The sequence below is a fragment of the Aquarana catesbeiana genome, linkage group LG03, assembly GCF_042186555.1.
Source record: "Aquarana catesbeiana isolate 2022-GZ linkage group LG03, ASM4218655v1, whole genome shotgun sequence".
Classification (NCBI taxonomy): Eukaryota; Metazoa; Chordata; class Amphibia; order Anura; family Ranidae; genus Aquarana; species Aquarana catesbeiana.
This window is the reverse complement of record NC_133326.1, coordinates 321,128,111-321,272,289: the sequence shown is the minus strand read 5'-3', so window position 1 is coordinate 321,272,289 and position 144,179 is coordinate 321,128,111. Positions and strand designations below refer to the sequence as shown.

Genomic DNA, 144,179 nt, shown 5'->3' with positions numbered 1-144,179 from the left:
CCTGTTGGAGTGTACCTTATAGAGAATAAAGCCAGAGGCAGGCATTCTGGCCAAGGCTTGTTTAACTCTTGCATGGCTTTTTGTATTTTTAACTTTATTGTCCCATTTACTCTTTCCACTGATCCTGAACTCTGTGGGTGGTAAGGGGTGTGGAAACTTTGTTGAACCCCTAACATGGTCATCACATTCTGCATGATTTCTCCTGTAAAGTGTGTCCCCCTATCTGATTCTATGGTTTCAGGAAGACCAAACCTAGGTATTAACTCAGTGATCAGTTTCTTAGCTGTGGCTTTAGCTGTAGCTGATTTTACTGGATAGCTTTCAGGCCAACCTGAGAATAAATCGATACACACGAGGACAAATTCAAAGGGGCCGCTCTTAGGCATTTGTATGTAGTCAATTTGCAGTCTCTGGAAGGGGTATTGGGCCCGGACCTGGTGTTTTCGTGGGGTTTTCACTTTCTGTCCTGGGTTATTCAGGAGACAGATTTGGCAGGCTGCACAGTAGTTTCTTGCAGTGCTACTGAATCCAGGGGCGAGCCATCTTTGGTTCACAATCCTATACATGGAATTGGAACTGACGTGTGTGGGTAGGTGAACTGCCGCTGCCATTGCTGGGTACAGAGAGGCAGGTAGGCATATTTTGCCTCCTTCCCTCCATACATTGTCAAGGTCTGGTGCTGCTCCCATCCTGGCCCACTTATCTTTCTCACTCTCCCCTGCTTGCTCCTGTAATTTACGCAACTGCTGCCATGTTGGTTCTGGGATACTCACCTCTACCGCTGCTAAGGTCTCAGGGCTTCCTTCCCCTAGAGCTGCCTGTTTTGCAGTCAAATCTGCAAATGCATTTCCTTTTGCCTCAATTGTTTTTGCGCTCGTGTGTGCCGCTATCTTCATGATGGCCACTCGTTTAACCTTTTGAAGATTGTTCAGGACTCTCTTAATCCCTTCTCCATGTTTTACAGGTGTACCTGCTGCTGTCAGATAACCTCTAGCCCTCCATATGTGGCCATAATCGTGCGCTACACCATAAGCGTAAGCGGAGTCAGTGTAAATATTCCCTTCTCGTCCTTTTAAGTATTCTAGGGCTTGTTCTAAAGCTTTTAATTCTGCTTTCTGTGCTGACATGTGGGCTGGTAAGGGCTGTGCTTCAATCACCCGGGTATCAGTCACTACAGCATACCCTGTGTGATATTTACCTTTGTCATCAGAAAACCTGCTACCATCTATATACAAGGTGTACTCAGCGTTTAAAATTGGTGTATCTGTAACGTGTGGGAATCCCATTGTCTCCTGTTCCATGAGCTGAAAACAATCGTGTTCATCTACTTCTTTAAACAAAAGAGTGTCAGTGTCCTCATTTCTTTTCTCACTAGTACTATTAGTACTATCATTCCCCCTTGCCAAATCTGGTGACTGAAGAGGCAAAAAGGTGGCCAAATTTAAGGTTGTACAGCGCTGAAAAGTGACATTTGGAGGTAAGAGTAAAGTACACTGTAACCTTAATTGCCTAGCCATTGAAATGTGTTTGGGCTGTACCTGAGACAAGATTGCATGTATGTCATGTGTGGTATGCACTACGACTGGATTGTCTAGAACAATCTCTGATGACTTATCTATGATAATTGACACTGCAGCTACCGCCCGTACACAGGACGGTGAACCTCTAGATACTGGATCTAATGCTGCTGAAAAGTAAGCGACTGGTCTTTGTTTTACATGTGCCCGTGTCAGAACACCTGTGGCGTGTCCAGTGATCTCAGCAACGTACAGGTTAAATATCTTGGTGCAATCTGGTATACCAATAGCCGGGGCAGAAATCAACAACTTTTTCAAAGTGACAAACGACTCATAAGCTACTTCTGTAAGCATATACGGTACAATTTTCAAACAATCGTATAATGGCTGCATCAAAGCGCTAGCGTGTGGTATCCACTGTCTACAATATGACACAATACCTAAAAACATACGCAATTGTTTGAAATTCCGTGGGGGTAACATTCCCTTTATCACTTGAACCCTCTCCTCAGTGAGATGTCTCGTACCCTGTGATATACAATGTCCCAAAAAGATAACTTTTTCCTGACACACTTGCAACTTTTTCTTATTAACCTTGCAACCTTTTTCTGCCAAAAATCGCAACAAATTAAGGGTGGTGTGCAAGCTTTCAGTCTTTCACTTATCTGTGGAATTAATCCTTCCATAAACTGTCTATTGAAGGCTCGGATCGTGACTGGCAGAGCCAAATCCAATCCCTCATCTGCCATCATACTTTCCATAGATAAGTAAAATTCTGATACAGTCTGTCCTGGCATTTGTTTCATGGGTGATATTGACCCCCTCTCCTGTTGTTTTGCCTGACAGAAAGCTTCTAATCTAGCAATAAAAGGGGCCCTTGAGTCTATGTGTCTGACGTGTCCTGTCTCCAGATTGCCATCCCCCTCAGCTCGGTCTGCAGGTCAGTCATAAACTGGTTAAACAGGGTCAGAGTCATTTTGTGTCTGCATAGATCCTCCCCATCCTGCCAGGTCGCTTCACGTGTATTCATTAACTGTGTCACAAATCTACAGAAAGCAGCTGGCTTTGCCACCGGGTCTGGGGCGCTCTGTATTAATGCCATAAGGGTGTCTGCCGACCATGGTGCCCAAGTCCTTATTTGCATTCTACGAGTGACAGTAGGCGGGGCATTTGGATGGGCTGCTTGTCCAAATTCTGGATTGTTTACCTGAACAATGCGTGTATCAGTGCGTACGGGAGCTACAGTTTCTGGATGAGGTTTTTGTGCCCCACAATGCACACATTCTACTGCCCATTCTGGGTTTTGTGCTCCACAAACCTGACAAACCCATCCTCTCCCCTCAAGTACAGGATATATCTTGTGTGGTTTGCGTTCTACGTCAGTGTATGGGGGTGGGATGGCTGAGCTAAGATTATTTAAAATTTCAACATTTTTTGTTCTTCTATCTTTCATATCCCAACCATCACAGTCTGGATTATATTTCCACCCCTCTTCTTTCGCTCTATTTGAGACCTTAATTAAGCATTGAACCTGACGCATCCATTGCTTCTCTAACACCTCTCCTTGTCTGTCCCTTTTTATTTCACTCCATACATCCGGGTCTAAGCCCGCTGCTCCTTTCACCTTAAATTTACGAAGGACATCCTTTAAGTCCTGTGCTTCGGTTTTCCCATAAATGTTCTTAATTATCTGTGGCACCGTATAGTGCGCCACAATTCCCTGACGGGGTTTTGTGTTCCTCTGGCCCATTCTAACAGTCCTGCCTAGGTAGCGTGTGGGACACTTAGTGTACAATATAAAACACTTAGCTAAGTTACACTAGTTCCTCGTTGCCTTCCTCCTAGGGTGCTAGAATACTAAAAACCTCTCCGGAATGAGATTTCTGAAATCGAATTACTTTATATGCTAGCCCAATAACAAATAATTACTTTATATGCTAGCCCAATAATAAACTAGAATGCGGCTACAACATATACAAAAATGCGGCTACAACATATACAAGCATTCCTTTAAGTGGCTAGGTATCCGACTAGATCTCCGGACTTTATGGAGACCTTATTCCCTCCCCGTATCTGGGATCCCTCTCATGCACTCTTATTCCTGCTTTATGGAGCAGACAGGGCTTATACTCTCAACCCGTCTATGGTTTATGAACTAAATTGAATATCAAACTTAAGCATCAGACCCCCCGGAAGGGCGCATTCCGTTGCTCATTGGGATGATATTCTTTCAATTCATACAAACCTTGGCAAGGCTCATTCACTTTCTCAACAAGACAGACAGACAAACAAACAAACAAATAATTCCAGCAATATAAACCAAAATATGCAGTAATTCTAGACTCACCACTACAGAGGCTGGTGTTTTAAAACCAGGAGAACCGTAACTGACAGAACGGATAGGCACAAATCAGGGGAGCACAGAATATAAGAAAAATAAAGCTTTTTCTTACCTGGCCAGGTTTTTGATCTGTGGTTCCCGGAATGCCTGTCCTTTCGTTCCGTCAGCGTAGCTCAGCCACCTCTTGTAGTATCATCGGTGGGTCCCTCGTTCGGGCGCCAAAATGTTAGGGGCAACTCTTAAACAAGTTGCTTTAAGTTTATATTGCTTTGTCAAATTATTGCTTCTATAGGAATTAAGACACAGAGTCAGAAATCCGTGCATCAGTTTCTGAGCATAAAGGACTGCTCCCTTTACTTCTTTCAAAGGCCTTTTATAGGCAGCTCTACAAGCAGTAATCTTATCGGCATTACCAAATGAGGTTAAGGTACAAAGAGTTTCTTATCAGCGAACATGTAATGATTATTCAGCAGTTCCAAATTCCATCTAGATACAGATTGATACGTACACAGAAGAGAAAAGCACAAACAATTTAAATAGAACAATTGATACGTACACAGGTAAGAAAAAGCAGAAACAATTAAAGTGGAACTCTAAGTCATTATTTCAACCCTATCAATCAGCATCTGTTATTTGATGTTTTGTAAGCTTTTTTATATTAGAATAAATTTGAGCTGCACCATATGGAGCCCTCCATCTTTTCTTTTTTGGTTTGGATGTGACATCGTTCCATCTTGTCACCAATTGCTTGTTTGACCTCCTCCTGAGGTCTGGCTTACCTCCCTTTGAAAGATCCCCTCGAGTTTTGGATACCTGGTTACCATACCCTAATCCGGTTTGGCTAATTGACACAAACGCCCACCCTTGGAGGGATTTCTTCATCTATTCCGTCCTTCTTCCAGTCGGGAGCATTGATGAGCGTTGGACCTCCGGTCACCAATACAAGCCTGATTGGCCCACTGTCTTACGACAGATGTGCCCACCGAGTCCGGTAAGAAGTATCCATCCATTTATCTTCATTTGATGTATGTACATCTGTTGCCTGATACCTGTCGTGTCACACAGTCACCACTTTATTTTCATCACTTCCACTTTGAACCACAGAGGACATCAGCTCAGTGGGATTTCCATCTATGAACTTATTTTTTTTTCTCATAGGATTTGGACTCTACATGTCATAGACACTATTTATTATTGTTCCTTCACGGTTCTTTTCCTTTTATATCCACTGTATTATAGTTCACTGTCACAGTGATCTACATTTTCTAGCACTACACTTATTTTTATTTTATGCATTTTGGACTTTGTTTGTTCTAGTGTCAGCAGCTATACTTATGTCAATATTTTGATTATTGTGTTTGCTTTGGGGTTTAGCGCAGCAATTTCCTATATATTTTTATAATCCAATAAGGAACCTAGACCGGCAGCTTCGACACATACAGCAGCATTAGAGCGCGAACGCTCAAACCAGCAATATGTCGTCACCAGCACCGCCGCCCAGTAATACACCTGAAAATTAGGCCAACCCCTCCAGTTGCCCAGGAAGGTGTAACAGATTTAGCCAGGCAAAGAAAAGCACCGTTCCAGATAAAAGATCCCAAACTACGGTCTACATCACAGGAAAAGGCAGCTGGAATCCATACCGGCCAATTGCGAAACAGGTAGTTAAATTTAGGCAGGAGCATCATTTTGAAGAGGTTAATATGCCCCAAAAGGTTTAACAGAAGCCCGGACCACGCCAATCACCTATTCTTGGGAAGGGAAAGCAAGGGGAGGAGATTGCGCAAATAATACTGAGATACATCCCTAGTTATCTGCACCCCTAGATAGCGATATTCTGTCACACACATCAAGGCCAGCAAGGGTAGGTGCTTGATCATCTAAAAAGGAATACAATAGATTTAGAACAATTAATGCGAATTCCCGAGAATGTACCAGGGCAGCCATTAGCGAAGGTCCCACATTGTTCAGATCCCGCATAGCACAGGGCATCGTCGCCATATAATGTCAATTTCTCCTCCAGCCTCCCAATCCGCAGCCCCTTAACCGCCGGGGATTCCAGATATAGAGATATTTGAATTTCATCAAGGAGTTCAGAAGTCTAGTCACCTTCCATTTCTATTTGGTGTCCCAAATAGGGGGCCTAAAGTCTTCAAGGTTCCATAGCCAGATGGATTGGAGAATCGTTACTTTCCATATACAGTATAATAGCACATCTTCAGGATCCAGATAAGATAAATGCACATTCTGCAAGATCTTTTGCTACTTTGTGGGTGGTAAGTGCGGGAGCCTCTTGGGAAGAGATCTCCAGAATTATGGTATGGTCTAGAAACTTTGCTTAAATGAAGCAGTACTGAGTGGAATTGTTATCCAGCCAAGATTTGACCTTTGGTTGTGTGTTTTACAGGTTGTGTTTCCCTCCCTAAGGTATATGTTTCCAAATCGCCTTTCAGGACAACCTTGGAGAGAGAGCGTAGCTCCGCCTTCTTCACAGGAAACACATGCAGCCTTTAAATCCCTCCTCTTCCACCATGGCCTCAGTTATTGTGTTTCCTCCGCCATGGTGGAAGCATGTGCAGGGAACCAGGGAGCTGCGCTCTCTCCAAGGTTGGGAGTGTCAGGCTTACTTTTTGTTTATGGCAGTGAAAAGACCATCCCAGCATTCCCCCAGGGGCGGGGGTTGTCTCGGTGTCCCCCGTCTCTCTGTCTCAGGGGAGTTAAGACCCTCAGGAGGTGCGGCGTCTCTGTACCTGGATTCCGCTGTGTTTGGGCTCCTAGAGTGGCTCTGGTGGTTGGGCGGGGGCCGCTGCGGGTCAGCGACGTGTCCCGCATCTTGGTTTCCGGGTCCCGGCCAGCGAGTGCGTCATCTCCGGTGACGCAGCTTCCTGAGGGGGCGTGGCGCTGCTGGTTCCAAGCGCCTGGAACGCAGAGACGAGGGGACGGGTCAGAGGACCGGCGCTTCAGTTTCCAGCCCTCGCTGATGACGTGGGGCCCGCGAAAATTTAAAAAACCTGTTTGTTTTTTCTTCCTTGCTGCTGATTTTCTCTACAAAATGGATAAGAGCAATACAGCCGTGGCAGATGCAGGCGCCCCTAGCACCGGTCAAGCCCAGGAAAGAGTGGTACAGTGGTGCCTCTTTTTCTTATCCTTATGGGCTTTGTTGTTTTTTGTATGTTTCCTCCCTGAGGGGAGTCCTGTAGCTGCAGGATCAGAGATTACTTCATTCGGACCCTGCAGCGTGGTCTGGGAACCTCACTGCTGCTGGGGTTTTGTCTGTCTTCTCTGGCTTGGTGGTGGGTCTGTTAGACACTAGTGTTTGGTGTTTTAGGGACACTAGGTTTAGTTGAAACTGTTTGTCGTTACAGGAAAAGGTGTTAGGAAAAACTAAACATATAAATCCACCAAGCCAGAGGAAATGTCCTTCTTGCAAGAACCCCCTTAGAGATTCATGGCAGAAGGTGATGTGCAGATCCTGTATTAAAGATCTGGTGGAGGCAGCCATTCTTGGTTCCTTTGCTGCCTTGAGTAATCTCCCGTTTCGGGGTCTCAGGGCCAGTTTGTCCATGACGACCCCGATGCGTACCACTGTAAAGGTTTGGCAGGAGGCTAGGAAAATATATGGGAAACCTAATTACATTTCACCTCACATGCCCCTCTGGGGCAACCCTATGCTACCCCATTTTTATACTTTACCGGACCCCGTTCTCTGGGCAAAAAAGGGACAATCCTTTGCTATTCCTGCCTCCTTCCAGTTTAGATATTGGCAGCTGAAGCACGCCTTTGAGGCTCAGTTCCCTGCCCCCCTCATTCTGGAACCGGACTCTATTGAAAGGCTCTTGACTTCCAGCGTGATGGGGAAGCCTCTCTCCACACTATACCTATACCTGACAGTGGAGTATGATGTCAAACTAACTAAAACCTGGGAAAAGTGGAGGGTTGATATTCCCTCGTTAGATGAGGAGGAATGGAGGGAGTGTTTAATATCCTACATTCCTTCCATGATCGCTGCAAACGATAGGTTCATACAATTCAAGTTCTTACACAGGGCGTATTTTACTCCACAGAGGTTGGTGCGCATTTACCCTTAGAGAGATCCCAATTGTCAGAGATGCAGACAGGAAGTGGGTACTTTCTGGCATTTGGTCTGGTCGTGTCCCAGTCTCCGACTCTTTTGGTCAGCGGTGGCATCCACGCTGAGCAATGTCATAGGATCAGATTTGCAGGCGGATCCCCAGATACTACTGCTCAGTCATTTGGAAGATGTTGTGGGTGATAGGTATAGCAAATTGTGTCTAACCTTTGCATTGTACTATGCTAGGCGGGAAATTCTATTGCGGTGGAAAATGGTAGAGCCTCCTACCCTGGCCTCGTGCATAAGGTCTGTGAATAAGGTACTCCCTCTGTATAAATTAACGTATGAAAGTAGGCAATGCCCGGGGAAGTGTGATAAAATCTGGTCGTCCTGGGTCGTCGCCTCCGGTGACCCTGATCCCCCTACCCCATAAACAGGATGGGAAAAGTAATGGAAGATATCCTATATCTCACGCCTCTTCTCTTTATGCCTGTTTTCTTTCATCCCATTCCTCCTCATCCCTCCTCCTCCCCCCCTCTCTTCCTTTCTTCCTCTCCCCCTCCTTCCTTCCTTTCTTCCGCTTCCCTCCCCCCCGCTGTCCCTACCAGGTTTAGTTGAATATTGGGCCACTCATTTTATACTATCAAAAATGTATGAAGATTTGAGCTTTGAGAGGTCTGGTTGAGTGAAACTTCTGATGTTTGCACACCTGGAATCTCTGATAAATAATGGCTGTTTAAGAGTTAATTTTACTGTTTTTTATTCTCACTACAATGTCTGTATTAAACTCTTGTATTGTACTGCTGATTTGTTCAATAAAAAAAATTTCTGTTAAAAAAAAAAAGATCTGGTGGAGGAAGAAACGTCCCAGCAATACAAGTGTGACAGACCTAGCCGGGAGAGAGACTTTTGGAGGGGACTGAATGCTAGCCTCTTGCCGATCGATCGTGGGCCCTGGCATTTGGGGGAACGGTGCTCTTTGTGAGCTGTATGCCTGGGAACCCTTGAGGTGGTATTACTGTGGATTCGGGTGCCATATTAGAAATATTGGCTGATTCATAATGCTGGGACAAATACTGTTAGGAGACGCTGATGTCAATTCCAGCCACCTGTCTGTTGCCTGCTAGAATGTGTATTGTAAATAAGTCTCTAGTATGGGATCTAAGAGTCATTAGATCCCCATTGTTGATTGTGTTAATTAACTCTGCTATTGTGATAATGTTGATTGGGTTTTCTGAGCTACAAGACGGCCAGTCTGGCCTAAAGGTCATGTCTGAGTCATCTGGGCTGTCTAAAGGGATTAGTTAATTAGCCCATGTTAATTAGGTTTCTGGTCACAGGTGTATGTTTAGAGTAATATGAGCCGGGGGTATGCACCTCCACTTTTAGTGTATAAAAGAGCCTGTATTTTTCAATAAAAGAGATTCCTGGCTGAACTTACCTACAGCCTGCCTGGTGTTTGTTCTGAGCTACACAACTGGATTAGAATGGCACATAGCTGTAGTTCTAATCCCGGAGCATCGGATGACTGAACCATCAGACGTGCGATCTGCAATCTGATTCTATAGCAGCAGAGAAGTGTCGGGAGAGTGGAACCGAGCGAGCAAGGGGCTCGTTACAACAAGGATTTATTCTCCTCTGTAAGGGAGCTTACAAACTCGCTGAGTTCCGTCAGGTCTCTATGGGTACAGAACCCAGCAGCTCAGGTTGAGCCCCAGAATCCACCACCTAGTCCAAAAGCAGCCTCATCCAGATTAGTGGAGACTGAGGACTCAGGTGATGAAGGGGGAAGTACTCTTCTCTCACTCAGGGACTCAGATGAGGAGGAAGAGGAAGATGATAGCAGAACCTCTCGGTACAAGTTATCCCTAGAGGAAGTGGATGACCTCTTAAGAGCAATCTACACTACTCTTGAAATTCAGGAAGAAAAGGTACAGCTGTCAGTACAACAAACAGTACAACAGTACGACAAAATGTACCAGGGTCTGGATGAATCCAAATGCAGAGTGTTTCCAGTTCATAGGGTCCTATCAGAGTCAGTCAAGAAAGAATGGAAGGACCCTGAGAGGGCCCCTTTTTTCTCCAAGTCCTTTAGGAGAAGGTTTCCATTTGAGGATAAAGACTCTGAAGTTTGGAATAAGAAACCACGGGTAGATGCTGATTTCTCGCAGGTTTCTAGATGCACAGACCTTGCGTTTGAGGATATGGGGGTGCTCAAGGACCCGATGGATAAGAAGGCAGATTCCCTTCTTAAAAAAGCTTGGGATGCTACATCAGTGAGTCTCAAACCTGCTATGGCTTCCACGGTTGTGGCAAGGAACCTGGAATGCTGGGTGGAAAAGCTGAGAAGCCATGTTGAAGCAGGCACACCGCGTAAAGATTTGTTAGAATCTTTTCCCTTAATACTAAAAGCTGTTAAGTATATGGCTAATGCTTCAGCTGAATCAGTCAAGTTAGCGGCAAGGTCATCAGCACTGGTGAACTCAGTCAGGCGTGCAGTCTGGCTAAAAACCTGGTCTGGTGATACAGCTTCCAAGGTTAAGCTGTGCACTTTACCTTTTTCAGGTGATTTCCTTTTTGGTCCAGACCTTGAAACAGTCTTGGATAGGATAGCCGACAAGAAAAAGGCTTTCCCTGCCAAAAAAGAAACAGCCGATTAAAAAGAATTTTTGTGCTGGTCAACAGCCCCATAAGAATCAGGAGCAGGACCGAAAGAGCCGTTGGGTCTCCCAAAGGGGTAAGGGAACAGGAGGAATTCTTTTCAGATCTCCCCCAGACCAGCCCTCTAAAAGTAAGTAACAATCTCACCACAGCAGGGGGAAGATTGTCAGCTTTTCACCTACAGTGGAACATGACATCTCCAAATTTGTTTGTGAAAAGCATCATAACTCAGGGATACAGGCTGGAATTTTCAGAGCCACCCCTGAGCAGATTTTGTGTTACAGCCCTACCAAGAGATCGGGAAAAAGCTTCTGCAATGATGAGCCTACTACAGGATCTGATTCAGCAAGAAGTAATCATCCAGGTCCCAAAAAATCAGGAGGGCAGGGGCATTCTACGCTCATATATTCCTGGTAAAGAAGCCTTCAGGGATGTACCGCTTCATCCTGAACTTAAAAATCTTGAACAAATCAATACGGTACAAGCATTTCAGGATGGACACAATCTTTTCAATTACGAAGTTGCTGACTCCAGGCTGTTTCATGGCATCCCTGGATCTGAGAGATGCTTATCTTCATGTTCGGATAAATCAGACTTCTCAACAGTATCTACGCCTGGCAGTGGATCTGGGGAACTCTGTATGGCACCTCCAATTCGGAGCTCTACCATTTGGACTTTCATCCTCCCTCAGGATCTTCACAAAAATGATGGCGGAAGCTCTGGAACATCTGAGGTTGAGAGGGATTTCAGTCCCCTATCTGGACAACCTGTTGTTCTTCACAGATTCCAAAAAACAAGCCTTATCAAATTTCTAGACGTCCCAGGATCACCTGAAGAACTTAGGGTGGCTCCTAAATTTGGAAAAATCCAATCTGGAACCCTCACAGGAGATGAAGTTTTTGGGGTACACCATAAACTCGGTGCTTCAAAAAGTCTTTCTCCCGCAGGAAAAAAGGGAAAAGATCCAATCAGTGGTGAAACAGGTTCAGAACAACCTGTCAGTGTCAGCCAGGTCAGCTATGGCGGTGTTGGGTCTTCTTACAGCATCGATTCCCGCCATTCAGTGGGCCAGATTGCATTCAAGGCCCCTCCAGTTAAACATTCTGCGCAGTTGGTCATACCAGGAACCATTAGAAAAACAGATAAACCTTTCCTTAAAGGTAAAGAGGGCTCTCTGGTGGTGGAGAAATCCATCCAACCTGACAAAAGGCCTTTCTTGGGTCTTTCCCCTGGACAAGCGTTTAAGGACGGACGTGAGTTCCTGGGGCTGGGGAGCCCACCTGCACGGTCAGACCTCTCAGGGGGTCTGGTCCAAGTCGGAAGCCCAAAATTCCTCGAACTGGCGGGAATTGAAGGGGAGGTACTGTTCAGGTACTGTCAGACAACACAACTGCAGTAGCCTACATAATGAAACAAGGGGGAACCAGGAGCAAAAAGGCTCCTAGAGTTGGCCAGTCAATTACTGACCTGGGCGGAACAGAACGTGGCCTCATTATCAGCAGTCCACTTGAAAAGCTCTCAGAATCTGCTAGCAGATCTTCTAAGCAGACGGAAGTTGGTGGAAGCAGAATGGAGCTTAAATCAAGAAGTCTTCCTGATGATCTCCAAAGCTTGGGGGCAACCCCAAATAGATCTGTTTGCCAAAAAACAAAACTCAAAAGTACGCAAATTCTTCTCTTTCCACTGAGGAGATCAAGCAGTAGGCATAGATGCTTTCACCCATCCATGGCATTACCAGCTGTGCTATGCTTTTCCCCCCTTTCCTCTGATACCACTAGTCTTAAGGAAGTTAAGAGAAGAAAAGACCAATCTGATCCTGGTCACTCCCTTCTGGCCAAAAAGGCCTTGGTTCGCGGCTCTGTTAAATCTAGCCACGGAACCTCCTTGGAAGTTACTGTCCAGAAAAGATCTTCTATCGCAAGGGTCATTGAACCATCCGGAAGTGGACTATTTTCAGTTAACAGCTTGGTTTCTGAAGAAGACCTCTTGAAGGCAAAAGGACTATCTGACAAAGTAGTAAAGACCCTTCTTTCAAGTAGAAAAGAGGTCACTCGGGCCATATACATGAAGGTCTGGAAAAAATGTAACTCCTGGTGTGCGTCTAAAGGCCTCCAGGTTAAGAGTTCAGTATCCGTTCTTGAATTTTTCCATGAGGGAATGGAGAAGGGAACGGCAGCCAGCACCCTGAAAACTCAGGTGGTGGCTTTATCTGTTTATTTTGAAAGAACTTTATCCAAAGAAGCTTTAATTTCAAGATTTTTCAGGGCACTAGCACGAAATAGGCCAGTAGCCCTTAAAGATTTTCCCAGTTGGGATTTGTCTACTGTTTTGCAGGGTCTCTTGGGAGCTCCGTTTGAACCCTTACAAGAAGCATCCTTGCAGAATTTGGTTCTCAAAACAATGTTTCTGGTGGCCATCACCTCTGCAAGAAGAATCAGTGAGCTCCAAGCTCTGGCAGTTACAGAACCTTTTCTGAAAGTTTTTGCAGACAGAGTTGTCCTTCAAACGGACCCAGCGTTTCTTCCTAAGCTTTCTTCTACCTTTCACCGATCACAAGAAATAATCCTGTCCACTTTCTCTTCAACTCCGACCAATCCAGGAGAAGTTTTTCATACTCTGGACGTGAGGAGATGTTGGTTACACTTCCTTACAGTAACCAAAGAATTCAGAAAATCGAATGTTCTTTTTGTGGTTTTCTCAGGCTCACGCAAGGGAGAGAAGGCTTCCAAATGTACACTGGGCAGATGGCTTAGATTGGCAATCACAGAGGCCTATAATTCTACGAGATCTATGGCAGTTTCCTGGGCTGAAAGGGCCGGTGCTACGCCTGAACAAATCTGTAAGGCTGCTACTTGGTCCAGCTATTCAACATTTCTCCGACACTATCGGTTGGATTTACTGTCCACCGCAGATCAAGCCTTCGGCAGGAAGGTACTGCAGGCAGTAGTCCCACCCTAGGACAAGTTTCTCGATTATCCTCTCCAAGGTGGTCCTGAAAGGCGATTTGAGAAAGGCATAGTTAGACTTACCGCTGACGGTATTTCTAAGAGCCTTTCAGGACAACTGTTACTTCCCTCCCTTTGTTTATCTTAGAAGTAGTTTTAAGTGTCTATCATGGTTGTTTGGTGGTTTTCTGTGCTTTGTTTTCCAGTTGTCGGAAACCACACAATAACTGAGGCCATGGTGGAAGAGGAGGGATTTAAAGGCTGCATGTATTTCCTGTGAAAAAGGCGGAGCTACGCTCTCTCTCCAAAGTTGTCCTGAAAGGCTCTTAGAAATACCATCACTGGTAAGTCTAACTATGCTTTTCTTATTTATCCTCTCTGGTAACTGTCCTAGAAGAGAATTAGGGAAAACCACAGTTATTACCGTTAATGCTATTTCCTGGAGTATTGCAGAACAGCACCTATCATTACCACCCAAAGTTTTTGCTAGTTGCTATTGATTTATAAGGATTTCCCCTTGAGCACATTGGTGATGGTTCTTACTTTTATAAAACAGAGGACAAGGGGGACTAAGAGGGGCTTTTAAACTATTTTTGGTTTGTGTTTCCTGTAAGTAGAGCCAAAAATTTTTCAGGTAGCTCTCATTGAAGACTAATGAAAATATTGTTACCAGTAAGGCTGCATTCACACTTTAGTTTTTTAAATTGCGGGCAGATTTGCCACAAATCTGTCCACAATTTGAAAGCGCCGATTTGTGAATGACATATCGCCGGACTCACATTTGAGATGCCATTTATTTGAATGACACCTCAAATAGCGGTGCGGGTCTGCTGCTATTGTTGCGTGATAAATCGCGCTGCAATCGCAGTAAGCATGTTGCCCAAAAGTAGCTCCTGAACTTTTTTGGGGCGACATGCTACCTGCGATTGCAGCGCGATTAATCGTGCCAGACCCGCACCGTGTTTTGAGGTGTCATTCAAATGAATTGCATCTCAAATGCGAATCCTGCGATTTGTCATTCACACGTTGGTGCTTTCAAATCTTGGGCGGATTCACGGCAAATCTGCCCCCTATTCAAAACGCTGAAGTGTGGATGCAGCTAAGTCTAATGCCCCGTACACACGGTCGGACTTTGTTCGGACATTCCGACAACAAAATCCTAGGATTTTTTCCGACGGATGTTGGCTCAAACTTGTCTTGCATACACACGGTCACACAAAGTTGTCGGAAAATCCGATCGTTCTGAACGTGGTGGCGTAAAACACGTACGTTGGGACTATAAACGGGGCAGTGGCCAATAGCTTTCATCTCTTTATTTATTCTGAGCATGCGTGGCACTTTGTCCGTCGGATTTGTGTACACACGATCGGAATTTCCGACAACGGATTTTGTTGTCGGAAAATTTTATATCCTGCTCTCCAACTTTGTGTGTCGGAAAATCCGATGGAAAATGTGTGATGGAGCCCACACACGGTCGGAATTTCCGACAACAAGATCCTATCACACATTTTCCATCGGAAAATCCGACCGTGTGTACGGGGCATAACTGTGGTTTTCTGAAGGGGCATGCACCAGGCTTGTCATCCATATCCTTCCTCCATTACCTGCTGAGAAACAAGCACATGCATGTGCATATCAGATGTCGGGACATCTGATATGCACATGCTTGGTCCGGATCAGTAACTTAATAGGTAAAAAATAAATATTAATTGTGACAGTCCTGGAACATGCATCTTCAAAAATAAGTCAGTAACGGTAACTCACGTATTTTTATCTTGGTAGCTTCTATTTAAATTAGATGGCTAAAATAGTTTTTGTTAAGCAATTAAGATTCTTAAGGTGACATGATTATTGTGCTGTGTGACATTTGCTCTTGCACTGTAAGGCAAGTTCAGTAAACATATGCTCTGTCAAGTATGCATGTTTATGCCACTATTTTTTTTGGCAGTTGGATCTTTTGATCTCCTCTTATTGTATACTGTATAAGCTATATAAACATTTATGGGGGAACTTGATATTTGCTGGAAATAAAAATGTCTTCATGCAGTACAAGACAGGTCATTTAAGTTCTTTAACTATGAGTTATATGCACCTACCTTCAGATGATTGGACTTCGGCAAAAAGAAAGCTGTGGGGAAATCCCCTATATAAACGTTCCCACTGGCAACTAGCCTCAGTTTTATTGCTAGTGTCTTTAGGTAATGTACCTCTTTCCTATGGAGTTTTTTTCTATAAGTTGACTCTTCTATCAAAATTCCTGGCTGCTCCATGGCCACTGCAGCTGAGCATTGGGGAACTTTACCCAGATCCCAGTTGGATGAAGATGTGGGTTCAGCCTGTAATGTTGCTTTCAGCACTGGATCCCTTACTTTAGCATATGGTGCATTGCGTTGAGTTAACAGCAGGGTGTTATAGAGATCCAGTGCTGAGTGTCAGAGCCCTGTCCCTGAAGACCCCTATGAGGTATGCCCACTGTGGGTTCTAATTCCTTGTATTCTGTCCAGAGTGTGGAGATGTCTGTCACAGTACGTGCATCCTTTAAATCTCCAGTTAGAAGAAAGAGAGCCATTGCTCTCAGGCACAGAGCTTGGTCGAGATTAAGGTAAGTATTATAGGGGTCTGGGGGTGGGGGGGGGGATACACACAGAAGTTTTTTTTTTTTTTTTTTATCATAATGCAGAGAATTCATTAGGGTAAAAAAGCTTCTACCTTTAGAACCACTTTAAGGCCCGGTTCACACTTGTGCGATGCGAGAACACTGCGAATTCACTGCGGGTTCCCGCATCGCACCGGCTTGCATATCAGTTCACACTGCCATATGCGAATCGCTGGGGAGTGTCAATACATGGTTAACGACACCCCCAGTTCAGCTTGCACTGAGAACCGACAGTTTGGACATGAATCGGATCGCATATGTGTGAACACACATGCGATCCGATTCTGGTCCGAACAGAAAAAAAGGTCCTGTGCGTGTTTGGACCCAATGCGTTGCGATATCAGCCATACTATCTGTATGGCTGATATCGCACCGCACAGACATCGCATGTAATGTGAACAGCAGTGTGCTGCGAATTACATGTGATATCTGGCATCACACAAGTGTGAACCGGGCATAAAGTTGTAGCTTGTTCCACAGCCCTGTAACTGAACAGTGAAATAAGGAGCAGGAGACTAATAAGCTCATTTCTTATCTGTTACTATGATCTGTCCTACTATAAGAATGTCCTTTGTTAACAGAAGCAGGGCCGTCTTTACTATTGATTGGGCCCTGGGCAAAAAAAATTCTTGGGCCCCCCCCCATGCAAATTGTCTCTCCACCCCAACATTCTAAAAAACAAAACACACACGTAAACTTATGTATTGTATTGTAACTGTACTGTCTGCCCTCATGTTGTAAAGCGCTGCACAAACTGTTGACACCATATAAATCCTGTATAATAATAATAATAATGATGGGGGGAAGAGATAGAGAAGTCCAGGATTATGGGTGTGGGGGGGGGGATACGGGAGTCCAGGATGATTGGGGGGGAGAGGTGGGGGAGTTCAAGATGATGGCGGGAAGGGGGAGATAGGAGTCCAGGATGACACACGGGGATTGGGGGTGTGTACTTTGAGGTGTTTGTATCATGCAGGGCACAGAAAAAAATCAGCACAAGGGGCAGTACTTGCATATCCTCCTCCCTCCCGCAAAGTTACCATCTATTGGTCACCTCTGCACATCACTTTGCTTACCTCTGCTCCCTCATCCACAGCTCATCTCTGTACCCCCCTCCACCCACAGCTCACCTCTGTATTCCACGTTCACGTCTGTACCCCTCCATCCACAGCTCACTTCTGTATTCCCTGTCTACCTCTTTCTCCCCCCCCATACACAGCTCACCTCTGTACCCCTCTATCCATAGCTCACTTCTGTATCCCCCATCCACCTCTGTACCCCCCCCATGTTCACCTCTATATCTTTCCGTCCACCTTTGTACCCCTCATCCAACTCTGTGTTCACCTCTGTACCTCCCCATGTCCACCTCTGTACCCCCCATCCATGTTCACCTCTATATCTTTCTGTCCACCTCTGTACCCCCCCCCATGTCCACCTTTGTACCCCTCATCCACAGCTCACTTCTGTATCCCCATCCACCTCTTTATCCCCCCATCCATGTTCATCTCTATATCCTTCCGTCCACTTCTGTACCCCCCCATCCCCCTCTGTACATCCCCATGTCCACCTTTGTACCCCCGTCCACCTCTGGGTTCATCTCTGTAACCCCCCTCCACCTCTGTACCCCCCATGTCCACCTTTGTACCCCTCATCCACCTGTGTTCTCTACTCTGTACCCCCCTCCACAGCTCACTTCTGTATCCCCCATCCACCTCTGCATCCCCCATCCACGTTCATCTCTATACCCTTCTGTCCACCTCTGTACCCCCCCCGTCCACCTCTGTACATCCCCATGTCCACCTTTGTACTCCCGTCCACCTCTGGGTTCATCTCTGTATCCCCCCCATGTCCACCTCTGTACCCCCCCATGTCCATCTTTGTACCCCCATCCACCTATGTTCATCTCTGTACCCCCTCATGTCCACCTCTGTACCCCCTCACCACCTCTGTTCCCCCGTCCACCTGTGTTCACCTCTGTACCCCCTCATGTCCACCTCTGTACCCCCTCACCACCTCTGTTCCCCCGTCCACCTGTGTTCACCTCTGTACCCCCCATGTCCACCTTTGTACCCCTTCCACCTCTGTACCCCCCATGTTCATCTCTGTACCCCCCCATGTCCACCTCTGTACCCCTTCCACCTCTGTACCCCCCATGTCCATCTCTGTACCCCCCCCCCATGTCCACCTCTGTACCCCTTCCACCTCTGTACCCCCCATGTCCATCTCTGTACCCCCCATGTCCATCTCTGTACCCCCCATGTCCATCTCTGTACCCCTTCCACCTCTGTACCCCCCATGTCCATCTCTGTACCCCTTCCACCTCTGTACCCCCCATGTCCATCTCTGTACCCCTTCCACCTCTGTACCCCCCATGTCCATCTCTGTACCCCCCATGTCCATCTCTGTACCCCCCATGTCCACCTCTGTACCCCCCATGTCCACCTCTGTACCCCTTCCACCTCTGTACCCCCCATGTCCATCTCTGTACCCCTTCCATCTCTGTACCCCCCATGTCCACCTCTGTACCCCCCATGTCCATCCCTCACTTCTGTACCCCCCCCCCCCATGTCCACCTTTGTGCCAGCAATTCTCTGCAGTCTGCACATATGGATCCCCTGCCCCTTCTCTCCACGTTGTTATTTTTTACCTGGTCACACGGCGGTGCAACACAGTCTCCGCCTATCAGACCCAGCACACAGCCAGAAAACTTCACTCGGCTGTGTGCTACACAGGTCTGCCAGGCGGGGGTGGGGGCGGGAGGAAAACAGAGTGCCGCTCTCGCTCTGTCATTGACTCTGGTGCTCAGCTCCTGACAGAGGGAGAAGCGGGACGAGCGGGCTCAAACACATTAAGCCCGCAGCTGTCCCGCTCTCCTGTATAATTAATGTAGCCGCTTGGGAGAGCAGGGGGGGGATCGGCTCCCCCCGCTACTCCGCAAAAACTGCGGGCAGCGCAGGGCTTAAGTGGCAGCTGCTTTGGGCCCCACAGCAATGACAGGGCCCAGGGCAACTGCCCCTTTTGCCCTGCGTTAAAGACGGCCCTGAACAGAAGTGCTGGAGCAGAAATGACTCACTCCTTGTCTTGCTTCTCCCTCCCTTAGTCTTTGCTGTAGAGGGACTGCAAGAGGCTGATAACAAGTTAAATAAATTTACTTATACTGCTTGCATTTTATTTACAGTGTTTCTAAAGCCTTAAGATTTTTCACCTTTATTCATTTTATGCATTAAGGTGAAAAACCTTCTGTGCTGCAGCTCCTCACCAGACCCCCCCCCCTCCCCCCCCCCCACACACACACACTCACACTTTTTTCTTACCTGAGCTCAATCCTATCCAGAGATGTGCAGCAGCTCCTCGTTGGACAGATTGATAACAGCAGAAGCCATTGGCTCCTGCTGCTGTCAATGAAATCCTGTGACGTGGGGCCGAGTCCTGCTGTCTGTGTCAATGGACGCAGCAGCGGGACGCAGCAGCGAGCCCGCACGGGTGCCCCCAGGGAAAGCGGCTTTCCGTAGGGGCACCCATGAAGGTTTACAACCACTTTAATTTAGTGATGTTTTAATGAATACAAAACTGTATTAAAGTGATTGTAAATGCATTTTTTTTTAAAATAACATGTTATTCTTACCTGCTGTGTGTAATGGTTTTTACACAGAGTGGCCGTAACCTTCCTCTTCCAGGGTTCTCCCACTGGCGCTTTCGGCTCCTTCTGTTCTCGGTGCACTCCTATAAGAAGCTGTTTCCTATGGGGCACATCTGCTGGCTCACTCCCGAACCGGGCTGTTTGCATCTGTTGACACACACAGCATGGCTTGCTCCCTCCTCACAAAATGTCTTTAGGAAGCAGCAGGAACCAATGGCTCCCGCTGCTGTCCCTGAGCCTGTGAGAGGGAAGAAAGAGAATAGCTTTGCTGCAGACGGACACAGCACTGGATCAATCAATGACTCAGGTAAGTTCTTTTGGGGGGGGGGCAACTATTGTAAGGTTTTTTACCTTAATACAGGTAATGCATTAAGGTAAAAAAAAAGTCTGGTTTAGAACCACTTTAATTTGTGGCTTTTACAGTTGCCTGGTGTTGAAATTGAAAGGATAAGTTCATGTTTGGAACATCTTACACCTGTATTTGGGGTGTAACATGCCCCAGCACCTCCCCCTGCACCCCCTGATCGCCCCTCTGTGACAGCAAGCAGGGATTCCTCTCTCCCAAAGCTCCTGTCACAGTCTGAACAACCACGTCATTCATTCACAGCAATCTGTGAATGAATAAATTACCACCGCACAGATGGACTGGTAGTTCTCATTGGACTGCAAAGGCACTGTTGATTGCCCTCATAGTCTGATGACACTTCCTACAACTTTCTAACAGAAAGCTCATACAGTGGTACGCGCATTAAAGTTGGGTGCACCTGAAGAACTCTGACATTGCACCCGTGATCCACTGATCATGGGTTCTATGCTTTGCAGGCTCCTGGGGGGAAAAAAAATAATAAATGCACATTTTTTTTTTTTACTGGAAAAATATGTGCATGTACTATTTTTTCCCTAATGGTGAACTTAGCCTTTAAAATTTGTTTTGGAGCACTTATGACTTATAAGACATTGAAATGTGGGGAATTACTTTCTAAAGCCTTGTTTACATTTTGTTCACACTGTGCTTCACATTTTAATTCTAGGCTAAAGATATCAAATTGGATTTATCTACCACAAGCACAGAAGTTTTAAACGTTTGCCAAAATCTAACCCAATCTGAGTTGCATAATGGGAAATTCACTGAGGGAGACCATGAACTTGGCTCAGGTAAAAGGTTAGAGAAATATATGGACTCCCATATTTGCGATGGTATCTGGAAGAGTGAAGAAGAAAAGACATGTGAAAGTCAGCCTTCGGACACAGCAGATGTAAGAAAGGAGTTTTTGGTGAGCTCTTCACAGGTAACAGAACAAACATTCAATTATAAAGTTTGAAGGTGAATTTTAACATTTTAAAATTGTCCTTGCGGCTCTATGACTCCAGAACCACAGGGCTCAGCAGCAAGGATGATGCTGATTGCTTCTGGAGCGGAGACCATCCCTATGGGTCTTGAGGCCCAGCTGTTTGCGAAATCCAATAAAAAGGCCCCAACCCTGTCACTGGTACAGAAAATATGGAATAAGGTTAGACAAATACAGGGGGTGCAAGGGTTCACGGATTTCAGTCCAATATGGGACAACCGCTCCTATAGTGAACTGGGAAAACTACAGCAAAGGTCTAGATGGTGTAAGCACGGGGTAAAACTACTTTCACATATATTTAGGGACGGTAAACTGCTTTCTTTCACAGATCTGCAAGCCAATTTTAACCTACTGAATGGTATGTTTTACTCATACCTTCAACTGCGACATGCTGTCGCTGCGCAGGGGAATGCCGTGGAGTGGATATTGTCATCCACTCTGGTATTTCATGTGCTGCAGTCTAGTAGTGAAACCAAAGGAATTATATCCCAATGCTACCAGATGCTGCTGGTGAGACACTTGCGGGCTTATCCATGCAAGGCGGCCTCTGCCTGGGAGAGGGACCTTGGCCAGATTACAGATGAACAGTGGGAGGAGGCTCTTCAGTCTATATCTACCTGCTCCCTTAATGTTGCACAAAAGGTTTCCCAACTATTTATAGTATTGAGAGTGCATTACACCCCAAAAAAGTTGCACAAGATGGGCAGGGCGGCAGACCCTCTGTGTTCCCGCTGTCAACAGCATGACGGGGACCTTATTCACCTTTTATGGCGCTGCCCGAAGCTCCATCGGTACTGGAATGAGGTGATGGGCACGCTCAATGGAGTATTTCAGACAAAGGTTCCCACCGATCCTAAGTGTTGCTTGCTGGGAATCCTGGAGGAGGAGATCTCGGAGGAAATGGATAGGGTCGCTTTCTCCAGGGCTCTATTTCAGGCCAGGAAAATTATCCTAATGGGGTGGAAATCCACACTGCCACCCACCAGGGGCTCCTGGGTGGAACACATGGGACAAACCCTTATCAGGGAAAAATATATATACCAACATAGGGGATGTCCAAGTAGGTTTGAGCGTATCTGGTCAAAATGGCTAGACACACCGGGATTGAGCCCGAGAGAGCTGGTGATGTCTAGACTCCTGCAATCTCTTTAAAACAAGTTGAGGGGGGGCGAAACAGATTATATATAATAATAACAATGTGGGCGGTGATGGTCAAAACAGGGAGAGTTGTATTGTAGATGTCTGGAGAAATGCAACGGATTGACAAACTAACTGGAAAAATTACTGTATACATGTAAGTGAACCTAATTGGTTTTAATGTTGTAACTGTAAATGTAACCTGAACATTGATTATTGTCGGAAAACATGTGAATGTTCAATAAAACCTTTTTGATTTAAAAAAAAAAAAAAATTGTCCTTGCAAATTTGACTTAGAACCGATCTCTACTGGTAACTTTGGTAATATCATATTCGGTTTATTCATTTTTTGTACACAGTGTTACATTCTTAGAATCTGCATAATGATTTTCTTACTTATCAGGATTCAACTGATAATAAAGCAAGCACTGACCCAGAAAACATGAAAGAAGATGATCACCCACAGCATTGCAATTCTGTGTTGGAAAATGATCATGGTTCTACCACTTTGAACAGTGAAAATGAAATCTGCATTTATGAACGTACAAAATGTGTTATACCCAGAAATCTTCCACTTCTTGAATTGTGAGTGTAGTTTAAACCTTCTTCACAATGTGATCTGACCTGTAACATATTCATTGTGCAGTAGCAGTATAGTCTGTGGCTTCTTTTTTTCAGTTCTTTCATCCTTAGCGGGACACCTAGCAAAATTAAGAAGACATTGGCTGAGGCAGAACTATTAATGGCTATCACCAGCTAAAAGTTTAAGTGTGGCATGTCTGTAAATTTTTTTTATTGCTGTCTGTGTACCTATTTGGGAGATTTCTCAGCGTAACAGATGTTAGAATTGAAAGTGAGGGAAAATTTCCCCACTTCTGCTTGACAGGTGTCAGACAAAACAGGAAGTGGGGCAAAAATGTATGCAGAAGGGACACATAAGTAAAATACATTTTCCAGTAGTGCAATGGAGGCTTAGATTTAGAGCTACTGCAAGAATTTTATTGTTGTCTTTGTCACTATGGGGAAGACTTTTCCTCATTTCCTGTCTAGGTGACAGGTGTCAGATAGAACAGGAAGAGAAATCTCCTTTATGGGTACACAAAGAATATTTCGGTTCTGGCAGAAAAATTGCTTCAATAGAGACAGAGATAGATTTTGAAACCCAGCAGGGGTTAGAAACCTTTCCCACTCTTACAGTAGTAAATTGTGGGGACCTAGGTACTGTGCTCCTGTTCTTCATTCATAGTAAAGAAGTCCAGCATAAAGCCCCTGAACCATTGTATAGTCTCTAGAGCAGGGGTCTCAAACTGGTGGCCCTCCAACTGTTGCGGAACTACAAGTCCCATCATTCTCTGCCCGTGTGAATCTTGCTTGTAACTGTCAGCCTTGCAATGCCTCATGGGACTTGTAGTTCTGCAACAGCTGGAGGGCCACCAGTTTGAGACCCCTGCTCTAGAGCTATGAATTTCTGTAGTGGCTCCCAATCAAGAAAGCGTCTTCTCAATGGAGTTCTGTCAATCCTAACATAAGATAATGTATTAAAATGGTTTTAAAGTCCAACAGTACTTTTACCTTAATGCATTCCCTGCATTAAGGTAAAAAAACTCCCCACTAGCCCCCCCCCCCTACAAACACTTACTTGAGTCCCCTCAGCAAGGCAGCAAATAGAGCCATAGGCTTATGCTGCTGTCAGTAAAATCATGTAAGGAGGGAGTGGGAGGCATGGCCAAGCCAGGAGGACACCTGATCGGGGGGGAAACCTATTGCACATGGCTTTGACAGCACTGGCAGGGAACTCCTGACACAGAGGTAGGGGGCTGCTCTCTGCCCTGGTCTAGAAAAACTTACAGCTCCCTACATCAACCCAAGCAGTGTTGATACAGGAATCTCCCCCGCTGTTCTAATGTATTCTGACAGGAGGGGCAACTCCCCCCTACCCCCATCAGAATACACAAATTAGCGCTGCAGCCATTGGCTGCATGCGCTGATCGAAATGCTAGTTTTGCAGTAGGGCCGTTCGACAGAAGCTAGTCTAACGACTCGCTTTTCTTGAACAGACAGGTATACGCGGACCGAAATTTGTCTGGTACCTGCTGAATCGGACGATTTTCGGTATGTGTATACCCAGCTTAAGAATACACCAAGTCAAAAACCCCTTTTTCTGCTATCACCTGCAATTTTTTTTAAAGTTTGTGACAGGTTCTGTTTAACCTGCTTAGTAATACATTTTACCCTGAAAAACAAGCAAAAATCGTATCTTTTTTTTTTTTTTTTCAACACGTTAAATTGTGTTTGAAAATTACTTAAACCCCTAAAACATTATATATTTTTGTAAAGCAGAGAACCTGTACAATAAAAAGATATTTGCAAATTTTGATGATATTTTTCAGTAAGCACACACTAAAATTATTAAAGTGCATACAAACTCAATCTACTTTCCATTTTTTTTGCTAAATTTAAAAAACGAGCGTGTGTGGAGTAAATATGTACCAAATATGTCAAGCCTTAACCACTTGCTGACCGGCTCAAGCCGATATACGTCGGCAAAGTGGCACGGGTGCGCAAAATCACATGCACATGCACAAAATCATATGCACATTTGTCCTGGGGGTACACATGTTTACATATGTGCAAGGGCGTGGGATCCTTACATTTTTATTTATTTTTTTTAATTGTATTATTTTTTACTTCACATTATTACCATAACAAGGGGTTGATATGCCCCTATGTGGTAGTATTTTGCAATGCCAAGTTCCCTTTATAGTGACTCCTGATTTCTCCCATGTACTGTGCCTAAGGTGATCAAAATTATAGTCCCTGATCAGCTACTATACTGGCCACTACCAGTCATTTCCAGGTACTAGCCTGGATATGATTAGAGTAGAGTGCTTCTAAGCTTACAACAGAGAGGGAAGATCCACGAATGAGTACTCACTGATCTTCCACCGCTCTGCCATTCTGAATGCCTGGCATTAACCCTGAGCATTACTTGGGTTTAAAGTTTAATGTTAATGCAGTAATGGTCATGGATAACCATTTTTACATTGAATTCTAACACCAAGTAATGCTTGGGATTTATGCCAGGGGAGGTTATACATACCTAGTAAAAGAAAACCTATACTGAGGTGAATAGGTTGGCATTGCTCATTTTTTCCACTCAAAATTCTAGTTTCATGGCTATCTTGCTAATAAAATAGAATCCTATGGTCACTGAACTAGAAAAACTATGTAAACCAGATGTTCTGATCTAAGTACTTGTTTCAGGTCCAAGACTCAAAAAGTATTGCAGCCATTGGTTTAATAGCCAGTATTTGAATATGAATAGATTTTCTCACAAAATATTTTTCCTTTAAAAGATCTCTAAATAGTGATGCCTGCTACATCATAATGAACTGTGACCACATATTCTTTATGGGCACAAAGTTTATTTACATATAGTCTTATGTCCGTTTCTTTTTTTTAGACTGCTTGTTAACACTAAAGTATTCAAGGAAGAAGAAATGTCTTTTAAAAAGAAGTTAACACCTGTATGGAAAATTATAGCTACTCACAGGTATTTCATGAGGGAAGGCAAGATATATTGTTTTGTGCATTCACTTTTTTAAGTGTATGCAAATGCTAAAAGTTGAACTCCAGACAAAATTATTTTTTTGTTTGTTTTCTATAAAGTAGAGAAGAATTTTACTCAATCTGTTTGCATTCAAACTTCAATAAAAAGTAGGGTACAGAAAGGAAAAAGGGAATTAAAAGAGAAGTGTGGATTTACAAAAAAGCAAACATACATACATACTCACCTAGATGGCTGCCCCCCGCCGGCTCTACATCGAGAACTGAGCGATGAAAGACCGCTGATCGCTCAGTTCTTGGTCTTCATTGAGCAGACTGACTGGCTTTCTGCTCCTCCAGCACTCAGTGGAGTGCTGGGCTGTGGAAGGGGCAGGAGCAGCTGGCTCAGGCTCTCAGTGGCATGCTGAGAGGTTGAGCCAGCTGTCGGTAAGGCATCTGGGTGGATCCCAACATTATTGTCGGGATCCCTGTAGAGCCTGCATCGGCTCTGTGATGTCAGCCTGTCACTTCGGCCTGTTGTCGGCTGACTCTGGAACACAGGTGTGCAGAAATAAGTGGACTCCTTTGATCCCCAGGAGAATTATGGCAAAAAAAGCTTTGGCCATACTTCTCCTTTAAAAGCAACTACACAAAATGGGTTGGACATTGAGGGTCATATGTTGGTTGGTTCATAATGAAATGAAAGAATACAACGATGATCAACTATAATCTTGATGAAGCATTTATTGCTGTGTTCCTTTTAGCAGATTTCGCTTCACTTCCTTTATCATTGACAGTAGCACAGTAAAATAGAAAGTGGGCGGCAATGCTACCTCTAACAGTTGTCACTGAAACAGGAGGTAAGGGTTAATTATCTAATGTACATACCTGTCCTGGTGACAGCAGCTAGTGTATGTACAACAAACTTTTTTTTGTTGTTGGACAACCGGTGACATCACCTTCCATGCCGGACCTTCAGAGCACCGTGCTGGAACCGTGGGCTCCCGCGCACATTTGCAGAAGTGGCGTCATCACCGGCTCCGGCCACTCACACAGCCAGGGTCCGCGAACCCGCGAAGTCTGCAAACCCAGGAAGGAAGACCGGGGTTTAGATGGAAGCCCTGTCAGCGGTGCTGCTGGAGGGCATAGCTCTAAGGTAAGTAAGTTTTTACTGCAGCGGTTTACAACCGCTTTAACCACTTGCCGACCGCTCTATAGCTGAATGACGGCTACAGCGCGGCTGGACAGTTCTTGGGCGTCCTCCCTTGATCATGTGCGCCAGCTGCAGAGTGCAGGTGGCACACTCTGTGATCACTGTGTCCAATGACAGCTGATCACGATGTACACACAAGCCGGTTATCGGCATTCCTTTCGAACCGATAACTGGCTTATCAGTGTCCTGATTATCAGTGCAGTGCCAACAGAGCCACCAATCAGTGCCCACCAGTACTGCCAATCAGTGCCTCCTCATTAGTGTCACCTATTTGTGCTGCCTATCAGTGCCCATCAGTTCCCATTGGTGCCGCCTCATCAGCGCACATCAGTGAAGGAGAGAAATTACCGGTTTGCTAAATTTTAGAACAAACTATGAAAACTTTTTTTTTCCCCCTTTAAAATTTTCGGTCTTTTTTTATTGATTTAGCAAAATATAAAAAAACCTAGTGGTGATTAAATACCACCAAAAGAAAGCTCCATTTGTGTAAAAAAAAATGATAAAAATGTCATATGGGTACATTGTTGCATGACTGCGCAATGGTCATTTAAATTGTGACAGCACTGAAAATTGGCCTGGGCAGGAAGAGGCTAAAAGTGCACAGTAGGCAAGTGGTTAAGCTATCCACAATTTAAAAAAAATGGCTGAACATACACTTTACATGTCTTCCTATTACTTTCTGTCAAGTCTTTGTGTTGTATAAAAGGCCAATAGGTTAGGAGAACTTAGTGTAGCCCCCTTTATCAGGGCTTATGACTGTGGATAGGCTAATCACAAGGTGTGCTTGTCACATGTTGACGGTGGACAGGTTCAGATGTACTTTGTATACTGTACACAGTGAAACAGACAGGCTCGTCAGCAACTGGTGCTACTACAAGCAGCTGGTAGCTGAGCTGGAATTTTTCAGTTTGTAAATTGTTTCCCCTGGGGGTGTTCATTTACCTAATGTACGGTAAGTACTATGCAAATTGGAAACATGCATCATTCACAAATTTGCTTTAGTTGTAGAAAATATTGCTTGCTGAAAGCATGAATGACTTCTCAGGATATTGAGATATCAGTCATGAGAATTGGTCATATACAGTGCATCTGGAAAGTATTCACAGTGCTTCACTTTTTCCACATTTTGTTATGTTGGAGCCTTATTCCAAAATGGAATAAATTCATTATTTTCCTCAAAATTCTACAAACAATACCCCATAATGACAAAGTAAAAAAAGTTTGAAATCTTTGCAAATCTATTAAAACTAAGAAACGAAAAAAAAAAAAATCACATGTATAGTAAGTATTCACAGCCTTTGCCATGACACTTAAAGGAGTTGTAAAGGCAGAAGGTTTTTTATCTTAATGCATTCTATCCCCTCAGCCATCCAGAACACTCCTCCTGATTGTCTGATGCAGAGCAGCGGCGCCATTGGCTTCCACGTCTGTCAATCAAAGTCAGTTAGCCAATCAGGGGAGAGAGGGGGCAGAGCCAGGTTGGGGCTCCATGTCTGAATGGATACACGGAGCTCTGACTCGGCTTGGGTGCCCCTTGTAGCAAGCTGCTGGCTTAGGGATACTCAAAGGAGGGTGGGGCTAGGAGCAGCAAAGAGGGACCCAAGAAAAGGAGGACCCAGGCTGCTCTGTGCAAAACTAACTGCACAGAGGAGGTAAGTATAACATGTTTGTTATTTTTTTTATTATTTTATTTTTTTAAACAAGCCTTTACAATTACTTTAAAATTGAACTCAGGTGCATCCTGTTTCCACTGATCATCCTTGAGATGTTTCTACAACTTGATTGGAGTCCATCTGTGGTAAATTCAGTTGATTGGACATGATTTGAAAAGGCACACACCTGTCTATATAAGGTCCCACAATTAACAGTGCATGTCACAGCACAAACCAAGCCATGAAGTCCAAGTAATTGTCTGTAGACCTCCGAGACAGGATTGTATCGAGGCACAGATCTGGGGAAGGGTACAGCAACATTTCTGCAGCAATGAGCACAGTGGCTTCCAGTTTGGAACCACCAGGACTCTTCCTCGAGTGGGCCACCCGGCCAAACTGAGCGATCGGGGGAGAAGGGCCTTAGTCAGGGAGGTGACAAAGAACCCGATGGTCACTCTGACAGAGCTCCAGCGTTTCTCTGTGGAGAAAGGAGAACCTTCCAAAAGAACAGCCATCTCTGCAGCATTCCACCACCAATCAGGCCTGTATGGTAGAGTGGCCAGATGGAAGCTACTCCTCAGTAAAAGGCACAAGACAGCCTGCCTAGCGTTTGCCAAAAGGCCCCTGAATGACTCTCAGACCATGACAAACACAATTCTCTGGTCTGATGAAACATAGATTGAACTATTTGGCCTGAATGGTAAGCATCATGTTTGGAGGAAACCAGGCACCGCTCATCACCTGGCCAATACCATCCCTAAAGTGAAGCATGGTAGTGGCAGCATCATGCTGTGGGGATGTTTTTCAGCAGCAGGAACTGGGAGACTAATCAGGATTGAGGAAAAAATGAATGCAGTAATGTACAAGACATCCTTGATGAAAACCTGCTCCAGAAAGCTCTGGACCACAGACTGGGAAAGTTCATCTTCCAACAGGACAACAACCCTAAGCACACAGCTAAGATAACAAAGCCACTCCTTTGTTATCTTATCTCTGTGAATGTCCTCGAGTGGCTCAGCCAGAGCCCAGACTTGAACCCGATTGAACATCTCTGGAGAGATCTGAAAATGGCTGTACACCGAAGATCCCCATCCAACCTGATGGAGCTTGAGAGGTCCTGCAAAGAAAAATGGGAGAGACTGCCCAAAAATAGGTGTGCCAAGCTTGTAGCATCATACTCAAAAAGACTTGAGGCTGTAATTGGTGCCAAATGTGCTTCAACAAAGTATTGAGGAAAGGATGTAAATACTTATGTACATGTGATTTTTTTTTTTTCGTTTTTTTATTTTTAATAAATTTGCAAAGATTTCAAACAAACTTTCTTCACATTGTCATTATGATGGGGTATTGTTTGTAGAATTTTGAGGAAAATAATGAATTTAATCCATTTTGGAACATAACAAAATGTAGAAAAAGTGAAGTGCTGTGAATACTTTACGGATGCACTGTATACAGTAACATACACAGAAAATTCAGCACTGACCTTCCGCAACCTTTCCCCATACAGCTTTATAATTGGGTAAGCAAAGCCAACACAGCCAAAATACAGTTAAGGCAGGAAATTTAGAAAGCCACATAGAGGAGTGGAGATATAGCAGTCATACCACTAAAATAGGTAGTTTTTAACGTGTCCATAGCCTTAAGTAGTTTTTTTCTTATTTGCTAACTTCCAAGCCACGTTTGAATTTTATTACAGATATGCAGGACCATTCTTGAAGCCAGTGAGAGAAGGACAGGCTCCAGGATATACAGAGATAGTTAAGCGGTCAGTTCAGTTACAACTTTATATCATTTAAACATCATCTCAAAGCTTGTATAAAATGATACATTTCAAGAGCCTTTAGAAGGTCAGTAAATCTAGTCCATAGTCTTGACGGAAGTCAACTTTTTCATACTGAAATATCGAATAAAATGCATAGGGCCATAGGTTGCTTGCCTTTAAATATATTTAACCTATCAAACAGTCCATATTCTTAATTGTTAATTTTTAAGTACAGTAACCCATAGCAACTAATCAAAACCATTTTTTTTTGTGTGACTTTATCAGAGTGAACTATAATTGGTTGTTTAAAGTACAATTTATGAATAGGAATTCTTTATTGAAAAGAGCCAGAAATCACACCATGAACAAAAAGTAAAATTATTCTGTAAGGGCCATATTAGACATGTGCAGAAAGAAAAAAATAGTTTTGTTTCGATTTGTTATTTAAATCATTTTCTTTAGTTAAATCCATTTTTGAAATTCATTTTGTTTATCCGTTTACAAATTTGATATTTAATTTAGCATTCAAATTCGAAACAGCATTCGAATTTGAATTGGCATTCAATTTCAAATTTATTCTATTTGAAATTTGAATTTCGAAAGGTGGTTATATTCTTTCCTTTTTTTTTTATTCCATTCTTTGAGTTTTTTCTATTCAATTCTTTTCTATTATATTCTATTCTCTTCTTTCCTATTCCCATTTCGTAAGACGGTTATATTCTATTTTATTCTATTCTTTTTTTATTCTCTTTTTATCTATTCTATTCAAATTCTAATTTATTCAATTCAAATTTTTGGAAGATGGTTATATTCTATTTTATTCCATTCTACTGAATTCTATTCTATTGTTTTGTTCTAAGATGTTCTGTTCTATTCTATTATTTTCTATACTAATCTGTTCTATTAGAATTCAAATTTATTCTATTCAAAATTTGAATTTTTGGAAGACGGTTAAATTCTTTCTATCCTACTTTATTCTATTTTATTGTTTTTTCTATTCTATTCCATTTTTTAAATTATCTATTCTATTTTTCTTCTTTTCTATTCTATTCTAATCTATTCTGTTTGAAATTCAAATTTCGGAAGACTGTTATATTCTTTCTGTTTTATTATATGGTATGTTTTTTTTCTATTCTATTCTATTCTATTTTTATTATTTTCTAGTCTATTCAATTGTAATTTATTCTTTTATTTTCTATTACATTCTTTTCTGTTCCCTTATTTTCTATTCTATTTTATTCTATTCTTTTATTTTCTATTCTGTTCTGTTTTACTCTATTCTATTTTATATTCTATTATATTCTTATATATATTCTATTCCTTCATTCTCTATCATATTTGATTCTTTTATTTTATATTCTATTATGTTCTATTCCTTTATTTTCTAATTTGTTCTATTCTTGTAATTAATTCAATTTCAAATTTGATTTGATTTCGATTCGAATTTCGGCTGAATTTTGTTTTGTTATTTCGGATTCATTTAAATTCTTTACTATTGTAATGAAAAATTTGTCCAAATTTCGAATCACACTAGGACGACTTGGGATCCGACTTTTAAGCCCTCAAGTCGCCCCAAGTCTCCCCAAGAAGAGATTTGCATTACAGTGAATGAGAGCGTCTTAATTGACACTACTGAAGTCGCTCCGACTTCAGAGCGTACTACTTGTACTACTTGGATCCGACTTTCAGGTGACCTGTACCCATAGAATTCAATGGAAGTCGCCTCCAAGTCGGATCTCCATCTATATTGAAGTGACTTTACAGGAAAAAAAATTAGTTTGCCCAGGCAAACCCCTCCCTCCCAGAGAGATGATTATTCTGTGATTGGCCACAGCCAAAGTCGCCTGTCCTGGAGGCGACTTGAAGTCGCGTTGTAAATTGCTTAAAGTCGCGCTGAAGTCGCGTTGAAGCCGCGTTGAAGTCGCCTTCCAAAGTCGCGCTGAAGTTGTGTTGCCCCTGTGTGAAATCGAGCCTTATTGTCCAAATATTTATGTTGACAAAATTCTACAATTTTAGGCCTATGGACCTCAAAACAATAAAACGTTGTTTATCGCAAGGAACAATTAAGACAAAAGCAGAATTCCAGAGAGATGTCTTGCTAATGCTTCAGAACTGCATTATGTACAATAATGTACAATATACACTACACCAAAAAACACTGGAGATGCAAAGGGACGTGGTGGAGATTCTACAGGTAGGATGATAAAATACTTGAAGTTTGCTGGTCCCGCACCAAAGTTTTAATTTATATCATAAGCTTATTGCCTTCTACTGATGAGTGTATATAGTAAAATAGCTAAATGCAAGTTGGAAATATACAAACTACAAATTAAAGCAGTGTTAAACCTAAAACTGAAAATGTAATATATTTTGTAGTCTATCAGTCATTAGATGTGGTGGCTGCATTCGTTTTCAGCGATAAACAAGTTAGCTTGGAATAGGCAGCTGCACACTACAATGGGGTACCAATAAAAGCATCTTTATTGTAATGTAGACAGATGCAGTAACAGGAATGAATGGAAGGTTAACATGTTTCACACATCTTGTGCTTTGTCATAACATAATTATGACTAAGCACAAGATGTGTGAAACATGTTAACCTTCCATTCAATCTTGTGACTGCATCTGTCTACATTACAATAAAGACGTTTTTATTGATATCCTGTTGCAGTGTGCGGTTGCCTATTCCAAGTTTTCTTGTTTGTAGTGGTGACGAGCCATGCCAGCACCTGTGGGGTTACCTGCTGTAGGATCGCCTCAGCTCACCTGGAGCGGTAATTTCTCCTCTGCCTTCCTGTCTGCATTAGTTTTCTAATGCCTCTGTTTTCACCTGGTGATCTGGCCAGTAACACACCTCTGGATAAAGGAGCACAGGGTGCACCTTTGGACAGCAGCATTATCAGTCTGGGGGGAGGGAAGTGTTAGATGGACTAGCAGATTTATATACACTAACAAATTGAAGCCAAACTCAAGCTAATACTTTATAGTTAAACAAACTGCTGTCTCTGAGCTATAGAACAGAGGTTGTTGGTGCACAGGTATCTACAGGGTCAGTAATCATTTGCAAAGCCTGCCTATTATCCTAACTACCCCTCTGTTTTTTGATTTATGTTGGATGTGATATGCATTGCAATAACGCGTGGTGTAACACCCTACCTCAACGCACTATACCACATGGCACTTTGTACTGTGAACGGCTATACTGTACAAATACCATGCATTGTGGTGCACTGTTACACAAATGGCGCTGGTCCATTAAAACCTGCATTGTGATGCGTGGCAGCCCATTCACTGCAGTGGAAAAATGTGAAGGGAACTTAAAGAATACCTGTTATAACATCATTTTAAGAAGTATGCTATTATTGTAGGCTTACTGAAAATTTTGGTTGTCTAGCTGTCTCTGGCTTCAGTAATTTCTGATTTACTGATCTGCTGCAACCATGCAACAAATAGCCATTATCTCTGTGTTTTTTCTGGGTTAGTGACAAATTGAAAGTCAAAGCATCAATATGACAAGCAGGGTGCTCAGGAAGATAAATCAGCAATAGCAGCATAGATACTTCTGTCATAACAGGTTTTCTTTATTAACCACCTCAGTACCACGGTGGACTCAGTTTTCTGAACGCTACAACAGAAAACACACACAGGCAGGCAATGCGCCTGTGATCAAGCTATAATTGGACAGTTCAGATCACAATGTACAGAACCAATCAGAGTGATACTCTGTATCTTGTGATCTCTATAAACCAATCACAGCATCACAAATGTAAACACTGCCAGTTTTCACAAACATTCAGCCCATTTACAACTGAGTAAGGCTGCTTTCACATTGAGCAGTTTTTGAAGTGCGAAAAGTGCAAGAAAAGCTGAAAAAAAAAGATGCATCCCTTTAAATTCTATGTATGTCTTCACACTGGTCTATTGGGCTTCCATTGCCGTGTAAAAAATCCAACCGCACCAAAAACACACCTCCCACTGAAATGCATTGAAGACGCCGCTAAAACGCAGCAAAAACCTACCGTGTTGAATTTTTGATGTGGTCTTTGAGTCACGTGTCCTGGGAAAATCCCACGACAAGCGTAGTAAAATCGTGGCAAAAAAATGCATATGCGTTTTTACCATGTTTTTGCTACGGATCAGTGTAAAAGTAGCCTAAGAGGAATGCTGAATTTCAAAGGCGAAAATGGGTGTTTTATAGTGTCACTTATCATTAAGGCTGGGTTCACACTACAGTAGAACCTCGGATTACGTGCACAATCTGTTCCAGGAGTATGCTCGTAATCCAAAGTACTCGCATAGCAAAGCGAGTTTTCCCATTGAAGTCAATGGAAACGAAAATAACTCGTTCTGCATTGACTTCAATGGGATGCAATACCGCATGTGGCCAGAGGCGGGGGCACGGGAGAGCCTTGGAAATGGCTGAAAAGGCCCAAGGACACTTTGGCGGACCTCGGCAAACCTCGGAAAGACTTCCTACCCAAGATTTGCCGAGGTCAGACGTGCTGTACTTGGGCCTTTCTGTGCATTTCCGAGCGTGACGTTTGGCTCTGCTTGGCTCCGACGTCCCCCCCACCTCAGACCAAAAGCGGTACTGCACACCGCTTTGGCCTGAATCGTGCTCTTTTTGCGAGACAACACTCAATGGAGTCAATGGAGCCCAGGTCACACAGCTCTGGGACGGCTGCAAAGCGAATTGCACAGGAGTCCTGTGTGTCTTCTGGTCCGTTTCAGTTCCAAATTCAGCCAAAAATTCGGATCCAAATCGGACCTGAAACGGTGAACAGGGACGCACTGGACCCCCTACTGGGAGCCGCTCCGCACGGAGATGTGAACCCAGCTTTAAGGTAATTTTGATTAAAGTAAGGAAATAAAGGTATATGAAAGCAATCCCACATTTTTGGAGTTTCTTCCTTTATATAGTAAAAAACGCAGTGGTTAAATACCAACAAATGAAAGTTCTATCTGTTTCCAAAAAATGATATAAAGTTCATTTGGATACAGTGTTGTATGAATGAGTAATTGTCAGTTAAAGTATCATTGAAAACTAAAAAAATTGGCCTCATAATGAAGGGGCATATACAGGCTAGTACCCAAGTGATTAAGAAAGCGCACTGTATTTTGCAGTCCTTTAGAGGGAAGGATTTTTGGTTTTGTTTGGGCCAGAGATGACTAGCTGTCGTTGTTGAGTATACCCCAAGCCCACTCTGGGCTACTTTTTAATTTAGCCATGCAGTGGGGTTCCCCATACTGCATAAGGTAAACGCTCATTTGGCTATGGGAGAAAGACATTAAATGAAATACTACCTAATTCCTTACTTCCACAAGCTTCTTCATCTGTGTGCAGCTGGTCATAGCTGACTTCATTGTGTACAATACAGGACCAGCAGCTCTGCACTGAACAGGAGGATGCTAAGGGCATGCCCATATTCCGGAGCCTCAGACCTTGGAGGAGAGGGCTGGCTACCAGGGTAGTGAAGAATAACATCGATATTTAAACTTCCTTCCCCTCCCAGCCAAATGAGCATTTAACACATGCAGGGCAAGGATGACTCCCTACTGCATTGGTCAATTTCACAACAGCCGGGTTTGGTCTATAATATACTGTATTTCATACCTTGCATTAATGACGGTCAGAAAGCTGCAAACAGCTTCCAATAGTGAGTTGGAGTTGTGCTTGAACTAATAGGATGCACAAGGAATGGATCCTTCCTTTTTGGGATGTGTGCTAGAAGTGATGACACATAAATACCTTCTGTTTCAATAAGTCATATTGTACTTTGTGAGATGGGCAGTTTAGCAGAATGCAATATTGCAGTTGTAGAAGTGTGTCTCTCACTTAACCAATTGTTCCTTTTTGCTTATTTGTGTTACAGGTTCTAAATCTGCAGATGTACCAAAGGTATAAAACGAGGAACTGACAATGGATTGAGAAACCATATTTTTCAATTCTCTTTCATGCATAATTCTGAATTCTTCAACCTAAATATAACTAATCTGAGCTGAATTCTGCTTCTATCCAGAGTTTCTGCAGCAGATATCGAATGCCAGTTCACACAGTTCCAAAGTTGTTAATTTTCTACCTATTTTCTGTAAACAATCATTTTTATATACACTGAGAGCTGCACCGTGAGTGAGATGCTCATGTATGTATTTTTATTAGGCTGTATTCACACCTAACACATGTGCACCACAATACACTGTATACAGTACGTGTGTTGCTGTTTATTCAGGCATTTACAACACACTTATACAGTATAAAGTAATCTCCTACTCTTCAGCAAAATGCACTGTGCGTTGTAGTGAGCTTGCACCAGCTAAAAGTGTTTCTGTCTTGAGGTTCTTTAAAGCTGAAGTCCATATTTCTTGACATTTTAAATATTTAATTTTTGGGTTAGTCTGGGCCAAACAAACTATTTCCATAACTAAGTTGTGCGGCCACTCTCAGCACTGTATCATATTGTGGTAGCTACAGCCACATACAGTATGCAGTGCTATGTTCCTGCAGCAGTACGTGGACTTCTCTTTCACTGCTGGTACAGGATCAAACGGGGCTGAGTGCTTCTCAGCCATTCTGTGGAAGCCTTGTGGTTTTATGAATTAATTCAAGGCTTCCTCTGATTGGCTGAAGTGAAGAGTGTGACATCATCCGCCAGCCTTTCCATCTTGGGCAATCAGAGGAAGATTTGTATCCATTCATAAAAATACAAGGCTTCCTCTGAATAGCTGAAAAGCATTCATCCCCACTTAATTTTGTTCACAAACTGAAAACAAATTTGAGAACAATTTTAGCTATTTCATACTCTGTCATAAAGTTAAAAAAAAATGTCCAAAGCTAGGCTTGTTTCAAACTAATTATTTAAGATATCAGGAAACCTAGACTTAGGTGTTAGGTTCCATTCAAATGAATGGGCTGCTATAGTGTAACACCCATCAATGCACAGAATGTACACATAGATGTGTATGAAGCCTTAGACATTTTATTTGATCTTCGTGTTATTTGATATTTGTTGGATAAAGATTAATGGCTGTAATTTAGAATTCATTTTGAAAGTTTGTTATTTGTTAAAACATTGTTAACCGAAACAAGGTTATTGATTCCAACTAAATGGATGCAGTGCTTTTTTTTAATAAAGCGGTTCACGTAAATAGCATTGTGATTGCAGCCATAAAGTCTTATGCCGCGTACACACGGTCGGATTTTCCGATGGGAAATGTTGGATATGAGCTTGTTTTTGGAAAGTCCGACAGTGTGTATGCTCCATCGAACATTTGCTGTCAGACTTTCCGCCAACAAATGTTTGACAGCAGGTTCTCAAATTTTACGCCAACAAAACTTTGTTGTCGGAAAGTCCGATCATGTGTACACAAGTCCGTCGCACAAAAGTTCACGCATGCTCGGAATCAAGCAGAAGGAGCCGCACTGGCTATTGAACTTCCTTTTTCTCGGCTCATCGTACATCTTGTACATCACCGCGTTCCCACGTTCGGAATTGTTGGCCAAAATTTGTGTGACCATTTGTATGCAAGACAAGTTTGAGCCAGCAACCTTCGAACAAAAATCCACGGTTTTGTTGGCGGAAAGTCCGATCGTGTGTGTACGCGGCATTATGGTATCCCTGGACAGATGTTCCAGAAATCAAAGCCGGCTGGGAGTGCCAGAATATCTAAACACGGTTTCAACTCTGGGCAGGCCATTCATTGTAAAATGCTGGATATCTTCATTTAGTGCATTTAGCACCCTAGACAAAGCTTTTTTATTAGCTTTGATCTGTTTTTTTAAAGTGGAAAAATGGTAAATCCTCTGTGAGGGTTAACAGCTGTTGTGGCCTTGGGACTTACATCCTCACTGGATTTTGACACATACAATAAAAACCCCTTCCAGCTGCTGCCTCCTGGCCCTTTAGGAGCGTCTAAATGCCGGGAGGCAAAGGCGGGCATTTGGGTCATGTGACTTCTGTGATTGGCTGTCACAGCGGTCACATGATCAGAAAGCTCCCGATTGTAAGTATGCATCAGGAGCTTGCCGGTAACAGCACTGGGAGCATTCAGGGCACGCGCTCTCAGCACAGAAAAGTGTTTACATAGGGCCGCATATATGCGGCCTCTCAGCGTTAAAGCCCACTCGCCGAGAGGCCGTATATATGCGTACCATCGAAGGCAAGTGGATAAAAATACATTTGTTTATGAAAGTTCAGAGTGAAATTTGGAGACTAAACTGAAAGCGTTAGGAGTTTTTTTACTTTCAAATAGAGCATGGAAGAGTTAAAATTTCTCTCAAATTTGTATTGTTTGTGACCCGACTGGGAAAACTTGACACCAGGACAAGCAGTCAGAAACGGCAATGAAATCAATGTCAGCATTCCTAACTCCCCTTACTCAGTGCAAAAAGTGTTTTATTTTTGTCTGTGTCTTTGTGTAAAGAGAATTCCCCTAAAGAGACATAAACAGCAATAAAATTCTGACAGTTGCTCTAACCCTTCTCTGCTCTATCCGAAACTAAACAAAAAGTTTTGGCTAGAGTTAAATGGTTCATCGTGGTGATTTAACGTTTACCACAAAGTTCTTTGTCTAAAGTTTTAGAGGGAGAGAGCTAGATCAACAGAGAGAGAGAGAGATCCTACCTGGAAGGACGTATTTATGCTGTATCACCTCTTTACCTTAGCTAATCCATAGTGCTCTGGGAAGCAATTGCCATGTATAAAACGTTTATTTGTAAATAGAAGAATATGTGTAAAAAACATCATTAAAGTTTAACTCCAAGAATTCAGCCACCTTCTAAAATGTTCTAGATTACTAGGGGTTAAGTCATGTTTCCCAAGCTTCATCCTCCCATTGGTGGACCTTAGACTGGCATGCTAGGTGCCTCTGGGTAGACATGAAGGGGATCCAATGTGATGAAAAATAAAGTTTTAGTAAAAAAAATAAGTGTAAAAAAAAGTTTCCCAAGCACTTTCCCAATACAGTTCCTTTTAAGGCATACCTGAATGATAACTATCACAGTTGCTTTTTCGCGCAGCTGAACTGTTAAGCCATCAAATGGCTGGTGTCATAACTAATCACATGGACAGCACCATAGCAACTACATATCAAACAGAGACCAATATGGCAGCTTTCTTGGCTGTAAAGCATAGGATGGTTTAATTCCCATGTAGGCAGTTACAAAAACCTTTTGGGACAAAGCTTTTTCATAAGGGAATAAAAGCTGATCGTTGTAAGCACCCTGTCAGTAATAATGTTTTTTTTTTTTTTTTTTAATCCTCAAACTGACATCTTTGTTGGACAGCTTAGTCTCCTCAAGTCCTCCAGCCTCCTGGGATCTGTAGTTTCTACAGCATCCCACACACAGTGCAGAAATCTCTCTCTGGAACTACATGTCCCAGCATGCATTGCTAAGGCTGTATCCTCTTCCTCCCGCCTATTTGTCTGGGGAGTGGCTGTTGAATGGGCAGGGAAAAGCAGGAGTGAGAGAGCGGGGTGGGCACACACACACTGACCTGTTGCTCAAGGCAGAGCTGCTCTGGATTCCAATGCAACAGTGTAGGTGGAAAAAGGGGGACAGGAGAATTGGTAGCCAGCTACACTGCCTTTACAAATAATAGGCTGCGCTGCTAGTACATGAACATGATCATATTGAATACAGCCACCTTGGTTACAAATGAACATAAGTGAATTGTTTCATAACAGTAAAATGTGACCAAAATAATAAAAAATATGCAATATTAAAAAAAACGCATAAATCGCATGCAGAAATGGTGAGTGAAAAGTTCAGTGAACAAAACAATTGAATTGAGTCCATATGATCATAGAATAAAATAAACTGTAATTCTTGTGGGTGCAGAAAATAGGGAGCGTGGTATTAAAAAGGAGTTCCTCCACCTCAAATAGGTTTTGATTTCAGGCAGCTCCAGAGGAAGCCAGAACCCTCAGCTCTGTAACTCCCATGCTGATTCCCTGGAGAGGTGGCTTTTGATTTACGCACTGACAGAGACCCAGTGGCTGGGGGACACAGCCACTTGCGTGCATGATCTCTCTGACAGGAGATCTTTGGATCTGGTAAGGGGCTTACCTATTTGAGGTGGAGGAACTCCTTTTTAATACCACGCTCCCTACGGAGATAACCTTTATGTCACTTGAAGGAAGGGTGTCTTTCTCCCTCTATCCAACTATTTTCTGCACCCACAAGAATTCCAGTTTATTTTATTCTATGATCATATGGACTCAATTCAATTGTTTTGTTCACTGAACTTTTCACTCACCATTTCTGCATGCGATTTATGCGTTTTTTTAATATTGCATATTTTTTATTATTTTGGTCACATTTTACTGTTATGAAACAATTCACTTATGTTCATTTGTAACCAAGGTGGCTGTATTCAATATGATCATGTTCATGTACTAGCAGCGTAGCCTATTATTTGTACAGCTAGCAAGGTGGGGGTTGTCTCACATCTAAGGTTGCAGCAGCATTTTACATTTCATTTCTTGTTCGAGATATTTGTTTTCACTAAACACATGTGGGGATCATTTTCACTTATGGGATAGCGCAGTATTTTTTATGATATTACAGCTACACTGCCTTACCTGTGTAAAAAAGATTTGCTTACCTATTTAGAGCCTGCTCCTGTCCAGTCACATTATCCCGTGTCCGTGAGTAGTAGCTGCAGGGAAGATAAGGAAGCGCCTTCTAGGATATGGGAGCCTAGGAGTGACGTCATTGCTCCCAGAATTCCCAGCCATTGTTGAGTGCTCCCTTCTTTTTTATACAGGGTATGCAGGATAGGTAGGAAGAGGGGCAGGGATAATTTTAAGCATACTTATTGTTAGGCTGAAACACCGTCCCTTGAGAAACAATTATAGAAATCTGAGTAAGGTTTGTACAGGAAGTACATGAAAAGTCCCCAAAACCTCACTCAGATTTCTATAATTTTTTTAAAATGGGAACATCATCCAAAGGCAGAAGTTCTGCTTTTCTGCTACCTCCCCCCTTCTCTTCAATTTTTGGATATTTTTTGGTTTTTAGGGGAGAATTTTGACAAGTACCCGCTCCCACTTCCACTCAGATCGCTAGGTGATCATAGCTGAAGTTTTACCCCACCCTCTGCCTGCCCGTTTACCCTTGTGAACTTCCATTTTCCACAGAGCTCTGCCTGTGTAGAGCCGTGAGTGCTACTAGCAAGCAAGTGTGCTTAGCAGTTAGCACTGTGCAGCATTGCAGACCTCCTCAGACAGCTGTCCAGAGCAGCACTGTTGATTACAGGCCTTCTGACAAGAGTCTCGACTCACGACTGTCCAGAGGAGAGCACTGTGAGTGTGGACATTACCGCCCTTCCCTCAGACTATCGTCCAGAGCACTGTGTGCATTACAGACCTCCTCTGACCACTGGCATCCAGAGCACTGTGCATTACAGGCCTCCCCTCAGACCTCCATCCAGAGCACTGTGCAACATTACAGTCCTCTCATACCACTATCCTAGAGCACTGTGACTTACAGACCTCTCAGAGCATGGTTCCTTACAGGCCTCTCAGAGCACTGTACTTTACAGGCCTCCTCAGACCACCATCCAGAGCACTGTGCATTACAAACCTTCTCAGACCGTCCAGAGCACTGTGTGCAATGCATTACAGGCCTCCTCCTCAGACTGTCCATCTCCAGAGCACTGTGTGCATTACAGGCCTCCTTAGACCACCGTCCAGAGCACTGTGCGCATTACAGGCCTCCTCAGACCACCGTCCAAAGCACTGTGCAGCATTAAAGGCCTCCTCAGACCATCCAGAGCAGGTAAATCTGTATCTGTCAGTTTGTTCAAACCTTAATACCATAAATAATAACAGATTTTTTTTACTCTATGAGTATATAATTAGTTTGGAAATTGTAGAGAAATGTCTAAATCACAATTGAACTAAACCCATTCGATTTTAGTCGACTAAAATGTATTCCAGATTTTAGACAACTAAATACGACTAAAACTAAAACAATTGTGGATGACTAAAATGGGACTAAAACTAAAGTTGCATTTTAGTAAAAAGACTGACTAAAACGAAATTGAAATTTGATGTCAAAATGAACACTGCAGGTATCCTGTGCCACACCTTCAGAGCTCTGTGCCAGAGCCCAGGCCAGTGCGAGAGTGACGTCACTGTGACCCTGGCCAGTCATACAGCTGGAGCCCGCAAACTCAGATGGAAGACTGGGTGAAGATAGCAGCGCTGGGGTTCTGTGACAGTGTTGCACAGGAAGGATCCACTACAGGTAAGTCTGTCATAATGTGCTAGTACTGCATACTAGTACATTATGACTTACCCTACAAGGGGGCCTGCGTTATTTTTATTGTAGTGGTGGATTTCTACCGCTTTAGTTTTCTTTTACATTTTTCAAATGCACCGGTCCCCGCACCCACCTCTCTCCCCTTCCTGAGTCCCCATTTTCACACCGAGCAGGGGATCTTCTCCCCCACTCTCTCTGTTACAATCTAAAAAAAACATGGCCATCCAGGGCATCATCCGTGACTGGCAAAAATACATGTCCCGACAGCATTTGCGGCTGACGGTTTGTAGTTCTTAGTGAACTACCAGGGTGCTGTTGATCGCTGTGGTTGTTTATCCACTTTCTGCCAAATCATGTACCTGGTACGTCATTTGACTTCAAGCGATTGTACCGGGGTGATGCCTACAGCTGCAGGCATCACCCTGGTACCGTTTTTTAGAGCCGACGTTCGGCACTCTTGTACTAACAACCAGAGCAGTTAACCAGCCGCTATGTTGCTATTACAAGCATAGCGAGGGGGACTCCCCCTCCCGCCGCCTTCTGTGGCTTGCTCGGGCTTTCATATCCCAACCATCCGCCGGAGACCCAAAGAAAGCAGAGATCGGCTTTGATTGGGTCGGCGCTATGGTAACCCGTAAAGTGATGACATCACTTTCGGTTAAAAAAAAACAAGTAAATTCTTGCGAGCTACCATGTAAAGATCCAATTTAACTAATTAAAAGACAGAACAAAGAAATAAGGGATAGGGGACTTTTGAGGTACATTTGTATGAAAAAAGTAATATGTATATCAAAACCACAAAAAGGGTTATATAAAATTTAATTTATTACAAAAAGTTGATAAAAAATAGAGAGTACAGTATAGGATACAGTCATAGGTATATACACGTTTGCCTATTATTGACAGTGAAGCAAACTGTAGTCACATACAAAGATCACATACAAAGAACTAATGCGTCCACAGAATTCGACATGTTTCGCCGGTGTGGCTTCATCAGGAAAACAGGGGAACGCTTTGTCTAGTGGCCATAAAAATACATTGTTTTTCACAACTTGAGGGGCAAGAGAGTGTGCTCAACTTGTGCTGTAATACCAGTGCAGTGGTACCCCCATAGGGGCTGCTGAGTAGTTCATAACAATTTGCCATTCACCCCGCTTCTGACCTCCCCATCACCAAGTATAACACACCAAACAGTCAATGGTTAATTTTTCTTGCGCTTTATTTACAGGGATGTTCTGGGTCGTCTATGGGTAGATATGAGATGCTCCACCAGACCCCACTTTATGAGGGTATAATCCATAACTGTAGCCATTGTTTGGGTTACTGAACTTTACCCTTGTGGATCCCTTCTGGAATCTATTGCTTCTCTGGGCTGTCCGGACTATCCACTTTGTAAATTCCCCTGTACTGTGCTCCCAAGTTGAACAGAAGGTACTACTCTGAATAGTTCCTCTGCTTGACTTTGGAGTATTAATTCTTTAAGGTCAAAGGCCTGCACCGCCTTCTTCATGACCCGCATACTAACACCCTTCAGTCTTTGGAAGTTACTGTCTGTTATTGCTTGTACTATGTCCCGCAGTCACACAGCACATTACTTCTCTCGCTCCTGCACTTGCTTCTTTAAGTTTCACTGACCTGTTCTCCACAATCAACACTCTGTGTTCTTTGGTCACAGACAGTCGATCCACCAGTTCACTTCCTCCGCTTCACTCCTACTTCCTTTCCGCTTGCACGGTACATTCCCCGCATGGGAATGCCTGGCTCTTCCCCAGCGCTACATGCTGGCTTCTCTGGGCTTCAGGCATACACCCCGAACCTCCCTTGAAGGCATGCTCTAGGTTCTCCTCCTCCAGGGCCCCAGGCCCTCGGCCCTCCTGGCCTCGCCCTCTCCCAAACTCCAGACTCCACCACCTCTCTCTTCCCTCCCGAAACATGTGACCCCAGCTTATATGAGAGACCGCCTCTCGACCAAGCAAATCAATGATTGGTCAGAACTCTCACATGAGCTCCCTGCTACTCAGGTCTCAGTCCATCCTCCGCTTTCCAGAACAATCTCCAGTCTTTGCAGAGAAGGTATCTCTGAGCCTAAGCGTAGGTGGCCACACCCCCGGCTATCCTAACACTCCCACTCCTGAATCAAAATACCAGGCCTAGAAAAGAACCACAGGCCTGGCCAAATTTACCTACGGCTAAGTCCTACACTACCAAAATGCCACTATAGCACCTACCTAAAGTATGCATATGCAATAATTCCAGTGACATTGAAGTGCCTATATACAGCTATAAATATAAAGTGCATCCACATATAATTAATACTAAAAAATAGGGCTGTTACTGATTAAAATTTTCATGTTCGATTAATTGATTTTTTAAAATCGATTAATCGACTAATTTCGATTATCACGCACATACAGATCCAACTACTTTTAGCTGATTTAGCACCGTTGTTATGGCAACGGCCGAAGCCGGACATAGCGGGGCATGGCTAGGACATCACACGTCATAAACTCAGCTTCACCGTGCCCATAATCGCAGCCTTACCGTGCCCATAATCGCAGCCTTACCGTGCCCATAATGCAGTCTCACAGTACCCATAATCGCAGCCTCACCGTGCCCATAATGCTGTCTCACCGTGCCCATAATCGCAACCTTGCCGTGCCTATAATTGCAGCCTCACCGTGTCCATAATGCTGTCTCACCGTGCCCATAATGCTGTCTCACCATGCCCATAATAGCAGCCTCCCCATGCCTATAATTGCAGCCTCACCTTGCCCATAATGCAGTCTCACCGTGCCCATAATCGCAGCCTCACTGTAGTCAGTGCCTGTATTACACAGTCTGCAGGAATCTCCCACTGTGTGTCTCGGAGCTGAGTGTGCGGTGTTGCCGCGTGGCAGGCCATGCTCCTCCTAGATCAGCTTGTGTGATGGACGTCTGTCTATCACACGAGTTGATCTAGGAGGAGGGCGGGACTTTTCTCACAGCGCGGCCAAACTTTTCACACTCAGCTTGGAGACACACAGCGGGAGATGCCCGCAGACTGTGTATGACATATAGTGGAGGAGGGAGCGGAGCGCTGCGCTGCAGCCACAGCTTGGCCCAAAGCGGCTCCAGGGCAGGCGGCCTACCGATCAAAAAAATTAACGATTAATCGAGGAATTAAACTTTAATTTCCACAGCCCTACTAAAAAACACACATACATCATGCTTAAAGTGCTCTTGTGCAAAACTAATCATGCATTTGATGTGCCATTTAAAATGCAGCATAAAAGTCCACTCCTAATTAATTATTTCTTCTGCTTCTCATAAAAGTCATAAACGACAAGTGCTCCTGTCCAGTCGTGTGCTCCCCCTTTGGTATATGCGCTCACTTTGTGACCTCACACCTAAGCTTAGTCAAACCATGCTTTTAAACCACCTCTGGGTTTATTGTCAGCATTCAGATCCTTGGCTGGTTGCTTGCACATGCACCCATATAGAAAAACAGAGGAAGCTCAAATAGTGTAATACCATTTTAAAATTTATTAACAATCTTCCCTATACATAGGGTACTCACATGTTATAGGTGCTAAAGTGCACCATCCTGTATAAGCCAGAAATATTAGTAAAAATTGCTGTCTGATGTGTCCTCTCCTTTGCTGAGATCCCTAGATCGTCTCACACGCCATCCTGTCCCCTCCCCAACGCGTGTCGATACCGGGAAATGACGTATCTTCCTCAGAGGGAATTCACTTTCAGTTTACTGGCATCTTAACGCCGCCATTTTTTGAATATTGAAAGAATTCAAAAACGCTGATCTTGGCGTTTTGAATGCTTTCAAGTGCAAAGGAGGGATTTGGGGTCTTATAGACCTCAGATTACTCCATAAAGAGTACCTGCCACGTACCTATTGCTGTCACAAGGATGTCTACATTCTTTGTGACAGCAGTAAAAGTGATTTAAAAAAATGTAAAGCAACAGTGTAAAAAAATCAATAAATGAATTAATTAAAAAAAAAGTAAAGTGTCCCTGTCCCCCCTGCTAGCGGGCAAAGGCGGATGTGTGCATCGATCCCACATGCATGCAAACTGCGATCATCCCATACATGTGAGTGTAGCACTACCCCCTTGGAGGTTGCTTAGAATTGCATGTTCATCTGTGTCACTCTGAGCCTGTGAACTTTCCAGCCCTCCTGACACTCTAGGTTCAGACATATTGTATGTACCTTTAAGTAACACACCGACACAATGCAGATTGATTAGCTCTCTCTGGTTTTAATCGTTCAGAGGGAGAATCTTGCAACAGGGTATTAGTCAGCTAAGTCTTGGGTAAACAGCCAAAATGCAGTTGAAAAGGTCCCCTGAGCCAATTAAAAACAACTTGGAGTCACAGATATAAAATAGCAATGCACTTAGGAACAGACAATAAATGAATGAATATCTAAAGAAAGCTACTAATTGCTGTCTATACTATCACTGCCAAAAAGGGGAACCCCAAGCTGGCCTATTATACCTTTAATCCTAATGAGAGACTGGGTATTCTAGCTCTTAGGGGTGTGTCCCTTTAAATAGCAATAGGATAACATCGTCAAGGATGAAAGGCCTTGCAATTATCTTATCTTCAAGTTGGAGCTCATAGAACAAGAATTCTTAGTGTGGCACAATGATATGTAGTCAAAGCAAAACAACTGTGCCTGGCTAGTAGTAATCCTTAGAGTAATTCCAGGTGTAAGGTATCTGTATACAGTGTTCTGTCAGATAGGATAAGGCAATTCCAGGTGTGAGGTGTCTATATACAGTGTTCTGTGAGATAGGATAAGGCAATTCCAGGTGTGAGGTGTCTATATACAGTGTTCTGTGAGATAGGATAAGGCAGAGATTGTATTGGCGAGCGGATGCCCTCTCACCAAACTAAAGAACAGCGTATGAATCTCCTGAAGAGCGACCCAAGTCAATGCATCATTCTGCAGAATGGGTGGAGATGCCAGACCAGCTGCTGGGACCTTGAGTCATTGATCTGGCAGGTTACAGCGATGCTGCGGTGATGCCCCTTGTTTAGCAAGCGGTGTTGCCGCGTGGTAGGCCATGGTCCTCTCGCACAGCAGCGGAGGGGTATTTACTTGATGGAACCCAGAAAGCAAGAGGCCTTGGGCCTAGTCCGCTGACCCTTTTAAAGCCTCTCCTAGAGTTCTTTCTTTGGAGCAGATGGCATGGTGGGATGTGTAGTCCAGGAATAGTTCAGCAGATCCAGGATGTCTGTTCAGGAGAATACAGTCCCCACGCTGCTCTCTGCTGGGCTCAGGAAGATAATGCAAGTCATTTCCAGCCCAGCACTAGAGGAACACCGAGACGGTCTTAGAAGGGAGAGGGTAAGTCTGCAGTGCCAGAAAACTGTAGTCCGCTGTCGCCGACATGAGGTATTGCCGCGAACATCGGATCATGGGCAGTAATTCTAGCACTAGACCTAACTGCCTGTGTTCCATCAGATTTGGTGACCCGTCAAATTTTGTAACGGAAGTGACATTCCGCAACGGCCATCTTGGTACACCCCGCAGTTGGCCACAGTAAGGATACAGTGAGAAGGTGGCAAGCTGACATCTTTTTACACTCACTGGAGTCTTGCATTTCACACTTATTTTTACCAGTTAACTGAGCTTACATAGTGTAAGGGCCAGTTCACACCACATGCAGTCCAGTGCGTTTTTGTTCTGCATCAAAAACGCATGGAAAATAGATTATATGTTTTCCAGTGGCATAGTTCACACCAGTGCAATCAGTTCCAGGGCTTTTCAGTTCCAGTAAAAAAAGTAGAGCATGCTGCATTTTTCCTGCACTGGACTGTACTCTAACGCAGTAAAACGCATCAAAAATTCACTGAAACGCACTGGAATGCATCAAAAATGCACTGGACCCTAGTATAGTGAAAAAAAATAGGAGAAAAGCAGAAAAAAGCACCTGGAATCAGAAAACGCATCAAAAATGCGTTAAAAACATGCATGCAGAAATGCATCCAGAATGTATCTTGAGTGTGTTTTTGTGATGTGAACCGGCCCTAATACAATCTTTTAGGCTGGGTTTACACATGTGCGGTGCAAATTCTAGCTCCGTTTTCTCTGCAAAGAGAAAAAACAGCTATGCAGTGATTCCTCTCCATTGTAGCTGTGGATCAGTGAGCAGGGAGAGGGGAGAGAGGGGGGAGGTGTAGTAAGGAGAAGGAGAGAATTTGTGTTCAGAATGGAATGCGTCTGCGAATCAGATGAGTTCCCATATAAGATAATGTGCTTGTAATTCGCACTACAATGCCCAGAAAACACACACTTTTTTGGGCAATGCGCAGTGTGAATACATATGTGAACCATCCTCATTCAAATGAATGCATTTTAAAATGTCCTGTGAATTGGATGCTGTGTAAGCCGCATCTAATTTGCATAGGCGTGAACGGGGCCTTAAAATCCATCTGAGTATTTTCATGTTGAATTTTATAAGCAGCGGGCAAGCGTGCTGATCTCACAGGTTTGCTGATCTGACAGAACACCGCTGCTTTTTTAAATTCAACATCAAAACAGTCACACGGATTTCTAAATCCTGTATTTCACTATATAGGCTTTGTTTACTGCTAAAAATAAGTGTGAAATGCCAGGCTTCGGTGGGTGTAAAAAGATGTCCGCTTGTCGCTGTTTTGTCACATATGGCGACCCAGCACATTTGGCTATCCACTGGACTGCGCATGCGCAACACCGCCATATGTGTTCCAACACTGTGGCGATCTGCGCAGAATTTTGTGGCCACACCCCTGAGTCCAGGTTCAAGCACCACCATCCAAGTAGATATAGAGTCAGATTATAATTATGCCTAGCGAAGTGAGGCCGTGCCTGAAGCTTGGCGAGCGAAGTGAGCCCAGGAGGGGCCCTGTGGCAAAGTGGTGTCTTACAACAGTGTTGGAACGCATATGGAGGCGTCACGCATGCGCACTCCAGCAGGTGGCCAAATGTGATGGGTCGCCATATGTGATGAAACACCGCCTTCTCACTGTATCCTTACTGTGGTAGTGCGGGGTGTAGCAAAATGGCAGTGATGGAATGTCACTTCTGTTACAAACTTTGACGGGTCGCCTGATCTGACGGAACACCTGCTCATATCGGAGTCTGCAGGACCGTGGATTTTTTTTTTTTTTTTTTCTAGCATTGCACGGTGCAATGCTTTACAGTTCCCTAACAAAAAACATAACTAATGCATATTTTTTTACCTGAAAAAAAAATGTGTATTTATTTAATTTTTTTTGGAAAACGGAACTTATCCTTTAAGTGACAGATGCCATGTTTGAGACGACTCTGCTGTTCTATGCACATTTTTAACTCATCTCACCCTAATCTAGTTATGGACAAATATCCTTTTTTAATGGCTAAGTAGCCAATAACTGATTAATAGATTTTACTATCACGTTGTGATTACTGACATCTTCCAACCAATCAGATCCCCGTACAGCCGCTGAACATTTGACTTCCTCTATACAGCAAGACGTCGACGTCAAGTGACTGCCTCTTCCGCAGTCCGCTGCTATTGGCCAGTTCAGAGTCACTGGTTCTCCGATTGGCCGGCGTGTGAAAAGTTCGCTGTGAATGGCTGGAGGGCTTTGTGCCTCGTTTGAATGCAACAGTTAGTAACAGGCGGGGAGTGCAGGTAGCAGCGTAGCGGTGCGGGGACTCGGTGAGTGATTGTAGTCTGAGCGAATGCCGCTACTTCATATAGAATGTTGTATGCTATAGTCCTCTTCATAGTGTGTATTGTTATACCATGGACGGCTCTGTGTTTAGTCCAGTCACACAAGCACCGCGTGTATGGCTGTATTCCCGTGTAGTGCTGGCTTGTGTATCATTGTAGTAGTCTGCTGGGGTTATCACTGATTGGTGATCATACTACACCACGTTAGTGTACAGCCTGGGGTGTGCCTCTCCTATACCTACCTTCCTTGTGTGATCATCTGCTAAATAAAACCCCACTATACTTCACTTTGTATCTTCCAATTTGTTGAATATCTCCCCTTCCTGTTGTTGGGTCTCTTCACATGGATATGGAGGCTGCTTTAGTTTATTTTAAAGCTCCCCTTTATCTTCACCGGGTGATCCTGTGATCTTCTCTTCTTTCTGTCCTTTCATGTCTACACGTTTTCTCCAATCTGTCTATAGAAGGAGCAATAGCTGCCAGGCTGTACTTTAAACATATCGCCCCTATCTGTTATATATATATATATATATATAATTTTTTTTTTTTTTTTGCCATTTGTGTTCCATTGGGAAGATTTCCCTTCACTTCCTGTCCCAAAACCGAAACAGGAAGCCACCCTGTGAAAGGGGTTGTAAAGGCAGAAGGGTTTTTTTTTTGTTTGTTTTTTTTCTTTGTCTTAAAGTGGATGTAAACCCTCCCATATACCCAGTAAAGTGAACAGCCTCAGTTGATACACAGAGATGAAACAAATCTTCCTATGTAAGTTTTACATGTATATCTGCTGTCTCCAGCTTTATATATACTTTAGAAAATTCCCATCATGTTACAGATGTTTCTCTTCCTGTTCAGCACTGGAAGTTTAGTCTGGGCAGACAGCTGATTGGAAGAAAAGGTGTGCACACACCCCCTTTCACACATAGGCAAAGACTTGCAGAGCTGTTTTGTAAATAGTTCAGCTCTGCTAATGTATGGCGACCTCCCACCACACAAAATTCAGCCTGCTTTTATCACAGTTGATGGAGAACTTGTCAGAAGTTCTCATGATGATAACAGAAGAACTGAGCAGGAGAAAGCCATGAAACTTGATGCTTTGGAGAGAGATAAGTAAACACTGCAGATATACGTGCCTAGCTCAAATTTCATGAATTGGGTTTACATCCACTTTAATGCATTAAGATTAAAAAAAAACCTTCTGTGTAGCACCCCCCTAATTACTTACCTGAGCCCCATCTCTCTCTCTCCAGCGATGTCCACAAATGTCTAAGCCGTCCAGAAAACACTCCTCCTGATTGGCTGAGACACGGCAGCGGTGCCATTGGCTCCCGCGGCTGTTAGCCAGCCAATCGGGGGAGAGAGTCGGCCGGGGCTCCGTGTCTGAATGAATACACGGAGCACTGACTCTGCTCAGGTGCCCCCATAGAAAGCTGCTGGCTAAGGGGGCACTCAATAGGGAGGGGCTTGGAGCAGCAAAGAGGGACCCAAGAAGAGGAGGATCTGGGCTGCTCTGTGCAAAACCAACTGCACAGGGAAGATAAGTATAACATGTTTGTTTGTTTTTTTTTAAAAGAGACTTTACAATCACTTTAAGGTATCTTTCACACTTGTGCGACTTCCTGCGACTTTGGACATCAGTCGCATGGCAAGTCATACCCCATGATAACCATTCATATCTGTGTGACTTCAAGTCGCACTAACTTCAAAGTAGTCCCTATACTCCTTAGACCTCAAGTTTACACAGACATTCCCTGAAATTGCTAGACTTTCAAGTCGCGGCAGTGTGAAAGGGGTCTAAACAAGTTAAAGCGGTAGCTCTGCATATCTGCTCCCCCCCTCCCTCTGGTGTCACATTTGGCACCCTTCAGGAGGTAGGAGTGGATACCTGTCAAACACAGGTACCCGATCCCACTTACTCTGTGTAAGGTTGCTGTGGCGACCTACATCATTTACGCACTGATTTGCACTGGTAGGTGCTCTGCTTTTTTTTTTTTTTTTCTCCTCCACGCTGTCAGCGGGAGGGAGGGGGGTAGCTGATTACTGATCTTCTGTTTTCATCGGGTGATCAACTGTCATTGATTGACAGCTGATCACGTATTAGGAACCAGGATTGGCCCCTTACTCCGGTCTGTGATCAGCCGAGTCTCATTGACTCAGTGATCATGGAGTGTGCCACGGGGGGCGCGCAGGCAGCTCATGCACGGGAGGACATACATGGACGCCCTCCCGGCAATTAAGGCCCATGCTGTAGCCATATTGCGGCTATAGCGCGGAGGTGGTTACAGTATTTGTAGCTACTGAATTTTTATTTTTTTTTAAATACAGGCTGAAACTCAGCTTTAATTCGGTTGGTAGCAGGCTGGCTGACAAGTTGAGCTGGGAATTTTCTTTGGTTTTGTTTTACATGCCTTGGCCTTCCATGTGCTCCTTGCCGCGAAGGTCAGTTATAGGTGAGAGCAGTGGCCATTTGTTTGTACTGTTGGAATATTAGTGAGGGGATGCACTGGACAACTTTTGCTGCCGTATTGCTATGTGCTGGGTGTCCAGTGCACCCCTGTACCTTGAGGAGGGGTGGGCTCCTTCCAGGCTCGCCTGCCCTCTGCCTATCTATTATAATACATGTGCTTCCACTGTGGAGGCTCTCAAAAATGTATTAGTGAGTTAGGACTGTGTATAATAATTGGATGCCTTGTCGTGGCTTATGCATGTGTGACAGACCTAGCCGGGACAGAGGTTTTTGGAGGGGACTAAATGCCAGCCTCTTGCCTACCGATTTATGGGCCCTGGCATTTGGGGGAACGGTGCTCTTTGTGAACTGTATGCCTGGGGACCCTGGAAGTAATGTTACTTTGCATTCAAGTCCATGTCCCTCCAAAACTATGGGAACCCCGTATGTGCCATATTATAAATAGTGACTGCTTCACAATGTTGTGTATGTATACATTGTGTGTTGTCTCATGCTGTTGTGCACTATTTGCTGTGCTAGTTTGGGGTGGGGCTGTATTCCAGTGGTCTATTGTCTGTCTGCCTTGGATATCACAGGTTATGTATCTCTATGGAGGGAGGGGGGATTCCTCCAACAGCTCTCCCTGCTAAGACTGTACTGATGAGACGTTAAACACAACTGACCTGTGTGTCCATTGTCATTCGACAGTATAACCTGCCCTGTTTTCCAAGGGTGGGGAGAAGTGTTTTGAAGTGGGATCTGTATAAACATGTTTTTGAATAAAGATTAATTCCTGCTTGAACCTCAAGACAGAGCCTTGTCTCGTATTTGGGGGAGAATTATTTGTATAGGTTCCTTGTTCGGCTGATCGGAGTGTTCGGTAGCTACCTTTGTGTTTGGGTATGGAATGTCCTAAACGACTTTAACTCCTTTCATACTCTGGGTGTCGTTACAGCATGTATTTCCAAATGGAGACGGTTAAAACAGGTTAATTCAGTTGGTAGCAGGCTTTTGGTTTTGTTTTAAATGCGTTGCCATTCCATGTGCTCCTTGCCCCGAATGCCAGTTATAGGTGGGATAGTGGCCATTTGTAATGATGGGAAACCCCTTGAAAAGTGAGAGAATCCCTGGTTGTTACCATGGTCTCCAATGTTCCCATGGGAAGCTTTCTGCTCTATTACTGTTCTGGTAAAAACTAAAATGGTAAACATGACAAATAGAGGAAATCTGCATGGATTTTGACTACACATATATTCCAAAAGTTAAAAACTTAAATTGCTTTTCTCATATTTTTATTATAAAAACAATTTTGTTTTTAACTTTTTGGAATATACATTATACAGTATGTGTAGTCTGACGGTACCAACAGAATCCATGTGTGTTTGCCATGTGTTTTGTTTTTTTTTTTTTTTTTTTTTTTTTTTCTCTCTGAGTCGAATCTGGATGAAGGTGCCACTTATTTGGTTGCACTCATTTTCATACAGGACAGAGGATAAATCTCCCGAATAGGGGTACAGACAACAATAAAAACTGACGAGGTGTAATGCCTCTCCATTCTTTCCAAAACTAAAAAAAAAATTTTAAAAAATTTGGTCTTTAGGTATACTTTAGTGTTGAAATAAAGTAAAAAGGTATTGCGCGTGCATATTAAAATCTTGTATAGTCAGCAGATTCCCAACGCTTGATCCCTCAGGCTGAGAAGCGTCCTTGCAAGGCTAGATCTGCTGAAACATACCTGTAGATTTGTGTACTTGAGACCTTGTTGCATGGACGCTTTTGTCTTTACTTTTCCTTGATAGTTAAAGTGGTTCTAAAGACAGGACGTTTTTGTACTGTGCATTCCCTACATTAAGGGATAAAATGGCCCAGTATTTGTATTGACCCCCTCAACCCCACCTTCCTCTCTGATCTGTAGTTTGGCTGAACACAAGGGACTCAGTTATTTGGTATGCAAATACCTCTTTGCTCCATGAAATGTGCAGCATTTTGTTTATCTGTAAGGCCTCATTCACGCAATAATGCCCCATACACACAAGCGGAATTTGTCGGAAAACTGTTGGATGGTTTTTCCGACGGAATTCCACTTAAGCTTGGCTGGCATACACACGGTCACACAAAAGTTCTCTGAACTTTCCACCGTCAAGAACGCGGTGATGTACAACACTACGACGAGCTGAGAAAATGAAGTTCAATGCGTCCGAGCATTCGTCGAATTATTTCCGAGCATGCATGTTTTTTTGCACGTCGAAATTGCATACAGATGAATGAAATTTCTGTCAAGAACTTTTTCTGTCTGACAAATAGAGAACCAGCTCTCAATCTTTTTCTGGCGGAAATTCAGACAAAAAAAGTTGGATGGAGCATACACATGGTCAGAATATCCGACCAAAAGCTCCCATCACACTTTTTTTGACGGAAATTCCGCTCGTGTGTATGGGGCGTTACGCTCCAAATATGCTGGATTTTTTTCTGACCGAAATTAGCAGAGAAAAATCGTATGTATGTGAGTATTGCATCAGCGTAAATGCATTCCACTAACCAGAATATTTTATTCTGGCCACTGGAATAAATTCTGCGCATTTAGACTTTTTTTACGTGCATAAAAAATGCTAATAACCTGCTCCCCAAATGCAAGTTTGAAGCATTTTTCTGTCTATGCCCCTGAGCACTGTGCACATAAATGCCCACATGTGCATTGCCACATTTACTAACTTGCAACTGCGTTCATGGGCAAAAAAAAAAGTGACGAAGCTGCATTTTTTTTTCTCTCCATGTGCAATGAGCCCTAAGACCCCTTTCACACTGGGGCGGTTTGCAGGCGGTATTGCGCTAAAAATACCGCCTGTAAACCGCCCCTAAACAGCCTCCGCTGTTTGTTCAGTGTGAAAGCCCGAGGGCTTTCACACTGAAGCGGTGCGCTGACAGGACGGTGAAAAAAGTCCTGCAAACCGCTTTTTTGGAGCGGTGAAGGAGCGGTGTATTCACCGCTCCTGCCCATTGAAATCAATGGGACAGCGCAGCTATACTGCGGCAATACCGCGGCTATAGCCGCGCTGTACGAGGGATTTTAACCCTTTTTCGGCCGCCAACGGGGGTTAAAACCGCACCGCTAGCGGCCCAATACCGCTGCAAGAACGACGGGTACAGCAGCGCTAAAAATAGCGCTGTTGTACCGCCGACGCCCCCACCGCCCCAGTGTGAAAGGGGCCTTAGTCTAAGTGTGAGTCCTTGTTACTGAAAGTCACATCATATAGTCTGGCTCTTTCATGCACAAGTGCTCTTGCATTCGATACGCCACCCCTTAAAAGGAGAAGTAGAGCCAAAGATCTTTTGGCTATTCTTCTCCTGTGGGTTACAGGAGTGCGCTTAGTTCTACATTCCTGTGACCCAGACATCACAGTGCTGCAGGGATCCCAACAATAATGTCTGACAGTCACCGCTGTGTGGTCAGAGTGGAACTGAGCGTTTAGCAGTCTTTATTGCTCAGTTCTTGGTGTAGAGCCAGAGGGGGGACAGCTACAGCATAAAATGAATGCTGCGCCATTTTTAAAAAAAAAATTTTTGGACTCTTCCTTTTTTTAAAGCTGAACTCCAAGATAAGCAAATATCATCTAAATACATTCACCATGTGTATTCCTCCGTGATTCTTGGTGTGCTTGTGTATATCTTCTAGATCTGTGCAGTAATCCTGTGTGTAGGAGCTTCCTGTAATAAAGACCGGTCACTGCTGTTCACTCTCCTTGTGTGGGGTGATTGGTCTCGTTTCTGCCCCTTTGTGTAATTTTCTGCAGACAGCCTGTAGTGGTTAGAGCTTGTTGGGGTCTCTCCCACCGCTCAGCTCTCTGCACCCATTCTATTTGTACTGTTTACTTATATGGAAAATCCCAAAATTTGTGCTTGCATCAGAACACGAATAGAGAGGAAATGACAATTGGTGACACACCAGGATTCCCATACTTTGGAGGGATTTTCTCACTTCCTGTTTTGGCTATGGGAAAGGAAGTAAACAGGAATCTCTCCAGAGATATTTGTGTGACTATGGCTTTCATGGCCTGTTGCATTTGTAGCGCACTGTACAGCTTACTTTCTTGTTGCTGAAGGGCTTATGATACTGAATTATTCTGTTTTTTTCGCTGCAAAATTTGAGAAGAATCCCCAAAAAACAAAGCGTTCAGGCACCAGGTTGAGGTACTGCAACACAGAATTCCAAAGCAGACAATCTTTGGCTTTTGAACACCGCACAATTATCTTGTTTTGAATAAAAAAAAAATGTAAATATATTTAAGAGAATATAATATATATTAACCTGCTCTGTATTTCCAAAAGGGGAAAAAGAACGTTAACAACCCTCAACATGGCAAATAATGTAATTTCTCCTGGCCTTGGGTTGCTGTCCGATGACGAGGAGTCTCCGGTTTTTGAATCTACAGCTGCTGACTGTGCAGAAGGGATCCGCAAAGAGCTTCTCGGTGAATTCTCTGTTATTTCACCAGGACTAGGACACCCTTCTCAGGTAAGTGTGAATGTTTATTGTCTCACACCTACAAATAATGTCTTATCCATACTTGGTTGATTGACTTGTGGTGTGTGTTTGATTTTTTTGCATGATACTGCAAGTTGTTGCCTGCATGATGTGATCATATAGATGTAAGAGCAGATTACTTTTGCAATATAAGCTGACCATTGTACCTAGTAATCTGAACTTTTGGGAAGATCTTGTATAGCAGGGATATGCAATTAGCAGACCTCCAGCTGTTGCAAAACTACAAGTCCCATCATGCCACTGCGTGTCATGCTTGTGGCTGTCAGTCTTGCTATGCATCATGGGACTTGTAGTTCTGCAACAGCTGGAGGTCTGCTAATTGCATATATAACCTAGCATGTATCTACTTGAAAGAATCAACTTTTTTTTATCATTATTATTATTAAATTTTTTTTTTTGTGTAAATTTTATGTTACAACAAACTATTTCCTGTATCTGCTATTCCATATTTATCTGCTACAGTTCTCACTGAGTAGTGAAATCCTAGTTCTTTAAGCTGGTCATACACCATACAGTTTTCTTATTCAATTGTCTTTAGATTTACCCTAAACTATGTAGTGCAAGGGCCTGCCTGATTGCATAAAAATTGAAAGTATTTAGGTTTGACCACCTCCTACTATATGGTTTTGGTAAATCTAAAGGAAAGTTGTACAAGAAAATTGTATGGCCGGCCTTAGACTTGATATTTTCCTGATGTCCATTAATCACTTGCTGCCCGCCATATAGCAAAATAACGGCGGCAAAGGGGTTTCATTATCCTGACCGGACGTCATATGACGTGATCAGGATAATGAGCCGCTGCGTGCCCCCGGGGGCGCGCATCACGGCAATCGTTGCGGTGTGTCAGTCTGACACCCTGCAACACCGATCTAGGTAAAGAGTCTCTGACGGAGACTCTTTACCCCGTGATCAGCCGTGTCCAATCACTGCTGATCACGATGTAAATAGGAAGAGCCAGTGATCGGCTTTTCCTCACTCGGCACTCTGACAGACACGAGTAGAGGAGAGCCGATCGGCGGGGGGGGGGGGTCTGTGCTGATTGTTTATCAGCACAGCCCCCCCTCGGATCCCGCCCAGGACCACCAGGGAGTGCCACCACACTGGACCACCAGGTATGCCCCCTAGACCCCCAGGGAGCTGCCAATCTGTGCCCAGGCAGCTGCCAATCTGTGCCCACTCCAGTGCCTACCACTGCCACCAGGGATGCCTATCAGTGCCCAGCAGTGCTGATTTTCAGTGTCGCCTATCAGTGCCACCCATGAGTACCCATCGGTGCTGCATATCAGTGCCACCTCATCTGTGCCGCCGTATCAGTGCCTGTCAGTGCCGCCTTATCAGTGCCCATCGGTGAAAGAGAAAACTTACTTATTTGCAAATTTTTTTTTAACAGAAACAAAAGCAAAACTTTTATTTTTTTCAAAATTTTCGGTCTTTTTTTTATTTGTTTAGCAAAAAATAAAAACCACAGAGGTGATCAAATACCACCAAAAGAAAGCTCTATTTGTGGGAACAAAATGATAAAAATTTAGTTTGGGTACAGTGTTGTATGACCACGCAATTGTCATTCAAACTGCGACAGCACTGAAAGCTGAAAATTGGTCTGGGCAGGAAGGTGTATAAGTGCCCTATATTGAAGTGGTTAAAGAGTAACTAACTAAACTTAGGAAACCGTGCTGACTGACTTGCTATGCATTGTTCTGAGACCAATTTTTTTTTTTTTTGTTTTTTTGTGGAGGTGGCCATCTTGATAGAGGCATGGCTTCTTGCCTCCTTGTGTCAGAGCCTCGAGTAAGGAGAACAGTGAGCAACACAGTAGTGAAATTGTCAAAATGTCCTGACACATTAGTCAGGAGCAGTAGGGCCTTAGATTCTCACTACAGGCATGCAGCTATAAGGCATGTTTGTTCTTTTAGGAAGAATTCCAGAAAAAAAAGTTACTGTTTTTCCCCCAGAGTGCTGAATAGGCACAATTAACATGCTATAGGAAAAAAATAGAATAACAGATCCTCACTTTTGGAGCTCAGTTTGACTTAAAGTAGTAAACTGTGTTACACCACTTCTACCTACAGGTAAGGCTTACCTGTAGGTACTGTGAAAATCTCCTAAACTTGCACTGTTTAGGAGATATTCAGAGTGCATGCAGCCGGTAACCTCACAAGCGCGTGCGCTCTGAAGTGTGCCAGACCCTCAGAGCTTGTGCCTTTAAACAGCGGCCCCCGTGGACATGCGTAAGAGTGATTTCTTCGTGCTCCCGGCCACTCATGTAGCCGGGGGAGCACAAAGCTGGAAGGAAGACCGGGGAAAGATGGAAGCCCTCTCAACGGTGACAGCGTGCCACTGGAGGGCTTTGTTTTAAGGTACGTTTCTCCTAATGTGCTAGTATGCGATGCATATTATGACATTGCCTTGCAGGGAATTTTTTTATTTATTTATTTTTTATACCACTTTAAAGTATACCAGCTGTCATGGTTAGTTTTGGTCTTGAGTGTTTTGGACCAAATAGGAAATTTAGCGCTGCTTTGCTTGGGGGTAATCTGTTGAAAAGATGTAATTTTTTTTTTTTTAATTATCCATTTTTTATTTAGACAATACTTGATGAAGGGACGGACAAAGTAATGGTGTATGTTAGGATCAGACCTTTTGTAGATGGAGAATTGGATAAGAAAGAGGACCAGGTAAGATGAAATTGATCAGCTTGTGTTCTGTTGTTTTCCATTATTTGTATCTTGACGTCATGCATGTCTTTGCAGGGATGTGTGGTAGTAGAAAATCAGGAGACACTCATCTTGAGAGCACCAAAAGATTCTTTCACAATGAAGAACACTGAACGAGGAATGGGGCAGAGTGCTCACAAGTTCACCTTCTCTCAGGTAATGAAATTCCCACTAGATGTGAAGTACATACTAAACCCCCCTCTTTGCCCATATACAAACTGTGCAGCTTAAGTGTGTGAGTGCCACAACTTTTCTGTGTGCAGGAAACATGGTTAAAGTTTTACTTTTGGCATGAATGAACAGATAGTACAGTGTTCCTTAAGCACTACTTTCAGAGCAATTTTTTTTAATCTTGCACTTGTTAAATCTGCATTTGTGCTAGAAAATGACTTGGAAAACGCAATTATATGTTTTCTGAAAGCAGAGGCCCCCAAGAATAAGAGTGGCGGTAGGATTTTTTTTTTTTTTTTTTTGTCACACACTTTCAAGAAAAAAAAAAATACACTAAAATTAATTTTAATGCACACAAACGCAATAGAATACCTAATTTTTGACAAAATCTAAAAGATGAGGTCATGCTGAGTAAATAACGTGCCAATGAAATGGCCGAAAACGACAGTATCCAAAAATTGTCAATAAGCGATGCATTTAAAGGTTATTTTAGTTAACTATCAAATATGGCCCTAGAATTATTGCTCACACATCTGTTCGCGGTGATGACTCGCATGTGGCATAGTTGCTGTGTACATACAGGTGCATCATAAAATTTAGAATATCATCAAAAAGTTAACTTATTTCAATAATTCCATTCATAAAGTTAAACTCATATTTTATATAGATGTTACACACAGAGATATTTCATGCTTTGCTTTTAATTTAGATAATTATGGCTTGCAGCTAATGAAAACCCCAAATTCTGTATCTTAAAAAACTCAAATATTACATAAGGATTTTGAATACTGAAATGTTGGCTTACTGAAAAGTATGTCCATGTACAGTATAGTATGCACTTGATACTTGGTCGGTGCTCCTTTTTTCATGAATTTCTGCATCAATGCAGCATGGCATGGAGGCAATCAGTTTGTGGCACTGCTTAGGTGTTATGGAAGCCCAGGTTTCTTTGATAGCAGCCTTCAGCTCGTCTGCATTGTTGGGTCTGGTGTCTCTCCTCTTCCTCTTGACAATACCCCACAGATTCTCTATGGGGTTTAGGTCAGGCGAGTTTGCTGGCCAATCGAGCACAGTGATACCATGATCATTAAACCAGGTATTGGTACTTTTGGCAGTGTGGGCAGGTGCCAAGTCCTGCTGGAAAATGAAATCAGCATCTTCATAAAGCTGGTCAGCAGAGGGAATGCTCTAGAATTTTCTGGTGGAGCGCTGCACTGGCTTTGGACTTGATAAAACATGGTGGACTAACACCAGCAGATGACGTGGCTCCCCAAATCATCATTGACTGTGAAAACTTCACACTGGACCTCATGCAACTTGGATTCTGTGCCTCCCCACTCCAGACTCTGGGACCTTGATTTCCAAATGAAATGCAAAATTTTCCACAATCGGTGATGATTTCGGGAGCCATGTCATCTGCTGGTGTTGGTCCACTTTGTTTTATCAAGTCCAAAGTCAGCGCAGCCCTCTACCAGGAAATTCTAGAGCACTTCATGCTTCCCTCTGCTGACCAGCTTAACCACTTCAGCCCCGGAAGGTTTTATCCCCCTTAATGACAAGGTAATTTTTTGCGATACGGCACTGCGTCACTTTAAATGACAATTGCGCAGTCGTGCGACGCTGCACCCAGACAAAATTGATGTACTCCCCCCCCCCCCCCCCCCCCCCCACAAATAGAGCTTTCTTTTGGTGGTATTTCATCACCCCTGCGCTTATTTTTTGCGCTATAAACAAAAAAGACTGACAATTTTGAAGAAAAATTGTTTTACTTTTCTGCTATAATACATAGCCATAGTTTAGGCCAATATGTATTCGGCTACATATTTATGGTAAAAAAAACAAACAAAAAACACAATAAGTGTATATTGATTGGTTTGCGCAAAAGTTATAGCGTTTACAAAATAAGGGATAGATTTATGGACTTTTATTTTACTGGTAATGGCGATTTTTAGCGGGATTACGGCGGGCAAATCTTCCCAAGAGACACCTTTTTGGGAACCAGTGACCTTATTGCATTGATCAGTGCTATAAAAATGCACTGATCACTGTATAAATGGGGGGTAATGAAGGGGTTAACTGTGTTCCCTGGGTGTGTTCTAACTGTGTGGCGGCTGGGCTACCTGGGACAACAAAGGGATCGCTGTTCCTGATCACTAGGGACAGCCAATCTCATAGTTGTTCCCTGTCAGAACGGGGATCCACCTTGTTTACACTGGCAGATCCCTGTTCTGCTTCTCCTCACTGCGATCGCAGGTGGCTGGCGGACATCGCCCGCAGATTAACATGCATGGACTGACGTACGGGTACGTCGATTTGTGCAGGAGAACCGACCTGCTGCTTTATATATACAGTGACTGGTCAGCAAGTGGTTAAACAGCTTACGTGTAACAAACTATAAGAAGCAAGACAAGCAGTCAGCCGTGGTCCTCGTCTGCAGGCTGATGCGTAGTGACGTCACAGAATTCGGCTCCCTCGGATTGTTCTGTCTGAGCGACAACTTCTGTCTCTGCTTGGCCTTAACTTGGTCTTGTCAGTTTTGCTGTGTTCTCTTTGAAACCCTTAGTTTCCAATAACCATGCCACTTCTAACATGCAAGATTGTCATTTTGTTGGCCATAACATGGAGTTGCCTGCCCTTTCCTGGTTTCTCACCAGGATATAGTGGTGTCGAGGCCTCAATCCTCTTTGCCCAAAGGGTGTTTGTTCGTTTCACCTGAATCAGGATGTTGTGTTTACCATCCTTTGTCTTAAAGCGGAGTGCCAGGCTTTTTATGTTTATTAAAAGTCAGCAGCTACAAAAAGTGTAGTTGCTGACTTTTAATAAACACTTACCTGTTCCACGGTCCAGCGATGCGGCCAAGCGGAGCGTCGCTCCTCTCCCCTTCTCTCTGCTGGCGCCTCCATTGCCACTCTGGGCACCCGGCCTTGACAGCTTTCGGCTTCACGGCCGGGCATGCGCGAGTCGCGCTGGGCTCCCCGGAGTGGACAGGCGATCTCCTGGGCGGAAGGAGGAAGTGGGACAGGAAGTCCCCCTCCTAACGAAGCCCCCAGCCCCCCCCCCCCCCAAAAAAAGAAAAAAATTACATGCCAGATGTGGTATGTAAGGGGGGGAGGAGTGCTTAAAGTGGAAGTTCCATTTTTGGGTGGAACTCCCCTTTAAGCTGGGCACACAGTGTTGATTTCATTCAGCCAGCGGGCTGAATGAGAACAAATCTAATAGATTCCTGTATCCACCAAGCAAGGTGGATGCAGGCTTCTCACTGCAATTGTATTTTATTCTGACAGCAGGGACTCTGCGCTGTCAGAATACACTGATCAGTGCTGCAGCCGCTGACCGAAGGTGTTTTTCCAGTGGGTCAGTTCGACAGAAGCCGACAGGGAGAATAAAATTTGGCCAATCCCTGCTGAACCGGGCGAAATTTGGATCCATGTGTACCCAACTTTATTCCTAAGCATTCAAAAGAGAAGGCGCTTCACAAGACAAGGGCAGGGCAACTTAAATAGGAGTTCCACCCAAATTTTGAACAATATCTGTATGTATTCTCTTCCTTGCCTAGATGCTGACATGCCGTTTAAAAAAATTTAAATCGCCGTAATTACCTTTTTATTTTTCTATTCTTCTTTGCACTTCCTGGTTCTCCTCCCATGGGAGTAGGCGTGTTTCTAGCCTCTCCCAGACTCCTGGGAGCTAGTCTCATGCTTCCCAGGATGCCACTGAGCATGTGCGGGAACGAGCGGTGAATGCTGGGAGCACAGCATTCACCACATCCAGGAAATAAATGCTTGTGGGCTTCAAATGCCCACAATGAAGATGGAAACCGCCTTCAGTGAATAATATAAGTTATTCTTTCCGACGAAATCTGACACAGGCGGACATATTACACACAATATGTGAGTATGTAATGCTGAGAAGAAAAGTTTGTGAATGAACTCAAAAAAAAAAAAAAAAAAACGATAGATAGGTGGACCCCCGCTTTAATTAAAATTCATGGAGGTCCGGTTGGTAACTTTTTTTTTTTTTTTTTTTTTTTTTTTTTTACTGCAGAGGTCCGAATCTCTCATGTTTTCTTCTGACTCTGGTCTTCCACATCACAGCCCCCTTTACGTTAGTCTCCACAGCCCGCCCATCTCACAGCTCTTATTTCTCATATGACAGCCCCCCCCCCCCCCCCCCCCCCCCGTCCTAATAATCTGCCCCCTACCTTAACTCAGCATTGTGGAGGGACGAATGGCAGGGTGGACTCCTCTTCTGAATGTACTCACCTGCCACCGCTGAACTCACTGCAGGGAATAGGGCGGTAAACATGATTGGTCTGCACTGAGGGTGGAAGCTGCTCAACTCTTCTTGTTTTAAAGCTTGTTAATATGAAAGGTTGGGCAGCTACTGCTCCCCCTGTAGATTTTCTTTGCCTCCTGCCCACCTCCCTGCTGTGAGTTCAGCGGCACGCGAGTACATTCAGAAGAGCAGTCCACCCTGTCATTCATTCCTTCCTCCCTCTTCCCTGCTGTGATTATTAACTGCTGTAGTGGCGGGAGAAGAGGAGACTACTCAGGCTGCTAAATGGTGCAGTCCAGGACTGTCACTCTCTGTTCAGACCTCGGTCAGCCATTTAGGTCTAGGGTTTCAATTTTTTGATTACCTGTTTGTTCTGTCTGAAGGACCTCCATAAGGGTTAGGGTGTGTCTAAATCCACTCTTTCCAGGTGGATTTGTCAGCTAATTTTTCAGACCTATGAGATCAAGGGCTAGGTTACTCCTTTCCTGCCTAAAACCCACTCCATTAGGAGTGTCAGTGCTTCCTGGGCCTATGCGCATCAAGCTTCCATTCACGTTTTGTAAGGCTGAGACCTGGTCTTTTCTTTGTTTATGAAATTCTACTGGGTTGCTGTTTTTGTCTCTAAATATCAGTTTTGTATTTGGAGGGGGGGGGTTGAGGTTTTTCTTCTTCTTCCTTTTTTTTTTTTTTTTTTTTTTTTTCTATCCTTCTGTCCAAGGATTTTACAGGTAAACCAAAAATCCCAAAACCATTTTAGTTGGGACAACTTTTTTAAAGAATTTACCAGGCCCTGGGCTCGCAAAGATTCACAACCAAGGCTCAGTATCATACTTTAAAATGTCAATGAAAGTTTGTTTTTCCTCCTAATAGATTTTTGGGCCTGAGGTCGATCAGAAACCGTTTTTTGATGGAACTATGAGGAGAGTGGTGAAGGATGCACTTAATGGACAAAACTGGCTGGTTTATACATATGGAGTCACCAACTCTGGCAAGACTTATACCATACAAGGTAGGCTTACGTAAAAATGTTGCATTTTTGTGGATTTTGCTTAATATGCACATTTTGATGAAATTTTCTGTTCCATTTTTCTTTTCAGGAACAAACAAAGATGGTGGCATTCTGCCCCGGTCCATTGCCCTGATCTTCAACAGTGCTCAGGACCGCCTGTACAAAAGCTCTGACCTCAAACCTCTTTCTAATGAAGTTATTTGGCTGGACAGTAAACAAGTGCGGCAGGAAGAGTTAAAGAAGATCTCCTTACTTTCTAATTTACGAGAGGTCAGTGTACTTGTACTAAGAAAATGCCTAAAGCTTGACTCTACTTAAACGGGTAAATGCAAAGAAGTAAAACGTGTGTGGCAACTGCCTTGCCTGTCAAAGAATTTCCTGAGGTTTACACAGTTCTACCACACAGTACAGCACTGTCTGGCAGAGCCATAGACGTAATTTTCCTCTGCTGCAATTAGATTTATTTCCCAGATACATATATGTGGATAAAGCTGATAGACACCTATAAAGGCACCATACCTATTGAAATCCCTGAAACTTTTTTTTTTTCCTTCAACCATCTTGATGTGTATTTGAATCCTAATTCTTACCCCAATAGCAAAAAAATCCAAGCTCCTTACTAAGATTTAAAAACCATAATAAAATATATGTAATGAACACATGTAGGTCCTATCAGCAACTGTCATAAACTGTAGTACAGGCATGCTAGATCAACATGTTTCACTCAGTGTGCTTCCTCAGAATACATGCCCGCATACAAAAACGATATGGCTGTATAAATATAATTATAGACATATATTTTAAATACATATATATTACAAAGATATAGTTGCATACAATTATATATGTGTCAAAACCACAACAGGAGTGATATAAAGAGATGGAGTCACATCCTCTGCTCTATAAATGTTAGGATCAGACCTTTTGTAGAAGGAGAATTGGATGAGAAAGTGGTGCGTGTTTTTTTTTTTTTTTTTTTTTTTTTTTTATGCCTGTGGATCCTGAGGAAGTACAATGAGTGAAATGTGTTGGTTGAACTAGCATGCCTTTATTACACAGTTTATATGACAGCTGCTGATGTGGCCTACAATTATGTTCTATCTAATTTATTTGTTTTTAAATCTTTGTAATAAAGAGCTTGGATTTTATTGGTATTGTGTTTTTGACTCCTATTTGGCACAATTTTAAAGTCCCATAATATGTCATTCCTCCCCCTTCAAGGGGCTTGAAGGAAAAATGTTTCTAGATTTATTTCCTACTCGGTCTGTGAATGGACAATGAACAGAGAAGCAACAGACTGGTGGGCTTGTCTCATCTCTCCTATCAGCATGTTCATTGCATTACAGCATAACTTATTGTCTTTGTGCTTCTGTTCCCTCTTCTAATTGTGATGTTTGGGGGGTTGTACGATGCCCAAATTCAGGTACATGTACTGCTTACATCAAAAAATCTTGGATATATTATTGTGGACGCTCACCCTAGAATTACTCTGTCAACAGTGTATACCTTGATAAAAGCATAGCACTATTTGACTTCTATTCACACCTTGGTTGTTCAGCAATCTCCATTGACACTACTAGATATTTTACCAGTGACAACATGCAACTCGGCCTTTTCCATACTATCAACATTTTGTAATTGCACAGCCTGGATAGAAAATGCTTCCTTAGTGTCTTGATGCTGTCTGTTAAAGGCAAACATAGTTTGCAGGATGCTGAGTAAGACTGGTATTTCATGGTGTTGGTAAATGACAAGCAATTTCCAATACGAATTGCTGAACAACCAGGGCGAAAACAGAATTAAAACCTGGTGCTATGTATTTATCAAGTTGCATGCGACATATGGCTATTTAATGTTCATAGCGTAGTTCTTGGGTGAACTTCTACATTTTGAACAGAGAGCCTCCAATATATATATTATTTTTTTTTTTTTTATTTTTATTTTGGGACGGTTTGCTGTAGGAAGAACTTATGACTCCAATGAAAAGGAGTGGTGGCAATGAGTCCCAACTTCGGGCTGCCTCAAGTTTGAGCTTTGACAGTGGATTCGGAGGACTCTCCTCTACAAGTCATGCTAATCAGACCAGCATTCATCTGGAAGGTAATCTAAAATATAGAGTTATTAAACCATGTCATTGTAAGGCATTTTACTTTTTGACTGAGTGGTATTTTCTTACTTTTTAGAAACATGCTCACGTTGGGGTGAGCAAGATGCCATTTCACTTCAAGAACCTTCTGATATTCAGCTGTCCATTTGGGTGTCTTACTTTGAAATTTATAACGAGTTTGTGTATGACTTATTGGAGCCGGTGTCCTCTGGCCCAAACCGCAAAAGAACAACACTGAGGCTGTGTGAAGACAGAAATGGAAACCCATATGTGAAAGGTAAGGTTATACAGCATCTTCTAATTAGGAGTGTTCTAGCTGGCTCTAAAATTTATAATTGCTAGGTCTGTAGGGGGGGAGGGGGTCTGTAGCTGAAAAAAAATGAAATTTACTTCCCTTTGCCCCTTCTTGTCCATGGCACATAAGAGAAGTTGACATTTTGCTCTTTCTGGTGAGATGCCAGTGAATGGGACTAAGCCAGATCTTGAGTGGATGCTTTTGCCGTGTGCCTCTAGTGCCATGTCTTGAGACTGGGCTACTTGGCATTCCCTGGGATCTTGTTGAAAAGATCAAAATATCATCCCCTAAATTATTATTATTATTATTATTATTATACAGTATTTATATAGCGCCAACAGTTTACGTAGCGCTTTACAACTTGAGGGTAGACAGTACCAGTACAATACAATTTGATACAGTAGGAATCAGAGGGCCCTGCTCCTTAGAGCTTACAATCTAAGAGGGGAGGTCAAGAGATACAAGAGGTAATAACTGTGGGTGATGTGCTGATTGAGAAGATAAATGTACAGTTGTTAGGTGGGGGCCAGATAGGCTTCTCTGAAGAGATGAGTTTTCAGGGATCGTCTGAAAGTGGATAAAGTAGGAGAAAAACGGACGGATTGGGGTAGAGCATTCCAGAGGATGGGGGAGGCTCTGGAGAAGTCCTGAAGGCGAGCATGGGATGAGGTGACAAGGGAGTTTGAGAGCAGGAGGTCTTGGGAGGAGCGAAGAGAACGATTAGGTTGGTATTTTGTGACTAGGTTAGAGATGTAGCTAGGGGCCAAGTTGTGGATGGCTTTGTAAGTTATAGTTAGTATCTTGAATTTAATTCGGTGACTGAGTGGCAGCCAATGGAGGGATTGGCAGAGGGGTGTAGCAGACGCTGAGCGGTTTGTGTGGTGGATGAGCCTGGCCGCAGCGTTCATGATGGACTGAAGTGGGGATAGCCTATTTAGAGGTAAACCAATGAGGAGGGAGTTGCAGTAGTCAAGGCGGGAGATGACCAGGGAGTGGATTAGAAGCTTTGTGGTGTCAATGGTTAGGAAGGGGCGTATCTTGGAGATGTTGCGAAGACAGAGGCGGCAAGCTTTGGATAGTGATAGAATGTGGGGTCGAAAGGTTAGTTCAGAGTCCAGGATTACACCTAGGACCTTGGCGTGGGGAGATGGGTTGATAGTTGAGCCGTTGATCTTGACAGGGAGATCAGGGGAAGTGGCACCTGAGGGAGGAAATATCATGAGCTCGGTTTTGGATAGGTTGAGTTTGAGAAAGTGATGTGACATCCAGGCTGATATGTCTGCTAATAAGTTGGTAATGCGTGAGGAGACAGATGGAGAGAGCTGGGGGGTGGAGAGATAGATTTGGGTGTCATCAGCGTAGAGATGATATTTAAAGCCGTGGGAGGCAATCAACTGACCCAAGGAGGTGGTGTAGATTGAGAAAAGGAGAGGTCCGAGAACAGAACCTTGGGGGACCCCAACGGAAAAAGGAAGAGGAGAGGAGGAAGTAGAGTTGTAAGTGACACTGAAGGAGCGGTGGGATAGGTAGGATGAGAACCAGCGAAGAGTGCAGTCACGGAGACCAAAGGAGTGGAGTTTTTCGAGGAGGAGTGGGTGGTCCACTGTGTCAAAGGCAGCCGAGAGATCCAGGAGAAGTAGTACAGAATAGTGTCCATTGGCTTTAGCCATTAGTAGGTCATTTGAGAGTTTAAGGAGAGCAGTTTCCGTGGAGTGTTGAGGGCGAAAACCGGACTGAAGGGGATCAAGAAGTTTATTCATGGTCAGATGGTCACTTAATCGGTTGTAGACCAGTCTTTCAAGAAGTTTGGAGGAGAAGGAGAGTAAGGAGATGGGACGTAAGTTGTTGAGATTGGTGGGATCCAGTGAGGGCTTTTTTAGTATGGGGGTGACTAGTGCATGTTTTAGAGAGTTTGGGAATCCTTCAATAGTTTGAGTGATCTAAAAAAAAAAACTTTTCAAATTCAAACAGCTTATTTTTGCATACTGCTGACTCAGCAGCTCTGTTTTGAATTGAGAGTAAGCATTCCAGATAAGAAGCTAACATTTTCAGGAAAAGGCACCCCCTAAATTTCTCTAAATAGTTTACGTTAGACTGGCTTTCTGTGCCTGATTGTTTTTGTAATTAGTGTGTATTTGCCTATTACATTTGCTGGTTGCTCTTCTTGTTTAGTAGTGCTACATAACGATAGTTCTTTACAGCTCTCAGTGAGGTCTACTCTGACTGAAAATAGATTCTCTATAGCTTATTTTAAAAACCTTGGGCGTTCTATTCGGACGCAGACTGCATTGCCTGATATGATTTTATTAGAGTGTAAACACATTTTTGAATGTTTGCGATGATCCTAAATGTATAGCGTGGGAAATCCTCTGTTAGCAAAATACGCCAAATATCACGTTACAATCTTTTAAAACTGTATCATTAAAAAAAAAATTGTGTTTTTTTACAAATGTTTCTCACAGACCTCAATTGGATTAATGCACACAGTGCGGCTGAAGCTTGGAAAGTGCTGAGAGTTGGAAGGAAAAATCAGAGCTTCGCCAGCACCCATCTAAATGCGAATTCGAGTAGAAGGTGAAGTGAAATATTTGCGAAATATTTAGAATAAAAAAAAATCATCTAGGGATCTTGTCACAAAAAACAGACGGTTGAATCTAACTTTTTATAGCCATGTCATCAAAATGTACGCCAGAATAAAAGGGCCCTTAATAGATACCAGGATTTTTGTGTATGTGACACTCCGCACCCATAGTATGCTTACTGTATGTAATTCATGGAGCAAACCAGTTTTCAAGAGACGGTGATTGCACATAGTCTGTTTTACAATTTACCTTATTAAACCAGACCAAGAAATCTGTATGAATTCACTGATGCGTTTTGCTAATCTAGGCACAATTCTACAAACATAGTAGCCAGGAAGGGTGGAGATTTTTTTATACTCGTAACAATAACACTCGTTACTTAAGCCCCTTTCACACTGGGGCAGGGGGCGGTGGTGGCGGTAAAGCGTCGCTATTGTAAGTGGCGCTTTACCGTCGGTATTCGGCCGCTAGCGGGGCGGTTTTAGCCCCCACTAGCGGCCGAGAAAGGGTTAGAAACCACCGCAAAGCGCCTCTGCAGAGGCGCTTTGCCGGCGGTATAGCCGCGCTGTCCCATTGATTTCAATGGGCAGGAGTGGGGAAGGAGTGCTGAATACACCGCTCCAAAGATGCTGCTGGCAGGACTTTTTTTCCCGTCCTGCCAGCGCACCGCTCCAGTGCGAAAGCCCTCGGGGCTTTCACACTGGAGACAAAGCAGCGGCACTTTCGAGTCGGTTTGCAGGCGTTATTATTAGCGCAATAGCGCCTGCAAACTGCCCCAGTGTGAAAAGGCCCTTAAACATAATTTTACAACACTTTCTGCTGTTTCATTTTACATAGTGCTGTAATGTTCAGGTGTGTTTGTTTATTTTTTTTTTTAATGACCTCAACTCCCAACTAATGTAAACATTGGATATGTGCAAATATCACAGGTTGCAAACCTTCCCAAAAGTCTGAAACGAAACTTTATATACCAAGTGTGCCATCCCAAGATATTGTACTACAAAATATCTACTCGTTCATTATAACACTTATGGGGCATTTAAAGACATGAATCTGACATTCACAGCAGGTGCATGTGTTAATAAGTAAACCACTAGTGAATATTTGGTGACAGTCACATTCACTGCTTTATAAATATATCCCTAATTTATTAACCTGCAAAATACATGTATGTATGTGTAAGTATTCTTGAAACCAATAACAGCTTTGCCTTTTTATTTTTTTTAGTCATAGTATATTTTGCATCCGGATCCTTCACTTGCAGGGAAAGCATGATATGACCCCAAAGATCAGCGAGTAAGTATGTGAGAACAAGTGCAGAAGTTGGGCATTTTAAAAGGCAGTTAAGATTAGAAATAGAGCTGCCCTTGATGTCTTTAAAGCCTAACTCGAAGCACAGTTATTTATAAGAACCCTTTTCTTTTATTTTTATTTTTTGTAACTTTTATGTTAAAAACTAATTACTTCTAGCTTTAGGGAACCTCCCTCTAAGCTTCACTAGGTGCTGCTAGAATGTATAGCGGTACACTGGATTTAATCTCCCTGCTGCATTAGGCTGGGGTCTGTGACGGACACCAGTTTTGGTGTTGTGACTCTGCCCCTTCCTTCTGGTGTGCTGTTCACAAAGCACAGATTCAAAGTAATCACTGTACTGTGCTTTTTTTTTTTTTTTTTTTTTTTATATAGTACAGCTCCTGCTGTACATTCCAGCAGGACAAAATGGAGCTTACTGAGGGCTTCTAAAGTTAGGAAAGAAAAGTTGAAGCGAAACTTTACATGTAACAACTTGATAAATAAAAATAATGTTCTTTAGCAAGGCACATACATTCCACAATAATTCTGCTACCAAAATTAGTGTGTGCTGTAAATTGCCTCCAGCATTACTCCAGTTTCTTCTTGCTGGAGGCTGCCATTTTGCTTAAGCCCAGAGCCCCTAAGCAGCAGAAAATCCTAAAGCGGGACTAAACCCATCTATTTCCAAAAACTGTTGGAATGCTGGGATTGCTGACTCACATTTGCTTGTGTCCCCAACCAAACTGTCAAACCATCAAAGGGCTGGTGTCATAACTGATCACTTGTGCAGTACCAGCAGCTTCCTTGGCTGTAAAGGATAGGAGGGCTTAATTCCGCTTTAAGGCTGTCAGCTGATCAGCCTCTATAAATTAAGCAGTGCCTAAAAATAGAGAGCAACTGAGCATGTGCAGAGCAGGGTGAGACCGTGTATTTTAAACAGTATAGACACTTACTTTTAATGTTTTTACATGGCTATACCTACGAAAGGGGTCAGCCTGACGCGATCTAGCAGGACTTAAATTGGAACTTTAGTCAGAAAATTAACATGAGTTACAATAAAATATTAAATGTTCTCAAAGTAAAAATAACATTCCTGGAGTTGGTATTTGGAGTTGGACCCTGTACCTAAATAAAATTGACCCCCCCCCCCCCCCCCCCACAAATAGAGCTTTCTTTTGGTGGTATTTGATCACCTCCTAGTTTTTTTTATTTTTTGCACTGTAAACAAAAAAAAGACACACAATTTTGAATAAAAAGCAATATTTTTCCGCTATAAAACATTCCCAGTACATTTAAAAAAAAAATCTAATTTCTTCATGAATTTAGGCCAATATGTATTCTGCTACATATTTTTGGTAAAAAAAAAAAATCCCAATAAGCGTATATTGATTGGTTTGCGCAAAAGTTATAGCGTCCACAGACTATGGGATAGATTTAGGGACTTTTTAATTTATTTTTACTATTAATGGCGGTGATCAGCGATTTTTACCAGGAACGGCTGACAAATTGGACACTAAGTGACACTTTTTGGGGACCAGTGACTTTCTCCCTGGCAGGTCAGCGGTTTGTCCTGTTTACCCAGCGCTAATACCTCTCTCCACAGAACGATTGGCGGGTCGCGGCGGCTGCTGATTGGATCCCGCTGTATCCAATCACATGATTTTGCACACCCAGGCTACCCTTCCACAGTATATGTACGTGGGGCGGACTGAAAGCCGTTAAAGTGAACGTGTCCATTAGAGCTGCACGATTCTGGCCAAAATGAGAATCACAATTTTTTTTTGCTTAGCATAAAGATCACGAGTCTCGCGGCGTAAAATCTTTCACATTATACAAAAACAATTTGGGCTAACTTTACTGTTTTTTTTTTTTTATTTATTTTTTTTAATTAAAGTAATTTTTTCCCAAAAAATTGCATTTGAAAGACCGCTGTGACATAAAATATTGCAACAACCACCATTTTATTCTCTAGGGTCTCTACTAAATAATGATTTTAACTTGAAAACAACAACTGTCAGAAAAAGGTTTAGTGTTTAATTGATTAAACAATCCTAATTTACATACAGAAGTCCTTTTGATGTAAAAGACAAATTGATACAATGTTTAGACTTAACATTCCACTGATAGAATGTTTTAAAACATTCTGGCTGCCCAGAATTTGACTTTTGACGTCAGAGAGCAGAGAAAATTCTCTGCATACCAAAGATCAGGAAGATCGGGAAACCCTTTGTCAAGATCACAACAGGGAAAAAAATCGCGATAACGATTCTTGGCGATTAATCATGCAGCTCTAGTGTCCATGACAGTTTAACCTCTTGATTGCTTTACTATTGTCTCCTGACCCCGAACAAGTAAGGGTGTTGGCATGGCCGGCCATTCCAGGTCTGGATTACAAGAAATAGTAAAGCAAGTTTTAAGCCATAGGCAATTTCTGTTTCTCCCATGTAATAAGACCATAGTAAAACCTCAGGAAACACTCTTCCTTTGCTTACAATAGCTTTTTGTTAGCCTGACTTTTGCAATGTAAGGATGTGTTCTTCTCCAGGCTGTCTTTCTGTGATTTGGCTGGATCTGAGCGATGCAAAGATCAGAGAAGTGGGGACCGGCTGAAGGAGGCCACCAATATCAATACATCTCTTCATACTTTGGGCCGCTGTATCGCTGCCCTGAGACAAAATCAACAAAACAAGTAAGTGGCTTCTGTACAGCCTGTGAACAATATTTGACTGTTTCTGCACTTTTGGTGTTCAGCCAGTGGAGGTTATATTGGCTATCTTGGCATCATCTCTTAAATTGTTCTCATCTAAGGCTGCGACAGAATGTGGTTCCATTCAGGGACAGCAAATTGACTCGGATCTTCCAAACCTACTTCACCGGCCGAGGAAAATCATGTATGATTGTGAACATCAATCAGTGTGCTTCCACCTATGATGAAACACTACATGCTATGAAATTTTCGGCAATTGCTAGCCAGGTAGTAGGGTGTTCTGGGTGTGTTTTGCCAGTTTGACCTCTTCGCTAATTGTTCTAAATATTTTTTTTTTTTTTTTCTTTTACCTTAGCTTGTACAAGCACCTCCTGTAAAAATGAACCTCCCCACTATTCAGTCTCTTATCAAAGAGAGCAGTATTTTAGCCAATCGCAGCTACACAGATGACGAAGATGCTGCCGATGCTTCTGATGAGGAAAGCGAGACTGAAACTGATATCACAATGTTTAATAGAGAGGTTTGTTGCAGACAGGCTTTTCTTTAAAGCAGTTGCTTAATTTTAAAAAGAAAACAAATTGCTTAAATACATGTAAATTCTGTCTGCTAGGAGCTGCTACAAGTGATTGAGAATATAAAGCAGCTTGTGATTAAAGAACGTCAAGAAAAATTGGCCCTAGAGATGACAATTCGACAAGAAGTCTGTAATGAGATGATGGAAATGATGCAGCAACAGAAATCTCAATTCAGGTAACTCTCTATATTGATTCAATCCTTAACCTATATTGTATAGAAACTGTGCTAAGATGCTGTTTTTCCTGAAGTGAGACCATGGAAGATGAACGGGAGCTTTTGGAAGAGATGTATGATGGAAGGCTAGAGAACCTAAAGGACTCTCTCACAAACTATTACAAGCGAGAGCTGCAGGTAAATTTCCTGTCTTTTGTTTTTGGCAAATGGCTTCTAATGCTAGCTTTGGTTACTTAAAATGTAAAATGGTTGGTTTACAGGATCTTCTTAGTACTTTGGTTAGCATATGTTCTCTGTAAATAACATTACCAAGAAGTTCAAAGAAGCAACACGCTGTGCTCTACCCGATACGTTCTCATGAGCCCAATTGAGATATCTGTGCACTGACTCGAGCTCTTGTTTCTCCAGTTAAACGTTCAATCCTCAAATATTTGATACTCGATAGGATCTTAAAGCTCCAGCCCCCCCCCCCCCCCCCCAAAAAAAAAGAATTAAGTCAGCAGCTACAAATACTGTAAGGGGGGGGGATAGAAAGAGAGGCAGACGAGCAGAGCTTCCCCTTTTTGGGAGGAGCTCTGCTTTACAGATATGAAGCCTCTGTTGATGCATAGGGTTAAGAACCATGTACAGAGCTATGCAAGCATGACTCTGTACATGGCTTTTAACCCAATGCATCAATAAAAGCTTCATATCTTTTAAGACCTGTCAAGTGCTGACTATTTTGGATGATTAACAATAGATTGTTTTTCTGTGAGATGCTGAACTAGTCAGAAGATTCCATTCTGTTTTGAGGTGCACAACCTATGCCAGTCATTACAATACAGTAGAGGTGATTTTGATCCCATTGTCAAACAATCCTTAGTTTAATTTGAAATGGATCACATTTTAATTTCAGATATTATACATGTACAATGGTTAGAATTCACACCTTTTGTCTTTGAATCTAGGAACGAGATGAGCAAATTGAGGAGCTTCAAGCTGCTCTGGAGGAAGCTAAAGATGTCCCTGATGCATTAAACACTACAAGTACCAAAAAGGACGGTGTTCCTCTGCGCAGATCCAAGCGTTTGGCAACATCTGATCTGTCTGAAATAAGTAAACTTAAATTGGATATTGCAGATCTGAATGCAACCCTAAAATCTAAAAATGAAGGTGAGCACTTGCGTTCTTAGGCGTGATAATCATTTTGTGGAATTTGTAGTATCAGTTTTAACTAAACTTTTTGCATCCCACTTCTGCCTATTGGGAGCACCTTTAACGGACTGAGAATTTTTCTGCCTTTGTGAGAAAAAATGATAATGCATTGTAATATATTGGCTTTTTTTTAATCATAAATGTAATGTGGTTGTAACCTAGAAATTGAAAGACTTAGGATGGTACGTGAGCCTCCTTCATCTGCAAGGACATTCACTGCTGATGTAGATCGAAAGATTCAAGAAGGGCAAAAGGTAAGCCAAAACAAGTTTGTTTTTTTTTGTTTTTTTTCTGTACCTTTTTTTTTTTTTTTTCAATAGAAATCTTAGAGCAATCCATTTCAACTCAATGACTGCCAATATTCATTGATCCTTTTGGTTGCAAAGGTTTTATCTATTTTGTATTGGGATCGTTTATAATGTGATTGTGATGACCAGCTTTCTCTTATGCCCTTTGTTTTTTCACATTATGGATATAGTTATTTGCTTTGCAATTGTAAATTGCAAATCATGACTACTTGGGTTGCACTAACACCCTAGGATAAGTTCACCTTGTTAAAAAGATTTGCATTTATTTATTTGCAGGTAAAAAATGTGCAGTCATTTTGTTTATTCTTATTGGGAGCCTGGAAAGCATAGCACCCATAATCAGCAGGTTGTGGGTACAATGCAGGGCTCTTGCAGACTGTGTAAGGTGTTTGACCGTACATCATACAACCAAGCAGTTGCACACTAACAGGAAGCATCAATGAACCACCACAGTGCTGTGGGAGTTCATTGAGAAATACAAGCCAACAGACTCCAAAGGCTCCTGAACCTTGTAGTTTTCCATTCACATAGCTCTGCGAATTAATGACGCGAGCACATGGCCACTTTCTTTGCCGATTGCGACAGGGAGCAGGGGGTAGAAGTTCACAGGCAAAGAGGTGGGGAAGGATGAGGGGGTGGGCTCCCAAACCCATTAAATAAAGGCGATAAGGACCTCTCAGAATTCTCAATAGCTTGTGCAGCTCTACTTGCAGCCCAATCGTTAAAAATAAATCACGATCTCCATTCACCCCCCTCACTATCCTAATTAGCTATTTCCGTGATTCTATGTAAACCGTGGAGAGCCGAGCTGTCAAAAGAAAAAAAGAACGGCAAAGGATTGTTGCCATTCCTCAGCACTGAGAGATAGAGAAGAGATACAAAGTAAAATTTAGTTCTTTTAGAGATCAAAGGGATGAACTTCGGTCTGTAAATGAGGTCAGTTTAACCACTTAAAGACTAAACCTTTATCTGACACACGTACCCCTACAACGATTCGTGCAGTCGAGCCAACTTGCCGCATTTTAACTGCGGTGGCCGGTCAGCAAGCGGTTAATCCAGCATTTCCCAGATTCATGTTAAACAGTACCGCGTCGCTGGATCGGTAAGTAAGACAGCTGCTGGAGGGTTGGGCCCAGGAAGCGGGTGACCAGGGATTCCGCGCCCCCTGCGACGCCCTCCACTAATTTAGGTCGCGGCCTACCAGCGTGTGGGGCGGCGCCAGAGCAGGTGGCGGAGGCTGCCACTTTCCGTTCCGGTGATCCACCCTCCATTCCTCTGCTCTGCTTGTCTGGTCCCACCCGCGGACCTGTGCACTCGCGGCGGGCGACCGAAAATTTAGGCCATGGCCTGCTAGTCCGCGCGGGCCACAGCGGACGCCTTCTTTCAGAGGGACGGCGCTGTGGGGGCTTTGAGTGGGGCCTTAGTGGATTCACCTGTGAAGGGTCCAGTGGCCGCCCCCCCCAGTGCGAGGTCTCGGCCGGTGCCCCTATGTGGGGCTTAAGGTGGCGGAGGTCTTAGTCGGTGTCCCCCCTGAGTTCTTTGTGTTTTCACAGGTGGCACTTAGGCATATAGCCTGGTAGGGATGAGCTTCGAGTTCGAGTCGAACTCATGTTCGACTCGAACATTGGCTGTTCGCAAGTTCACCGAACAGCGAACAATTTGGGGTGTTCGCGGCAAATTCGAATGCCGCGGAACACCCTTTAAAAGTCTATGGGCGAAATCAAAAGTGCTAATTTTAAAGGCTTATATGGAAGTTATTGTCATAAAAGGTGTTTGGGGACCTGGGTCCTGCCCCAGGGGAGATGGATCAATGCAAAAAAAGTTTTAAAAACGGACGTTTTTTTTCAGGAGCAGTGATTTTAATAATGCTTAAAGTCAAACAATAAAAGTGTAATATCCCTTTAAATTTCGTAGCTGGGGGGTGTCTATAGTATGCCTGTAAAGGGGCGCATGTTTCCCGTGTTTAGAACAGTCTGACAGAAAAATTACATTTCAAAGGGAAAAAAGTCATTCAAAACTACTCGCGGCTATTGCATTGCCAGTCCGACAATACACATAGAAGTTCATTGATTAAAACGGCATGGGAATTCCCCACAGGGGAACCCCGAACCAAAATTTAAAAAAAAAAAAAAAAAAAAGACGTGGGGATTCCCCTAAATTCCATACCAGGCCCTTCAGGTCTGGTATGGATATTAAGGGGAACCCCGGCCAAAAAAAAAAACGGCGTGGGGTCCCCCTTAGAATCCATACCAGACCCTTATCCGAGCACGCAACCTGGCAGGCCGCAGGAAAAGGGGGGGACGAGAGCGCCCCCCCCCCTGAACCGTACCAGGCCACATGCCCTCAACATTGGGAGGGTGCTTTGGGGTAGCCCCCCTAAACGCCTTGTCCCCATGTTTTGAGGACAAGGGGCCCCCCCCCCCCGTGTGAAATGGTAAGGGGGTACACAATTCGTTTATTTAAATGCCGCCTCCTCCCTCTTCCTCTTCCTTCTCCTCCTTCTATCATCCTCCCCCCCCACCTGAAGGGCCTGGTATGTAATTTAGGGGGACCCCCCGTCAATTTTTAAAAAAATTTTGGTTCAGGGTTCCCCTGTGGGGAATTACCATGCCGTTTTTATCAATGAACTTTTATGTGTATTGTCGGACCGGCAATGCAATAGCCGCGAGTAGTTTTAAATGACTTTTTTCCTTTGAAATGTCATTTTGCTGTCAGACTGTTCTAAACACGGGAAACATGCGCCCCTTTACAGGCATACTATAGACACCCCCCAACTACAAAATTTAAAGGGATATTACACTTTTATTGTTTGACTTTAAGCATTATTAAAATCACTGCTCCTGAAAAAACGGCCGTTTTTTAAAACTTTTTTTTTTTTTTTTTTTGCGTTGATCCATGTCCCCTGGGGCAGGACCCAGGTCCCCAAACACTTTTTATGACAATAACTTGCATATAAGCCTTTAAAATTAGCACTTTTGATTATTCATGTTCGTGTTCCATAGACATTAACGGTGTTCGCGTGTTCGAACAAACTTTTTTCCTGTTTGCATGTTCTGGTGCGAACCGAACAGGTGGGTGTTCAGCTCATCCCTATAGCCTAGTAAATGGCGCCCTCCCCTCCCTCATCGGTCTCAACTGATCCTATATCTGGCTCTGCTGTTGTGGATGTGGCCCACCTTGCGGGTTTGGTCGTCGCACTGCCTGTCCTGTCAGTGAGGATGGTTTCGCATGGCAAAAGCGTTCCCTTCTCCCTCCTATTTTGGATTATTTGTCCGTAAAGACTGGGAGTGTCCAAAGCGCCCCTTTGTGGTTCCAAAGACGCTTTGCTGTGAGTGGACTGTTCCACCAGTGGTGGATACCCCTGTCTCTAGGTTGTGCAAGGCGACCATGATTCTGGTAGAGGAATCTCCGGCTTTTAAGGATCCGGCTGACATACCTGGAGGGGGAGCAGAATCCCTCCTGCTTTCGCTGAATTGGCAGGCCAGTTGGTCTGGGGGCTGCAGTTTGTCTGCGATGCCTCTTGGACACAGTTCTTCCTGGTTGCTAAGCTCTTTCTGCATTGGTGCTTAGACATGCATTGTTTAAGTGTTGTTCAGCAGACTAGGCTTCTAAAAAAAAAAAAAAAAACTGACTGGTTTACCATTTCAAGGCAATTGTCTGTTTTGGGGCTACCCTGGATGATGACATTGTGAGTCTCACAGGAGGGAAGTGTAAATTTCTTCCACAGTCTGAAATGGGGAGGGGGCCTCGTAGCGGATTCGGTCCTTCTCGGCACGCAACGGGCCTGGTCTGCCAAGCCGAGTCGGGGGGGCTCCCTAGAACAAGGCCCCTTCAGCATGAAGGCATGCCCTCACCTATGTCCCAGTGTTCCTGCCTTGAACCCCGAAAAGTTTTTTACATCGAACTGTTTGCAGTTCTCCTTGGGGCTGTGCAAGCCCTGTTGCTTCAGGGTGTGCTTGTCTGGGTTCCACTGAGTACAGAAGGTCAGAATGCAGTCCATCTGCACAGTGGTGGTGTTCCTTCATCATGGGGACTTTCTGGCTTCTGTCGACATCATGGATGCTTATTTACGCACTCCAATATGTGCCTGACACCAACACTTCCTTCGTTTTATTGTGGGAAAAGATCATTACCAGCTCGCAGTGTTGGCCCCGGTTCTGGCATGGTTAAGTCAGCGGGGGATTGCGGGCCTGGACGACTTTCTTTTGTGAGCAGAGCCCTCAGCTACCCTGAGGGGTGACGTAGCTCGCTATATAGACAACAGATTTCAGTTGGCTTCTATACTACCTGAAGTGTGCTCCGGCTCCTTCCAGAAAATTGGATTATCTGGACCTTTCTCTGGCTTCATCTCTGGCCAGAGTGTTTCTTCCTCTAGACAAACTCCAGAAGTTGCATGCTGCGCTTCAGCTACTGTTGTCTCGCAGGTGGGCCTCCCTGCGGTCCTGCATGTGGGTGTTGGGCCTGTCTGTTTCCATTTGCACAATTCCATACGAGCTCCCTTCAAGGGAGAGCCTGGCGTAATGGGACAAGTGTCCGAGGTCTCTGGGCTATCAGATTCGGGCCAGGAAACCGGAGGTCCCTGGTCTGGAGTCTTCGCTCTCCAGTATTTCGGCAGGGCACGTCCTTTCTCCCCTTGTATTGGACAGTGGTCACCACCAACGCCAGTCTGTCTAGGTGGGGAGGTGTCCTGGGTTCTGCTCAGGGTTGTTGAACGTTGGAGGAATTCGGCCTGCCAATCAATATCCTGGGACTTCGAGTGATCAGACGTGGATGTGTATGGATCATGGACAGGTCAACGTCAGGGGGCTCCTGGTATGGATCCAGTCGGATGATGCCACGGCAGTGGCCTATGTCAATCACCAGAGAGGAACGTAGAGTGTTGGCAGCCCTGACAGTAGCTGGCATCCTCTGGTGGGCAGAATGCCTTGTTCCGGCCCTCTCCGCTGTATGCATTCTAGGAGTGGAAAACCTGGTAGGCGGTTGCCTCAGTCGGCTTGTGTTGGTCCACGGGGTGGTCCCTTCATCAGGACGTGTTTCTTCGGATATGTCTCTGATGGGGCACTACCGAGGTAGATCTGTTGGCGTCCCGGCTTAACGGAACGGTACTGAGGCTTCTGACAAGGTCACGGGATCCTCTGGTGGATACCGCAGACGCTCTGGTGGCCCTGTGGGGCCAGTATAGTCGTATCAACGCCTCTCCTCCTCTCAAGCTTCTGCTGCAGCTTTTGCGCAGGATCGAGGCCAAAGGGATTCCGGTCATTCTAGAGGGCCCGGGTGGCCATGTCGGTTTTGGTATGCCGACCTGATGCGCTTGGTCACCGACATTCCTTGGCGACTGCCTCTCGGGGAGGATCTACTGTCCCAAGGACCGATCTTCCATCCTGCTTCAGTCGCTGGTTTTGAAGGCCTGGCTGTTATGAGCCAGGTGCTGAAGTTACGACGCTGCTGTAGGCTAGGGAGTCTTCCTCCTAGGAAGATGTACCACTGGACGTGGATAGCATACATTTCCTGGTGTGAGGCACTTGGCATTTATACTCGTTGTTTCTCGGTGGCTCGGATTTCAACCTTCCTTCAGGGGGGTTGAGCAGAACTCGGCCTTGAGTGCCATCAAGGGCCAGGTGTCGGCCTTGGCAGTTTTCTTCGGCACCCCTGGTCTCGCACTCCCTGGCGGGCACCCCTTAATCAAGGGGTTCGACATCTGCCTCCACCGGTGCGGTCTCTTCTACCGCCATGGGATCTGCTCTTGGTGCATTCGATTCTACAGAAGCCTCCCTTTGAAAATATTCGGGAGGTTTCTCTGCTTACTCTGTCTCGGAAGGTGGCTTTTTTTGGTGGCTATTACCTGTGCTCACAGAGTGTCGGAACTGTAGGTGTTATCTTGTCATACATCTTACCTGGTGGTTCTTTGCCCTTGTCTGTGGGTCCCTCCTTTGATTTCCTTCTAACTAAGGACATGGTGTTGCCTTCCCTGTGTCCCAGGTCAAAATATCCTAAAGGATTTACCTTACATGTCCTGGATGTGTTAGGGCGATTCGGATGTATTTGGCAGCCACAGGGTCTTTTCGGAGATCAGACTTACTGTTTGTGATCACGGACAGGCCAAAAAAGTGGTTGTCTGCTGCTTCTGCGACCTTTCTAGATGGATCAGACAGAATAGGCCAGAGTCATCGTCTATCAGGGGTTGGGTTCCTGCTTTCCCTGTTCTATAGAAGGACTTTTGGGACTTTAAATGAGGTATGTATATTGGGACTCAACAGGTAAAAACAAGTAGTAGGAAATGTTTTTATTGTCTAAAACACACGACGGTAAGATGCAGCAGTGAATACATTGAGTATAGTACACACGTAAACAGCATATTGCAAAACCTAGGCATGAAATTGTCAACTTGTAAAACATATTGTAAAAAGGTAATCCTCCATAAAAGAACCCTGAGAACACAAGGTATTGGCCCATAAGTAAAACCATATTGCATCATTGTAAGCCTGATGCGTTTCATGGCGTCATAGAGCCATTCTTCGGGCAAATGCGTAATAAATTTGAATCTGCAGAGACATAAAAATATTGCATATGGTTTCTGAACATGCAGCCCCGTTGGGGAAGCGGAGACATTGAATGGAAAGGATAGAAAATTATCAATCTCCTGCACTACTTACATGTTGGCAGCATGTGAAGGTATGTTTACTGGAGCAATTGGGCCAGCGTATTTGTCTATGCACGGGAGCTGAGGTTGGGTCTGTAGCAAGACTGGGAGCATCAATGTGATTTCCTAAGGACATGCATGTCCAACCAGGGGTGCAACAGGGGCTCCAATCTAGAAATGGATAAAATATATACAATGGTGTAAAACCCAAGTGGGCTAGAAATAAACCCCCGAACCAAGTGAGTGTGACATAGAGAATGGCATATATGTGTAATTATGCACATACATGGGAAGGAGTAAATGTGAATAGATCCTAGAAGTAGATGAATTTGAGCAAAATGAGCAGGTAATTACCTGGAGAACTGAGATACCAGTGATCAAGAAGGTAGTGCTCAGTAAGTGGTGTTGTAGTGGTGACCCATAACGCGTGCAGAGTGCATGTTCTTCCCAACATAGCCAAACAAGACTCAACCAGCATCATGCTGGCAAGATGTGAAGGGGAAGTGTTGGAGCACACTGCGCATTTTACTTGGCGGCTTACAGCTTCTTGGGGCTTCCATCTTCAGGCATCAGCTGCGCTAGTTTGCAAGGTGGCCACTTGGTTGTCGGTGTACACTTTCACAAAATTCTACAAAGTGAATGTGCTGGCATCTGAGGATGCTTCTTTTGGCCGCAAGATGTAGTGGGCTGCTGTTTAGGGGGTGTATTATTCAGGTTGGGCTCCAGTTGTTCTGTGTTGAGCTCCTGTTACCTGGTTGGCTCTTGTGTAGCCTTTTGATTTTTCGTGTCCCACCCCTCATGTTTGACACTTTGTGATGTTCCTATGGTTCTGAATAATGGAGCGCTGTGTCTGTCAATGAATGAAACAGAAAATGGGATTTTTGACTTGCCGTAAAAATCCATTTCCCTGAGTTCATTGACAGACACAGCACCCACCCCTCCAGGGAATTTTGATACGTCTGATGGTATCCTACTCCTGTAGGAGGCACTATAACCCTATGGTTCTGAATAATGGAGCGCTGTGTCTGTCAATGAACTCAGAGAAATTGATTTTACGGTAAGTCAAAAATCTAATGTTTTTGCTAGAAAATTACCTGGAACCCCCAAACATTATACAGGCGGTCCCTGGGTTTTAAACAAGATAAGGTCTGTAGATTTGTTCTTAAGTTGAATCCGTTTGTAAGTTGGAACAGGTACACTTTTTTTTTTTTTTTTTTTTTTTTTTTTTTTTTAGTGTAGCTCCAGCCAAAAAAAACTTTTTAAGCTTTTTGGATAGCATGGGGAAGGGTTAACACCCCTGTAACATTTGTTTTGCGGTTTGTGCCCCTGTTCATAAGATTTCACCTCACTTTCTGTCCCAATGACAATTGGATTTTGAAAATTTTGGGTTGTTTTGGAAACAAGCATTGGTGATAAAGCATCAGTGGAGGTACCTTTTTCACATGATAACTTACAGGAGTGAATTTCCCTTCCTAGGGGCAGATTTCCTCTCACGTCCTATTGTCTCCCTCCGTTTTATAAGTAGGAGTCGTTTCTGAGTCGGATGTTTGCCTGTATATTTTAGCAGAGACCCTAGAAAATAAAATGGAGATCGTTACAATATTTTATGTCGCACTGCATTTGCACAGCGGCCTTTTAAGAGCGTTTTATTCTACTTCAATGAATTAAAAAAATTAAACAGTAAAATTAGTTATGTAAAAGAGGTTACACTGAGAATCGTGAAAGCATTGTCATCTTTATTCAGAATCGTGCATCTCTTGTACCTTGTACTGTCCACATTGGATAGAGCAAGGAAGTGTAGACCTTCTATACAACCTCACTAAGGGCCCCTTCAAAATATGCGTCAACACATTACTATGCTTTAAGGTGAGCCGATTCATTTTCCGTGTGTAGGCAGGGCACTTTGATGCCGGAAAAAATCAGACTTGCACATTTACTTCTGCATTTGGGTGCCATTCAAAATGATTGGTTTCTCAATGTACTGCGGTAATGTGAAGAACAATTAACAGTACATTAGCTCAATGTAAATATCTGAATTTCACAGGCTAGTTACGGTGCTAAGTGAATCCTGCTGCTGACATCTAGCCGAATCTAAAGTATTGAGGTGTCCTTTTATGAAACTGAGATCAGCAGCGATCCCGAGTCTCACCGCTGATCTCAGCTCATTACCAGTTTATGAAACTGAGATAATCAGCGGAGAACATGTTCTCCGCTGATTATCTCAGCACAGTGAGAATTTGTAACTGACTTCACAGAAACGGCCAGTTTATGAAGGTGCGATCTCAGCACCTCACTGGCGATCTGTGACAGAATTCTCACTTTCTGATTCACCATTTCAGAAGTGGAGAATCAGAGTGAGAAGCCTGAAACTGGCTGATATTCCGGAGAAAGTACACATATATAGACTAGATCTATATATATTTTGTGTGTGGATAGATAGATCATATATATATATATATATATATATATATATATATATATATATATATATATATATATATATATATATTTATATATATATATATTTATATATATATATATTTATATATATATAAATATATATATAAATATAAATATATATATAAATATATATATATATATAAATATATATATAAATATATATATATATATAAATATTATAGTGTGTGGATAGATAGACCTAGTCTATATATAGATAGATATATATAATAGATGTATCTATCTATTTTTACAGAGAGAGAGAGTTTTTTGGTTTTTTTTTTTTTTTTTTTTTTAGATGTTCACGTCTCTGGCTGGGTTCACACTTGTGCGATGCGTGATTCCTAAGTGGGTTTTCACATCGCACCTACATTGACATCTGCGCACCACTGCGGGTGTCAATGTAAAGTTAATGACACCCCCAGATCATTTCACAGATCGCAGTGCGAACTATGTAATGGTGCAGGAATCGGATCGCATGGGTGTTCACACCCATGCGATCCGATTCCAGTGCGGACCAAATAAAGGGTCCTGTACCATTTTGGTGCAAATGCAATATGATTTAGGGCCAGTTCCCACTGCTGCGGTGTCCGAGATCGGATGTGATTCGCACCGCACTGCAGTGCAAAATCACATCTGATCTCTGTGCAATGCGATTTCAGCCATACGGATAGTATTGCTAAATTTGCATTGCACTCGGACCAAACTCTTACAGGACCCTTTTTTTGGTCCACAGCAGAATCGCATGGGTGTGAACACCCATGCGATTCGATTACTGTCAGTTTGCAGATCGCACTGCGATATGCAAACTGATTTGGGGGTGTTGTTAACTTTTAGGCCCAGTTCACACTTGTGCGATGCCGGACATCGCACAGGCATCGCATGTAATTCGCAGCACACTGCCATTCACATTACATGCGATGTCTGTGCGTTGCGATATCAGCTGTACAGGTAGTATGGCTGATATCGCACCGCATTCGGTGCAAACACGCACAGGACCCTTTTTTCTGTTCGGACCAGAATCGGATCGCATGTGTGTTCACACATATGCGATCCGATTCATGTCCGGACTGTCAGTTCGCAGTGCGATATGCAAGCTGAACTGGGGGGTGTCGTTAACAATGTATTGACACTCCCCAGCGATTCGCATATGGCAGTGTGAACTGACATGCGAGTCGGTGCGATGCGGGAACCCGCAGTGGATTCGCAGTGTTCTCGCATTGCACCAGTTTATCCATTTTTATGTTTATCAATTATGAAATATATTTTTTAATTTATTAATAAATATTTATACTTGTATACTTTATTAAAATTATTTTTTTTAATGATTCTAAATGTATTTTGCATTTATATGAATGGTGTATAGCTGCATTACATTCATTTACTATACACCATTCACATTTAAATAGGGACATGTATGATCTTTAACCTAATTATAAAAAAAACATTGTTTTTATCAATATTTAATGTATATTGTGTAGGGGGAATTTAACTTTATTATTTTATTAATATGTTGGGGAATAATGTGTGCTGATTTGTGTTGCACTTTGTATTTTATGGTTCCTCATACTGTAATCCCGCTATATCACACGAGATTACAGTGAGAGGAGCCGTTCTCAAGAGTTCCTGGCATTTGTAGATCGCTCCTCAACTCAACATGAGAAGCGATCTACACACTTTCATAAACAGGCACTCAGAGGAGAGTGATCTCCTCTGAGAATGCCTGAGAAATGAAAAGCTGTATTTTACCGCACTTTCATAAAAGGACACCTGAATTTGGATGAGATGGCCCTTCAAATGGAAAAAATAAAATGTGTGCATCTATAAATGGCGTTGCATGTGGCCCTTGTATCCTATATTGGCTTTGCATATGTTAAATGCACTTGCATGTAAGCTAGTATGATTGTGCAGAATATCCGTTGCATGGTCCTTTATTTAGCAGTGTTGTGCTGACCGCAGAGAAGACGGTTGGCAGTGTATTCAGTGTGAAATTGGTCTTTTTCTGTGCTGTAAATTTTCCTTTTATTTTGCCCTTTCAGCAATATTTTCTGGGCTCTCATCACACGTGCACAGATTTTCAGCACACAAGAGCTCTTTGGGTAACCGTCCTTATATCTCTCTTCACACTTCCATCACCTGAAGGTTCTGGGGAGCAGCTGTAATCCCATTGCTTTGCAGTCCTTTATCTATCTGTCCTTGCTTTGCTTGCATTAAATTGGTGGTGTATGCAGGGTACCTTGTCTTCTGAGTGATCATGCAGAATGAGATAGCTAGATGCTGTTATTTACAGATGGGAATCCTAGCTTACATTTTCCCAAAATAATGTTTTTAAAATGTTGGTTTAATCAAACCTAAAACTGTCATTGGGCTTAATTTTATTTAAAAAAATAAGTGGAGAAAAGACTCTGTATGATAACTATTAATCAGACTGTTTTTCCAATGCAGGTTAAACTATGAAAGTCAGCTAATTGCTATAGACAACACATTTTCCACCTTTTTTAATAAATCCTGCCCGCTGACTTCTACTTTAGAATACAGGTGACTCTGACTAATGATAAGAAGTCAACATGACAGATTTTGACTAAGCTTTTTTTTTTGTCCTGGACCGCATGCTCCCCAGAACTTTTAGCAGCCCTGCTTTTTGCACAGACACCTGCTTGCTTCCTTGTTTCTTCAAAAGTGGCTAGGAATCTTTAGGATAGATCTCTGAGGGTGGTGGCTTTCAGCAGATGTTTAGCGTGATCATTTAACTAATTAAATTTTATGTTTTTTCTTTAGAACGTCAGATTATTACGCACAGAGATACAAAAATTTGGAGAATCTCTGCAGCACATGCATAGGGCGTGCTGTCACACTACTGGTGCAGAAAAACTAAGACAAGCTCTGGGAACATGCAATGACATCTTGTCTAAGCAGGTTTGGTTCCTTTTCATTTCACTGCATTTCCTTTTTATATCCACCACGTTCACCTTTTTTAACAATGCTTTGGATCGAAGGCCTTATAGTTGCGGGGAAGAAGCCTGTCTTTATCCATCTTGCTCATTTACTATGACGCATGTGTATAGTAACCTCCACACCTTTTACATATGAGATGGTACCACATAGTGCTGGATTTGCTGACGTTATAGAGCAAAAACCAAACAGGGTTTCCATATCACCAGTCTAATAATGTCTTTGTGGACAGAATTAAATGGTTGTACTTGGTCACCCATGTCATGTGACATATCACAACCTGTATACCCAGCCTAAATACAGTGTTTGTTTTGTTTTTTGTTTTGTTTTTTTTCTTCTCAATCACCAAGGCTTTTCCCAAAGATAGTTTTCAGAATGACTGACTCAGGGGAGTTACTCTGTAGGAAAGATCTTTGCTAAGATTGTGCATTTAAGAATGATCAGTCCTTCATGTTTAATCCTTCACAGTCCTTCACAAATGGTTTGCTCTCTTTTTTTTTTATATTTGCTGGTCAGCTTGGCTCTCTCCTGCTTCAAGTGACATTATCAAATATTTTTCCCCTTCCTAGGAGAAGACTCTAGCAGAACTACAAAACAACATGGCCCTGGTAAAGATGGATCTTCGGAAAAAGACAGCTTGCATTGCAGAGCAGTACCACACTGTACAACGATTACAAGGGACACCTTCTGGCTTTAAACGCATGTGTAATGATGAGAATGTACAGCCTAATCAGCCCTCAGAGAAAAGGTCTTTCCTGCGCAACCTGCTGCCCAGGACTCCTGGACAGAAGGCTCTTATGGAGAATAGCCCTTACAGCCGTGTCCTGAGATCACGCCGTTCCCCTGTACTAAAGACTATTGCTTTTGGTACCAAATATTGACTATAAGCTGCTTCACGGTGGACTCATTAATTCTGTTGCTGCTGAGGCTAATGGTGGTAGCAACTGTACAGTGCCTTATCCTTACAGTATTTAGTCTATATATCCTTTATACTTCATATCTTACCAAAGGACTAATATGTAAATAGTGTCGTCTTCTTGTTTTAAAAGGGATTTCATGGGCAATGACACGCCATTAAAAAAAAAAAATGCCGATAGCCTGCATGGTTGATGAAAAGGGATGCAGCGTTGTTTTTATGAGGTCTACAGGTTTGTGTTTTTATTTTGGAGCGGTTCTGACTTTTCACACGTGCAATATTCATCATGTATGTTAGTTGCTAGTAATAAACCACTTTGTACAGCTGCTTGGTTTATACTTAATCTACCTGATTTGACGTTTGTAAAATTTATGTTATAGTAATGTCACATAAAGGTTAAATGCAAAATCTCAAACATTTTGATGTAAAAGTTGTGATTTGCCACCTTCTAAGGCCTTATTCACATGGGCGTAACCATCCACACACCTATGCAAAGGGCATTCTTCACCTGCAAAGGTTGCACATGTGATCCTGGACAGTGTTCCAATTCTTACATCAAACCAACATGGATGTTAATTCCGGGAAGCGCTTGTAGATCTGTGCAGTCGTCTGCCATTGATTTCAACAGGCTGCGCAGAACACACTTTGCATGACTGTACGGATTGGTGCACCTGTGTGAATTAGGCTTACATTTCCTTATTGGTCAAAGAGACCACCCATCACATCAAAATAGAGAGACCGAATCAAGTTTAATCTTTAAAGCTGAATTCCAGGTATAGATATTTTTGCATAGTTGCATTGTTCCAGCTTGGAACAATGTAAGTAAACGTGTGTGTGTGTGTGTGTGTGTGTGTGTATAATATACTGTACCTGGCTGATCCCCGTGGAAGCAGAGAATTGCTGTAGTATCCACAACCACTATAGTGGCATTCTTACAAGTCCCATGCCAAGTGGCTGTCCTGCTGCATAGTAACCACAGGGGGTTGCTCACTTGCCATGGGCACCATTCAGGGAATGCTTTGTGTTTTCTTAATGAATGTAAAGCATTCTGGGATGAGGTGGGGGCATTGTCCAATCAGAAAACACCTTGGACCCCCCCCCCCCCCCCCCTCCTTTCGTGGTTACTATGCAGTAGGGTAGCCGCTTGCTATAGAAGACAGCGGGGATCACTGAAGTAGTGGTGGCTCCTACAGTTGTGCTGCTCCACGTCCACAGGGATCAGCCAGGTATGGAATATATATGCTTACATTTATTGGTCCACCTTAGGACCAATGTAACTTTGAAAAAAATAAATATCTTTACTTGGAATTAAACTTGAAAGCAGAACTAAACTATAAGGGAGAAAAACTGCTAGGGTAGAGATTTTTGGAAGAGAAAAGGAAATGTTTAAAAAGTCTTCCTCTTTTCACTCTAGCAATTTGTTTCCTAGTTGTACAGGACATAGGCTCTTTACATCGTTTAACCCCCTCCTACAGGCCTCATTTTGTGTGTTTTTCGTTTTCTGCTTTTTCGGGTGATGGACCTCCAGATACTATTTCCCCAGCCTCTAAAACCCCCTGTTAATGCAGGATCCAGTGCATGGATGCAACTGAAAGTATGTAGTATTCACGACATTATCAGCAGGGTGCTTTATTGGTCTAGGGCCACAGTTTGCCTGCATCAGGGTCCAAGCCTGAATACCCCTTTGGGGCTATGGCCATTTTGAAGGTAGGAAGCCAAAATGGGGTTCATTCTTCTGTTTCTGACTACTAGATTTACTGTGGTAAATACAGGGGGAAAGCCCTTTAAAGTGGTTCTAAAGGCTCTAGAATGCATGAAGGTAAAAAGCCTTCTGTGTGCCGCAGCCCCCACTAAAACTTGCCTGAGCCCTAATCACAGCCAGTGAGCCAATGAGGGTGGGGCTAAGCCATGGCTCTGTGTGAATGGACACACAGAGCTGCAGCTCAGGAGCCCCCATTGCAAACTGCTTGCTCTGGGGGCTTTGGAGAGGAGGGAGGGACCCAAAAAGAGGAGGCTCGGGGCTGCTCTGTGCAAGACCACTGAAGTATACAGGTTTATTTAAAAAAAGGCGGGGGGGCCTTTTATATCACTTTAAATATTTAGCCAGGTTGCCCCTTATTCTTGCCCCTTACACCCCCCCCCCCCCCCCACCTGCATCTTTCTGGACCAGCAACATCTCCTGGCTCTCTTCAGCGGGAACAATATCATGGCTATTACCACACTACTTGCATTACTTTGGCCTACAGGAATTCCCCTTTCTACTCCACTGCTTTGTGAAGGACATGAGAACCCCTCTGGGGCTGATATTTACAAGCATGGCAGATCTTAAGCACAGGGAAAGGATCAGATGCACTTGCTAGATCAGGCTCAGTAGTTGTGTTTTTTTTTTTTTTTTTTTTTTTTTCTTTTTCTTTTAAAACCTCATAGGAAGTTGTAGTTCTCTATTTACAGCCCTAGTGTCCATGTCAGATTTCATGGCCCAAACATCTGGTCCTATAGAAGCCATAGACAGAGGTCACAGCCATGGCCCTTTTAACCTCCCCTCCTGCACTGGCCTTCTGATTTTGAATTGAGCCAGACACATTACCTAAAGATGAGGTAGTTGAGGATGCTTCCTCCCCTGAGAAATCGGATCAGGAGAATGTGTTCCAGAGATTTAATTTATGCTGAATTATAGCTGATACCATAGCTACCCTTATTGACACTGTACACTCCTAGCTTAGGGTTGGAGTAGCCTGAGTTTAATCACCCCAGGGTATCCAGTGTGGGGGTCCCTTTTTAATTACCCTAACCAGCCAAGACTCCTGGACCACTCACTGGTAGAGCCTGTCTTGTGTGGGGACTGGCCTCGCACAAGGAAAACTTCTCTGAAACCCTTCATCCAACAGTATCCTATTGGGGGAAGGTAAGTGGGCATGTCCTGTAGTAGATCCTACCATTTCTTGTCTTAACAGTGCCTTTGTCACTCCTGTGCCTGATAATTCAGTCTTCGAAGACCCAGTGAAAAAAGTGTATAAGAGCTTTTTAAAGCTCTTTTCCTTGGTGGGCCCTGCAACCTGTGGTTGATTCTGTGGCAGTCTGCCAAGACTAAGCGCATGGCCAAAAATCATAGTATCATCCTTTATGGTTGCTTCTGTCCTCAGTCAGACCCTTTGCCTACAGCCTTACACTACTGCGTGAATGCTTTGGTACATAGCAAATCTTCAGGATGAGTATTTCCTCCATCCACAGGATTGGCTAAAATGCAAGTCAGCTGAGCTCGCATGCAAGAAATGCATCTCCTTTAAAGGAGAACCCCTGTTTTTCCCCTCCAATGCCAAGTCTGTAAGGAAATATGGCCCTCCAAACTAGCCAAGGCTGGTTCCAAGGCATTTCAGTTTATGGAAACTTCCAAAAAGTGTGTGTGGTGAGTGAACAACATCTATTGGCCTCCTGGTCCCAGAAATTCTCAGAATCCTGGGCTCAGTGTCCTTTCCAGGGGTTTCGAACTGGTGTTTTTACACTCTGTTGCTGCTGCTTCCCAGCTTCATGCTGGTTTCCTTTCTGTTGTACTGGGTGGATCTGCTTGCTACTGTCCAGCACCCCATGTCTCAAGGGGTCATTACTTCTATACCACCAGAAGTATGCTTTCAGAGATTCTAGTCACACCTTTTCACGGTTCCCAAACTGAGGAGTCTGGCCCCTTCTAAAGCTAGAGACACTCAACATGTTCCTACTGGTTCAAAAGTTCCAGATAGGGATGGCCAGGTTGGTCACAGCCTCCCTATTTTTTGGGGGAGTTTTCTGACCCCAATAGACTACTGGCACAATCCCATCAGCACTTTGCTGTAGGCAATGAGCATTAATCTTCTTTCACAGGCTTGAGAATGGAGGGCATTCCTGTGATTATCACACCAAATTGGCCCAAGATGATGTGATGCTCAGACTCCTGGCAGTGACTATGAACCTTTTTTTTTAGATGGTCTGGACCTTCTGTCCCAAGGCCCAGTGTTGATATCTTAATGCTGGCTTGCAAGGCATGGCTGATGAGGCCATAGGCCTTTTGGAATCATCCCCAATCTCCTGAAGGCTAGGCAGTCCACCTCTCAAAGTGCACCCGGACCTGAAATGCCTATTTTCTTTGGCAGTTGACGAACTTTTGTACTACAAGGTACTCTGGCTATTTCTACAGCTTCTATATATGTCAATTATTGCTAACGAAGTAGTGTGTGCTGGCAACCACCACACCTGCTGACATTTCTGACTCCTAATGATGTATATCAAAAGCCCCAGCCACGTAAACAAAAGGGGCAGGGATAGCGGTTACATCACTAGTTAGTCTATGATGTCACCACTATCGCAACTTTTTTTTTATATATATATATATATATATATATATATACTGATTGGAGTGCTGCATTTTTTTTAAAGGGGGCTTCCAGATTATGATAGATCCTCCTGACCACAGCCACCAGGGCAGGGTTCGGGGAAGAAGTCCTTTTCCTCATCGCAGGAAACTACTAGGACACGTAAGGGTTGATTTACTAAAACTGGAGAGTGCAAAATATGGTGCAGCTGTGTATGATAGCCAATCGGCTTCAAACTTCAGCTTGTTCAATTAAGCTTTGGTAATAAAACTTGGAAGCTGATTGGTTTCCATGCAGAGCTGCACCAGATTTTGCACTCTCCAGTTTTAGTACATTTCCCCCAGAGTATCTGAAGAGCAGGAGATTTTTCTGTATTGGTTGAAAATGTTCTTAGCCTGAAAATGAATGCAGCCACCATATCTATGGACTGAAGTGGTGCAATAGAACAGAAAATTCTTGAAATTTTCCTTTCCTGGCAGCATGTGGTAGTAGCCCGGATTCAATACTAATGCATCGCTCTAAAGTTTTGATGCCCATTCCCTATAAAACACTGGAAACAAACTGGGTAGGTTTGTTTGCTGCCCCCTGCAAAAAATGAATCATGAGCTGCCAATGGTGTGAAATATCTGCTTCTCCAGCCAGGGGGAGGGAGGAGAGAATCGTCTGAGATGTAATGAGCCAGTTCAGAGTGAACAGTGATATTAACATCAGCCCCCATTACACACACACAGTCTATTACAAAAGTGAGTACACCCCTCACATTTTTGTAAATATTTTATTATATATTTTCATGTAACACTGAAGAAATTACACTTTTCTAAGATGTAAAGTAATGGGTACAGCTTGTATAACAGTGTAAATTTGCTGTCCCCTCAAAATAACTCAACACAAACATTGTCTAAACCGCTAGCAACAAAAGTGAATACACCCCTAAGTGAAAATGTCCAGATTGGGCCCAATTAGCCATTTTCCCTCCCTTGTGTCATGTGACTTGTTAGTGTTACAAGGTCTTAGGTGTGAATGGGGAGCAGGTGTGTTAAATTTGGTGTTCTCACTCTCATACTGGTCACTGGAAGGTCAACATTGCACCTTATTGCAAAGAACTCTGGGAGGATCTGGAAAAAAAAAAAAAAAGAATTGTTGCTCTACATAAAAGGTGGCCTAGGCTATAAGAAGATTGCCAAGACTCTGAAACTGAGCTGCAGCACGGTGGCCAAGAACAGAGCGGTTTAACAGGACCGGTTCCACTCAGAACAGGCCTCGCCATGGTCGACCAAGGAAGTTGAGTACACATGCTCAGCATCATATCCAGAGGTTGTCTTTGGGAAATAGACAGATGAGTGCTGCCAGCATTGTTGAAGGGGTCAGCCTGTCAGTGCTCAGACCATATGCCACACACTGCATCAAATTGGTTTGCATGGCTGTCGTCCCAGAAGGAAGCCTCTTTTAAAGATGATGAACAAGAAAGCCCACAGTTTGCTAAAGACAAGCAGACTAAGGACATGGATTACTGGAACCATGTCCTGTGATCTGATGAGAACAAGATAAACTTTATTTGGTTCAGATGGTGTCAAGCGTGTTTGGTGGCAACCAGGTGGGGAGTACAAAGACAAGTGTGTCTTGCCTACAGTTGAGCGTGGTGGGAGTGTCGTGTTTTTTTTTTTTTTTTTCTTTCCAGATCCTCAGAGTTCTTTGCCATGTTGAACTACCAGTGTGTGAGCGATAATGCCAAATTTAACACACCTGCTCCCTATTCACACCTGAGACCTTGTAACACTAACTAGTCACATGACACCAGGGAGGGAAAATGGCTAATTGGGCCCAATTCAGACATCACTTAGGGTGTGTACTCCCTTTTTGTTGCCAGCGGTTTAGACATTAATGGCTGTGTGTTTGAGTTATTTTGAGGAGGCAGCAAATTTACACTGTTATACAAGCTGTATACTCACTACTTTACATTATAGCAAATTGTAATTTCTTAAGTGTTGTCACATGAAAATATAATAAAATATTTACAAAATGTGAGGGGTGTACTCACTTTTGTGACATTGTGTGTGTGTGTGTGTGTGTGTATATATATATATAAAAAATACACACTAATATAGATATATCTATCTTTATATATCTATCACACACGCCAAAATATTTATGTAGGCTTGTATACATAATTATCAATGGGGGCGGGGAATTGTCCTTAAATTTACAGCTGTATTTAAAATGATTAAGAATTTTTTTTTTTTTTATTATTTTATGAATGGTGTATAGCTGCATGGTAGATGCAGGTTCAACCATTTCACATTGGAAAAAAAAACACATGTCTGAATCTTGTTTAAATCAGGGGTGTCTAACTGGCGGCCCAACACAAAATTGTAAATTTATTTAAAATTGTAACTTTTTTTTTTCCGTAAAAATGCATTTACACTTTGGAAACACATGCAGCCGGAAAAAAAAAAAAGTTAGTGTTTCTTTACTTTTATCCTGCTCTTCACAGTCACATCTTATTCATGTCATCAGTTTTCGGCAGTACCTATATTTGTAAGAAACTATTTAAGGATAAAGCACATGAAGGGCAAAATTAGAACCAAAATATCTGATTAAGAGCTGTTGGCTCTTAGGAATGTCCTGACTACCTAAATTACTCTGTTTGCAATTGTGCTCCCATTGGTCTAGATGCATCAAGGAAATATTTATTCTAAGGGTGTCCAAAAACAGTTTAACTGTAGGTTGGGCAAACGGCAAACCAACATAAACAACAGCAGCAAAACTGGGAACTGTATATAGCCCAACGAGCTTACTTGGAGGAAAGCTTACATCCAAAGCCAGCTTCAGATGAGGCTGAATGTCCACCGGGAGAAAGTAGGATCAGGTGACAGCCTTGCCAATCTGAGAAACAATCGTTTGAAGTTCAACCCCAGAGATGTTTTATAGTGCGTCTGGTCAGAAAAGGTTGGAACCCTAGACCATGAGGTTAGATGATTGTCTACTTGAATCGCCTCAAAATAATGGAACTAGAAGTCAAAGCATTGGTACAGGGTCCATCCTGGTGAACAAAGTAAATAGCTTTTCTGAAAGAAATGGAGGCTTAGCGATAGATCCTCACAACCAAAAACCACATTCAGACAAGAAGGAAACTTTCTTTTTGGGGTGAACTGGAGGTGAACCCAGGGATAGGATAATGTTTCTACCAGTCACCTCAACCAGAACATTTGGCAAAGGGAGGAACTGGACCTTAATATCACAATTTCTTATACAAAACTGGGAAGGGTACCTTCCCAGATAAAGTCTCAGTTCATCATACACTCTTCTCACCAAAAAAAAAAAAAAGCTACAAGAGAACCCACGTAGTCAAAAAGAGGAACTATATGGGCAACCTGAGCGCTAATGCTGGCCCAGACCCAGGAGACAATTTGTTCTATGGAGAATATCCTGGGGAAGAAGCCCTGAGGTTTACCCCAAGCTAAGCATGTCCAATGAAGCATTAGCATCAAAGAATTCATACTCAACAATGCCCTCAGAAGTTAAATTTAATCCACCATGCAACTAAATCTTGTAAGGCTTCATGTACATTAGCAGCGAGGTTAGGAGCTTTGGCAAAAAAAAAAACAAAACACCAAAAGCTCCTGAACTTAACTCCATAAAAGCCTATGTGGCCATGTACACATAGGCTTTTAGCAGAGTTTAGGAGTTGCTGCGTTTAGGTGAGGTTAAACTTCCCTCTCCTAAACGTGGAAAAATCACGTTCAGGATAGGAACGCTGGCCATGGGTAAACGCAAATTGAGGTAAAAACAGTTTGTCGCATTTTGCGTTCTGCCGCCGTTAAGCTACATGTACACTAGCCTACCCTAACAGTGAAAAGATTTGTTTGTTGTCCCAATGCTGGTGTTTTTTTTAATGCAACACAGCTCAAAATGTCCTGTTGAGCATCATGATAGAACATTTGTTGAGAGTACAATTAAAACAAGGAATATTTAATTAGTTACCTTTTACACATCATCCCACCAAATCAAATATTTCAGTTAGTGATCGTATAAAAAAAAAAAAAGTTTATTGACAAGAAATGCAAGAGAATAGGCAAGTAACCTTGTGGTGAGAAGTCACAGGATTCATGATGTTCTATGCCCCCACAAACCTGGCCAGCCCTAGAATTGTTTGGCAGCACAATTTCATTTGACTACTTCATAGACATGCTGTAAATGGAAATTGCCTGAGCTTCAATAGAAGCAACATTTTATATAGTTCATATAGCATTGTCCTTACAGCAGCCATAACACCAAAGAATGATGTAGAAGACTATGCTATGGTGTGACTGACGAAAGATTCAGTGGCGATACTCTTCTTGTAGGTGTGTTGCTTGCTGAAAGGGATTGTGGGAATAAAAAGTTTGCATTTGTTGGAGGATCAGCAGAAGGGCTTTCATTCTGATTACGGAGCTGAAGAATCTGACGCAAAAGGGCTTTGCCTTCCTCTCTCGTCTACAAAAAGAAAAAATAAATACATAAAAGGTTATTTATTAACCAAAAGTAGAACTTTTACTATGAGAAACTGAAAATGTCTAGTTTACAGTAACTGATGAGAGTCTTACAGTTTTTAGGACTGGTTTCTCCAGTAATTCCCCCTCTACAACATCAGAGAACATCACTGCAAGATGTTCCATTGTAACATACATGCACAAAAGGCATTTAGTGGTAAGTGCCCACACATTCAGCCAAAGCCTATGACTAGCACAACTTACAGTGGGGACAGAAAGTATTCAGACCCCCTGAAATTTTTCACTCTTTGTTATATTGCAGCCATTTGCTAAAATCATTTAAGTTCATTTTTTTTCCTCAATGTACACACAGCACCCCATATTGACAGAAAAACACAGAATTGTTGACATTTTTGCAGATTTATTAAAAAAGAAAAACTGAAATATCACATGGTCCTAAGTATTCAGACCCTTTGCTGTGAGACTCATATATTTAACTCAGGTGCTGTCCATTTCTTCTGATCATCCTTGAGATGGCTCTACACCTTCATTTGAGTCCAGTTGTGTTTGATTATACTGATTGGACTTGATTAGGAAAGCCACACACCTTTCTATATAAGACCTTACAGCTCACAGTGCATGTCAGAGCAAATGAGAATCATGAGGTCAAAGGAAATGCCTGAAGAGCTCAGAGACAGAATTGTGGCAACGCACAGATCTGGCCAAGGTTACAAAAAAATTTCTGCTGCACTGAAGGTTCCTAAGAGCACAGTGGCCTCCATAATCCTTAAATGGAAGACGTTTGGGATGACCAGAACCCTTCCTAGAGCTGGCCTTCCAGCCAAACTGAGCTATCGGGGGAGAAGAGCCTTGGTGAGAGAGGTAAAGAAGAACTCAAAGATCACTGTGGCTGAGCTCCACAGATGCAGTCGGGAGAAAGTTTTAGAAAGTCAACCATCACTGCAGCCCTCCACCAGTCGGGACTTTAGGGCAGAGTGGCCAGACGGAAGCCTCTCCTCAGTGCAAGACACATGAAAGCCCACATGGAGTTTGCTAGAAAAAAAAAAAAAAAAAAAAACACCTTAAGGACTCCAAGATGGTGAGAAATAAGTTTCTCTGGTCTGATGGGACTTTTTGGCCTTAATTCTAAGCAGTATGTGTGGAGAAAACCAGGCACTGCTCATCACCTGTCCAATACAGTCCCAACAATGAAGCATGGTGGTGGCAGCATCATGCTGTGGGGGTGTTTTTCAGCTGCAGGAACAGAAAGACTGGTTGCAATCGAGGGAAAGAAGAATGCGGCCAAGTGCAGGGATATCCTGGACGAAAACCTTCTCCAGAGTGCTCAGGACCTCAGATTGGGCCGAAGGTTTACCTTCCAACAAGACAATGACCCTAAGCACACAGCTAGAATAACAAAGGAGTGGCTTCACAACAACTCCGTGACTGTTCTTGAATGGCCCAGCCAGAGCCCTGACTTAAACCCAATTGAGCATCTCTGGAGAGACCTAAAAATGGCTGTCCACCAACGTTTACCATCCAACCTGACAGAACTGGAGAGGATCCCCAAATCCATGTGTGAAAAACTTGTTGCATCTTTCCCAAAAAGACTCATGGCTGTATTAGATCAAAAGGGTGCTTCTATGGACTCACTTTAGAGAGTCGACCAAACAGCCCAAGCCACCGGCCAGCCCACCCTCACCCCTAGATGCTCAATAAAGGGAACCCAATCCTTCTATAGGCCCAGATCCTCCCCACCCTGATCCCCTCCTGCTCCCCCCCCCCCCCAAATACACATTCATTGCTTGACTGCACCTCCTAGAATACCTTCTGTCTTCCCACCTTGCCCCCCCTACTCCAATCTCCCCCCTCTCTAACCCAACTAGAGGTTCATTCTGAAAATTGAGGGACACACTTCTCTACCTTCCCCCGAAATAAAAACCCTAGCCACATTGGGGCGTACTTCCGGACTCTGATATACCGAACTTGTCTAACCCTCCTACAGTCGCCTCTGGCCCCCACCCATTCACAGCATGTTCCCTATAGGGGTGAATGGGTCCGGGGCAGACCATTTCGGTATAATACCGTTCCCCTTTTTTTTTTCTTAAGCACATACGCCCACACACACACTTCTTTAACCCTACACCCAACAGATCTACTAAATCCTCATACGCTACCCTCATAACTTCCTGTAATCCTCACAACCCAGCTATCCATGACTCCCTTCTGTTTAGCTTCACATGGTCAATCACACCAACCCCAAACTGAATCTTTGGGAGCACCTGGTTTCTTTGGTTGGCTTTACCTATTGTTTTCTTTACTGGCTAATTTACGATATAGAAGTTGTAATATATCTGCTTCTTGTCTATTGTATTGTTATTGTTAACCTGACAAAATTCAATAAAAACTGCTTGACAAAAAAAAAAAAAAAAAAAAAAAAAAAAAAAAAAAAAAAAAAAAAAAAAAAAAAAAAAAAAAAGGTGCTTCTACTAAATACTGAGCAAAGGGTCTGAATACTTAGGACCATGTGATATTTCAGTTTTTCTTTTTTAATAAATCTGCAAAAATGTCAACAATTCTGTGTTTTTCTGTTAATGTGGGGTGCTGTGTGTACATTAATGGAGGAAAAAAAAATGAATTTAAATGATTTTAGCAAATGGCTGCAATATAACGGAGTGAAAAATTTAAGGCGGTCTGAATACTTTCCGTCCCCACTGTATATCGGGATCAGTTATGAAACTGACAATCTCATTATCAATCATTACCAGTAAGTCTTCACCAAACACCCCAACAGCAATGAGGAATGATGGGGCTATGTAGTTCCAGGTAAAAAGTAGAACTACTGCAATGACCACCATCATGATCTCTGATCTGGCTCTTACGGTCTTAAAGCAGTTTTGACAGGTACCCGCTCCCACTTCTGGTTGAGTTCACCCTCCCTCCTCCTTCCCCCGCAGCCAGCCCATTCAAAGAGCACAGCTCGCTTTGAGCATGCGCAGTAGGGAGCTGGCTGCAAAGCTGCAAGGCTTCACTGCCAGTTTCTCTTAGTGGAAATGGCAGTGGCGGCAACACCCGATAGCTGATTAAAAAATATATATATTAAAATTTTATTATTTTTATTATTTTCTGAAGGAGCCTGGAGCTCCTCTTTAATAACATTCGTCAGTACAGAAACTAGGACCTGCAATATAGTCTACACATAGTGTTTGCAATACCTGTAATGACCCAAGCTGTATTTTTACTTCAGGAATACATTTGGACAATGCAACAACCTAGCAAGCAAGCAATATCCCTGTGTACAATCCCAAGGATATCATCATTACCAGAGGGATGCAAAGGGTTTTTGTACTCACATCATTAAAATTAAAGCATTTCTGGGCACATGCAGAGGCCTCATCCCACAGTTTACATTTGAAGTAATACTGCGCCAAATAACGGAATGCAGTGCTCACTTCCTGGTGCTCCACCATTTCCTACAGGGAAAACACAAATCAATTAATCACGTAGATTAGGAAGCAAAAACAAGATTTGTTTTCATCAGTGCTTACCCCACAATTATTGATATCCTGAATATATTTGATGTAACACTGGGCAGCCTGCTCGGTTTCATTCAGTTGTTCGTGAAGTCTTAATAGGAAAAACATTTGCAGTGTTATTAAATGCTAAAAGATGTAAAAGCATAAAAGTAAAATACTGATTAATGAATTCAAAAGGCCATGCGTTACAAGAGACTGCAATAGTTCCTTTAAAAAGTTACAAAAAAAGAAAAGATTAGGGGTGAATTGTATCAATTTAAAGTAGATCGTCAGAGTGAGTAAAAATTCATCAAATGTTCCTGAATGCTTGTTATTTTGTGAAAATATTAAGGTCTACGTAGAATATGCCTTAAAATAAAGCCACAGGAATCAAAATTTCCACAAAGCAGATGAAACTGATAGCAAACTGGACTTAATGGAAAACGTAAAGCAAAGCTCCACCTAAGAGGGTCAGCTTTAAGGCCAGGTTCCCGCAGAAGTTCTCTCCCCCTTCCTGCTGTCACCTGGGACACATCAAAGGTCCCAGAAGACTGTGGGAACATCCACAATGAGCAGCACAGCTCATGCATGTGCAGTGGATACCCAGCTGTGAAGCTGCAAACTGTCACAGCTGGGTGCCCACAGTTGAGATGCCAGCGCCGGGGACAGAAGACTGAGGGAAGAGAAGGCTCGGGTGAGCACATCACTGGAACCTGAGACAGGCGAGTGTGCGTTTATTAAGAGTCAGCAGCTAAGGTTTTTGTAGCCGCTGACTTAACACAAAAATGACTGGAACGCCAAATAGGCCCCAAGACCTCTTTCCACTTTAACAGCAGACACTAAAAAAGGCGCCTGTAATTACTTGTAATGTCTTTCAGTTTGCTAAAGAGGCATCAATGTTTGACCCCATTGCCAACCCAGCCACTAGGTCCTGCCCACTTGCTGGCCCCAACTCTACTGAAAGTGCCCTTTTTGGCAAGCAAGACTCTCTCATTGGACAGAGAATGAATGACATATGGGTGGAACGTAGCCCCAAGTTTGAGGCATTGCTAGGAAATTAAAAACCAATCTTAGACTGGGAACTGAGAGCCTTTCCTTAGCAAGGAAGATAACAGCAGTTATCTTGTTAAAGTATACCTGAAATTATTATGTAAGCTGTCACTTACACTGACTAATGTTAACAGCCTTTACCAGCGCTCAAGTGTCTCCAATCAGCTGCTAGACTGCACAATAATGCTCCCTGGTGAAGTTCAGTATGCAAATTCAAAAAGTCCAATGCTTAAGGCTCGGTTCACACCTAAACTGGCCGCGGATCGCACAGCAACACCGTGCGTCCCTGTTCTGCGTTTCAGGGATGAATCAGGGCAGAATCTTTGCCTGAATTCGGCCCTGAAACGGAGGCAAAAAACACCCAGTGCGCTCCACAGCCTCCCCGGAGACATGTGAACCGGCTTCATAGAGAGCCGGTCACATTCTCCTGTTATGCAAATTGGATGTGGGGGAAAGAGCTGCAGCGCAGAAGGTTTTTCACCTTAATGCATAGAACGCATTAAGGTGAAAAACCTTGAGGGTTTACAACTCCTTTAAAGATTTGAACAGTGGAGTTTTGAATATACTGCACTATTGAATGTTTTTTTTTCACATGCGACACTGAGTGTAAAGATTTGAATATGAAGGGTGGTCCACAGGAGGAAGAGGAGATTTGGATTGATGGGCGTGATGATTTTTTCTGTTTGGTAAAGATTTAGACAAAAGGGGAATCACAAAATCACTGATAAGTGGTGGTTACACATGGATGATGGTATGCACATGAGTGGAAAGTGTATTATAGTTTGGATCATAAGATACTACACTACGAGTTTATTTTTTTGGTGATACATTGGAGAGATCGTAAGGGGGTTTAAGGAAAACACGGAGACAGTAAAGAGGAAAAAAGAAAAAAAAAAAGCTTCATTAGACCCACTGATTGGTGTTATGGGTTGGAAAATTTGGTAAGAATCTTTTAGATTGGACCTACTGGATATACTTACCTGTTGATTGATTGAAGAAACAGCTGCATAGGTTTACACCCCTGAGACCAACAATAGAGTGCAGGAGGTATAAGGAAACACGCTAAGCGCTCAACCGTGGAAGCTTGGTCAGTATAAACACAATATAACAGTGTCCTAGGTTTTTGGGGTTCAGGAGCACATTACAAGAAATCAGATTTGACCTGGATGTGATTGCTATTTAGTGGCAAAAACAACTCTTCACAAGCTTACCCTCTCCTAAACATACTCCTTTTTGGTGCTTTTTTAAATAGCTGTAAAAGTGACTCAAGCAAACTAGTGGAGGAGGAGGAGAGTAACAGGAGTAGAGTAAATTTACAACCTTTATAAGTAAGCCCTTAGGGCAGATTCACATCACTTATTACCACAATACACAGGGTCAGGTAATATGTGCTGCCCTGCTATTCAGTTCCCCAATGCACATACACTGATATGAACACAGTGGGGTACGTTTATCAGATTAGTTGCACCTTTGCAGTCGTTCTACTGTTGCACTAATGTAAATCTTCACATGTGTCTTATTTGGAAATCTGTATGATAACATGTTCCAGCTGCTATAAAATCATTCAACCTGCCATTAATGTGCAGAACCTTTACTGCAACTACCTAAGTGGAGCTGCTGTTAAGTTGCTGGGTAGCCGATATGGTAGGTGCAGGATATTTGGTGCAGGACAGGGGCTTAGCTTTCTAGATGTCTAAAGCCAGGGCTTCTGCTTCATGGAACATCAGAAGCCAGGAGAGGGGGCACAGAAATTAGTTGGGCTGGGATACAGGAGCAAGGAGAGGAGCTTGGGCTACAAAGAACTCTTCTTTCCACACTATTTACAAATGTGTACCATTTTCAAAACTGATCTATATCATTTTTTGCTTCTGCAACCAATCTGACACACTTTTCCTGCCACAGCACGTGACTAATGTATGAAAGGGGCAATCTTTCACTGTTAGCACTAATTATTAACGGTCACAGAGACTGCAAATGATTTGTCAGAGGCCATTCAAATGCTATGACAGTTTGAAAACCAACACAACTGTGTTGATAAATGTCTGTGTGGGGGGGGGGGGGGGGGGGGTTTGGGAGGAAAAAAAAAAAAAGGTCCAAGTGCATGTTAACATGAATTGTCATCCAATTCAAAGTTAATAGGCTGTCATGAAACAGGCGTTAATGTACCTTAATGTGAATTCAATCATAGGGGGAGATTTATAGAAAAAACGGAGCACACAGAATGTAGTGCAGCGATGCATAGTAACCACACACCTTCTAACTTCAGCTTGTTCAATTAAGCTTTGACAATAAAATCTAGAAACTGACTGATTACTATGTACAGCTGCACCAGATTCTGTGTGCACCAGTTTTTGTAAATCTACCCCTTAGTGTCCATCCTCCTACAGACAGTGGGGTTGATTTAGTAAACCTGGAGAGTGCAAAATCTAGTGCAGCTTTGTTTAGAGACCAATCCACTTCCAGGTTTTTTTTTTTTCAAAGCTTAAAGCGGGGTTGTACTCAAATTTTTAACTTAATCTTACCCCCTTCAGTTAATTGCATAGATGTTCAAATGCCGCACGAAAATTTTTTTTATCGCTGTAATTACCTTCATATTGTACTTTATTGTCGCACTTCCTGTCTCTCCTCCCATGGGAGTAGGCGTGTTTATTGCCTTTCCCTGGCGCCGCACTGTCTCCTAGGAGCTTAGTGTCAGGCTTCCCAAGATTCAGTGCGGAAACAATGATCATGCGTGTGAACAAGCTCTGAATGAACAGCATTCACCGCATCCAGGAAATCAATGCTTGTGGGCTTCACATGCCCACAAGCAAGATGGAAACAGCCAGCATCACATTTTTAAAGTTATTCTTCAGTACGAAAACAGACAGAGGCGGAAATATTACACCCAAACTGTGAGTATTATTTTGGGATTAGCAAAGTGTCTCAATGACCTAAAAAAAAAAAAAAAAATTGGTCACCGGACTCCCACTTTAAACAAGCTGACGTTAGATGCTAATTGGCTACCATGTACAGCTGCACCAAATTTTCTACTCTCCAATTTTAGTAAATCAACCCCAATGTTCATACTGGGAATTTTTGGTTTTCCCAATTCAAATATAATAAAAATGCCATATACTCACTTTGCCAGTTTTATCAAGGCCATTTTCTCCACATCTCCAACAGCATAAGCTCTCCAGTAACACTGCCAAGAGAATAACAGGTTTATTTTAAGACTCAAACTTCTAAAGCTATAGAGACTTGAAGCACCCTTATAGCTTAGAAATGAGCATAAGGCTGTGTAGGAAGAGAGTCAGATTCGGTTCTTTCAGTGATGAGGTGGGATTTGAAAAAGTCATGCATGACAGCTGTCATCATGGCATCACTAGCAGGTGAGGTGGTGTGACAGACTTACCAATATTTAACATCTCAGAATATGATTTACAGGTGATGCTAAACATTTAGGCAGGTTAACTTTTTGACAATGGATTATACATAAGATAGACAAATTGCATAACAGTTTAGCCAGTTTTATGATCACACATCTCTGCAATGCCTTCAAACCAAGTGACATTTTTATGTGCTGGTTTAGATTTGCTGCATTCAAGTCACCTTCCATATACGGCTTGCTCCTTGTTTAACGCAGGCCTGGACAACTCTCACCCAAAACTAGCAGCCAGCACTACACAACTTCCATATGACTATAGGAGTAACTGAAAGAAAATTTAGTTAAAGTGTCACCATCATCTATCAGTGTGCTGTGTAATATTACCATCTGGCTGAGACCAACTGATGAAGAAACTCAGCACTGCCGACCCCACAGCTAGGACCATGCCATCATTCCTCAGCGACCTACCGCCCCATCCTTTTCTTCTTCCAGCACTACAATTGCCCTTTTTGTATTAATGACTCTCGCCTCCTGCCTCTGAGCCAAGCACCAATCATGGTTATCTACAGAGCCTCACATGTAAGTCCCACATCAGGAGGGAGAACCTCACAGTGTACAATGTGTGTGCTTGCTCCTCCTTCCCTTCTACCCTTAAGCACCGCTACCATCGCTGGGACTGCTCATGTCCTAGGTAGCTGCAATTACTGGGGATGGAACACTGCTTTCCTGTCAGTGGGAAAGAGGAGAGCTGATCTGTGACATGCTCCCACTCGCTGAGCGGTCAGTGCAGGTTAGGGAGAGCCCCAGAATCTACATGGACCAGGGGAGGGGGGGAGGGAATTTGTCATACCACACCTCAGCCGCTGCATCCATAGGCGCTGATATTTTTAGCGCCCCTGTCACAGCTGGGCGCCCATAGTTGAGATGCTGGCGCTGAGGAAAGAAGACAGCGGGTGAAACTGACTAGGGAGAGCACACCGCTGGATTGTGGGACAGGAGAGTGGCATAGGGGCACTATGTATATTAAATTATATCCCAGCCCACACTATTGCTCATTATGTACACAATATAATATATCCAGGTTCTGTGCATATGCATTATGAATACAGTAGTATATACCCAAGCTCTGTCCTGTGGTGTATTATGTATCGAATATATACAGTATTTTATATCCCAGCTCTGTGCCCAGGGACATCATGGAGTACCATACAAATACACACAGTATTGTTCCTTGCACACAGGTCAGACACATACTGCACTCTACGGGGGCTCTTAGGGCACCAGGTGTGGTCACTCATCTTTCTGTTCAGATAGATCCCCCCACCAGCTCTTGCTCAGCTTCTGCTTGAAGTCACAACCCATGGTGAGGTGGCCGGGGGGAGAGGAGGGAGTTGCAAACACATGGTGGTCCAGGAACCAGCCAGTCTCTCCACACATGCCATTCCTGCAAATACTATTATAAAAATAAAAAAATAAATAAATAAAAAAACACGACAAGGCAGATCCTGGCCTGGCCTAGTGATGCTACGCACCGCTGGAACGTGAGAGGTAACCTGGTTGCCAGAGAGTTTTTTTCTGCTACTACAGTATGGCGACAAGGAATCATCCAGCCCTGGGTTAAAGAATCTGCATCACCACCTCTATTTAGCAGGGAGGTGATCCAGGAAACAGCAAACTAGAATAGAGTGTAGCAATATTACTGGCTGTGTACTGTGTGCCTGGTCTGTAAATAACAAAACTAGTAGAATATAGTGTGAGGATTAGACAAAGTAAACATAAATAAAAGGTGGCGATAGAACTCTTCATAAGTAAGCCTGTGAAAAAACAAAAACAAATTGAAGGCCGACTGAAGATTCCTGCCCAAGTCAAACACTGAGATCGGGCAGCGGCTGCAGCATTGGGAACATGTTACATGTTCCATGTTCCATCCTAAAAATGGGTGGAACGTAACATGTACCCAAAAGGCGAACTTATCTTTTTATAGGCATGAAAAGAAATATCTACGGGATATTGCCTTACTGATTTTAAATAGCGGTGTTTCTTTCTCAGTGTACAATTATATCAAATGTTAAATGCGTCACAGACTTTGTTACTGCCACCACCCCTCTATACCAAAATGGGCATGCTATAGCTGGTTAAAAAGAAAAACTGGAAAAAGCATATAAATAGTCCAGCGCTCAGGATATTGTTGAGAAGCAAAATACGACAAGCATAAAAGTTTATAGTAGTTTTAATAAACCAGTAGTGAGCCAGTAATAAACGATGGTCTAGAATAACAATAAAAACTGCCAGAAAGACCGGGTTCAGAAGCTCAGTTGAAAAAGAAAACGCATTGTAATGAAAAAACACATAATCAAAAAATGCACAATAAGAAATATTAAGAACATTAAAAACCACAAGCTCTTGATAATGTTATTAGTGATCAATTAAAACCTCAACAGAGGGTCAGAGGCATTGAGCAGCAGGAGGCTAACACAGGAGATCCATCCAAAGAGGCATGCAGAGACCACTGAGTGAAGTATAAAAACAAACACTTTGGCTCAAAGCAGGTGACAATGGGCAAAGTGATGGTAATATGCCAAAAGTACTCACAGCCAGGTGGAAAAGCTCAGAGTTGCCTCATGGAGTGGGGAGGTTTGTGCTATGTAGATGGATGCACAGGCTGGGATGGATGATGAGATGGCCGCGGTGTTGTAAATAAGCCAGGTGGAAAAACTCAAAGTTGCCTCATGGAGTGGGGAGGTTTGTATCATGTAGATGGATGCACAGGCTGGGATGGATGATGAGAAGGCAGCGGTGTAGAGATGTAAAGCTCCGCCGTGCGCAGAGCAGCCTGGCCGGAGCTGTGTGTCTGTAAGGGATGACGTCAGCACGGGGGAGCCGCTGGAGCGCCAGAGGAAGTGAGACAAACCGCTGATCAGCTGAGCGGTGTCTCCACAGAGATGAAGTCTCATCAGTGAGAAATAGTGACACTGCGCTGAAGTTGAGACTGCCACTGGGAGGCTGTCTGGAGGGGAAATTGTGGCGACAGGCTGATGGAGCTCACATCTGCCTGACCAGCCTGAGAAAGTAACCAACAGTCCTCAGAGGAAACAACTGGTCAAAAACATCAAACTCGGATGGGGTGGTGGAAATGATAATGAAGTTGAAAGAGACCCTTGCTGGTAAGAGGGGCGGCTTCACAGGAAAGGTGGAGAAAAAAAAAAAAAAGGAAGGAATGGATGAAAACTTGCGGTGAAGGGCTCAAGCTGAAGCCTCTGCCTTGTGGAGGGGGGAGAGAGGTTGCCTTGACGACGCGTTTCGCGCATGGAGCGCTTTGTCATAGTCAAGGGTATAGGCAACTCGCAGGGTTTAAATAGATAAGTGATGATTAGGGGTGGGGACAAAAAAAAAAAAAGGGGGAGGGGGGTGGAGGAAAAGCAGGGAGGGAACAGAGATCTCCAATGTTAACCCCCCGCAGTCCCAAACCCTCTGCCAATGGCTATACATGCTATGCTAAACATAAAAATATAAGAATGATCAGGATATAGGTCCAAGGAACACATAATTTACAATTCAGCATAAAATTAACAATGATAGTCACTTAACATTTTTCTATAAAAAAAAACATATTCAAACATGTTAAAATATGTTAAAACTACATTAAAAATCATAACTCTTCAATAATAGCCCAGAGATGTTTTTTAAAAAAAATCTATACAACCTCTCATTGAGATTACACAAAACTACATGTTTCTAATTCTTCATTCAACCCCTTGGGGGCAAGCGAGTCAAACATGTAGATCCAAAAAACCTCACGCTTGCACAGCAGGGAGAATCTTTCATTATTGGTTAGCGTGCCCTTGGGGATCGTTTCGATAACAAAGACCTCCAAAAGTCTAATGTCCTTGTCATGGAAACGCAGGAAATGACGGGGTACACTATGGTCGTCGCACCCTTTCGAAATTAGTCTGTGGTGGTCACCTACTCTGGCCCGTAAGGCCCGAATAGTCCGGCCAACGTAGACCAACCCACAAGGGCAACGCAAAACATATATAACAAAATCAGTAGAACAGATGATGAATTGCCTAATCTCATATTTTTTTCCTGTGTTGTGATGATATTAGTGCCATAGGTGATAAATTGGCAGGTGAGGCACCCCCTCTTTTTACACTGGAATATGCCTTTTCTATTGTGAAAATAGGACCTAATATCAAAGAAAGATTTGGACGATTTGTTAGTTATTTTACTGGGTGCCAGCAAGTTTTTTTATAGTGCGTGCTTTCCGGAACGTCACCTGTGGGATCTCGGGTAGCACCGGGGCAAGACGTTGGTCCAGACGAAGAATGTTTCTAACTATATTAGAGATAGATTTGTAGTTGTCATTAAAAGTCGAGATAAATCTGACTGTCTGATTCGTTTTTGATTCGTCATTTGGATGCTTATCTCTAATAGCGGGATTCAGATGAGACCGAAAGGCGTCATTAATGAGATCGGGTGGGTACCCCTTCTCTAGAAATTTCTTTGTCATCACTGTTCCCTGTTCAATATAATCCTCCAATTTTGAGCAATTGCATCGGAGTCTATTAAATTGGCCACTGGGGATGTTGCGTTTCCATAATGGGTGGTGGCAACTTCTAAAATGAAGGTAGGAGTTGCCACTTGTAGGCTTAACATGGTTTCTGGTAAGAATCCTCTGTTGATCATGGAATAGGACCAAATCTAAAAATACAAGTTCCTGGGAGTCTATAACATGGGTGAATGCCAAACCAAGAGCATTGGAGTTACAATGGGCCACAAAGGAGGAAAACAAATCAGGGCTGCTCCCACTCCAAATGATCACAATGTCATCGATGTACCGCCCGAAGAAGACTATGTGCTCAGCAAACGGGTTGTTAGCCCAGATGTTGTGTTCCTCCCAGTAGCCCATAGTAAGATTCGCATAGACTGGAGCAAAGTTCGCTCCCATGGCGGTACCTCTATGCTGCAGGTAGAATTGTTAACCGAACGTAAAGTAATTCCGTCTTAGGCAAAACTCGGTAGCTTGAACCAAGAATTGTGATTGTAACGAATTAAAATCACCGCTGTTGGTCAAGAAGTGTTGAACGGCTCTCAGACCTATATCATGGGGTATCAAAGTATAGAGAGAAGACACATCGAGAGATGCCCACCAGTAGCCTTCTTCCCATGAATAATTCTGAAGGGCATTGATTACGTCATTAGAGTCTTTGATGTAAGACGGTAATTGGCACACAAAAGGGGTTGCAGACAGTAGTCAATGTACATAGACCGTTACTGAAACTATTTGTACTTGCTACAATCGGTCTCCCAGGGGGGTCACCAAGGATTTGTGGACCTTTGGGAGGTGGTAGAAATAGGGAGTACTACATTCAGATGGTAATAAAAATTGTCGTTCTTTATTGGTAAGTACTCCATTTTGCCAGGCTTCCTGAACAAGCGATTTTAATTCTAGTTGAAACTCTGGAAGAGGATCAGACTGTAGTCTCAGATACGTATCAGTGTCGGCTAACAGTCTGCTGGCCTCTTTAATATAGTCAGTGCGATTTTGTATCACAAGGCTGCCCCCTTTGTCTGCCTGCCTAATGGTGATTTTAGTATCGGACACTAGCTCTTTCAAGGCTATATTCTCACATCTGTTTAGATTCCGGTGTTTACGCCTACTGGAATCATCACATAATGATAGAAAATCCTTGTATACCGCTTGATAGTAGGTTTCAATGTAAGGGCTGTTGTAGGATACCAACTGTTGTACTTTATTCCCTAAGGGTTCCAACCCTCCAAATTTTCAGTTCTCTCCTCCAAAGGGAGTGTCCAAAGAGAAAAGAAAACTAGAAGAGGACGGAGAGGAGGAACCACTAGGAAGATTAAACAAAAAAGAGAGGTCGGAACCAACAGAAGTAATAGTACTATAAAAATATATAACTTATCCTCACATACTCTCACTCCGTCCGAAGAAATGCTACTTCGGAAAGGCCTAGGTTTTTCTCCAACTATAGGCCCAAACAAGTTTGGTCTTTTTAAAGATTTACATCGCTTTATACGGTTATTAACCCTTAAACGTCACTATGCCCCTAATCCATTAGCTTCACATAAAAAAGATAGGAAAGAGGCCACGTCTACACATGATCCGGCACCAGAGTGAACATCTTCTACAGAACTTGACGAAGCGGCACTACAGGCCCTAGAGGAACTATGGGCCGAAGGGCATATAGAGGGTTTTGTACCCTCTGCTTGTCTAGAACCATCAATAACACATACCCCCTTCCAGCCCAAATCAACTTTTTTTCCAACCAATTCAAAGGGCCCTTACATTGAAACCTACTATCAAGCGGTATACAAGGATTTTCTATCATTATGTGATGATTCCAGTAGGCGTAAACACCGGAATCTAAACAGATGTGAGAATATAGCCTTGTAAGAGCTAGTGTCCAATACTAAAATCACCATTAGGCAGGCAGACAAAGGGGGCAGCCTTGTGATACAAAAATCGCACTGACTATATTAAAGAGGCCAGCAGACTGTTAGCCGACACTGATACGTATCTGAGACTACAGTCTGATCCTCTTCCAGAGTTTCAACTAGAATTAAAATCGCTTGTTCAGGAAGCCTGGCAAAATGGAGTACTTACCAATAAAGAACGACAATTTTTATTACCATCTGAATGTAGTACTCCCTATTTCTACCACCTCCCAAAAGGTCCACAAATCCTTGGTGGACCCCCCTGAGAGACCGATTGTAGCAAGTACAAATAGTTTCAGTAACGGTCTATGTACATTGACTACTGTCTGCAACCCCTTGTGCGCCAATTACCGTCTTACATCAAAGACTCTAATGACGTAATCAATGCCCTTCAGAATTATTCATGGGAAGAAGGCTACTGGTGGGCATCTCTCGATGTGTCTTCTCTCTATACTTCGATACCCCATGATATAGGTCTGAGAGCCGTTCAACACTTCTTGACCAACAGTGGTGATTTTAATTCGTTACAATCACAATTCTTGGTTCAAGCTACCGAGTTTTGCCTAAGACGGAATTACTTTACGTTCGGTGAACAATTCTACCTGCAGCGTAGAGGTACCGCCATGGGAGCGAACTTTGCTCCAGTCTATGCGAATCTTACTATGGGCTACTGGGAGGAACACAACATCTGGGCTAACAACCCGTTTGCTGAGCACATAGTCTTCTTCGGGCGGTACATCGATGACATTGTGATCATTTGGAGTGGGAGCCCTGATTTGTTTTCCTCCTTTGTGGCCCATTATAACTCCAATGCTCTTGGTTTGGCATTCACCCATGTTATAGACTCCCAGGAACTTGTATTTTTAGATTTGGTCCTATTCCATGATCAACAGAGGATTCTTACCAGAAACCATGTTAAGCCTACAAGTGGCAACTCCTACCTTCATTTTAGAAGTTGCCACCACCCATTATGGAAACGCAACATCCCCAGTGGCCAATTTAATAGACTCAGACGCAATTGCTCAAAATTGGAGGATTATATTGAACAGGGAACAGTGATGACAAAGAAATTTCTAGAGAAGGGGTACCCACCCGATCTCATTAATGACGCCTTTCGGTCTCATCTGAATCCCACTATTAGAGATAAGCGTCCGAATGACGAATCAGACAGTCAGATTTATCTCGACTTTTAATGACAACTACAAATCTATCTCTAATATAGTTAGAAAACACTTTGGCATTCTTCGTCTGGACCAACGTCTTGCCCCGGTGCTACCCGAGATCCCACAGGTGACGTTCCGGAAAGCACGCACTATAAAAAAACTTGCTGGCACCCAGTAAAATAACTAACAAATCGTCCAAATCTTTCTTTGATATTAGGTCCTATTTTCACGATAGAAAAGGCATATTCCAGTGTAAAAAGAGGGGGTGCCTCACCTGCCAATTTATCACCTATGGCACTAATATCATCACAACACAGGAAAAAAATATGAGATTAGGCAATTCATCATCTGTTCTACTGATTTTGTTATATATGTTTTGCGTTGCCCTTGTGGGTTGGTCTACGTTGGCCGGACTATTCGGGCCTTACGGGCCAGAGTAGATGACCACCGCAGACTAATTTCGAAAGGGTGCGATGACCATAGTGTACCCCGTCATTTCCTGCCTTTCCATGACAAGGACATTAGACTTTTGGAGGTCTTTGTTATCGAAACGATCCCCAAGGGCACGCTAACCAATAATTAAAGATTCTCCCTGTTGTGCAAGCGTGAGGTTTTTTGGATCTACATGTTTGACTCGCTTGCCCCCAAGGGGTTGAATGAAGAATTAGAAACATGTAGTTTTGTGTAATCTCAATGAGAGGTTGTATAGATTTTTTTTAAAAAAAACATCTCTGGGCTATTATTGAAGAGTTATGATTTTTAATGTAGTTTTAACATATTTTAACATGTTTGAATATGTTTTTTTTTTTTTTATAGAAAAATGTTAAGGGACTATCATTGTTAATTTTATGCTGAATTGTAAATTATGTGTTCCTTGGACCTATATCCTGATCATTCTTATATTTTTATGTTTAGCATGGCATGTTTAGCCATTGGCGGAGGGTTTGGGACTGCGGGGGATTAACATTGGAGATCTCTGTTCCCTCCCTGCTTTTCCTCCACCCCCCTCCCCCTTTTTTTTTTGTCCCCACCCCTAATCTTCACTTATCTATTTAAACCCTGCGAGTTGCCTATACCCTTGACTATGACAAAGCGCTCATGCGTGAAACGCGTCGTCAAGGCAACCTCTCTCCCCCCTCCACAAGGCAGAGGGTTCAGCTTGAGCCCTTCACCGCGAGTTTTCATCCATTCCTTTTTTTTTTTCCCCCACCTTTCCTGTGAAGTCGCCCCTCTTACCAGCAAGGGTCTCTTTCAACTTCATTATCATTTCCACCACCCCATCCGAGTTTGTTGTTTTTGACCAGTTGTTTCCTCTGAGGACTGTTGGTTACTTTCTCAGGCTGGTCAGGCAGATGTGAGCTCCATCAGCCTGTCGCAACAATTTCCCCTTCAGACAGCCTCCCAGTGGCAGTCTCAACTTCAGCGCAGTGTCACTATTTCTCACTGATGAGACTTCATCTCTGTGGAGACACCGCTCAGCTGATCAGCGGTTTGTCTCACTTCCTCTGGCACTCCAGCGGCTCCCCCGTGCTGACGCCATCCCTTACAGACACACAGCTCCGGCCAGGCTGCTCTGCCCACGGCGGAGCTTTACATCTCTACACCGCTGCCTTCTCATCATCCATCCCAGCCTGTGCATCCATCTACATAGCACAAACCTCCCCACTCCATGAGGCAACTCTGAGCTTTTCCACCTGGCTGTGAGTACTTTTGGCATATTACCATCACTTTGCCCATTGTCACCTGCTTTGAGCCAAAGTGTTTGTTTTTATACTTCACTCAGTGGTCTCTGCATGCCTCTTTGGATGGATCTCCTGTGTTAGCCTCCTGCTGCTCAATGCCTCTGACCCTCTGTTGAGGTTTTAATTGATCACTAATAATGTTATCAAGAGCTTGTGGTTTTTAATGTTCTTAATATTTCTTATTGTGCATTTTTTGATTATGTGTTTTTTCATTACAATGCGTTTTCTTTTTCAAACGGAGCTTCTGAACCCGGTCTTTCTGGCAGTTTTTATTGGTATTCTAGACCATCGTTTATTACTGGTTCACTACTGGTTTATTAAAACTACTATAAACTTTTATGCTTGTTGTATTTTGCTTCTCAACAATATCCTGAGCGCTGGACTATTTATATGCTTTTTCCTGTTATGATCTGTTTCCACTGTTTTACAGTTTGGCAGCACGGGGTATCATTATTATGTTTATTGTAGTTTTTGGTTTCCTTTTTTATTTTTCTATATATATTATGCTATATATACATTAACATTTTTTGACGGATGGTATAGCTAACTTATTTGTTTTATATGTTATGTTTGATACTCTCTGGGTGGCCGAACACTGGCGCTGGGTTACTTCCCTGTGTTTGTTAAAAAGAAAAACTGTATAGTGCTAAGGAGCATCAATCTATATCCACATAAACAATAAAAAAAATTATGTACATACTTTTTTAGCTTCAACAAGCTGGTTGAGCTTTTCATAGCATTCCCCCAAGGCAACAAGCATCCGAGAGTCATTAGGTCTGAAAAATTAGAAATTAACATGTTGGTCTCTTTAGAACCCAGTTACAGTTTTTCTTCTATGGAAAAAAAGTGTTATTACCTGAGTTGGTGGGCACGTCTGTAATAATAGAGACAATAAAATGGCATCTTTAGGATCTCATAGGTCTGCCCCAATCCATACCAGGCTCGATAATCTCTTTTATTGACTTCAATAGCATGTCTGCGAAACAGATATACAGAAAGGTCTACAAAATAAAATACTTTATAAACTAAAAGAGTACTCTACAACTGACCCAACATTTATTACTAAAATATAGTGCAACTAGTTTTATAATACATTTAAATAGTTATTAAAGCGGAGCTCCACTTAAAAGGGGAAGCTTCGCTTGTTCACACCCTCCACTGCCACATTTGGCACTTTTTGCCAGATCCCACTTCTAGGTAAGATCACCGTGGCGAACTCTGAGTATGTCTGGCCCCTCCTCCTTCTCCCCCGCTGCCTTCTGTGACATACACAGGTCCCAGAAGACAGCGAGACAACAGAAAGCGTAGCGCGACTCACACATGCACAGCAGGAAACCGGCTGCTGGTTTCCCTTAGTGAAGATGCCAGAGCCTGTACCCAAAGCCAATTGAAGAACTGAACCTTCAGTCAAAAGCTCATGTTCCTTTGAGTGAGAGGTATGAACTGCTTGTTTTGAAAAGAATGGGGATTGCTTTGCATTGCAGTGCAGTACTTGGGCACAAAGCGCTAGTGTGAAAGGGGGGCTAAATCCACTGATTATATTCCAAGTGCATCAAAACAAAAAGGTATTCAAAGTCTTACAATCGGTTTTCTTTCTAAAGTAACCATAGGCCAGGAAGAAAAGCCTGCTACCTGCCAGCGGCTGCAGAGTGGGACCCTTATGCTCTTTGTGAAAGCAGTGGGGTCTCTGCAGAGATCTGACACACCTACTGCTGAGTCATATTCATAACTCTTAGCAAAGCTCACACCCCTTGCTGGAGAGCACTGGAGATCCACTTAAAGATAAAGCTGGCCATGAGCATTCTAATCCAAATAACCAAAATAGCATTAGGGCTGTTTAGAGGTACTCCCCTTGCAAGAAATACCCAAGCACATGCAAGGAAAAAAAGAAAAAAAGACCAAAAAAAAAAAAAACACAGCATCTCTGATTGCAGATGATTGGATAATAGAAATCAGCACAGCTTCCCCTCCTTTACCAAGGTCTAGAGCAACTGCACTTGCAGTGCACAGTATATTTGCCGTAATCAACCTCAATATGTCTAAATATAACTAGATAACTTGTGCCTTCTATCTCTGTCTTACTTCTGTTCTAGGGTGGCTACGTTTGTTCTCCATACCCCCTCTGTTATATGAACCCTTTCCTGCTTGCCCCTGAGATGGACCACACATTAACCTGCAGACACATTCAGCTCTATGGGAATTGTAGTACAGAGAGAGGAGAATGTGACCAGCAATAACAAATGCCTGCAACATCAGATGCTTTATTACTACCTATAAAGTTTATCCAAGTTGTTGGAAAATCTCTGTGCAACCTGTTGATTCCCTCTGCTCAATGAAAAGGAAGGAACCATGCTTGTCAATTCAGTTTATTGAGATGCAGTATTAAGTGGTAAAAAAAAAATTTCTCCAAACTTGTTTTTTTTTTTAAGATACAGCTGCCCTTCTATTCCTTGCCTACAGCTACTAAAACAATGAAGGGAATTAATCAAAACTGGAGCAGCTGTGCAAGGCAACCAGGTTCTATCTTTCATTTTCAAAGCTTAAAAAGGATAGTTCACCTTTACAAAAAACCTGCCTATGCAGGTAAGGGATGTTTGTAGATTAAAACAAACTGTGCAGCCCTGACTAAATATGAATAATGCCCTTGCTATAGGTGTAGGCCATTTACATACCTTATGATGCCTGAATGGAATACTCCCAGGACATTGCTAAGTGAGGCCTAGTAATTACTGCTCACCTCCATCATCACAAGAGCGAGCTCTTTCTCCGATTCAAAACCTCCTCACATACTCTCTCTCCCCTGATGCAGTATAACTCTGAGCTCAGCATTTATGTGATGGTGAAGGATGACTAGGCAGTTTTGTGGTAAAGGTGAACTATCCCTTTAAAGTGGTAGTAAAGCCATATGTAAAATATTCTGACAGGCAGGGTTTGTATAACAGTATAGACCCTAGTTTTTCCTTCTATCATAAATGTTTCCATTGCCTGTCAGCGGGTAATGCGATCTGAGCCGCACAAGCACAGCTCAGATCAGATCACGTTTATGGCCCACTCTGTGTAGCTGCGATGCGACTCCCCTGAGCATATGTGGGAGTGACGCCACTGCAGCCCAGCCATTCAAGCACCTGAAGATACAAAATCTAGAAGGCGGAGATGAAAGCGATGGGGGAGCCATGACAGCGCTGCACTGGAGGGTTCCATTTGCAGGCAAGTCTGTCATAATGTGCTAGTATGCGGTGCATGCCAGTACATTATAAATTAAACCTGCAGGGGGACCAGCTTTAGTATTTTTAAGAGATGACTTTACTACCACTTTAACTGAACAAGCTGAAGACAGAAGCCGATTGGTTGCCATGTACATCTGCTTCAGATTCTGGCTGCTCCAATTTTGATAAATTCCCCACTTTATGTACTGGTAACATCTATACAGACCCACTGTTTCTGTTCCAAGACCCTTTCATACCTATACGCTTGTATTGCTGCAGAGGTGTTCTTCATTTCCATGTATTCATGACCCATCAGTGTCCAAGCACCAAGATATCGAGGGTTGAGCTTTAATGCCCTTTGAAAATACAAGGCGGCTTTCTCATGCTGGGAGCGCAAGCTATAATAATTGCCTAAAAAAAAAAAAAATACAAAAAGAGGATTTCTTTTGAATAATTGTGCTAGCTAACTGGATGTCAGTAATAGGTTTCAGATGCTTGCTCACCAATCACACAGCAGGTTTCTACGCGATACTTGTCAATGTCACACAGGTTGTGTGCCAGGTAGCTCAATTCTGGCTTCAGACCCTTGTGAAGGAACAATGTTACTGGAGCAGAAACATTTGAGTAAACAATAAAACATAAAACTAGAATATAGAGAGCCTTACTCTGACATACAGAAGGTTTGAAAACGTGTCCATGTTTTCTATTCTATAAGGATCCTGCTTTCGTAACTCATTGAAAATAGAGAGCGCTTTATCAATATCTGTTGAAAAAAAAAACAAAAACAACATTATGATCGTAAACATTATTTCAGCCTTTACATTTGCCAAAATCATCTGGCCTTACCTCTAATGTTATGGTATGCAACAGCGATTTGGGAAATAATATAAGTGCTCTTAGAGAAGCCAGCATCAATAAGGCTTTGATATTTTTGTAGGGCCTCCTCAATCAGCTGCTGCTCGGTGTATATGTGTGCCAGGAAAAACTCCTTTATCCAACAATCGGGCAGAGAAAGAAACTTCAGCTGCAGAAGTAAAGCACAAAGCTCAGTAAGGAATGCCAGTCCTATTAACTACAGATTGTGTTCTGATAACTAGCTGTCTAACCATTTTACCTATTTTTCTTGAAGGAAGCAACGTAGGAGCAATGGAAAGGTGAATATGTGCTGCTAGGAAAAGGGGGCATTTAAGAGAACCTGTTTTTTCAGCATGGGTAAAGCAGAGGTTTGTTTAAATATACCCTTGTCATGCGAAAATCATGTAGGCTGTCATTGCCAACATCTCTTACTGGACATGAACGTTCTCCAGCGGTCCAACAGAATTCCTTTTTTGCTAAATTATTATTACTTAGGAGCATTTATTCCAGACACAATCAGGTAACTGTCTGTGTGTGCATCTAGGCTTTAATATTATTTAAGAGATTATACACTATATGACAAAGTCACTATATTGCCAAACGTATTTGGACCACCTTCAAAATGTATGGTGTTCAGAGTGTTTCCACTAATAGGTTACTGTCAAACTCCAATATTAAAAAAAGAAAAAACAAAAAACCCTTTCTCAAGAATAAAGGCCGTTAAAGGCGCACAGGGGTTTGGGGTGCGAACCTGCATATTAAAACTCATGGTTTTGGAATGGGATGTCCAACCCAAATAGGTGCGATGGTCAGTTGTATACAAACTTTTGGCCATATAGTGCTTGAGTATTAAGTACTCTTCTCTTCAGCCAACAGGTAGAACTTTGGGCACTTTATGGTTTCCACTATATTCCTTTGTTGTAGAAAGGAAAAAGTCTGTTTAAGTGGATCAATGTGTGAAAAATCACACACACGCACGCGCACACACACACACACAAATCCGGGATGATTCACTTTATGGGTGGCTCAGTCCAATGTTTCAATCAGGTAGAATGAGCCTGAAGGCATGCAATAGTTGTCCCTTTAGATATCCATATAGCTGCCATAATAAAGAAAGCATCCTCCCTTGCTGTGGAACTGCCACTGCACAGGTTAACTGCTTTTTATGTCTGGGGGACCGTGAAAAGCACTTTTACATACTTGACCATCGCTCCCCCAATTTCAGGCAGTGGGCCGTTCCTCAGCATCGCCTTGTCCAAGGAGGGGGCTATGGGCTCTGCAGTGTACTCGATGACATCAGAGGGCATCCAACTGCCTTCTAGCATCCTGTAGGAAGGATGCGGGAGTGGAGGATTAAGTAAAAAGTATTTTCCAGGCCCCTAGACAAAGGAGCATTTAACCCTTGCAGTGCATGGGCAGCCCCATGCACAGGAGGATTTTACCTTTTCTCAGATTTAAAAGGGTTTACTTGTAAAACAAAATGTATACTTAATGTAAAAACAGATAAAATGCATTAGGTTAAAAACTAAAATAAGATTGACCCACAACCATTACAGTTCCTCTTCAATCACTCAAACATTCAAACACAACTGACTTTCACATGCGCCAAGTAATATTTTTTACCATTTCTTTGTCTGTAATTAGGTTGCAAAGCTCTAGCCATGTTCCCCAGTGCAATGGCAAGATGTGCGTCGCTTCCACAAAAACATCCAAAGCTTCTTTAACCAGGTCCAGTTTCCGCAAAACGACCCCATATCTACACACAGAAAACAAGTATGATGTCTGGAAGAAGATTCATGGCTACAGAAAAGAACATAGGTTGTCTTGTCACTTACAGATAAAGTCCAAATCCATCCAGTTCCCTGGCTTTGTGCTTCTTACTAAGTTCTACTCGAAGCTCACGAAGAGCCTCATTCTTCACCTGGCCTTTCTCTAGAGGACCTGGAAACAGATGGTTATATTCCCTGTCAGTTTTTTGCTTTGTGCCCCATTGAGAAAAAATCCCTTTACTTTTTTCCTGGTGATACAACAAGAAGGGGGTGGAAAGATCCTTTTAGACGATTTTTTGTTAGAACTGATGTCCCCACTGGAAAATATGTAGACTCACTTTAGTGGAAAAAATAAGCAAACTAGGGCAAAATGAAAAGTAATGTAACCTTTAAAAATTGCCTAATTGCTTATATTTGTGCATTTTATTAAAGGAGAAGTGTGCACTTACAAAATAACAAACATACATACTTACCTCCCTTCTGCAGCATTGGTCTGTTGCTGCAGCTGTCCCGGAAAACATGACCGCTGGTCACTCATTTCTTGATCAATTATGACCATGGAGTGGTGACTGTTCACTGCTTTCTAAACTGCCCCTCCAGCGCTCCTTGGAGTGACAGGCTGTGCAGGGGGCAGGAGCACTGAGAGGCTAAGGCAGCCGCCAAACCTGGGGCGGGAGGGGGTCTGCGACTTCAGCTGACAGCAGGCAGCAGCCCCATCAGTAGATTCTGGGTCACAGGAGAGCACAAGTGTACTCGTCATCCACAAGAGAAGTAGAGCCGAAAAAGCGCTGGCCATACTTCACTTTTAAAGTAACCATGTGCATAATACTAAATTATTGTAAACTGTAATTGTTTTATCATACAAATAATGAAAACGGAATAAAGGTTATGTAACAAGGTTCAAAGACCAGACCCTAGACAAAAAAAAAAAAAAAAGTCACCTCTTCCCTTTGCAACACAGACCTGCATTAATAAGCCGGCCATTGACTGGAGAGGGGGAAGGTGTCCCTGCTGGGGGAACAGCGATTACTGCTAATAGCAACAATCGTGTGTAAAATCCGACATGCTGGTTGAACCTGTATTGATCGATCAACTTGGGTACATTCAGCCTGCCCATACATGGTTCTCAGACAGTCCCTGCTGAAACAGCCGAGATTCAAACCATCTATGGCCAACTATACTTCCTCACAAGTTTGCAATATACTCTCTCCTCACACCAATCAAATATACAGTACATTATCACGGTTACAGATAAAATAGTATCGAATTAAACACCTGTCAAGTTTTTATTGCCATCTGTGTCCCCACTAGGAAGATTTTCCTTTCTTTTAAGTACTGGTGACCAATATCACTGGGACTGAAAAACAGTGAAAACCCTACATTTTGAGTGGTCACAACACTAGGAGTGAAATTCTTTCAATAGGGACCTTATTCCAGTGACAACTGTCTAAAGATAACCCATTGTTCAGATCCCTGAGGCACCGGATGAAATTCACAGAGTGGGTAGCGCCATTGGCTGCCTCCCACTTAACATGTCTCAAAGAAGCCAGGCAGAAAATTGTAGGCGGAACAGCGGCTACATCTAATCAATCAGATGCAGCCGCTGTTGATGTAGTCCATCTGCACTGTATGGTGTATAGGCAGCCCTAAGAGGTCATCTTCCTTATTTTGAAGAGAGTTCCACTCTCCTGTTTCATCTCGGGGACAGGAAGTGAAGAGAAAGCACCACAAGAAGACACAGACAGCCAAAAATAAAGTGACGGGGAATTTAACCATTTCCTACTCTATCCAATACTAGAAATAAAGTTTTGGCTACACACAAACACACTTAAAATCCATGGATGAAAAAGCAATTCATGTATGTGAAGCTCAAATGAGGCTTCTCATGCCTCCAATAACATGCATTTCAATGGCACAATCCTTATACATTAGGTATACACACAGTAATTTTCTCATGCTATATATGCTGAATATAGATATAGATAGACTGGACATAAAAGGATGAAACATCAGTTTAAACACATAAAAAGAGCCTTTATAGTTGCCCTTTAAAGATGACACTACAGTGTAAAAAATCATGAGAGACTGGGATGTGATAGGAGAACCGGCGCGTAGTGCATTTTTTTTTTATGTAATCACTAACATGCTGATCATTTCACAGCATTTATTGAACTACAGGCTTTGAATATCGACATTCTTCAGCGAAACTGGAGAGTGCAAAATCTGATGCAGCTGTTTAATCAGCTTCCAGGTTTTTTGTTTTTTTCCTAGCTTATTTGAACAAGCTGAAGTTAGACACTAATTGACTACCATGAACAACTGCACCAGATTTTGTACACTCCAGTTTTAGTAAATCAACCCCAGTTGGACTTTCGCAGTGCTAGTGGGTGGTTGTTTGAATAAATAGTAATCTGAGTGGGATGGATTTAGTAAAGGCAATTAGACTGTGCACTTTGCAAGTGCAATTGCACTAATTTTCCACAGAGCTTAGTGAATGTAGTAAAGCTCTGCTGGTTTCTATCGTCCAATCAGATGCAAACAAAAATGCTGATTTTTTTTTTTCCTTGCACCTGATTGGGTATTTTTTAAAAAGCAAATCTTCACTACATTTACTATGCTCTGGCAAAAATGAATGCAACTGCACTTCCAAAGTGCAGCCTATTTGCCCTCAGTAAATCCACCCCAGTGTGTATTTAATCAAAAAGGAAAGAATAACAAACTTAACACATACGTAAAACCGGTAACTGGTTGTCAGTGTATTGCTTTTAAAACCATTTAAAAAATATACACATGTTGCCTTTTTTATAACAATTTGTTCACTGGCATTATTGTATGTGGTTCACAAATTAGAAATAACATTATTGAAGCATATGCTAGGGGTGTGGGGTATGCAAAAGGTTGGGAACCACTGTAATACAGCAAGAGATGTGTAAAGTTTTAGGAAAACAATAAAATACAGGCCATCAAGCACTGCCACTAACAAACTGTACAACAAAATGCTTACCCAAACTATCTACAGTTTCATCATCTTTCTTCTTCTCGCCAGACTAGAGGAAACAATAATGGTAATCATAATTAGCTGCAGTAGTTATTTACAATATATATATATACATATATATATATATATATATATACACATACACACACACACACACACATATGTGTGTTTGCTAAAACTGAAAACATTAAAATGTACATTTAATACGACTATCTCTATTTAAAATAAAATGATCAGCTCCCTGTATAAAAGCAATAAATAAATACTTACCTGTCCTGATGATCTCCACTTCATTGCTTAGGTTGGGTGTGAATTCCAGCTACATTTTCTCTGCGAAGAGAAAAAGCAGCTGGTCAGCGGTACCTCTCCGTATAAGCTGCAGATCAGTGAGTAGGGAGAGGGGGAGGTGTAGTGAGGAGAAGAAGAGAATGTGTGTTCAGAACGGAATGCATCTGCGAATCAGATGCGTTCCCATAGAAGATAATGTGCTTATAATTCGCACCGCAATCCCCAGAAAACACACATTTTTTTGGGCAATGCGCAGTGCGAATGCAACGCACATATGTTAACCAGATGCATTCAAATGAATGCATTTTAAAATGTCCTGCGAATTGGATACAGTGTAAGCCGCATCTAATTTGCATAGATGTGAACGGGGCTTTACTCAAAATATCTTCATTATTCTGTACACTTCTGAGTGTAGGATGTGTGAACCCCATTTGCTCTTTGTGGTTACTTCCTTCAGCCCTATTGTCCTGAAGTGACACAGTGCAACAGGGACACCAGCACCTAACACTGCTGTAAGTGTTTGATAATGAACATTCTTCAGCACAGCTTGGATCTTCAAAAAAGCAGAGTTTGGCAGTGTGGACAGCAGTATTCAAAATCCCCACTTGCTTTTGCTGTACTCCCGACACCGCTTTTAATAATCACTGTTCTTTGGCAAGCAAATTCCATGTACACTGCAAAGCATTTCACCAAGAAATGTTCCTAGCAAGATGCTTGGTACTGCACTCTGTTTAACTGCCAAACACAAGTGCACACCCTAGACATGTTGCTTGTGGTGTTCAATAAAACCTCAAATAAATCAGAAGGGACTACAAAAAATTGGTTCAAGCTGCATGGAACCAGTCCCCATCCACTTCAGCAGTACTATTCATTAAAATTGGCACCAGTGCATTTGTAGTCATTTTTTTTCTTTGTCCCAAAAGAAAGGAAAAAAAAAATCCACAGCATCAAAAATGTATTCTAGGACCATGGCATCTAAGTACCTCTTAAACCTTTTTTTTTTTTTTAATTGAAAAAAAATTACCATGATCAAGCGCAGTGTTTCAACTTTTTTTTTAGATCATGTATCTATATAGTGTTTGACGGTGTGGAGGTTATTTACTAAAACTGGAGAGTGCAAAATCTGGTGCAAGTCTGCATACCACACCAATCAGCTTCCAGGTTTTATTGTCAAGGCTTAATTGAACAAGCTGTCGTTAGAAGCCAATTGGCTACCATGCACAGCTGCACCAGATTCTGAGTGCAAGTGTTTTAGTAAATCTACCCCAGTGTGTCACTTTATCTGATGTACCTCTTAACCACTTGCCAACCAGCCGCGGTCATTATACTGCGGCAGGTCGGCACGATCCCGTGAACCGTCGTAGCTGTACATTGGCTCCTTTAAGCAGGATAGCAGGCTTGCGCACGCTGCACTGCGGGGGTGCCGATGCTGATGGCTGCCAGCCACGAGCAATCGCGGGCACGAGAGGCAGAACAGGGACATGTGTGTGCAAACACACATATCCCTGTTCTGTGAGGAGAGGAGATGCAGATCGCGAGTTCCTAATAGCTAGGAACCACAATCTGTCATCTCCTATAGTCAGTCCCCTCCCCCTACAGTTAGAACACACAGTCAGGGAACGCAGTTAACCCCTTCCCTGCCAGTGACATTTATACAGTAATTAGTGCATTTTTATAGCACTGATCACTGTATAATTGTCAATCGTCCCAAAAATGTGTCAAAAGTGTCCGACATAATGTCGCAGTCACGATAAAAATTGCAGATCGCCATTACTAGTAAAAAAAAATAAATAAAAATGCCATAAATCTATCCCCTATTTTGTAGACGCTATAACTTTTGTGGAAACCAGTCAATATACACTTATTGCGATTTTTATTACCAAATATGTAGAATACATATCGGCCTAAACTGAGGGAAAAAAGGAGAAAGGAGTAAGGGACAAGGGACAAGGGAGAAGACCCCCGGAGCTGCCTAATAAAATTACTTTTAAAACCTGTCTAGTGTGTTTTTTTTATTGACACTTTTTTCCCCAGGTGAATGGGTAGGGGTACGATGTACCCCATACTCATTCACATAGGGCAGTGGGCCGGGATCTGGGGCCCCCTTATTAAAGGGGGCCCCAGATCCCATGTTGAGGGCATGCGGCCTGGTACGGTTCGGGGGGGGGGGCACTCGCTTGTCCCCACCCCCTTTCCTGACCGGCCGGGCTGCGTGCACGGATAAGGGTCTGGTATGGATTTTGGGGAGACCCCCACGTCGTTTATTTTCGGCGTAGGGGGTTCCCCTTAAAATCCATACCAGACCTGAGGGGCTGGTATGCTCTGCGACGGGGCTCGCAAGGTGTTAATCTCGCCGATAAAAGCGGCGAGATGGACTACCTTTTCTAGTCCCGTCGTACTTCATCACGTTCAAAATGAACGTGTGTGGGCAAGTCCGGAGGTCCGCTGTAGCTCCATCGAAAGTCCATCGGGAAGAGCATCGGACCTATTCTGCCGGAAAGTCCGGTCATGTGTGCGCGAGTCCGTTCATTTGGAAAGTCCGTCGTATAGACCGTCGGACCAGTCCGGTCGAAAAGTCGGCTTGTGTGTACGCAGTATAAGTTTGCAGGTGAGCCTGGGGTCTTTCGACTTAATGACCACGATACATCCCCCAGGCATATGCTCTGCTGTCGGCCACATCCTGCACAGAAATCAGCAGAGATTTACGTTCTTGCTCTCCAAGATGTCCTTCTTGAGGCTGGCAGGGACAAAGAGAGCAGGGAGGACAGTAGAAGAGGACTCTGGCGTACTTGCAGGAGGTACGCCAGCGCCATGACAACGACTGGGTCAGGAAGGGTCGTGGGAGGGCAAGCCTCCAGGGCTGCGACTCTGGTCTGCATGTCAGTAACTGTTGCAAACAGTGAGGAGACCATGGAGTGCAGCTCGGGAGATGGCCCCGGATATGCAGTGCAAAGAAGGCCTGAGGGAGCGCTTGGTCCTGTAGCAGCTGTCGGCGGGAAGAGTAGCCTGAATAGCTCTGCCTTCCTAGCCGTAGAAGGGTAGGGGATAGCCTCGCGTCTAAGCTCAGCTATGAGCTTGGGAATGGTCCAAGTGCGGAGGGACTGCAGGCTGCCACTCTCAGCCCGTAGAGGGTGACAGAGGGGCGGGTGTGAGATCATCACTGCTGGCCTGCGACATGACTCCAACTGTAAAAAATAAGGGGGTGCAAGTGTTATGAAGAGATGGGTTTTTGGAGAAGGAACCGTGAACTATACACCTGAGTGACGCCCTAGCAGCACTGATCGATACTGGGTCGACCAGAAACCTGCGATGAGGGTGACATAAGAGTAAAATGTGTGTTCTTTTAGCTGAGAAGAAAATTACCTACCCTTGCTATGCTATTGGCCCTGGTGGAATGCGACATATAATTAATATATATATATATATATATATATATATATATATATATATATATATATATATATATATATACATATATATACATATATACACATATATACACACACATACATACATACATACACATATATATATATATATATATATATATACACACACACACACACACACATACATATATACACACACACACACACTTTTTTTTTTTTTTTTATCTGAAGACATGGTATGGGTGACACTGCGAGTGGCTACGAATTGACATGACAAAAGCTGGTAATGAATCCTACCTGCAACAATGGCTGTGCGACTGGGTCCACATCGGTCTGTAGTGTGAGGTGTGGCGCCGTGCATGACGCACACAAGATAATGATTTGGCAAGTAACGGGGGGAAGAACCGTGTATGAACGAATCGTAAGTTCCACGGCGGGAACGGAACACACGATATGGGGATACAACGAATAGCAAAGATTAGGACATGATACGGATGAAAATTAACGACTCCTACCTGCGAGTGAGATGTGAACGAAAAGCTATGAATAAGCAACCGCAACACACTGTATTCGGGAACAACAGACTCACGAACACGTTTTTTTTTTTTTCACTAACAGTGAGACAAGATATTGGAATATATTTTCATTGTTTTATGTATTTAAGATTATAGAGAATGTAAAAGGTGGTGCAGAACACCCAAAACTCCAATGTAGGCAGAAACAGTCAGGATTATAACGTGGGTGGGGGTGGGGAGGGGGGTCCTCACTGTTGGGATATCTAAGACACATGAAGATAGGTGAATCCCTATAGTGTCAGTTCCTATGTCTATATACTTTGGATGGACTGACCCTTTAACTCTACAAACAAAATTAGACCATGTTCTTACCAAATACCTTGAGTACATGTACAGGAAGTAAGCTTTCTGGCTCTTGCACCCTCGAAGGAAGTAAGCAGCTCTATCATACTCTTTTAAGTCAAAATAAGACTTAGCCAATGTATAAGCATCCAGATCCTGGGCATCTTCCTGGCAAGGATAAAACATATGTTTTTATTTGGACAGAGGAGGACATCATATTTAGCATGAGAAATAAATAATAATAATAAAAAAAAAGTAGTGGAGTAATTTTCTATAGAAATCAGACTCCTTGTTTTATTGTCCCAGTTATTTTGCATATAATACATATTAAATGTTGATTACATCTAGCATAAACAAATACAAGATTTCTGGAAACCCAACCTGCGCACTTAAGCAGGCCATAAACGGTTCGAACCGGGAGACTCGAACCACGTATGGGCAGGCTGAATATACTCAAGTTGATCAACTTGGTTACAACCAGCTTGTTAGATTTTTCATGTGTTTATTCCCAGCGGCTATAATCACAGTGTGTTCTCCCGGCTGGGACAGCTCCCCCCGCCAGGAGAACACAATGACTCTGCAGGAGGGATTTCCCCATGACACGGAGTGTGTTGATGGGGAAATCCAGCAATTTTCTTCTAATAATCTATGGCCGGATTTAGGTTAGTGGAGCATGGGGGAAAAAAATGCTCAGTTTAACCAAAAAGCTGTGATCTGTAAAGCATAGGCTGTAGAAATCCAAAATGAATTAAAGCTAAACTCCAAACACAAAAACTAGGATTTAAATATATTCCTCAATACTTTCAATGGATATAAATCTACTTTCCTTGCAGCCTATCCATGGCAGCATACGCATGGCATATGCTGCCATGGATAGGCACCAGCAAAGGAAAATTACGAAAAGGTAAGTATTCAATTTTCCATTTTGTGTGCACCAAATACCTTTACAAACTCAGTTGTTACTTTTTAAAAGTAGTGGTAAAATCACCACTGTGCTGCACATATGTTGTGCAAACAGCAGAGCTGTGGGAGGGACTTTGTAGGATTCACCCACTATAGGCTGCCTGTAAAAACTACTGGAGGGGGTGGATACAAGACCCGTCACCCTGTAAAAGGAGAGGGATCAGCAGTGAACAGTCTTTATTATAGGAAGCTTCTACACAGAGATAAAGTTTCACACTGGATTACAGCACAGATCTGAAGTAAATATGCAAAGCACACCAAGATGCAAGTAATAAGACATATCTCATATTTGCACAATCCAGAAATCTGCTTTAAAAAAGAGAAAGTATATAAGTAATTTACCCTGAATGTAAACTGTACATACATGGGTTGGTTATCAGTCGATTTGTATAATACTTTGCAAACCTTGCCCAATCAGCTTTCTGAAAAGTGGGCAGGAAAAGTACTATACGTTTTCTACTTCCAATGTACCACATGGGACCTTTCTTAGCAAAAATAAGAAGGTAACATTACCAGAAGATGAACAAGTGTACATACTCAAACATACCTCAGTAAGTGCAGGCGTCGGTGGTAGCTCATTTAAGGGAATGGATTCCAATGAGAATGCAAGTTCGGATGCCCTGCAAAAGCCCCCCCAAAAAAAAATGAAATGAAACTTTAAAAAAAAAAAACACTTGTAAAAAATTACCAGTTACACTTACCGGTAACGGGTTTTCTACGAAATCTTCCAGAACGGCAGGCCTACTGACTGGAGAAATTATACTTTTTTTTGGACTTTTCTGGTAGGACACTCTCCCAGAACTGAACGACTGCGCTGTGGCTGTCTTTCAGCTATAGCGTGGTCGGCAAGAGAGGCAGATCCAGACAGCTGACAAAACCCAGGCGTCAGGGCGCAATTTTCAATCGCCATGGCAACCTGGAGCCTGGGATTTGTCGAGCCCTGCCTTATGCCATCAAAAATTAATGAACACATTTTTGATATAGCAATGTCAAAGGAAAAGATCCTTAAGCCACACATAATGAAGCAGACCCATGTGCATGGAGTGGGGGGAGCAAAATATGTTGGGGGTGTGGCCTACCTAGAAACCGGGCTGAGGCTGCCATTCATATCACTCCATGCACATGTGTCTGCTTCATGATGTGTGGCTTATGGATCTTTTCCTTTGGCATTGCTGCAGCTTGGAGCCAAGACAAGCTTCCTCTCCCTGCCTGCACTCACAGCCGTCTAGTTGGACTTTACATCTCGTACCTGAGTACCTAAAGTTTGTCTTTTTGGGTCACTTTTTTTATATACTTTAATGTAACTACAGTTTTCTGTATTATTTACTCAATATAAAAAATAATGATCAGCAAGATGCATATTTAGTAAGGCCTTGTATAGCAATCAACTATCACTAAGATTTTAATGATCTTGCCCCATCTAAATTGTGTGATGCAATAAGATCTAGCACATCAACATTGCCCTGTACACTGTCTAACAGACATAAGCTGGGCATATATTAATCTAATTTCAATCCATATATGGCTATTACCGTTTGACAGAAGTCAATCTAATAATTAACTTCTGTCAAACGGGAATGCTAGAAAAATTTGTCGATCAGCGGGTGCAGCCACTAATCAATCAGTGTGTTCTAACAGCAGAGAGTCCTGCTGTCAGAATACAATGTCCCAGCTGGAAGATTTCTCCATCCACCTCACTTGTGTGGAAGGGGGAATTTATTTTATTTCTTTCCCCAATCAACCCGTGGGCTTATCAGAAAAAAAAATAATCTATAGCCACCTTTAGCAAAGCAGCTTACTGGTCATGGTCACCCAAGCAGAGAATTCTATATAAACTGTGAACAGCATTGTTCTAATTTGAAGGACTCATTCACGTGGCCAAATCAGCTGTGGAGCTGCAAGTATCTTGCAAAACAAACTGCAGCCAAAGTGAATGCAAGCCAGGAAGCAATGACAGGGTGATCGGTGGTCACAGCTGTCTGGTTGTGTCTGTAAGTAATCACACAAGGAGTGACTTCCTGTGATCAGGGACAGACGATCACCCCTGGAAGCACGCTGCTCGCATCCAAGGGCGATCATCTGTCCTGCACACACCTGGGTACCTGGCCTCAGTTTGCCGCAAAATACTTACCACACCACGACCAATTTGGCTTTGTGAATAAGACCCAACATCTACTTAACCTCTTCAGGACTTCCCATTGCACTTATACTGCAGCAGGGCAGTCCCGCTGCACCAAATAATGTACATGTATGTGATTTAGTATTTCCGGGTAGGAGGCGAATGCCTGCCACCCCAGATGTGCACAAGCCGATCAACAGGTCCCAGGAAATGTTTTATGGCCAGAACCCACTAATCGGCTGAGCAAATGACAAAAGAAAGCCCTGTGTAGGTAAACCGGGGGGTCCCCAACCCCCGGGCTGCTGATCGGTGTCAGTCGTGATGCCTGTGCAACCAGGCCCCCAAGGCTGCTCTGTCAGTGGTGCGGCAGGGGAGAAGAGTGATGACTCTCACTGCCCACCCTGCTGCAAAGGCTGCTCTTGACAGAGCTGCAGCCGCAGGCAAGCAGAGAAATTATTACATTATCTCTCGATGGCTGCTCTCACTTACTCACTCTGGGATAGGACCAGCAAATGTGCATGTGCTAGTTTACTTGCTTGGACACCGCTGGGGAGAGGCTGCCAGAAGCAGTGTAACCATAAGTCTTTCACTGCTGGGAAAAACAAAAAACACAAAACACACACACACACACATTACAAATTGCCTTTACATTTTAATTAAAGTGACAAGCTGCTAATGGTATTTTTTGGTGGCTAGTGACATTCTACATCTGGTGGCAGGATAGTGGTAAGCTGCATCTGGTGACAAGTGATGGTAGGTAGTGACAAGCTGCATCAGGGTGGCAGGTGATGGTGGCAAGCTGCATCTGGGTGGCAGGCTACACTGGCAAGTAACAAGCTGCATCCGGGTGGCAGGCGACGGTGACAAGCGATACGCGGCATCCGGGTGGCAGGCGACGGTGACAAGCGATACGCGGCATCTGGGTGGCAGGCGGCGGTGACAAGTGATACGCGGCACCTGGGTGGCAGGCGGCGGTGACACGCTGCATCTGGGTGGCAGGCGACGGTGACACGCTGCATCTGGGTGGCAGGCGACGGTGACACGCTGCATCTGGGTGGCAGGCGACGGTGACACGCTGCATCTGGGTGGCAGGCGACGGTGACACGCTGCATCTGGGTGGCAGGCGACGGTGACACGCTGCATCTGGGTGGCAGGCGACGGTGACATGCTGCATCTGGGTGGCAGGCGACGGTGACATGCTGCATCTGGGTGGCAGGCGACGGTGACAAGTGACACACTCAGGGCTCCACTGATTCTGCATTACGGTGAGTTGAGCTATTTCATATTACAATGTAATAATGTGCTTCAATCATCCTGACACCATATCAATCATGGTGTGGTGATGATTAAAGTACTAACACCAGCCATTACCCTAACAAATCACCCGTGGCCATATTAGTTTGGGTGCAGCCTTGCATGACCACGCAATTACCAATTAAAGTAGCGCTTTGCTAAATAGCAAAAAAGCCTGGTCATAAAGGGGGTAAAACCTTTCGCAGCTCAAGTGCTTAAATAACGTCATCCTCTCAATAAAAGTCTCTTCACATTTTGGATCAGCAGATCCAGCATTGTCCTGTTCCCTCTCACAACGCTCTCCTACCACATTTCACATCCCGTGCCGCCTACACCATAGGGAGCTGACTGTCTCGCCCAATCTCACCCATACGTGCACATAGAGATCTGGCACTGCCTCTGTTTACATGAATGGGGGGGGGGGGGTAATGCCTCCTCCTGGGATATGTGATGCTGGAATTCCAGGAGGCTGCAGGCAGAAAATAAAGTAAGAAAAAAAGTAAATAAAGAAAAAAAAATATATTTTTTAAAATGTATTTTTAAACATTGGAGGGGGTGTAGAATGCTGCAAAAGTGTTGTGAGTGAGTGCAATGTGCTTTCCAGGCACTCCTCCATAGAGCTGACACACATCATCACACTCTCACCATTTCACGCTGTGTAGGAGGCCCCGCTCCCGGCACAACCAGCTCACGCTCAGCAACTGCTTCTTAATTTCCCGGAGATCGGAGAACAGAGCACTCGTCGCCGCCATGTTTCCCAACCAGCGTCACCGATTGTGTCTTGACATCTTCCAATCAGGAGCCAGCTTACTGCTTCCGCTGTACCAATGTGCATGCCACGGCCTCAATGCAGAACCGCCCCAGGAGAGCTCTGATAGGTTGAGATGCGCCGGAGGGCGCCGTCACGTGACTGAGCGCGAATTATAACTGGACGCTGTGGTTGGCCGAGTTTCTTGTGTGGCAGTAATCACAGATCCATGTTCTGTGTGGTGGTACTGGTCAGAGGTTTGGTATAGAACCAAGAAGCTAGTATAGGGACAGGGAAGTTATTTCCCGCCTTCATGGTTTCTCATGACTTGTTTCCTTCCTTTACCTCAGATATGTTGGGGCTGTACTGTGTTATCACTTTATGGTTTGTCTTCTTCCCTAGTGCAATTCCTCCATAGTGTATTGGCAGATAGCAGATAATAGTGGCATGCACATTTTTCACGAGGTTAACCACTTGAGCCCCGGACCATTATGCTGCCTAAGGACCAGAGGTCTTTTTCCAATTTGGCACTGCGTCGCTTTAACTGCTAATTGCGCGGTCATGCAATGCTGTACCCAAACGAAATTTGCGTCCTTTTCTTCCCACAAATAGAGCTTTCTTTTGATGGTATTTGATCACCTCTGCAGTTTTTATTTTTTGCGCTATAAACGGAAAATGACCGAAAATTTAGAAAAAAAATGATATTTTCTACTTTTTGTTATAAAAAAAATCCAATAAACTAAATTTTAGTTATACATTTAGGCCAAAATGTATTCGGCCACATGTCTTTGGTAAAAAAAATGTCAATAAGCATATATTTATTGGTTTGCGCAAAAGTTATAGCGTCTACAAACTAGGGTACATTTTCTGTAATTTACACAGCTTTTAGTTTATGACTGCCTATGTCATTTCTTGAGGTGCTAAAATGGCAGGGCAGTACAAAACCCCCCCAAATGACCCCATTTTGGAAAGTAGACACCCCAAGGAAATTGCTGAGAGGCATGTTGAACCCATTGAATATTTTTTTTTTTTTTGTTCCAAGTGATTAAATAATGACAAAAAAAAAAAAAATATTTACAAAAAGTTGTCACTAAATGATATATTGCTCACACAGGCCATGGGCCTATGTGGAATTGCACCCCAAAATACATTCAGCTGCTTCTCCTGAGTATGGGGATACCACATGTGTGGGACTTTTTAGGAGCCTAGCCGCGTACGGGGCCCCGAAATCCAATCACCGCCTTCAGGATTTCTAAGGGTGTAAATTTTTGATTTCACTCTTCACTGCCTATCACAGTTTCGGAGGCCATGGAATGCCCAGGTGGCACAACCCCCCCCCCCCCCAAATGACCCCATTTTGGAAAGTAGACACCTCAAGCTATTTGCTGAGAGGCATGGTGAGTATTTTGCAGCTCTCATTTGTTTTTGAAAATGAAGAAAGACAAGAAAAAACTTTTTTTTTTTTCTTTTTTCAATTTTCAAAACTTTGTGACAAAAAGTGAGGTCTGCAAAATACTCACTATACCTCTCAGCAAATAGCTTTGGGTGTCTACTTTCCAAAATGGGGTCATTTGGGGGGGTTTTGTGCCACCTGGGCTTTCCATGGCCTCCGAAACTGTGATAGGCAGTGAAGAGTGAAATCAAAAATTCACGCCCTTAGAAAGCCTGAAGGCGGTGCTTGGTTTTCGGGGTCCCGTACGCGGCTAGGCTCCCAAAAAGTCTCACACATGTGGTATCCCCGTACTCAGAAGAAGCAGCAGAATGTATTTTGGGGTGTAATTTCACATATTCCCATGGCATGTTTGAGCAATATATCATTTAGTGACAACTTTGTGCAAAAAAAAAAAAAAAAATTTGTCTCTTTCCCGCAACTTGTGTCGCAATATAAAATATTCCATGGACTCGACATGACTCTCAGCAAATAGCTTGGGGTGTCTACTTTCCAAAATGGGGTCATTTGGGGGGGGTTTGAACTGTCCTGGCATTTTATGCACAACATTTAGAAGCTTATGTCACACATCACTCACTCTTCTAACCACTTGAAGACAAAGCCCTTTCTGACACTCATTGTTTACATGAAAAAGTTATTTTTTTTTTGCAAAAAAATTACTTTGAACCCCCAAACATTATATATTTTTTTAAAGCAAATGCCCTACAGATTAAAATGGTGGGTGTTTCATTTTTTTTTTTCACACAGTATTTGCGCAGCCATTTTTCAAACGCATTTTTTGGGGAAAAAACACACTTTTTTAAATTTTAATGCACTAAAACACACTATATTGCCCAAATGTTTGATGAAATAAAAAAGATGATCTTAGGCCGAGTACATGGATACCAAACATGACATGCTTTAAAATTGCGCACAAACGTGCAGTGGCAACAAAATAAATACATTTTTAAAAGCCTTTAAAAGCCTTTACAGGTTACCACTTTAGATTTACAGAGGAGGTCTACTGCAAAAATTACTGCCCTCGATCTGACCTTCGCGGTGATACCTCACATGCATGGTGCAATTGCTGTTTACGTTTGACGACAGACCGCCGCTTGCGTTCGCCTTAGCGCGAGAGCAGGGGGCGACAGGGGTGCTTTTTTTTTTTTTTTCTTTATTATTTTTTTGCTTTTTTATCTTATTTTTAAACTGTTCCTTTCATTTTTTTTTTTTTAATCATTTTTATTGTTATCTCGGGGAATGTAAATATCCCCTATGATAGCAATAGGTAGTGACAGGTACTCTTTTTTGAAAAAATTGGGGTCTATTAGACCCTAGATCTCTCCTCTGCCCTCAAAGCATCTGACGACACCAAGATCGGTGTGATAAAATGCTTCCCCAATTTCCCAATGGCGCTATTTACATCCGGCGAAATCTAAGTCATAAAATGCTCGTAGCTTCCGGTTTCTTAGGCCATAGAGATGTTTGGAGCCACTCTGGTCTCTGATCAGCTCTATGGTCAACTGGCTGAATCACCGGCTGCATTCTCAGGTTCCCTGTCGAGACAGGAGAGCCAGAGAAAAACACGGAAGACGGTGGGGGGGGGGCATTCCCTCCCACAGCTTGTAAAAGCAGTCTAGAGGCTAATTAGCCGCTAGGATTGCTTTTACATGAAAGCCGACCGCTGGCTGAAAAGAATGATACCAAGATGATACCTAAACCTGCAGGCATCATTCTGGTATAACCATTCAAAGTCGTGAATGGCGTACCTGAAGACAAAAAAATGGTTAACAATAAAGCACAGTAAACGGTAAAGTATAAAAAATTGCATACCTGAAAAGCAAACATGATAAAACATAATAACAATAAAACATTGCAGAATAGAATACAGTAAAAAAGAACAGAACAATAGAGAGAGAGAGAACAATGAAACGACAACTATTTTTTTTTATTTTATATATATTTTTTTTTTTTTACACTTTTTTTGTGACTAACTTTTATAACGGTAACCGGTTCCAGGTTCGGGGCTCTCAAAATGCGATGGCATCTTGGGAAACCCTGTGAAAGTGTGCCTAGTCTGTGCAATGCTGTACCCTACGCTAATACTCAACTAATGAATGGTAGCGTTCAAAACATTCACCAATGCAAAGACCAGGATTGTCAGGACAGGAGGGACAATAATAGCGGGTGTCACGCCTATATCCGCGCTTGCTGCAGACACAACATCTTTTTTGGGGGGGGGGGTTCATTGGGTAGGGGTACTCGGGAGGACATAAAGAAAATGCCTCTCATGCAGCCGACTGCATTTGGTTGGGGATGTGAATGGGGGAAGTACGGGCGCTGCAGAAGCGGTGGGTTCCCAATTAGGATTGGCGAATGCAGCAGGAAGGGCACTATGGGCACGACGGGCCTGTGTTTGTCTTCTTGGTGGCAGCGCGACACTACTTGTGCTTGCCACCTCACCAGCTTGAACTGCACTTATGGGACTCGCCACGTCACCAAGTGTTACTGCAGTGCTGGTTTGACTACGACCGGGGTGTACTAGGCCGCTGGCGCTTGCCAGTTCAATAAAAAGCTACCAAAAAAACTGTTAGCGATCGCAGGGATCAGGCCTGACTCTGCGAACGCTGCAGTTATGCGTTAAGTGTTTTGTAAGTGACAGTGATCGATCGATACTGCACTAGGGTGGGCTGGGCCGGGCGGAGGGGCAAAATGCAGGTGCTAGCAGGTATCTGGGCTGATCCCGCTAACACTGCGTTTTTGGGAACTCTAAACTGCTGGGGACGCCAGTATAGATCTGATCGGATCAGATATTGATCCGTTCAGATACTATACCACTAAGGGAGGCGTATGCTGTGTGCGTGGGTGTTAGCGGTACTGGCGCTAATCTGACGCTGCTTGGGGCTGGTGCTTGTCAGTTCACCAAAATACTACCAAAAAAACTGTTAGCGATCGCAGGGATCAGGCCTGACTCTGTGAACGCTGCAGTTATGCATTTAGTGTTTTGTAAGTGTCAGTGATCGAACGATACTGCACTTGGGTGGGCTGGGCTGGGCCGGGCGGAGGGGCAAAACGCAGGTGCTAGCAGGTATCTGGGCTGATCCCGCTAACACTGCGTTTTTGGGAACCCTAAACTGCTGGGGACGCTAGTATAGATCTGATCGGACCAGATATTGATCCGTTCAGATACTATACCACTAAGGGAGCTGTACGGTGCGTGCGTGGGTGTTAGCGCTACTGGCACTAAGCTGACGCTGCCTGGGGCTGGTGCTTGCCAGTTCACCAAAATGCTACCAAAAAAACTGTTAGCGATCGCAGGGATCAGGCCTGACTCTGCGAACGCTGCAGTTATGCGTTTAGTGCCTTGTAAGTGACAGTGATCGATCGATACTGCACTTGGGTGGGCTGGGCGGAGGGGCAAAACGCAGGTGCTAGCAGGTATCTGGGCTGATCCCGCTAACACTGCGTTTTTGGGAACCCTAAACTGCTGGGGACGCTAGTACAGATCTGATCGGATCAGATATTGATCTGCGTGGGTGTTAGCGGTACTGGCGCTAATCTGACGCTGCCTGGGGCGACGCATATCACCGCCGGGCGATCAGGGGGCTAAACCTTTATTCGGTAATAAACGGCGGGTGCCCTGACACTATAAAAAATAAACAAACTAACCAGCGTCACCCGTAACAGTTATACGGTGATCAGTGGTGAAAGGGTTAACTAGGGGGCCATCAAGGGGTTAAAACATTTATTAGGTAGTATATGGGGGTCCCTGTCGCTATAAAACGCTGACGGCGAACCTAAATATTTAGGTCCCTAACTAGCGTCACCAGCGACACTAATACAGCGATCAGAAAAATGATCGCTTAGCGACACTGGTGACAGGGGGTGATCAAGGGGTTAAAACTTTATTAGGGGGGGGTTAGGGGGGTATCCTAGACCTACAGGGGGCTAATACTAACTGTCCCAACACTGTAACTGTCACAAACTGACACCAATGCAGTAATCAGAAAAAAAAAAAACTGCTGGTGTCAGTTTGTGACGGGGGGGTGATTGGGGGGGGATCGGGGGGGTGATCGGGGTGTTTTGTGTGCCTGGCATGTTCTACTGTGTGTGTCTATAGTGTTGTGCACTCACATACCTGTCTTCTCTCCTCGGGCCGGAACGGAAATTACCGAGCCGAGGAGAGATGACATCATTTCCTTTGCTGCTGTTTAGCATACAGCAGCAAAGGAATGATTCGATTGGCCGGCGGCGATCGCGAGGGGGGGGCCACGAACGGATGGCCTCCCCCTCACATCCGATCGCCGTGGGACAAAAGACGACAGCCTCGGGCACCGGGAGGGGGTCCGATCGGACCCACCACCCGCGGAAGGCAAATCACGTATATGTACGTGATTTTGCCTGTCCGTGCCACCTTGCCGACGTACATCGGCGTGAGGCGGTCGTCAAGTGGTTAAGGAGTATCTAAAACCCTAACACCCTGTACACGCGACCGGTTTTGCCGTCGGAATAAACTCCGGCGGTTTCTCCGACGGAATTCCATTCAAGCGGTCTTGCTTACACACGGTCAAACCAAAGTCCGACCATCCAGAACGCGGTGACGTTCAGTACATACGATGGGACTAGAAAAAGCATGTTCTATTTCCAGGTCCGTCAGAATTAAAAAAAAAAAAAAAGTCTGATGAGGCATACACACGATCGGAATAGACAATGAAAAGCTTCCGTCTGACTTTTTCTGTCGGACATTCCGCTCGTGTGTACACGGCATAAGAGTTCATTCACACCAGCCTTTGCAATGCACCAGCTGATATGCGCTGGGGTCGGGATCAGCATAGTGATAATGCGTTGATCTCGGTGCATCACACTTTTTTCTTTTCAGACACACTGTATTGAAATGTCATACAGACATCTCATAAAGTTCAGTTGCCAGCCGTGCGGTGAGAGGCAGTGAATTGCAGCACTCTTTTTTCAGCGCACTGTGCCCGCACACCAACGCAACACAGTGGTATGAACATTATTATTATAATACAGCATTTATATAGCACCAACAGTTTACGCAGTGCTTTACAACTTGAGGGTAGACAGTACAAATACAATACACTTTAACCACTTGACAACCGGGCCATAGCCGAATGGCGGCTACAGTGTGGTCGGATAATTCTGGGAGGGCGTACAATGACGTCCTCCCACAATCATGCTTCCGGACCCGGCGCGTCAAGGATCAGGGTAAAGGGTCATTGACAGCAAACACCGCTGTCCATGTCCTGGTGCTCCAGGGCCTTCAAAAGTAGAGTAGTCAAGAATTTAGATGTGTAATTTATGCTCCTAGAACATCTGATGGTGCTCCCTGCAGGTTGGGCCTTTCTATGTGGCCTGGCTGTGTAACAGTCTCACACATGTGGTATCGCCATACTCAGGAGGAGTAGCAGACTGTATTTTGGGGTGTAGTTGCAAGTATGCATATGCTCTGTGAGAGAAATAACTTGTTATTATGACAATTTTGTGAAAAAGAAAAAAAAAAACTTCATTTTGCAAAGAATTGTGGAAAAAAAATACAACTTCAAAAAACTCATTATGCCTCTTACTTTGGAATGTCCACTTTCCAAAAAGGGGTCATTGTGGGGTATTTGTACTGTCCTGACATTTCAGGGCCTCAAGAAATGAGATAGGCTGTCAGTACATCAGGGGTGATCAATTTTCAGTAATTGGCACCTTATCTTGTAGACTATAACTTTCACAAAGACCAAAAAAAATACACTGATTTGGGTTATTTTAACCAAAGATATGTAGCAGTATACATTTTGGCCAAAATTTATGAAGAAAAAAAAAAAAACAATTTGCAAAATTTTATAAGACCCCTTTCGCACTGGGGTGTTTTTCAGGCGCTTTTGGGATAAAAATAGCACCTGTAAAGCGCTAAACACTTCCCCTGCAGTCCCAGTGTGAAAACCCCAGTGCTTTCACACTGGGACGCTGCGCTGGCAGGACATTAAGAAAAAGTCCTGCAAGCATCATCTTTGGAGCAATGTACACACCGCTCCTGCGCATTGAAATAAATGGGCACTGCTGCTGAAGCGCCTGCAAAGCGCTTCAGCAGCGGCACTACACAAGTGCATTTAACCCTATATTCGGCTGCTAGCGGGGGTTAAATGCGCGCCGCTAAAATGACGGTAAAGTGTCGCAAAAACTAGCAGCGTTTTACCGTCACCACGCACCCCAGTGTGAAAGGGGTCTTACAGAAACAAAGAGAAATGCATGTTTTCTGAAATTTTTTGATCTTTTTTTCATTTATAGCGGAAAAAATAAAAAACTTAGTGGTTACACAGGTTTTAAAAGTAATTTATTAGGTAGCTCCGGGGATCTTCTTCTGACTTCGGGGGTCTTCTTCCGACTTCTCCGCTCTCTCCGGCCTCTTCTCCCGGTGTTCGGCCTCTTCTCCCGGTGTCCAGTTCTTCTGCCGGGCCCCTCCGCTATCTTCTCCCGCTCTTTTGCTAGCGGGGGCCCGGTCTTCTGCGCTGTCTTGTCCCCTCTTCTCTTCTTTCGATGTTGACACGACGCTCTCTCCCGCTGGAATGCTGTGTGCGAGCCACGCGAACACTTATATAGGCAGTGACCCTGCCCCCTTATGAGGTTACAGTCCCGGGGCATGCTAGGACTGTGCCGTCATAAGAGGGCGTGGTCATCGGGTGATGTTGGCCATGCCCCCTTATGATGGCACAGTCCCAGCATGCCCCGGGACTGTGATCTCATAAAGGGGCGGGGTCACAGCCTATATAAGTGATCGCGCGGCTCGCACACAGCATTCCAGCGGGAGAGAGCGTCGTGTCAACATCGGAAGAAGAGAAGAGGGAAGAAGACCAGAAGGCAGAAGTCCGGGCCACCGCTAGCAAAAGAGCGGCAGAAGATAGCGGAGGAGCCGGCAGAAGATCAGGACACCGGGAGGAGACGCCGGAGAGACCCCCGAAGTCGGAAGAATACCCCCGAAGTAGGAAGAAGACCCTGGAGCTGCCTAATAAATTACTTTAAAAACTTGTGTACTGTTTTTATATTGACACTTTTTCCCTAGGTGAATGGGTAGGGGTACAATGTACCCCATACTCATTCACAAAGGGTGGGGGGCCGGGATCTGGGGGCGCAGGAACGGGCCCTGCTGTGAAATACTATATCAAAAATTGTAATTACATGCCCCTGTTAAACAGGGGCAGAAAAATTGGGCCTTTGGTGGTGGTGGTACCAGAACACTGTAAGCCCTCACATTAATGCCGCGTACACACGGTTGGATTATCCGACGGGAAATGTTCGATAGGAGCTCTTTGTCGGAAATTCCGACCGTATGTAGGCTCCATCGGACATTTTCCATCGGGATTTCCGACAAACAAATTTTGAGATCTGGATCTCAAATTTTCCCACAACAAAATCCATTGTCATAAATTCCGATCGTGTGTACACAATTCCGATGCATAAAGTTCCACGCATGCTCGGAATCAAGCAGAAGAGCCGCACTCACCGCGTTCTTGACGTTCGGAATTTCCGAAAAGATTTGTGTGACCATGTGTATGCAAGACAAGTTTGAGCCAACATCCGTCAGAAAAAAAACATGGATTTTGTTGTCGGAATGTGTGATAGTGTGTATTCGCCATTACTCTTGTTGGGTGCAGGAACGGGCCCTGCTGTGAAATACTATATGAAGAATTGTAATTACATGCACCTGTTAAACAGGGGCAGAAAAATTGGGCCTTTCGGTGGTGGTGGTGGTGGTGCCACAAGACCGTAGGCCCTCACAGTTACTCTTGGTGGGCGCAGGAACGGACCCTGCTGTGAAATATTATATCAAGATTTGGAATTACATGCCCCTGTTAAACAGGGGCGGAAAAATTGGGCCTTGGGTGGTGGTGCCACAACACTGTAACCCCTCACAGATACTCTTGTTGGGCACAGGAACAGGCCCTGTGTTGAAATATTATATCAAAAATTGTAATTACATGCCCCTGTTAAACAGGGGCAGAAAAATTTGGCCTTGGGTGGTGGTGCCACAACACTGTAAGCCCTCGCAGTTACTCTTGTTGGATGCAGGAATGGGCCCTACGTTGAAATAGTATATCCAAAATTGTAATTACATGCCGCTGTTAAACAGGGGCAGAAACATTGGTCCTTGGGTGGTGGTGGTGCCACAACTCTGTAACCCCTCACAGATACTCTTGTTGGGTGCAGGAACGGGCCCTGCATTGAAATATTATATCAAAAATTGTAATTACATACCCCTGTTAAATAGGGGCAGAAAAATTGGGCCTTGGGTGGTGGTGCCACAACACTGTAACCCCTCACAGATACTCTTGTAGGGCACA

The 144,179-nt window shown here is 43.3% G+C and overlaps 3 protein-coding genes across 8 annotated transcripts in view; 2 read left to right on the top strand and 1 right to left on the bottom strand.

The window, feature by feature from the left end:
• BRD8 (bromodomain containing 8) overlaps nt 1-36,508 on the top strand; it is a 108,120-nt gene extending 71,612 nt beyond the window's left edge. The window contains exons 22-26 of one of the 4 annotated variants that reach the window (XM_073620431.1): nt 20,864-21,121; nt 22,722-22,903; nt 25,782-25,871; nt 32,508-32,685; nt 36,365-36,508. In XM_073620431.1, coding sequence (XP_073476532.1) covers nt 20,864-21,121; nt 22,722-22,903; nt 25,782-25,871; nt 32,508-32,685; nt 36,365-36,409 — 753 coding nt within the window. In that variant the 3' untranslated portion in view covers nt 36,410-36,508. The remainder of the gene's footprint in view (nt 1-20,863; nt 21,122-22,721; nt 22,904-25,781; nt 25,872-32,507; nt 32,686-36,364) is intronic. The other 3 variants (XM_073620434.1, XM_073620433.1, XM_073620435.1) reach the window with 3 other exon arrangements.
• A 13,791-nt stretch (nt 36,509-50,299) lies between these two features.
• On the top strand, nt 50,300-90,138 carry KIF20A (kinesin family member 20A). 2 transcript variants are annotated; one of them, XM_073620429.1, is made up of 20 exons: nt 50,300-50,442; nt 57,228-57,412; nt 60,028-60,117; nt 60,193-60,312; nt 65,473-65,611; nt 65,700-65,881; nt 67,573-67,711; nt 67,795-67,995; nt 70,476-70,587; nt 71,823-71,891; nt 74,434-74,577; nt 74,697-74,862; nt 74,951-75,115; nt 75,206-75,345; nt 75,420-75,522; nt 76,293-76,497; nt 76,702-76,793; nt 87,984-88,043; nt 88,723-88,860; nt 89,466-90,138. In XM_073620429.1, the coding sequence occupies exons 2-20, from the start codon at nt 57,254-57,256 to the stop codon at nt 89,775-89,777; spliced, it is 2,736 nt and encodes a 911-aa protein (XP_073476530.1). In that variant the 5' UTR covers nt 50,300-50,442; nt 57,228-57,253; the 3' UTR covers nt 89,778-90,138. The 2 variants fall into 2 exon arrangements, with proteins under 2 accessions (XP_073476530.1, XP_073476531.1); XM_073620430.1 differs by lacking the exon at nt 87,984-88,043.
• Nucleotides 90,139-98,181: 8,043 nt separating this feature from the next.
• On the bottom strand, nt 98,182-134,486 carry CDC23 (cell division cycle 23). 2 transcript variants are annotated; one of them, XM_073620427.1, is made up of 16 exons: nt 134,303-134,486; nt 130,793-130,865; nt 129,313-129,450; nt 124,755-124,797; nt 121,817-121,922; nt 121,605-121,737; nt 119,973-120,150; nt 119,792-119,889; nt 119,630-119,711; nt 119,384-119,537; nt 116,777-116,896; nt 116,621-116,696; nt 106,312-106,373; nt 102,176-102,254; nt 101,981-102,100; nt 98,182-98,631 (listed from the first exon to the last, which is right to left on the bottom strand). In XM_073620427.1, exons 1-16 carry the CDS (start codon nt 134,407-134,409, stop codon nt 98,455-98,457), a joined length of 1,746 nt encoding a protein of 581 aa, XP_073476528.1. In that variant the 5' UTR covers nt 134,410-134,486; the 3' UTR covers nt 98,182-98,454. The 2 variants fall into 2 exon arrangements, with proteins under 2 accessions (XP_073476528.1, XP_073476529.1); XM_073620428.1 differs by lacking the exons at nt 130,793-130,865; nt 134,303-134,486 and adding an exon at nt 125,019-125,078 and having other exon boundaries at nt 129,313-129,437.
• Nucleotides 134,487-144,179: the final 9,693 nt, after the last annotated feature.

What these genes read in the sequence shown, in the direction of transcription:
- KIF20A (XM_073620429.1), top strand. Translation starts at nt 57,254, where the DNA reads ATGGCAAATAATGTAATTTCTCCTGGCCTTGGGTTGCTGTCCGATGAC. An exon ending in TACTTTCTAATTTACGAGAG is followed by an intron (nt 65,882 to 67,572) that starts GTCAGTGTACTT and finishes GGTTTGCTGTAG; the next exon opens with GAAGAACTTATGACTCCAAT. An exon ending in AGACAAAATCAACAAAACAA is followed by an intron (nt 74,578 to 74,696) that starts GTAAGTGGCTTC and finishes TTCTCATCTAAG; the next exon opens with GCTGCGACAGAATGTGGTTC.
- CDC23 (XM_073620427.1), bottom strand. Translation starts at nt 134,409, where the DNA reads ATGGCGGCGACGAGTGCTCTGTTCTCCGATCTCCGGGAAATTAAGAAG. An exon ending in TGCATACCATAACATTAGAG is followed by an intron (nt 119,890 to 119,972) that starts GTAAGGCCAGAT and finishes TTTTTTCAACAG; the next exon opens with ATATTGATAAAGCGCTCTCT. An exon ending in AGCTTGTTGAAGCTAAAAAA is followed by an intron (nt 106,374 to 116,620) that starts GTATGTACATAA and finishes TTCTCTTGGCAG; the next exon opens with TGTTACTGGAGAGCTTATGC.